Here is a 143,185-nt window from a genome sequence, read left to right as displayed (position 1 = left end):
TGTAAAATTTTTTAAAATATGGTTGACCAATGCATATCCATCCTTTTTTTCCGTGAACTTGACTCGCCGACAGCTATCTATAAATAAGACAGTAGTGAATCATAAGTGTGCAAAACGGCTCTCTAAAATACGCCAATAGAGTAGACTATAACTGAGTAAAACCTAAAGAGATTTAAAGAAAATCGAGTGATCTTAGGGATTTGAGAATTTCTATGGATGGGCTGAAATTCATTCGATTTAGATTCTAGAATCCAATTACCAAAAGTTTGGAGTGTGCATCGCTTTTCGTCAGTCTTTGGTTGGGATATCGCCGTTCTTTTGAGTTATTTTTTCAATTTTTGGCACTAAGAGAATGTTACAGAACCTCATCCGACTTAGAGAACTACTTTTAGGCCGTGTTACTTAATTTGTATAAATGGGGGGTAAATTTCTAAAGAAACTGCGGTGCTGCGTCTGCGGGAGGGTATAACAATGTTATTGTGTTTAATCAACTGAGTTTATAATGTAAATTGGCCACCGTAAAGGATTTCGTTGCAAGGGTGTTCTCGATATTGGTCACCTAATTGTTTTCCTCAGCAACCTCCACTACTTTTACTCAATGGCGACAAAAATATCGTTAATATTTTGGACGGATGTTTAAAAAAAAGTAATGACCAACACGGAATTTTCAAACGCGCTCGCACACGATGCAAAAAACCTGTTCTTTTATTCATAATGTCGAGAAATATCGAGACTCAAGCAATTCCTTAAGATTACAGATCAGTTCACATGCACCTCCGCCAATGTCATCCATTACCTAACTTGCACTTATTGCCAAAAGTTATACATTGGTGAAACAGGAACATGAAGTTGGACAGTAGAAAATATTTCGGTTGTTGTCACGCTCCGGGATGTCACGAGAGTAAAATTTCGAATTTCTTTACGCCTAACTTTCTTCGTTGCGTTAATATCTGACAAGCACCTGGCCAATTTTCATGAAAATCCGAAAAATCTAAATACCCAACCAATTTTTTTAAGAAAAGATAACATGCGAGAAAAAAATTAGAGTTTTTGACTTCCAAACTAATTCACTGTTTTCGCATCTCATTTTGACGGTTGTCGATGCCGTCATGCCACCAGCAGTGAAACGCAATATCCGACCCTCTTGAAAATCTTGTGACAAAGAACTCCTTTGAGATTCTCGAGAAAGGTCATTTTGCGAAACGGGAAAACGAAATTACAATGGCTCAAGGCAAATCCGAAAATTTATCGGGAAAAACAGAAGGAGAAGAAGCCAACGCAAGCTAGAGAAAAAAGAACTTGGATTTCTTGGCGACTATTCTCTTTTTGGCCGCACCATGAAGACTCTTATGTTAACTCCGTTTATTCACTGACTCCTTGCGGTAAATCATTAATGAGCGCGATTTGATTGAGTGCGTTTAATTTTTCGCCCCCAAAGAGGCAAAGTTATTGCTTAGGAACAGGACATTTTCATTTCATTTACCTTTTATCAAAACGAGAACGGAAAAAACGAGTTCTTATACTCTCACAACGATGAAAGTTAAAGAGTCGAGTGGAAAAGGATGAAGAACTCATTGACGGTTTTTCTCATTGATCATAAACAATTTTAACAATTGAGGCTTTTTTAGCCTTAGCATTTATCTGAATTCCTAAAACACCTATGGTGCATTTCTTTTTACTGATAAGTTCGTCTGTTCCTTTGGAGATGATTTGAACTAGTAGTCTATCATTTTAAGACCGAGGCGAAGTCAAACAGTTGTGAAACACCTGCATTTGAAATATTCGACAACATGCAGTGTTTCTCAGAGTTTGAAAACCTATTGTGTACACAAGCATCATGACTCATTTTTACAAATACAATGGCTTTAGAGACTTCAAAACAAGAAAGAAATTCTTGAGAAACAAAAAACCTTTAATTTCTATTAATATCGCACTTGTCGATATTTTTCCTCACGTTACACTGGTCTGAGGATGTCTTATTCCTTCTGATAAATCATTTATTAGTGTTACTCCGAAAACTCTCGATCAGTTAGATCGTTGCTAACAACCAGAAAAAAAGTGTTTCTTTTTTCGACGATGGGAATGATCTGAATAAATTCTCATCAAAAATTAGAATTTAGGAAATGTCTCATCCAAATATATTGATTTATGTTCCGGACACGACTGAGTTTGTTGCAACTCGTCTTGAAAGTTTCCAAACCTGTTTAGGTCCCTCTGAAATCGTGGTTAATTATTTTTAATGAACTTGAATAAGCTATACTTGCAAACAAAATATCATATTTCGTCGTACTCAAGTTTCATACAAACGGTCACATCAGTTTTTAATTCAGAGCCCTATAACCCTATGTGATGGAGAAAGCTATCCAAATCCGCAAAATGCATTATTTTTGTGCCTGGTTTGCTATTTCCACTTAGCGTCCTTCAATTCCGGATTCGCGTGACTTCAGGAGTAAATTTTAATAGAACCTAGACAAAGCAATGTTAAAGTTAACTCACCTTGGTTCGCAACTGTCACGGTGTAGAACCAGCCTCCGAACAAGAAGAGGAAAGATCTGAAAGAAAACACTGGGCAGCAACGGCTCTCCATCTTAAGAGTCTTGTCAGGAAATATTTTCATCACTATTAGATGAATGCAGCAGCCATCAGTTGCCCATCTCTCGCACTGTCAGGGTATTAAAACGCAATGCGCCGAAGTTTTATCCTTATTGCTATTCATTATTAATCAAAGGGCGGCGACACAAGTTTCTTATTTAAATATCTCCTCCAACGTCCTTTGTGCAAAAAATTTGCTTATTAGTAAGTACCTTACTTATATTTATAAGTATTTGCCTGAAACAATCATCAAAATAAAACAAGAGAACGAAGAAAAAAAAAAAAAAGAAAAAAGGAAGATACTCGGAAAATTGTGTCGTTCTCATTTTGTTTTTAGATGTTATTATCACTGCTATTATCTTTAAATAGCTTCCCTGGGAATAACTAATTCAGAACTAAATTTCAGAAATGTAAGTCTTTTGTATTCTGCATTGGAGTAAAAACAATTCTGCAGTTTCATTAATTCACTGAATAATGATATTAACAATAAAAAGAACCTTGTTTTGTGTTTTCCCATTCATTTGGCATATGGGGCAAACACCGTCATTTCAGAATAATTACACAGCTATAAAATATATAGCTCTGGAAAGTCACGAAATGTGAACTGATTGGCCAAATCTTTTCCTTTGGGAACTTCTCCCACATTTTCAATCGCCAAAGAGGAAAATAAAAGTAATCAGAAGGAATCATGAAAAACCCTAAATTTTGGTGCACAAAATAATAGTAAGTCTGTTTATACGACAGGTGTAAATAATTATTTGAAAAATAACTATCATGTCGGTAGACGGTGTACCGAGTTTTTAGAATATCTGTCGCGAACATTATCTTAAAAAGTGCCAACGAATTCGTTAAATACTTTATTCCTTCTTGCAAAATATCCGTGGGCCTGTTGCTGTCGCCATTATTTATTTTCATTCTGCGAAGATTGCGCAAGTTTAAGAGTTTCCGTTTTAATTCAGTAAGTTGTTCATAAGTGAGTAACTTTGCAACCTTATCGAGGAGGCAAATTAACAAACGTTATGTAAAAAAACAAAGAAATGTTGAATTCTGTTTTGAATGTAGTTTTCATTACAGGAACAAAGAACCCACTACCCGAATTGCCCTGCTCGCAACGTGTGGTTTCGTAGCTCAGTTGGTGATGGCTCCTAGCAAGCAGCTGGAAGGCACGAATTCATTAGAGGCCTGAACGTTTTAGAGGTTTCTTCTCTACAACTACTCAAATTTGAGTTAAACCTGCGTGGATCATTTTTGCGCTTGAATGTCAGCTTTCCCTTTGAAATAAGAGCGCTTCAGTTGTTGTGACGCCTCAATAGACAGAGCTAAACAAAAGCATAAAGAATAACTCGCCGGGAATTCATTTGTTTGGTAAACAATTCGTATTAAAATAGAACTGTAATTATAGAGCCGAGTTTCAATGGTTTACTACCTTTAGTCTCTACTACAAGGAAATCTTAATTGTTAGTGACTTTATTAAACACTTTACAGTTTAATATTTTTCCTGGATTGTAATTTGACGAGATTTGCACATCTTAACTGTTTTGAGATTGACTTACAATATAACGGGTTAAGAGTCTCTACCCCAGACATATCAGTCCCTTTCCTTGATGACTCTTAATCACGCATGAATGCTTTAATTCTTCCAGCACTTTTCTCAGAGGAGTGTTTGGTAGAATTATATCTTAGCGCGACGCGTTTCAGTCGCAAAATGAAGAGATCATCCACTTAGATCTGTCAATTTAGCTTTGCGATTACTTTGGCTGCTTCGCTTGTTTCTTTCTACTTTTCTCCTTTTCCATTTATATACATTTTGGCAGGGATTCGTTTCCACCCCGTGACTTTTGTCTTGACGACGGTTGCTATCCACCATGTTGGTGCCCAAGCAAATAGTTACAAATGCGCTCGTAGTAAGGTGTTAGTGAGAAAGTAGAAATGGTTCTTTGTGTAGTTTTCGGCTGTAGCAGCAGAAGTAATTGGGACTTGACTTTATCGAATACCATCAGTTATTATAAATGAGTCTTCCCTCGAAGAAAAATTGACAACAAAGAGACGAGAATAGTGGATACAAGCGATAAGTCGCGACGACGCGACATGAGAATAAAGGTAAAGATAGACCGGCACGGACTCCCAATGTGGCTTTCGCGGCCGCGTCGCGTTACCGCCTTCAAATTACATTTTTGCTCTCAAGAGCATGTCTTAAAGAGATTTTCCCTTTTTGTTAAGGATGATCGGAGGTTTTGTAAAATTTGTTTTCAGCAACGACTGATTGTGTATCAGACTCCATTGTTCCATCAATATTTGTTTGACATTTTTAACTGCCGGGTGGCGCGTTGTGACGAAAGGCAATACACGTTCGTGACCTTTCGGCCTTTGTGTATTTTAATGGCCGATTGTCTAGAGGCAAGTTGACCCCTGACAGAGACATTTCTATGATGTTTTCTGAGTACCTCTTGCTTTGAAGCTTTTTTTGAATTTCAAACGGCCCTCCTCAAATGTTTATTTTTTATTGGATGAGTTAGTTTTAAGCCATCTTATTGCTTGCCTTTAATGAAACCATATTTTACGCCTGGTGGGTGGCACCACAGGCGGCCCAAGCTCACGTCTCGAGAGAAAGCCAACAATTAATTCATGAAGGCATCACGCGTTGTGTGACTCGGTGTTAAGGTTCAAGAGGAACTGTTGAAAATTGGAACTGGTTATAAGGAATAGTATGGGGAACGAAATATGGTCGATTTACAACGATAAATATTTTGAAATATGGACATTTTACACGTACAATCAGTAAAACTTACTTACATCCTGTATGTCCGTTGTAGTTTCTGGCGATTTCTGCCGTTTTAAGCGTGCTTTACCATCACTGTTATTCCTGTCAAAAGACGAAGTCAAGGCTGCACACTCCGATTTCGACCGCTGTTCACGCGGAGGTGGTTTGTTCCCCGAAAATCCTCCCGATCGGCATTTTTCTCAGCCATACTTTCCGATCTAAGATCATTGTACCCTCAATACCAAAACTCCCCACGCATTCCGCTGGAAACGAGCGTTTTAGATCTGCATTTCCAAGTTCGCTTCTCTCTGGCTATGCTTTGAACAAGTAGACTGGACATGGCCGCTGAAGAAACTTGGGTAGGAGGTCAATTTTCACACTAGCGCGAGTGGTACGGTCGACTAATGTATAATACTTACCTCACCGCACAGAGACACCTCGCTTTGATCAGATTCAGGATTCCGACGTTAAACTTGAGAAAAGATGAAATTAATAGATCCTCGCAGCTAAGAACACTACTGAAACGAGTAGTTGAAAATAGGACCTGAAAAAATTCGGGCCCGTAAGGGATTTGAACCCATGACCTCTGCGATACCGGTGCAACGCTCTACCAACTGAGCTAACGAGCCAACTGGAAGCTGGTCAATGTGTTGGGTCTAAATCAACCATCCAAGAAATGAATGATGATTTAGATATATGAAATTCATATACTTGTACTGCGGTGAAGAAATGAAATTAAGAGATCCTCGCAGCTAAGAACACTACTGAAATGAGAAGTTGAAAATAGGACCTGAAATAAAATTCAGGCCCGTACGGGATTTGAACCCATGACCTCTGCGATACCGGTGCAGCACTCTACCAACTGAGCTAACAAGCCAACTGGGAGCTGTTCAATGTGTTGGGTCCAAAGGATCTCTTAATTTTATTTCTTCACTGCAGTGTAACTATATGAATTTCGTATATCTAAAATCATCATTCATCACTTTGATGGTTTATTTCGCTTGTTTTCCACTGGCACCAGGGGCGGCCAAGATTGTCTACAGTGAAATCGCTAGCACAAAAACGCAATTCTTCGCGCCATTTGGTGACAATATAATGATTATTGCTCAACATTTTCCGAGCAAGATAGCTAGATGTTGTTGTCTTCTTTTGTGTTTTTGCGTTCCATCAAGACGCAAAAACAATTGGGTCAATTGAATACTCACTAAGTAAACAATAAAGCAACTTCAAAGTCTTGCAGTGGGGCCGGAGAAATGCGTGCTGCCATTAGGTAGATCGTTATCGATAGCAGAAATACTCACTGTAAGCATTTCACTTGGTCTCTCCTTAAGAAAAATTCGTCCGACGAGTCAACAAAAATCGCTGGAGGAGGGACTTATTTGAGTTTAATCTGATGGCACATCAGGTATGCAAAAAAGCATACAGCGAATGCAATAAGAAATGAACACTCGAGCTGGACTCTTTGTACCCGGAATCAGTTAGCTCGCGTCTTACAACTCGGATCTTAAATTAACGAAAAAGTCATCATACTATTCCCTTCCTTTCCTCCCTTTTCCTTAGTAAACAGTCGCTGGATACTGTGGTCAATACGGGAAGACTGCTCTAAAACATGTGGGTCTGGAACCAAGGCTAGGAGGCGATCTTGTTCCAATCCTTCGCCTCAGCATGGAGGACGAGTGAGCTCTGGGCCAAGTGAACAGATCAAGTCGTGTTTGCTCAAGGATTGTTCGAGTAAGTGCAGCGTTTTCATGTTCACGAATAATGTAAACATCTACAGTCTTAGACATAATTATTCCTACAATTACGATTGCAGTGCAACCTTTTCAGGCAAAAACTGTGGGCGAGCGTCTATTTTCGCCCGGCCATTTCCATCCAACCGTATATCTATCTCATTTGCGTTCGGCTCGGTGGTATTTCTTTTGAAAGCTCAGCTTAGTTTTCCGTCAGGAGGAAAAAATTGAGTTAGGCGCCAACTTATTTTTGCCTATTAAAAGTAACACACCTTATCTAATGCCAATCGCGACTTTATAACTCACGTTTTCTTGTGCCTAAGGAAGTTGGGTGGTTTTTAACCAGACTTTCAAATGACGCCTCTTGATATTTTCCTTCGTTTTGATTGGCTGTTGCGATTACTTCGTTTTCGGTTTTTCTGCGAGAACTAAAGCGAGCTGATGCTACATTTTTGAGAGCTTTCGGAAAATCTTCTCGGGAGATTCTGCGGAGATTCTGGTGTGGCTAGCAATCTCTGGGGAAAACTGTCGACTTGGATCGCTTCAAAAGATTTGAACATTCCTTCCTGTGTAGTTAGCTTTTACCCCTGACTGTTTTTAATATGTACTTGCATATGGTCACAGGTTCTTGATCTAATACCGGTGTGAGAGAATGTAAGCAGTCCTATCATCCACGGCTTCACTCTGACAAAGGGCTAATGCTCTAAGCGTCATCTTATAAACTCTTTACTGTGGCCAGTTTACATTATCATTTGAGTTGATAAAACCAAATTATCTTTGTTAGCAGTCAGTTTGGGAGACTAACTTTTGACTACGAGGAGACTATGACTATGGACTACCGACGGGGAGACTATGATATAGGGAGACTATGACTAGTGACTAAAGGTAGAGACTATGACTTGTGACTATGGAGAGACTATGAACAGTGTCTACGTAGAGACTGTGACTGGTGACTTTTGAGAGACTGTGAACAGTATCTACGTGGAGAATGTGACTAGGGACTATGGGGAGACTGACTAGCGACTATGGAGGGACTATGAACAGTATCTAGTGGACACTGTGACTAGTGACTACGGGGAGACTGACTAGTGACTATTGAGAGACATTGGACAGTATCTACGTGGAGACTGTAACTAGTGACTACGGGAAGACTATGACTCGTGACTGGAGAGAGTGAAAATATTAGGATGCCCAACAAGTTTTCTGTTTTCATTTGAAGGGAATGTGAAACGATAACGCATTTTCGTTCTTAATTTAGGAGTATTTAATTCTATAACGTGCCGCAACCTACTCCTAGGGATTATTATGTCAAACATATAACCCCTCAAATTCGAAAAAAACTGGAATTTTTACTCATATTTTGTATACATAATAGGTTCCATCCTCTCCCACTCCATTCTGACAGCTTCTGGAAGGTCCGTACTTATTGTACGTGTTTTCGGCGTCCGGTCCACTCCGACATTCTCTGTAATACTGGATTCCAAACACGGGAAGGCCACACTCCTTGGCTAAATCTGCGCATGCTCGAACGATTTTCGTCATGTCAGTCCAATCAATGCTACCCTGGAAGCTTTTAAGTAGCAACGGGAGAGCGCGGGGAGTACTGTCTTTAAAACAACCAAGTGAATTGTACTCAACTGAAAAGAAGATCGTTCCAAATTGAAAGAATTGTTGATAAGTAATTCATTTTTGACTTCCTACTGATAAATCTTCAATTAGCAAATCTGAACAGTCGTGAATGATGCATGCTCTTTTTTCAAACTTTGACCCAGGGCACACACTGTCACAAGTAACAGAGTTCATCGACAGTTGCCCAACACACACACGCATGCACTTTTGGACACCAGAACCACCACATGTCTTACTACATGGGTCCCAGATAATCATTAGAGTAGAACTTTGTACATTTCCTAGCCTTCTCATGGCAGAAATCACCAGAAACTACAACGGACACACAAGGAGTGTGAAATGTTCACAATTTTGGAATATTCAGCGTCGTAAATCGACCACATTTGGTTTCCCAAACTTTTCCTTTTAACATATTAAGTCAACGGTTCTTTACGTATCCTAACACCATGTAACACAACTCGTGACGCTTCCATGAATAAATTACATCCCTGTCCGAGAATTAATGTTTTGTCTTTCTCGAGACGTGAGCTTGGGATGCGTAAACTGAAACTCCTTAATTGAAAGCGCAACGGCAACCTCAAGAAACTTCACCCCAGTACCCCGTGGTTGTAAGACTGTATGTAAACGAGTTTTATTTTTCGACCACAGCTAGGCGGACTACATTACCTACATGGGGTCCCCCACCTCTATGTAAACAGGCCCTTAGCCTTCAGATGACACATTAATCAATCCACAATGATAACAATGAGAAAAATGAAGCGGATCACGAGACGTGTGAAAGTAATAGATTCACGGGACGAGATAACACACAAGCATGAAGGTAAACCTGACATTTATTTAGAGAAATTCTCAGCTTCTGGTCACCTTTTTCTCCACATTGTTTTCCCTTGAAACCTACTTGACACAAGCAAATGTATCTCTTAACTGTAAACCCGTTTAGACAGGTTGCATTATGAAGACAAGGGCTGCTTGAACATGGATTCTCCAGGGATTAATTTACCTTTAATTGCATTTATTTTAAATAAAAACTCAACATAACCATACCCAGGAGAATTAGAAAATGAATCTATCGTATTGTGTTCTATCCAAATATCTGCACCTTTGTAGCCCAAAACTGGTATCTTTCTCGGGATTTAAGGTCATCAGGATGTTGAATGTGATCAAAATCACTCAGTTGACAGACCCTGAGTCCATTCTTGCTGGGTGGGCCAACGTTCACGGACACACAGGTATTTTCCATGAGGCACCTATTTTGCAGTCGCTATAGGGCTTAATTCCCATGGATAAATATATTTGTTTTAAAATGTGTTGTTGCAGAGCATATCCTTCAGTTGGCGTCTCAAACATAAGACTTCGATTATGAACACCTGCAACTGATTGGTTAGAGATATGGTGACAAGCATGTTGGACTTTTTTTCCTTCAAATAGTATAACAAATTCTTCCACATTTCTGTTTACTGTAAAATCAGCAATGGTCAAATGGCAGGTCATTCGTTAACTGTGCATAAATGAACTATCGCCTTAAAAGAGAAGGCGCCAGCACAAATATTGCTGAGATTAATTAAAGAAATTTATGGCTATCCAATACGTTTTTAACATGGGAAGATAGTCGTGAGATAAATTCGAGCGCTCTGACACATCTACGAGCCATGTATTTTTGGGTACGAAACCGGGCAAAGTGAAAAATGTTCGATCTACTTACCTACTTCACTTGCCCGAGCCGTCCTTGAGATTATTGGCCCTCGGTTGTTTCTGTGCGGACTCAGTGCTGTGACATTAGGCCAATATTCCCCAGTACGGTCCCCTCGCTCGGTTGGTAAGAAGTCAGTACTCAAGGCTTTTGGTTGACATTTCATCAATTAAAATACCATACTTACTCGATTTCTAAGTTGAGAATTGAAGTCAAGAGCAAAATTAAGGCAAAATTAAGGTTGAATAGGAAGAGTCGATGAGGAAAATGAAAATTTCACCCTTAATAGATAAAGGAGACCTTCTTAATAAGAATTTAATTTGACTTTTTCGGGCAGTTAATAAATCATATATTACATTAAAGTTGCATTAAGGGAGGAGAAAAGTGAATCAAATTCTTTACCTTGGTTTCCATCTGTAAAGCAGAGAAGCCATCTTCCCCACAGAAAAAAAATTTAAAAGCGAAGACAAAAATAAAGAACAGTGCTCCTCCATCCTCAACATAACATCAGGACATGATTCGCAAAGCGAAAGTCCAGCACTATTTAAGCGTTTGGAAAATCTTCGACAGATGCATCGCTGACAAACTGTTTCAATTATTGATAACTATCAATGCGATACTCAGATGACATACACGCCGTGTCATTCTTAGGCCATTATTTCCTACACCCAGGAGACGGGAATAGATTCGACTTGACTTTCTAGGCCCATAGCGGTCAGCTGAGATTCGATGAGTATTCGAGCCCCGCTTGTTGAAACACACCTATAACTTAAATTTACCGCATTACTGCGATCAGTGACAGGGGGGAACTGAAACGTCATCACGATCGAAACACATTAACGAGAAACTTTGTAAAGAACGAAACGCTTAGACATTCATTGGCGTTAGGAAGTCAAAATATTGACTTAACCTGTGTAAACAACACATAAACATGATATTTCACAGCCTTGAAATTCTTGGAAAATTTTATTTCTTTCCACCTGTGCATTGAGCTGTTTATTTATAACACACCATTATTGGATGAAAAAAAAATTTTTAATGAAGCAACTTGTTTGGAAAAGAATCCATCATGAGTGCTCTAAAGGAATCAGTTAAATCCTTTGTGTTGATTGAAATGTAATTTTTTGTCTACAATTGCAGATCACTGTTTCAACATTACGGATAATTTTTTAAAATAGAATTAAGTGTAAAAGACAAAGATTCTCCCCTTAAAGCAGACAAATAATAATTTACTCTAAGGAAAGAGAGGGGAGGGGGGGGGGGCTTAATCTCAAAATGAAGGTAATCCTTCACCCAATTCTGTTATGTTTCTTTCGTGTATTGCTTCCCATCTGTGCATTGATCTGTTTGCTTACCAACACGCCATCATTGGGAAAAGAGGAGTTTTAATGAAGAAACTTCTTTGGAAAAGAATCCATGTAGTGCTTTATGGGAATTAATTGAATCCCTTGTTTTGATTGAAATGAACCCTTTGTTTACGTTTGCAGATCCACTTTTTCAACATTAAGCATGATTTTCTGAAAGACAATTCAGTATAAAAGACGAGGATTCTCCTCTTAAAGTAGCCAAGGTTAGGTATTTTTTAAATATGAAATATTTTTGTGTCAGACATATTATTTCGCTAGTGACGACAATGTAGTGTTGAAACAAAATTACTCTCAATATGAAGGTAATTCCTCACTCAATTCTGCTATGTTTCTTTTGTTTATTCAATGATTCTTCCCCTTTTAGTTTTAAATTGATTATTAGACTTGATTTAGCCGGATTTTATCATTCACGCACAAACAGAAAAGGAAGGTTTTGGATATTTGAAATAGTTCCCCTACTCGATTATCGCGTGTGCAGTCAAGAAAGTCACAAACAATATACTGGAGAACTTTTTTTTATTATTATTAGCTTTGCACTAAGCTTCCAGTCTCACCTACGATGTAGTAACAGCTTCATGATGTTTTTGAATGAAATAAAACTTGAAGAACACTTTTCTTCTTAAAAAGTTTTATGCGGAGACGCTAAGTTAAACCTAACCTAGTGTCAAATTTACAGCTACTATAAAACCTCGAAGTCTTACTCAAGGTAATGTTAACATTAGACAAGGTAAATTAACATCAAGCTTCTTAAGTTCGAGTGAAACAGGGATTCAACCATCTTTTTCCAAACTCTCGATTGAATCTAATGTCATAGAGTAGTTTTTTTCTTTCTCTTCTAGGTCAAACAAAAAACTTTTTAGCCGATGGCATCGATATCTTTCTGTTTATGATAAGTGTATCTACGAAATACGTGGTTTGCTTACTTTTCTCATCCACGACACTCTACCAAAGTGCATGATATAAACTTTTGTAAAAGGTGTGTTAGAGAACCAAACGCAGGTCACGCAGTTATCTAAGAATACATATATATGTACATATGTGACATTTTTAAGGGTAAGGGAGAGGAATACTATCACTTGAATCAAACACTTATGCAATATGTACGATTCACACAACAAAAGGACCATTTTACTTTCTATAGGGAAACCAAATACTAGCAGATACGTCGTACCTAATTTTGGTCCGAAACTTTAGATTTATTTACAATTTCACAAGCACATCGAGAAAGCTGTTGTGGCAGCTTTGTTGGGTTTTTTCGTTGTCATACTAATTTGCAATTTCTAATTATTTCCCTTGCCTAAAGGCTCAAAAAGGCTCGAATCTTGACAATTCGTGTATAAAATTACCTCCTAAATTCCTCCTGATCATTTGATTACGAATACTTAAATCTAAGATTATACTTTGTAGCAGCGTTCGAGAACGCGTTTGGGTCATAAACTTCTACTGTATTAGGAGCTTCCCTACTGTTTGGATTCAAAGCTTTACTAATCTTCTCTTAAGATCGGTAAATTAGATCAGCGTAGTGATGCTGACGAACAGGAAATGCTCATAACTCATACAATCGTTCAGAATTGTTTCTCATCGTTTAAGATTGTCCCTTGTGACGATTGGTCCATGCGTAATGTCATCTTTCAAAATGACCTTATCACGAGGATTAACCCTTTAACTCCTAAGATCTCATAAGTAATTCTCCTTACTGTCTGCCATACAACTGTTATGATGTCAATTTGGAGAATTTGGTATTGGATCAACTGATAACTCCCGAATTGATATTTTTCTCTATTCTCATCACTTCTATGCTTGATACTGTATTGACAATGTAAGGAGAAATTTTCTCTTGGTCACTCATGGGAGGTAAAGGGTTAAACAACATTTGCTCTAACGGAGCGACTACTTAAACAAGAAGACAGAAATTCATTCGTTTAACTTCAAAGCTGATGATATTTGATCGCGTTTAATTTCAATCCATTATCAAAAGTACGACGAGTGAAATCCGACTACTGGAAAAAAATATCATTACTATCTGAAATTGTATGGGCTTTTTTTGTCTTTTTAGTCGTAGATAAGGGCCTCCTTTAATTTCGGGCTAAATTATATTTTTAGTGACTGCTATCAGTCAACCAGAATGCCAATCATACGGAGTTGAATTCTAATTCCGTCATCACTATATTTGATTAGACGTATTTTTTCATTTCAGAGTAATGTGATAATCACCTGACCATGACCAGCCGTTCTATAACAACATGCATTGTCCTGGTTGTTTCCATCGTTGTAAGAGCCGCCCCCACCCCCACAGGAATCACGATCATTATCTCCACTGCTTCCCCCAGAGTACCCTCCTCCTCCTCCTCCTCCTCCTCTTCCAAAAGCTCCACCTCCTCCTCTTCCAAAAGCTCCACCTCCTCCACCAAACCCACCAACTATATTGTAATATATTGATCTCCCACCCACCCCCCCTTGCAGAAATCCCTTACCACCTTCTCCGCCGATTCCCTTGGTCCCATTGAAATTCTCTCCACTTCTTCCACTGGAGTAAAACCCGCCACCACCACCCCCTGAGAAAATAACAATCAAAACAAAACAAAAACGAAAACAAAAACAAATGATGATTAAGGTCTTGGAATTTTCTTTTTTTGAATCTCTAATGTCCCTATATCAGCGTGGTCAAACCTGTGTATGAAGTATTTCTATTAAGCCGCCATCCGTTAGTTTTAATATTTTTACATGAGTCTATATTATCCCTATATGAATAAACTGGTCCTCATCCTAGGTAGTCTCAATGCTTTTTTGTTTTTTCTGGGGACTAAGGCCGATTATTTAAATTTGAAGCACACATTAACACATTCATTAATAAGGAGCTGAGAGGTAAGGGATCATCACAGTATTATCTTACCTGAAGAATAATCATCAGCAGTTTGAGCACCATGCCCATTACTCCCCCCTGACCACGACTTGTATCCAGGATTCCCCGTTGTATTTGTACTGGCGTCGCATCCTTTATGCCTTGACCTAACATTTTGTGTGCCTCCTCCGCCTCCAGCTATTATCAAAGGTGAGTCGGCTCCTCTCACTACAAATGTACCTCCACCACCGCCAGAAGAAAATTTGGACATGTTCATTCCTCCTTCTTGCCCTACAAGTATTTGAATGACCTCACCCTTGTTTAAGCGGAATGTTCCAATCATTCTTGCTCCTCTTCCACGGTACTGACAGCTGTTAATCCGTCGATCGTACCCTCCTGCTGCTCCTATTGCTTCTATTCTGTAGTCACCAGTGTACGGCACAGTCCACTGTTGAATACCGCTGGACAATGTTACTTGTCCGTCATGATCCTGACCTGTGTAATGACTGCCCAGCGATGTTGGACCATATCTTCCAGTGGCATTGAGATTTGTCAAAACTGCTTTGAATGCTGAAGGGCAAAAAAGGTTCAACTCAACCTCTTTTCATATCATAAGTTCTTTCGTTTATTAAAAAGCATAGTCAAGCTTTCTTATTACCTATGTTTATTTTATTGGTTTGTCATCTTGATATGTCAAGTCACCACTCTATCAGTTTTAAAAGAGATGGTGAAAAGATCGAGTGGAGTTTTGATGCGGTCTGTAAATAGACGAGTGATTAACAAAATCTGACGACGGTATAGCTAGAGTTTTCCAACGATTTCTTTTCCGTCAGATGTTTGTTTGTTTTTTTTTTTTTACAACATAACGCAATAAACACAGGGAACAATGGAAAAACAGCAAAGCTACCAAAAGCCAAACTGGATTTTGCGCGCCGTAGTTTTTATTTTTTGGGTGCCTCAATTTTTAATTCGTTACCTTTAGGTTTAAGGAACAAAAATTCTGGAGTTTTCATTTAGGAAAGCCCTGGACAACTATTAATTGTAGTTTCCATTGTAGTTTTAATAGTTTTTAACTTAGTGTATTTTTGTTTTAATAGATTTTATCTTATATATATTTTAATTTCTTATTTCTGAGTTTTTTAATCTTAATCAAAAGGACCTTGTTGATAACAGTACTTTTGTATTGAAGGGTTATACTGAATAATAATTCGATTATAATCATCATTATTATTATTCTCCAATTCTTTTTTTTTTGCTTCTATTCTTGTCTTTAACTGTTTTTACTCACTCCGTTGTGACCTTTTTTTTTGAGCGTGTTCTTGCCTTTCTTTGGCAAAATTAAATTATGGTAGAATAAAAAAGGTTTGTAATCTAGAATGCTACACTTAACCATGAAATTTCATCTTTCTTCCTTAAAACCTTCTTTACATCTATAACTGTAAGACTTCTCGATATTATAAACACAGCCTTGGCATGGCAGTTATGGGTATTGTTAGAACATTCGTCAATATCTAAAACAAATGATTAAAGCGCGATACACTACACGAGATGACATGAAGTATCCCATAGGACGCGAGTATCGAAATGAAACAAAAACCAAAAATGGGTACAAAGTGTTATACTTGCATCGTAACTGCTCGAAGGACATATGTAAATTTACGCTACGAAACTTAAACTGATATAAAGGACACATACATGAATTAGTAATATGCTTGATGCAACGCATAGTGGTCCTCACCTTTTTCACAATGTTTTCCCTTGTAACCAGCCTGACACACACATTTGTATCCCTTGTCCGTAAATCCAACCAGGCAAGTTGCATTGTTATGGCACATACTGAGGCAACACTTGTTCTGGTGAAAACATATTTTGCCTTCAGACATGGTTTGATGCTACTCTGGTTGAAAGATTTAATGAATGTAACCAAAAAGTTACAATTCATAGACGCAACGTTTAGAAACTCCGTTCTAGTGTCTTAATCTGAGGTGATGAGAGGTGATGAGGAAGGCACCAAACAGGAATGTCGAAACGTTGGGTCTATTAAATGTAACTTCTCGGTTACATTCATTAAATCTTTAAACCAGAGTAACACGAAACCATGTCTGATTGTCTACCTGGTTGCCATGTGAACTTTGATATATATATATATATATATATATATATATTGCCTTATTTTTCATAAAGATGCTATACACGCTCGGATTGATAATAACTCTTTTGATATATTATGAGAACACAAAAAAGAGTACAAAAACTTGTCCTTAAATGGTCTCAGGTACGACATAGAAAAATTTTTCTGGCGTTATAAAAAGATCTTACAACATCCCAGAAATGTTATGTGGCACTCTGGGTCCTAATCAATCGGATAGCGTTATTTAGTACCATGCGGCTCAAATGGACTGATCGTATAACGTAACGTGGCTATATCGATTGGCAGGTGTGGAAGAATGCTCTTGTGGTGTAAGGGAATTGGAAAAGTTTTAAAAAGCAGCGAGTCTTAAGTACCAGATTCAAGTGGTGTCGTTGAATAAGCTTCACCTGACTATTTTCAAGGGTCCTTGCAAAGATTGAACCGGTGCAAGTAGATGGACATCACCATCATGGTTTCGCATCGTAAGGAGGAATCTTGAGCAAATCGTCTCATTGTCACGAATGCGACTGTGCATTTAATACAGATGATTATGATCATCACACTTGCTGAGGAAAGAAATGTTTCTCGTGTCATCGCCGTAATTGTCCTGGAAAACGTCAAAGTGACACTTCTCTTCAGATGTGCTGTGTATGTCTACGTTCGTTTTATGGAGAAGCTTATTATCGGTATCATAGACTCGACCCAATCCTTGCGTGAATCTATTTGCAAAACGTACAAATAATTTTTCCGAATTCTTTAAGGAAGTCGAAAACAGCCACAAGAAAGAATCAAAATATGGATGATCGAAGATCCATAGTCGCCAAATATCGATGAGGAGTGGCCAAATGCCAAGTCTGTGGGGAATATGTCAACATAAGTGTTACATTAAACAGGCAAAAAAGAAAAAAGACGAGTAGGACGTTATGTTGAAGATTGTAACATCATCCTATTCTCTTGTGTTGAAAGACCGCCGCTAACGATGAGAAGGCGCAGGAGTTTTGCGTTGAAAATTGTTCCGAAGAATTTTGTTTTCGATTTCTTGAATGAAGTGGCCGTGAGCGAAAATGGATTTTAATGGTCTGTCGAGGTATTGGATACGATGGGATGTTTGTTTGTCTGTGTTGGAACCAAACTCCTATCTGTGACATCAGGTCCTATCACGTTCGACTCGTTTTATTTCTTTCCCCTTCTTTGACTTCGTTTCCTAATTTTTCACTCATTTGTTTAACACAAGTAAAAATCAAAATTACGACGGACTCTTGCCGCCTGCGACACGTTTTATCATAACGGTATGCGTCACGACAATCGACGAGAATTTGAGACCTGGTTCCATGATAAAATTCGACGGGATGTGAACTCTCATATATTTTAAGGAATGGCAGATTATTGCATCTCTCAAGCTCTTGAAAGCCGGATGTCAGAAATTCCGAAAAAATTTACTCAGAGGCCCAATTTGATCCTATGGAACATTGTATCACTATTACCAGAGCTTGTAATATGCATTGGAGCAAACATCATCGTGGAACCACCTCGTGGTTGGCATGGGTGCGCAATAATTAATGTACCAAAGCTTTGAAATGGTTAAAACGAATAGAACACATGCTGCGTTTGAATGACACCAAGGAAGAGATGAAGATCGAGTTTCGCATGCTCGGAATCGAGGGGAACGTGCGATCGTGACACCTACGTGAGTCTATAACGTTGACGGATTCGATGCATACGAATTTCACGGATGTTTATGGTGCAGATGTCCTCGTTGTCATGCGATTTCTTCGGTACACCCTACTGTATTACGAGAGGAGTATAGGAGACCATCTGTGAAGATAAGGCCTCGTTGAAACTGATGGGATACAAAGTCATCGAGGAATGGGAAGATGACTGGGATTTTGAAGCCCTACATGATCTTCTGTTGGAGGGATTTTCGAAAGATCTAGTAGTGGTTAGGCCTTGAGTCCCCGTCATGCTTTTCATGGTGTAAGAATAGGAGCTGACTGTCTGTATCAAAAGACGGACGAGAGAAAAGGGAGAAAGTTCATTACATCGATGTCACTTCCGAGTATCCTTTAGAGAACAAGTACAGACCTTATTCCGTAGGAAATCCCCACATATTCACGATTTGAAAGACTCAAGACAATTCTTAACTTTTCAGATAGGCTAAGATTGACATTCCTCCTTCTGGCCGATTCTTTAATCCCGTCATATGATACTTGTGTCGTACCTGTATAGAACTTGAATAAAAGAAACCCATGCTACAACTCCGATATGTATCTGAACATACAAATGTAGAGCGTATTTTGAGAGGCACGTGGTGCACGCCCAAGACTACTCAAGAGATAGAGAAGGGAAGTGCATTTTGAAAATACATGAAGTGTGGCATTCCCAGAAGATCAACGCATCCAAGGATACAAATACTTGGTTGAAAATGAGGCAAGAAGCCAGTGGAGGACCATCTCACGTGCGAACAGAAAAAAGAGTTGCAATAATACATTAATAGGACGAAGAGCACGAAAGAAACCAAGTAGAACCAAGACGTATTTCCATGAATCCAGCTCAACGATCCCTGGCCAAATTTAATTCGTTCTGGGGAAAAACTCGGTGAAAAATTAAATAAACTCGCCATGACTTCTGTGTCTTTACCTCATGAGTACTTGGACCATCTCGACGATCGTGCCATCTATCACGCCACAGATTCCGTGATCCAGACAAGTTGACATCGAATTAGAAAGTCATCTAAGAGAGATGAGAAGTGAATTGCTTAAGGTTTCATGACCTCCTCAGCGTAGTTCTGAAACATACGTAGTTCTTTACGACAGCTCCACCTCTTTGAAACTCTAGTTATGGAAGCTGTTTGATCTTGTCTGCAAACAAATGGTTTTGTCCTTCCCTGATAAAGTTTATGTTTCAATTTTTCCATTTTCCTTTGAATACGCGCAGATCGACATTTGTTCAGTTCTTCGTCCTCTTCTAGTTCTTCCTCCTCTTCTAGTTCTTCGTCCTCTTCTAGTTCTTCCTCCTCTTCTAGTTCTACACCTTCTTCTAGTTCTTCCCCTTCTTCTTATTTTTCCTCTTCTTCTTCCTCTTCCTCAAGTTCATCATCTTCTTCTAGTTCTTCATCTTCTTCTAGTTCTTCCCCTTCTTCTAGTCTCTCCTCTTCTTTTCCTCTTCTGTAGTTCTTCCTAGTTCTTCTCTCCTCTAGTTCTTTATCTTCTTCTGGTTCTTCCTCCTCTTCTAGTTCTTCTTCACTCTTCTTCTAGTTCTTCCTTTCCTTCTAGTTTTCAACTTCTTCTGGTTCTTTCGTCTTCCTCTAGTTTCTTCATCTTCTTCTACATTTTCCTCTTCTCCTAGTTCTTCATCTTCTTCTAACTTTTCATCTTCTGCTAATTATTCCTCTTCTTCTTCCTCTTATTCTAGTTCTTCATCTTGTAGTTCCTCCTCTTCTTCTAGTTCCTCATATTCTAATTCTTCATTTCCTGCTAGTTCTTCCTTTCCCTCTAGCTCTTCCTCCTCTTTAAGTTCCTCTTCTTCTTCTATTTTTCTCTCTTCTAGTTTTTCATCTTCTAGTTCTTCCTCTCCTTCTAGTTCCCCCTCTCTTTTCTGGTTCTTCATCTTCAAGTTCTTCCTCTCTTCTAGTTCTTCATCTTCTTCTAGTTCTCTCCCCTCTTCTTCTAGTTCTTCCTCTCTTGCTCTTCTTATAGTTCTCCCATCTTCTTCTAGTTCTTGTTCTTCTTCTAGTTCTTGCTCTTCTTATAGTTCTATCCTCTTCTTTTAGTTCCTCCTCTTCCTTTAGTCGTTCATCTTCTAGTTTTTCTTTCTCTCCTACTTCCTCCTCTTCCTCTAGTTTTTCTTCTCCTTCTAGTTCTTTATATTCTTCTACTGTTTCCTCTTGAACTAGTTCTTCCTCTTCTTGTTCCTTTTCTTCTAGTTCTTCATCTTCTAGTTCTTCCTCTTCTTATAGTTCTTCATCTTCTTCTAGTTCTTCCTCCTCTTCTAGTTCTTCATCTTTTAGTTCTTCATCGTCTTCTAGTTGTTCATATTCTTCTAGTTCTTTCTTCTCTTCCAGTTCTTCATCTTCTTCAAGTTCTTCATCTTCTTCTAATTCTTCCTCATCTTCTAGTTCTTCCTCCTCTCTCTTCTACTTCTTCATCTTCTTCTAGTTCTTCTCCTCTCCTAGTTCTTCCTCCTCTTCTAGTTCTTCATCCTCTTCTAGTTCTCCCTCTTCTTCTAGTTCTTCCTCTTCTTCTAGTTTTCCTTTCTCTTCTTCCGCTCTTCCTCTAGTTCTTCATCTTCTTCTAGTTCTTCTTCTCTCTTTTCTAGTTCTTCCTACTGTTCTAGTTCTTCCTCCTGTTCTAGTTCTTCATCCTCTAGTTCTTCATCTCCTTATAGTTCTTCCTCTACTTCTAGTTCCTCCCCTTCCTTAGTACTTCATCTTGTTCTACTTTTTCTCTTATCCTAGTTCCTCCTCCTCCTATAGTTTTTCATCTTCCTCTACTTCTTCCTCCTCTTCTAGTTCTGCCTCTACTTCTAGCTTTCCTCCTCTTCTGGTTCTTCTTCCTCTTCTAGTTCTTCCTCTTCTTCTACTTTTCCCTCTTTCTCTAGTTTTTTATCGTCTTCTAGTTCTTCATCTACCTGTATTTCTTCATCATCCTCTAGTTTTTCATCTTCCTCTTTTTCTTCATCTTCTTCTAGTTATTCCTCTTCTTCTTCCTCTTCTTTCCTCTTTTTATCTTTAAGTTCCTCCTGTTCTTCTAGTTCTTCATCTTCTTATTTTTCATATCCTGCTAGTTCTTCCTCTACCTCTAGCTCTTTCCTCTTCTTCTAGTTCCTCTTCTTCTTCTAGTTCTTCATCTTCTAGTTTTTCATCTTCTAGTTCTTCTTCTTCTTCTTCTAGTTCCCCCTCTTCTTCTGGTTCTTTATCTTCTAGTTCTTCATCTTCTTCAAGATCTTCATCATCTTGTAGTTGTTTCTCTTCTTCTAGTTCTTCCTCTTCTTCTAGTTCCTCCACTTTCCTTAGTACTTCATCTTCTTCTAGTTTTCTCTCTCCTATTTCCTCCTCTTTCTCTAGTTTTTCATCTTTGTCTAGTCTTTCTTCTTCTTCTTCTAATTCTTCATCTTCTTCCTACTTCGTCCTCTTCTTCTAGTTCCTCTACTGTTTCCTCTTCTTCTAGTTTTCTTCTTCTAGTTTTTCCTCTTCTAGTTCTTCCTCTTCTTCAAGTTCTTCCTCTTGTAGGTCTTCCCCCTCTTCTAGTTCTTCCTCCTCTTCTAGTTCTTCATCTTCTTTTAGTTCTTCCTCTTCTTCTAGTTCTTCATCTTCTTCTAGTTCTCCTCTACTTCTAGCTCCTCCTCCTCTTCTAGTTCTAACTCCTCTTCTAGTTTTTTCCTCTTTTCTAGTTCTTCCTCTTCTTCTCTTCCAGTTCTTCCTCTTCTGTAATTCTTCATCTTCTTCTATTTCAAACTACGACTTTTTCACTCAAGGCGCCTACTTATCCAAACACTTAAAATTCATGTCTGTGGATAAAACTCGAATAAATTGGAATGTTTTGTTCAGAGCTATTAGATCGTATTCTGTTATTGTACATCGAGAACTTATAGATGGATTTATTTCTGCCGAGAGGAAACTTCAGTTTCTCCATTGTAAAACAACAACATCATGGGCGATTTCCACCAGGAAGAGTGGGCGTCCCGCTTGTAACAAGGATCCCCTATCCAACCTTATTCCATACCATTTTGGTCCATAGTGCACATCAAGAAAATTCATGGAGAGAAAACCCCATCAACGCAGAAAAAGTACTATTTCTTTTTAACAGCTCTTATTCCAGCTCTCATATTCGGCGGAAAAACCAAAAAGCAGCCGGACACTTGTCAAAAAAGCCCAAAAGCTGCGTCACCAAATAGAAAAATATGTTATAGAAAATCAATAAAAAGAGCGCAAAATAAGGATGTAAGGAAATCCCATAGAAATCATGAAATCAAATTGTTTTCTTTACTTCCAGTGACTCATTTCCGCTAAAATGTGCGAAGTCCTTATCGGCAGACGTTCTAGGGCCGCTAAAATGTAAGAATTGTGTAATTTGAAAATTATGGTATATGATTGGAAAACTTGCGTCACGTGGTACCAATAACGGTAACTGATTGGTTAGAACCCAGAGTGCCGCATAACACAACCTATCCCATTTGCGTTAGTACACTGCGAAGCTAAAAGAAACATGAATCAATTGATGCTTTAATATTACTAGGTTCTTTTAATTTTCCACTTTGATATCCCCAAAAAAGGTTCTAATTGCTGAGACCGATCCGATCATTCATAGCACGATCCCAAAGATCTTTTTGCAGGTGCATAGGAATCGCGAGCACTCCATGTTGTCGATTTATTCCGGGCACTATTTGCTAATTTCCTGTCTTTAAATTACTTCATTTGAACGATTTTCTTATTCTCAAGTTCCATCGGAATAGACATTGCGATTCTGTGACTTTTTTCGCAGCGATTTTACAAAAGATGATTTAAAGGAGTTGCAAACTCACAAAAACCGAACTTTTTTCTGCTTACCTCCCATGCCCCCTATCCTGTAAAGCCTTCGTCGGTTTCAGATCATTTGTGGTGTTGAACGTGAATCTGAGTCCACTATATGGCTGACACAAAACTTTATCTATTTTTATCTTTCTGGTCCCATGTTGATTGATTTACATCTGTCTTCCATCATAACCACCTATTCTTGCAGTTACTGTACTCTATGCATTCCGACAGGTAATGAAATATTTTTTAAAATATGGTTGACCAATGTCATATCCATCCTCTTTTTCTCCATGAAATTGACATCGCCGACAGTGGCTGCTATAAACAAGACAGTAGTGGATCATAAATGTGCAAAACGGCTCTCTGAAAGATGCCAATAGAGTTAGACTTTAAAACTGAATAAACCTGAATATATTCAAAGATCGAGCGATCTTGGAGATTTGAGAATTTCTATGGGACAATCAACTAAATCGGCTGAAAATTCAGTCGGATTCTGGATTCTAGAATCTATTTACCAAACGTTCGGAGTGTGCAATTCGCTTTTCGACAGTCTTGTGGTTGGGATATCGCCCGTTCTATTGAATAGTTTTTTTCAATTTTGGCACTTCACAGAATGTTACAGAACTCACTCACGCCGCACTGAGAGACTTACTTATAGGCGATGAATGTTGTGTTTTATAATGGTATACATGGGGGGTAAGTTTCTAAAGATAATTTGTGGTTGCTCTGCGTCTGCGGGAGAGCATAGCAAAGTCATGTGTGTTTTAATCAACTGAGTTTATAATGTAAATTTGCCATGTGTAAAGGGTTTTCGTCGTCCCGCAGGTGTGTTCTCGGAATCGTTTTCCTTTGGCCAAACTTCCCACTACCTTTTAACCTCAAACGCGACAAAAAATCGGCAACGGAACGAAACAGAAGTTCAATACAAAGTAGTTTATAAACCTGGCCCGGAACTTTCAAAACGCGCGCACCACACCACGATCCAAAACTTGTTTCTTTCATTCACGTACGTCCAGAAATATCGGAACCCAAGCAATCCCTTTTTACTGATCAGTTCACGTGCCCCTCCGCCAATTTCATCGTTTACCTAACATGTCACTTACTCTGCCCAAAAGTTGTGGCGATTGGTTAAACGGAATATGAAGTTGGACAGTAGAAAATATTTTGGTCGTTTGCCACGACTCCCAGGGACATTACTAAAGTTGATATTTCGAATTCGATTCGCCTAACTTACTTTGATAGCGTTAATATCGAACAAACATTCCTGGTCAATTATTAGGAAAATCCAAAAAATCTACACACGAGACAATCAATTTGTTTCAATAGAGATAACACGACGAAAACTAAAACGCTCGAGTTTTTGACATTCCCATAGTTATTCATAGTTTTTGCATCTCGTTTAGAGAACAGAGACGCGTGCCAATGCGATCAATGCCACCAACACCAATGAAATATCGGACCCCCTTGAAAGTTCCTTGTGACAGAGTAACTCCTTTGAGATTCTCGAGCACTCACGACTCATTTTTGACAAATAAAAAGGCTTTAGAACCATCGAAAAATAAGAAAGAAAATTATTGAGAGACAAAAACCCTTTTTTTTTTTTAATAACTTTCACTACTTATCGATATTTTTCCACACTTAAGCGCTGAATCTCACGGTGTCTTATTCCCTTAGTGTTACTCAGCAACCTCTCGATCAGTTTTTTTTGTTTAGATCAGTTGTTAGCACTAGCAAAAAGTGTTTTTGTTTTTCAAATCGAATTTTAGCTTTTAGTTCGCATTTTATTGCCTTGTTTAATGAGTGGAATTGATCTGAATAAATTTCTCATCAAAATTTAGAATTTTAGGAAACCTCATTAAAAAAATATCATAAAAATTATATCGATTTACGTTCCGGTCACGAACTGAGTTTGTTGCAACTCGTTTCTTAAAACTTGTTTAGCTCCCTCTTTAAATAATCGTGGTTACACGTTTTTTATGAACTTTCAATAAGCTATACTGCAAACAAATATCATCCATTGTCGTTCGTTGTGCTCAAGTTTGCTTAGAATTGTCACACAGCAGTTTTTGATTCAGAGCCTTACCACCCTATACGATGGAATAAGCTATTCAAATCATTATGCATTATTTTTTTGGCCCTATCGCCAACTCGACTTAGCTTCCTTTAATTCCGGATTTGTCCTGACTTCAGGAGTAAATTTTAATCAACCTAGACAAAGCCAATGTTAAAGTTAACTCACCTTGGTTCGCAACTGTCACGGTGTAGAACCAGCCTCCGAACAAGAAGAGGAAAGATCTGAAAGAAAACACTGGGCAGCAACGGCGCTCCATCTTAAGAGTCTAGTCAGGAAATATTTTCATCACTATTAGATGAATGCAGCAGCCATCAGTTGCCCATCTCTCGCACTGTCAGGGTATTAAAGCGCAATGCGCCGAAGTTTTATCCTTATTGCTATTCATTATTAATCAAAGGGCGGCGACACAAGTTTCTTATTTAAATATCTCCTCCAACGTCCTTTGTGCACAAAATTTGCTTATACTAAGTACCTTACTTATATTTATAAGTATTTGCCTGAAACAATCATCAAAATAAAACAAGAGAACGAAGAAAAAAAAAAAAAAAAAAAAAAAAGGAAGATACTCGGAAAATTGTGTCGTTCTCATTTTGTTTTTTAGATATTATTATCACTGCTATTATCTTTAGATAGCTTCCCTGGGAATAACTAATTCAGAACTAAATTTCAGAAATGTAAGTCTTTTTGTATTCTGCGTTGGAGTAAAAATAATTCTACAGCTTCATTAATTCACTGAATAATGATATTAACTATAAAAAATATGTTTTGTGTTTTCCCATTCATTTGGCATATGGGGCAAACACCGTCATTTCAAATAATTACACAGCTATAAAATAGATAGCTCTGGAAAGTCACGAAATGTGAACTGATTGGCCAAATGTTTTCCTTTGGGAACTTCTCCCACATTTTCAATCGCCAAAAAGGAAAATAAAAGTAATCAAAAGGAATCATGAAAAACCCTATAAATTTTGGCGCACAAAACAATAAATAAGTCTTTTATATGACAGGTGTAAATAAACATTTGAAAAATAACTATCATGTCGATAAACGGTATACCGAGCTTTTAGAATATCTGTCGTGAAAACTATCTTAAAAAGTGCCAACGAATTCGTTAAATACTTTATTCCTTTTTGCAAAATTTCCGTGGGCCTGTTGGTGTCGCCATTATTTATTTTCATTCTGCGAAGATTGCGCAAGTTTAAGAGTTTCCGTTTTAATTCAGTAAGTTGTTCATAAGCGAGTAACTTTGCAACCTTATCGAGGAGGCAAACTTAACAAACGTTCTCGAAAAAACAAAGAAATATTGAATTCTTTTTTGAATTCTAATGTTCATTACAGGAACGAAGAACCCACTACCCAAATTGCCCTGCTCGCCACGTGTGGTTTCGTAGCTCAGTTGGTGATGGCGCCTAGCAAGCAGGTGGAAGGCAAGAATCCATTAGAAGCCTGAACGTTTTAGAGGCTTCTACTCTACAATTGCTTAAATTTGAGTTAAACCTGCGAGGATCATTTCTGCACTTGAATGTCATCTCTCCCTTTGAATGAAGGGCGCTTTAGTAGCTGTGACGCCTCAATAGACAAGGCTAAACAAAAGCGTACAGGATAACTCGCCTGGAGTTCATCATTCGTTTGTTAATCCCCAGGTATGTTTCATAAAAGAACTGTAATTATAGAACCGTTTTTCAATGGTTTACGACCTTTATTCTCTACTACAAAGAAATCTTAATTGTTTGTGACTTTATTAAAAACTTTACACTTTAATATTTTTCCTGGATTATAATTTGACGAGATTTACACTTTTTACCTATTTTGAGATTGACTTACAATATATATCGGTTTGAGAGCCTGTCCCCCGACATATCAATCTCTTTTCTTGATGACTTTTAATCACACATGCATGCTTTAATTCTTCCAGGACTTTTCTCAGAGAAGTGGTTGGTGGAATTATATCTTGGAGCGCGACACGCTTTCGTTGCAAAATGAAGAGACCATCCACTTAGATCTGTCAATTTAGCTTTGCGTTTGCTTTGGCTGCTTCGCTTGTTTCTTTCTCATTTTCTCCTTTTTCATTTGTGTACATTTTGGCAGGGATTCTTAGTTTCCACCAACGTGACTTTTGTATTGACGACGATTGCTATCCGCCATGTTGGTGCCCAAGCAGATAGTTACAAATGTGCTTGTAGTAAGGTGTGAGTGAGAAAGTAGAAATGGTTCTTTGTATAGTTTTCGGCTGTAGCAGCAGAAGTGATTGGGACAAAGGGACTTGACTTTATCAAATACCATCAGTTATTAAAAATAAGTCTTCCTTCGAAGAAGAATTGACAACAGAGAGACGAGAAAAGTGGATACAAGCGATAAGCCGCGGCGACGCGACGTGAGAACAAAGGTAAAGATAGACCGGCACGGACTCCCCATGTGGCTTTCGTGGTCGCGGCGCGTTACCGCCTTCAAATATATATTTTTGCTGTAAAGAGCATGTCTTAAAGAGATTTTCCCTTTTTGTAAAAAAATGATCGGAGGTTTTGTAAAATTTGTTTTCAGCAACGACTGATTGTGTATCAGACTCCATTGTTCCTTCAATATTTGTTTGACATTTTTAGCTGCCGAGTGGTGCGTTGTGACGAAAGGCAATAAACGTTCGTGACCTTTTGGCTACCCTGACAGAGACCTTTCTATGATGTTTTCTGAGTACCCTCTTGCTTTCAGGCGTTGTTTGAATTTCAAATGACCCTCTTCAAATGTTGCTTTTTTTTTTTTTTCTTTTTTTGGAAGAGTTAGTTTTAAGCAATCTTATTGCTTACCTTTAGTGAAAAATATCATATTTCGTTGTGCTCAAGTTTCTTATAAATGGTCACGCAGTTTTTAATTCCGAGCCTTATCACCGATACGAATGAATAAGGCTATTCAAATCATTATGCATTTTTTTTGGCCCTATCGTCCCAACATCGACTTAGCTTCCTTTTAATCCGGATGTTTCTGCCTTCAAGAGTAATTTTAATCAACACCTAGACAAAGCAATGTTAAAGTTAAGCTCACCTTGGTTTGCAACTGTCACGGTGTAGAACCAGCCTCCTAACAAGAAGAGGAAAGATCTGAAAGAAAACACTGGGCAGCAACGGCTCTCCATCTTACGAGTCTTGTCAGGAAATAGTTTCATCACTATTAGATGAATGCAGGCAGCCATCAGTTGCCCGATCTCTCGCACTGTCAGGGTAGAAGCGCAATGCTCCGAAGTTTATCCTTATTGCTATTCATTATTGATCAAAGGTGGCGACACAAGTTTCTTATTTAAATTCTCTCCTCCAACGTGTCCTTTGTGTACCAAATTTGCTTAGTAGTAAGTACCTTACTTAGATTTATAAGTATTTGCCTGCAACAATCATCAAATAGAACAAGAGAACTAATGAAATAAAAAAGAAAATACAGAACAAAGGGATATACTCGGAAATTGTGTCGTTCGCATTTTGTTTTTAGATATGCTTAATCACTGCTATTATCTTTAGATAGCTTCCCTGGGGGAAATAACTAATTCAGAACTAAATTTTTTGTATTCTGTGTTTGGCAGTAAAAACAATTTCTACAGTTTCAATTAATTCACTGAATAATGATATTAACTATAGAAAAAATTGTTTTGTGTGTTTCCCATTCATTTGGCAATATGGGGCAAACACCGTCATTTCAGAATAATTACACAGCGTATAAAATAGATAGCTCTGGAAAGTCACGAAATGTGAACTGAGTGGCCAAATCTTATTCTTTTCTTTGGGAACTTCTCCCACATTTTCAATCGCCAAAGAGGAAAATAAAAAGATAATCAAAAGTGGAATTCATGAAAACCCTATAAATAAATTTGGCACACAAACAATAATAAGTCTGTTTATAACGGACAGGTGTAAATAATCATTTATGAAAAATAACTATCATTGTCGGTTTTAAACGGTTATAAACCGAGGCTTTTAGAATAATCTGTCGTGAACCACTATCTTAAAAAGTGCCAACGAATTGGCAAATACTTTATTTCCTTTTTTGCAAAAATTTCCGTGTGCCTGTTGGTTGTCGCCATTATTTATTTTCATTCTGCATTCTGGTCTATAGCATTTTAGAGATAATAATCCAAGCTTAGGTGCCCCGCAGCAAATCCCACAGAATATTCAAATTTTTTCCGTCGTCTATCTGTTTTAGTTTCCACCTCGCTGTCTGATTGGTTGATCAGGATAATAGATTAGCGGCACGGTATCTCCTTCCACTCGTTCTTAGCACCTCTTCCTCGGTATTGAAGCGCTGTTTAGGGTGTTTATCTGTATCCTACTGCTGCTCCTAATGGCTTTTCATTCTGTAGCCACAGTATGACGGTACAGTCCTTTGTTGAATACCGCTAGACAATGTAACTTGTTCGTCATGATCCTGACCGGTTGTAGCGACTATTCAGTGTTGTTGCGACCATATCTACCATGACATGGAGATTTGTAAAAATTGCTTTAATGCTGAGGAGGAAGAAAACAAACAAGTTCATATCAACATATTTTTTGTATAGCACCCAATTTCTTTCGGTTCTCTTAAAGAGTTACAAAGGCTCGACAACGAAATTTGTAAAGGAGGAAAAGCGTTCTTGAAGTTTTTATTTCACTTCAAAAACATCATAAAGCTGTTACTACATCGCAGGTGGAGAACGGAAGCTTAATGCAAAGCTAACAATAAAAGAAAAGTAATAAAAAAAAAAAACTCTCCAATACCATCGTTTGTTGACTGCCTTTGGACTATACAGGCGATAATCGAGCCAGGGGACCTATTTTAAATATACCACAACCTCCCTATGAGCAGCAAAACCTGTTTTTGCGCGTGAATGATAAAATCCGGCTAAATCAAGTCTAAAGAATCAATTTCAAAACTAAAAAACACTAAGAAACCAAAGGACCAATGAATAAGGCAAAGAAAAATTATGCAAATTGTAGTTAAGGATTACCTTCATTTTGAGGATTAAAGGCCTTCCCCCACTCTCTTTTTCCTCTTTACAGTAAATTATGATTTGCCTACTTAGGGGAGAATCTTTGTCCTTTACACTAAATTCTATCTTCCAAAACCTTATGCAAAATGTTGAAAAAGTGGATCTGCAGATGTAAACAAAAGATGCATTTCAATCAACACAAGCGGATTGAACTGACTCCTTTAGTACTCCCATGATGGATTCTTTTCCAAAAAAGGTTCTTCATTACAAATCCTACTTTTTATCCAATTATGATGTGTTATAAATTAAACAAGCCTCAATGCACAGGTGGAAAGCGATAAATTTTTTAAGAATTCCAAGGCTGTGAAATTATTATGTTTATATGTTGTCAATCAATCCCCAGGACGGCTTCGAGAAAGTGAGGGGTTAGTATTTGACATTAATAATCTTTAGAAGTAGGTTTGTGACACGTTATAGAATTAAATACTCCTAAATTACGAACAAAACTTCGTTATCGTTTTAATATTCCCTTCAAGTGAAAATCCACGGCTATGAACATATCCCTGAAAAACAGACAACTTGGTCGAAACTGTGTGAGGCGCATTCTTGTTTCCCATTGACAACCAGGGGCGGCCAAGATTGTCCCCCCCCCTATCCCCCCTAACGGTGAAGTCGCTACAGCACGGAAACGAAATTCTTCGCACCATTGGAAACAATATAATAATTATTTCCCACTATTTTCCAAGCAAGATAGCTAGGATTGTTGTTTTCTTTTGCGTTTTTAAACGTTCTATTATGACGCAAAAAAAACCAATTGGGGTCAATTTGAATACTCACTCAGTAAACAATAACGCAAGTTCAAAGTCCAGAAGTGAGTGCCGGATAAATGTTTTCTGCCCTTTAGGTAGATGGTTATAGATATCAGACATACTCACCGTAAGTGTTGTCCGACGAGTCAATAGAAATCGCTGGAGGAAGGACTTATTTGAGGTTTTATTTGATTACACATCAGGTATGCCAAAAAAGCATACAGCGGAATGTAAGAAGAAATGAACACTTGAGCTGGACTCTTTTGCCCCAGGAATCAGTTAGCTTGCCCGTCTTACAATTCGGATTCTTAAATTAACGAAAAAGTTCATCATACTTAACCGTTTCTTCTTCCACCCTTTTCCTTGGTAAACAGCTGCCGGACACTGTGATCAATATGGAGGACTGCTCTTAATTATGTGGGGCTGGAATCAAGGCTCGGAGGCGATCTTGTTCCAATCCTCCCGCCCCAAAAAAAAAAAAAAAAAAATGTCAAGAAGGGACAAGCGTGCACTGGGCCGAGTAAACAGAGAAGTCGTGGTTTGCTCAGGGATTGTCCGAGTAAGTACAGAGTTTTCATTGTTCACGAATAATGTGAAAATCCTCTGCAGTCTTAGACATAAATTATTCGTAAAGTTGTTTTCCCCTTTCGATTGGCGGTGCAAACTTTTCAGTCCAAAACTGTTGGCGAGTGTACCATTTTCGCTCGGTCATTTCCATCCATCCTGCTCATCTTTTAATGTTAGTGCGCAAAGGATGGAGAGCCACAAAGACGCTATGAAGCTTTCTTCCACATCCTCTCTATCTGAAATAAAAAAAACAAGGAATAACACAGCTCAAAGCTTTTATGTTCAACAAATGCCACACTCTTCAGATTTCTCATGTTCTGATATGATATGATCCCCTTAAGAAATTAGCCGATCTTAATGTCGGTACCCAGATCTTATCGGGTAAATTGTAACTGCCTTTTGGGCGTGAAAGGTCTGGATACGAGATTAAGGCCCGATCTTAGCCACGAAAGCCCCGCGATGAATGCCAATCTAATTACTTCCTATTCTCTTATGTTTAGCTTATGTTAGTTTGGGGTTTCTAGGGTGCATGGTCAGGCACACTCCAAATCTGCTGTGGCGGGACACAGAATCGTAAACGAGAATGTCAGGGTTACAGCCAGAGATGGTGACTGCGCAGGCGCAAATGAAGAGATACGCCTGTCTAACACACAATCATGTCCTACCAGTAAACAACTAAATCTGTCTCCTCAATATCGATAAAGCCTATCTCATTTACGTTCGGATCGGTGATATTTTTTGAAAGCTTAGCTTAGTTTTCCGCCAGAAAAGAGAAAAATTGAGTTTGGCTCCAACTTATGTTCGCTCATTAAAAGTAACAACACTTGAGAAGTAATTAGAATGATTTTTTTTCTTAAAAGGTAGCATAGTAACTTCAACAATGGTTAGGTTATTCTACCGTAGAACTGCTTGATAACTAGTTAGAACCCTAAGGTGCTTGGCAAACACTTCTTCCCTTTGTTTCTTTGACTCAGCTCTTCCGGGTCAGCTCTTGATAAAGTCTTTTTCCCCAAGTTTTTTGAAAATACTAAAATTTTGCCCGAATAGCTTAGTTTACAACTCTTACCATGGGCTTTGTAATCTTGTATTTGAGATGAAAGTGTATCTCCGAAAGCGTTTTTAATTTACCTGACTATTTTCAACATTTTTCTTTGTACTGATGAAGTTGTTAACTGGAGCGATTGGAGTGCATGCAGTGTTTCGTGTGGCCTGGCACTAGTGTCAGGAGTAAGAATGCGACAATCAACCCCCAGTCCCGGTGGTAACCCTTCTCAGGGACTTCCTTTCTCAAACAAGCCTTGTAACGAGAGACTTTGTCCTGGTTTGTGTGGACATAGCATTTTAACTAAGCTCACACTTCTTCAAGAAATGTTTAAAAGGGGGTTCAATTTTAAAACGCTCTTCAATGCAGACGTGATTTCCCCTTTACAAGATCATACCGCACAACGGCCCTCTGATGACTAGAAAAAAAAGAAAAAAAAAAAACCAAACCGATGTGGGGGTATAGAATGGTTTTTAATTTATTTTGACGGCCAACAAATGCCTTGGTGAAGCGATTTTTTTTCAAATATATCTCTTCTTGCTATGGCTGGGATCAAAGGAAAATAAGTGTGCTCGGATTGGATAACGCATCATTTCCAAATCTCAGACTTTCCTTGATCGACATACATTTTAAATTGAGGGTACCAACATTCCTCCTCTCCCAATTATATTTGACGGGGGCTGGGGAGGCTGGAGCGCTTGGAGCGCACGCAGTGCAACTTGTGGACTGGCACTAGTATTAGAAGCAGGAAGTGTGATAACCTAGCCCCAAGCTCTGGCGGCCAGCAGATAAATTGGTCAGAACATATAATCCTTCCAAGATATTTCCCTTAAGACACATTGTCGCCTCCTGTGCATCGTAATAAAGAATTCAATTCAATTTTAACAGTTTGTTACTTTCAATCTCTTTGATCTTTGCTATTGTCGGCCATCTTTGTTTCCCTATAGCTCCATTACGGTGCACCCGCGTTGAAGTTCATCTAAGTTACTCCAATCTTCTGCTTGCCTTAGGGTGGGGAATAGTTACGTGTAAAGACCTCATGGGATTCCAGATGGAGAAAAGAATTCTCAAGTGTCTTAACAACTCGCACCAGGCCCAAGAAATGCAGTCACTGAGCTCGTACTCAGGGCACCGGCCGAGCGTAGAGGCTTGAAGCGATTGCAGGGTTTAAGCAAAAGAGGAAGTTGTTCTTGGTGTTTTTCCTTCAAAAGCATCGAAGGTATCATGTGCTCTTTAGTCGTAAGGTTGTTCAACCTTGTAGACAAAGCTTGAAATGATTATGGGCAACAAATTGATGTAGTTTGAGATTTAGTAATGGAGAGATATTTTGATATTTTCATTACGTTACTCTGAGATTGGTCTAAAAACGTTGTATAAGTAATGAAAACGGACCGAAATTATTTTTAAAGATCTGGAAAAGTTTATAATATCGCCAAGATCCCAAGTAGGATCAATATCAGTATCTGGGCAACTGCCCACCTACTCAACATTAACTCAGGGTTAATGTTGGGTTAGGGAGGGGTAGGTGGGCAGTTGCAGTTGGCCCAGATACTGATTTTGATCCGCCAAGTATTCACCGTTACGAAAGAAAGAATAGTAAGAATTGAATAGTTGGCAAATTAGAAAGAAAATACATTTGAAAAGTCAATTATGTTTAGAGTCGTTTTGTCTTGTAAGTTTTGCACAAATAAAACTATACTTTTACTTCTTCAGATAGAAGTGAATGAACGATTTTAATGTATTTATTAATTGTATATTAAGATCGGGAAAAACAAAAACAGTTATGCGGCTTCATATAAGAACAAATGCTAATATTAAACCCCTCAATTTCGACAAAACCCGGCACTTTTACTCATATTTTGTACACATAATAGGCTCCATCCTCTCCCACTCCATTCCAACAGTTTCCGGAAAGTCCGTACTTATTGTACATGTTTTCTTTGCGTCCAGTCCACTCCAACATTCTCCGTAATACTGGATTTCAAATACGCGAAGGCCACGGTCCTTGGCGATCTCTGCACATGCTCGAACGATTTTCGTCATGTCAGTCCAATCGATGTTACCCCGGAGGTTTTTAGTAGCAACGGAAGAGCGCGGGGGAGTACTGTCTTTAAAACAACCAAGTGAATTGTACTCAACTGAAAAGAAAATCGTTCCAAATTAAAAGGATTATTAAAATGTAATTCATTTGTGACCTCTACTGATAAATCTTTAATTAACAAATCTTGAAAGTCGTGAATGAAGCATGCTCTTTTTTTCAAAGTTTGACCCGGGGCACACACTGTCACAAGTGGTAGAGTTGATCGGCAGTAGCCCAACACAAACAAGCATCCAGTTTTGGACATCAGAACCACCACATGTCTTACTACATGGGTCCAAGATAATCATTAGGGTAAAACCTTGTACATTTCCTAGCCTTCTCATGGCAGAAATCACCAGAAAACTGCAATAGACACACAAGGAGTGTAAAACGTTCACATTTCGCAATATTTAGCGTCGTAAATCGACTTTATTTCGTTTCCCAAACCAGTCCTTATAACGTATTAAGTCAAAGGTTCCTCACGCAACCCAACACCGCGTAACATAACGTGCGACGCTTTCATTAATAAATACATACCTGTCCGAGAATTAATCTTTCGTCTTTCTCGAGACGTAGGCTTGGACGCCTATTCTGAAACTCCCTAATTGCGAACGCAATAACAACCCCGAGAAAACCTCACCCAAGCACCCCGGGTTGTAAGAACTGTATGCAAACGCTTTTTATTTTTCGACCACTGCTAGCGGATTACCTCACTTACCTGGGGTCCCCCATCTCCATGTAAACCGTCCCCTAGCCTTCAAATGACATATTATCAATCCACTACACAACGGATACCAACCACGAATATTGGAGGTGGGAAAAAGTAACAAATAAAATAATGATAATTATAATAATGATAAAAATGAAGCGGATGACGAGATATGTCAAAGTAAAAGATTCACAGGAGGAGATAACACACAAGCATGAAGGTAACCTGAACTTTATTTAGAGCAAGTCTCAGCTTCTGGTCACCTTTTTTTCCACATTGTTTTCCTTAAAACCAACTTGACACAAGCAAATGTATCTCTTATCTGTAAACCCATTTAGACAGGTTGCATTAGGAAGACAAGGGCTGCTTGAACATGGATTCTACAAGGATAATTTACCTTTTAGTAGGATTTATTGTAATAAAAACTCAGGATAACCATACCAAGGAAAATTGGAAAATGAATCTATCGTATTGTGTTTCTATCCAAATATCGATACCTTTGAGCCCAATACTCGTATCCTTCTTGGGGTTTAAGGTCGGCAGGATGTTGAATGTGATCAGAATCACTCAGTTGACAGACCCTGAATCCGTTCTTGCTGGTGGGCCAACGTTGACGGACACACAGGTATTTTCCATGAGACACCTATTTTTGCAGTCGCTATCTGGCTTAATTCCCATGGATAAATATATTTGTTTGAAAACGTGCTGTTGCAGAGCATGTCCTTCAACTGGCTTCTCAAACATGAGACTTCGACTGTGAATACCTGCAACTGATTAGGTAAGATATGATGACAAGCATGTTGGACCTTTTTTGCTTCAAACAGTATAACAAACTCTTCCACGTTTCTGTTTCATGTTAAATCAGCAATGGTGTATTGGCAGGTTAGTCTTTAATTTGCACAAATGAGAAATCGTCTTAAAAGAGCAAGGGCCGGCTAAAATATTGCTCAGCTCAATATATCACTTGTTCGAGCCGTCCTGAGATTATTGGCCCTCAGTTGTTTCTGTGCGGACCCAGCGCTGTGACATTAGGCCAATATTCCCCAGTACGACCCCTCGCTCGGTTGGTAAGAAGTCAGTATTCAAGGCTTTTGACTGACATTTCATCCTACGAAATTTCGTAAGCAGAGCTATATATCTCGCAAAGTTGAAACACAATTACGATAGAATTTTACATCATACGGCTATATTTTTAACTGGATAATTCTGGGGAAGAAAAAGACTGAAGGAGTCAAAGGTACGGGCTGTACAAAGATGTTATTTCGAAACGGTATGAATTTACTTCTCGAAGTGTTTCTCTATGTAATTAAACAGTTCTGTGTAAATTGTCGCGTTTCCTTTAAATCGATCACATCGTACAATAATTGTGACAAAAAATCAGCTTTTACTTGGAATGTTTTAAGACTGAAATTTATCATTTCTACATGTTTTGGAAGAGCGTTGGATTTTAAACAGTGCTGTGTGAAAATTTCGTTTTTCTCTCATTACTAATTGAAGCTTTCTTCATTATTTAGGAAGAAGATATTTTTTGGAATATAAACATATCCTTGTAATAAGATACAGCTTATTCAGTGGTATGACAACGACGATGGGGGAAAAAAGTGAAAGGGGAGTTAAAGGAACAAAAGATAAACGTCTTCCCCAAAAGAGCGCTGGCGTCCTCAATCCCCCCTCCCTCCCCCTCTTCCTTTTTGTATGGAGCTATGTGAAATGAGCCATGTTGAAAAAACTTAAAAAGCTGGAGAAACAAAGTGAAATGAAACTAAGAGACGTAAAAGTGTAGCGTATCTTAAAAGTTTACCGCAAGTTGGGAAATATATCGCAAAGTTGATGTAAAAGAAAAATTCCACCACCGGAAAAAAATAGGATACAAGAAACCATTTACACCGGAAAAAAAAAGCAGAAGCATTTTGTCCAATTAAATTTATGAAAAGGAAGAAGAATATTAATTAAAATACCATACTCACTCGATTTACAAGTTGGGAAATGAAATCAATAGCAAAGTTAAGCTTAAACGTGAAGAGTCGATGGGAAAATGAAAATTTCACCCTCAGTAGGTAAAGGAGACTTTCTTAATAAGAATTTAACTTGACTTTTTTTTAGGCAGTTAATAAATCGCATATTAGATTAAAGTTGCATTAAGTGAGGAGAAAAGTGAATCAAATTATTTACCTTGGTTTCCTTCTGTAAAGCTGAGAAGCCATCCTCCCACAGAAAATATTTAAAAGCGAAGACAAAAATAAAGAACAGCGCTCTTCAATCCTCAACATAAACATTAGGGAATGATTCCCAAATCTTACTTTTGAAGGGAGAAGCGCGAGTCTAGCACTATTTAAGCGTTCGCAAAGTCTTTGACAGATTCATCGCTGACAAACTGTATCAATTATTGATAAGTATCAATGCGATACTTAACTGACATACACGCCCTCTCGCTTTTAGGCAATTATTCCCTCCACCCGGGAGATGCGAATCAGCTTGACTTGACTTTTCTAAGCCCATGACGGCCAACTGAGACTCGATGACTTTTCGAGCTCCATTTGCTGAAACACTCCTATAGCTTGAATGTACTGAATTACTGCGATCAGTGACAGAAGAGATTGTGACATGACACTTTTAATCACGATCAAACAGATCAATGTGAAATTTTGTAAAGAATGAAGACATTCATTTGCGTCGGGAAGTTAAAATATTGACTTAACCTATACATACGTCTGTTTGGCAACACATAAACATAATATTTCACAGCCTTGGAGTTATTGGAAAATTTAATTGCTTGCCAACTGTGCATTGGGCTGTTTATCTATAACACATTACGGGATGAAAAGAAAAGGATTTGTAATGAAGCAACTTCTTTGGAAAACCTCTAAATTGCTACAAAGGAATCAGTTAAATCCCTTGTATTAATCACAATTGGAAGCACCTTTTGTTTACATCTGCAGATCCATTTTTTCAGCGTTAAGCATGACATTTTTAGATAGAATTTAGTGTAAAAGGCAAGGATTCTCCCCTTAAATTAGACACTGTTTAGGTATTTTTTGTACTCGTTTCTTCTGCAGTGCAGCCACAGCAAAATTTCAAGCCCCAATGTTTTGTTAGCTTCCTGTTTAACGTACATTTCACTGTACTCAGTTTCCAGTGTCTCCTGCAGATGTACCAATCCTTAATCTAATAGGCCCAGTACTGGGAGTTTATCTTTCAAAATTCCCCAAATATTTTTGTGTCAGACATGACTGTTCTTTCGATAGAGAAGAGAACGAAGTGTCAAATCGAAATTTACTCTAAGGTGAGGGGGGAGGGTAGGTAATCTCTAAATGAAGGTAGTCCTGCTAAGTTTCTTTGTTTATTCATTGGTCCTTCGACTTTAGTTTTAAATTGATTTTTAGACTAGGCGTAGCCGGATTTTATCATTCACGCGCAAAATGGAAAAGGAAGGTGATCGTAATTTGCAATAGTTCTGCTCGATCATGGCCTGTACAGTCAAGAAAAACACAAACAATGTACTGGAGAGTATTTTTTTATTGCTAGCACTAAACCTCCAGTCTCACCTACGATGTAGCAACAGCTCTATAATGTTTTGAAATGAAATCAAACTTCAGGAACACTTTTCTCTTTTAAAAGTTTCATGCGGAGACGCTACGTTAAACCTTGCCTTGTGTCAAATTTACAGCTGTTATAATACCTCTAAGTCTTATTCAAAGTAATGCTAACGTTAGGCAAGGTACATCAACATCAGCTTCTTCTGTTCGAGGAACAGAGATTCAACCATCTTTTTCCCCCCTCTCGACTGGACCTAAGCTCGTAGAACAGTCTTTCTCTTTCTAGGTCAAACAAAAAACTTTTTAGCCGATGGCATCGATATCTCTTTGTTACCAAAAGTGTATATTCGAAATACATGGCTAGCGTACTTTTCTTTCTTCAGAATATTCTACGAAAAAGCGTGATATAAATTCTCGTAAAAGGTATGTTGGAAAACCAAATGTAGGTCATGCAAGTTATCTAGGACTACAAGTAAATGTAGATGTTATCACTTAAATCAAACACTTGTGCAATATGTATACTTCACACAACAAAAGGACCATTTTACTTTCTATCGCTACTATTTGTAATGGTAATAGGACCGAGTAGAGTCCAACTCGGTCTGTAATCATACGAGCGATTGACAAAATGTCGATACTATTACATACAGAATTTGACGAAAAGAAGTCCTGTTATCAATTAATTACAGGTTTCCGATTACAGCTGACTGTTCGATTACACTGTCCTCTTATAACTGTACAGAATGATTTTTGAAAAATGAGGCTGCAAATGCACCAATAATATTTGAGGAATTTTTAATGGTTTTTGATTAAACCAAATACTAACAGATACGTCGTACCTAATTTTAGTTCGGAACTTTGGCTTGGCTTTACAATTTCAAGGCGAAAAGAGAAAGCTATTTTTGTTATACTAGTTGAAACCTTTTCCGGTTTTTTTAGTTGTCTTACTAATTTGTAATTTCTAATTATTTTCCTCGCCTAAAGGCTCGAAAATAATTAAAATCTTGGCAAGTCGTGAGTGAAATTACCTACTTACCTCACTCTTAATTATTTGATTACGATTACTTAAGCATAAGATTATACCTTTTAGCAGCGTTTGAAATGGCATTTGGGTTCTTGACTACTCCTGTATGAGAAGCATCCTTACTGTTTGGATTCAAATCTATACTGATCTTCTCTTAGGATCGGTAAATAGGGTCAGCGTGATGGTGCTAACTAACAGGCAATACTTCACACTCATAAAATCGTTCAGAATTTGTTTCTCATCGTTCAAGGTTGCCCCTTGTGATGATTGGTCCATGCGTAATGTCATCTTTCCAAATGACCCTATTGCTAGGATTAACCTTTTAACTCCCAAGATCTCTTAAGTAATTCTCCTTACTGTCTGCCATACAACTGTTATGATGTTAATTTGGAGAATTTGGTATTGAATCAACTAACAATTTCCGAATTGATATTTTTCTTTATTCTCATCACTTGTATGCTTAATATTGTATTGATAATGTAAGGAGAATTTCTTTCTTGGTCACTCATGGGGGGTAAAGGGTTAAACAACATTTGCTCAAACGGTTGGTAACATAGGCTACTTAAACAAGAAAACCGAATTTCATTCCTTTAACTTCAAAGTTGATGAGATTTGAGTTTAACTTCAATCCATTATCAGAGGTACAACGTGTGAAATCCGTCTGCGGGAAAAAATCATTACATCTCAAATTGTTTAGGCTTTTTTTTGTCTTTTTAGTCGTAGATAAGAGCCTCCTTTAATTTCGGGCCAAATTATACTTTTAGTGACTGCTATCAGTCAACTGGAATGCCAATCATACAGAGTTGAATTCTAATTCCGTCATCACTATATTTGATTACACGTATTTTTTTCATTTCAGAGTAATGTGATAGTCACCTGACCATGACCAGCCGTACTATAACAACATGCATTCTCCTGGTTGTTTCCATCGTTGTAAGAACCACCCCCTCCCCCACAGGAATCAAAACTAGCGACACCACTGCTTCCCCCAGAGTACCCTCCTCCTCCTCCTCCTCCTCCTCCTCCCAATCCATAAGCTCCACCTCCTCCACCAAACCCACCAACAACATTGTGATATACTGCTCTTCCACCCTTCCCTCCCTGTAGAAATCCCTTACCACCTTCTCCGCCGTTTCCCTTGGTCCCATTGGAATCCTTTCCACTTCTTCCACTGGAGTAAAACCCACCACCACCCCCTGAGAAAATAACAAACAGAAACCATTGATGATTAAGGTCGTAGAGTTTCCTTTTTTTGAATCCCTAATGTACCTATATCAACGTGGTCATACCTGTGTATGATGTATTTCTATTGAGCGGCCATCCGTTAGGTTTAATATTTTTACATGTGTCTATATTATCCCTATATGCATAAACTGGTGCTTTTCCTAGGTAGTCTCAGTGTTTATTGTTGTTTTGTTTGTTGGGACTAGGGCCGATTATTTAAATTTGAAGCATACATTAACACATTCATTAATGAGGAGCTGAGAGGTAAGGGATCATCACAGTATTATCTTACCTGAATAATAATCATCAACAATTTGAGCACCATGCCCATTGCTCCCCCCTGACCATGACTTGTATCCAGGATTCCCCATTGTATTTGTACTGGCGTCGCATCCTTTATGCCTTGACAAAACATGTTCTGTGCCTCCTCCGCCTCCAGCTATTATCAAAGGTGAGTCGGCTCCTCTCACTACAAATGTACCTCCACCACCGCCAGAAGTATAATTCCTCTTGTTTATTCCTCCTTCTTGACCTACAAGTATTTGAATGACCTCACCCTTGTTTAAGCAGAATGTTCCAATCATTCTTGCTCCTCTTCCACGGTACTGAGAGCTGTTAATCCATTGATCGTACCCTCCTGCTGCTCCCATTGCTTCTATTCTGTAGTCACCAGTGTACGGCACAGTCCACTGTTGAATACCTCTGGACAATGTAACTTGTCCGTCATGATCCTGACCTGTGTAATGACTGCCCAGCGATGTTGGACCATATCTTCCGGTGGCATTGAGATTTGTTAAAACAGCTTTGAATGCTGAAGGGCAAGAAAGGTTCAACTCAACCTCTTTTCTTGTCATAAGTTCTTTCGTTTATTAAAAAGCATAGTCAAGCTTTCTTATTACCTACTGTTTATTTTATTGGTTTGTCATCTTGATATGTCAAGTCACCATTCTATCAGTTTTAAAAGAGATGGTGAAAATATCGAGTGGAGTTTTGATTGGGTCTGTAAATACACGAACGATTAACAAAATCTGACAACGGTATAGCTGGAGTTTTCCTACGATAACTTTTCCGTCAGACATTTGTTTGTTTGTTTTTTTTTTACAACATAACACAATAAATACTGGGAACAATGGAAAAACAGCAAAGCTACCAAAAGCCAAACTGGATTTTGCGCGCCTTAGTTTTTCTTTTTTGGGTGCCTCGATTTTTAATTCGTTACCTTTAGGTTTAAGGAACATAAATTCTGGAGTTTTCATTTAGGAAAGCCCTGGACGATTATTACTTGTAATTACCTTGTATTTTTTTTAAATAGATTTTATCTTATATATATATATATATTTTAATTTCTTATTTCTGAGTTTTTAATTCTTAGTCAAAAGGACCTTGTTGATAACAGTACTTTTGTATTGAGGGGTTATACTGAATAAGTAATTCGATTACGATCATCATTATTATTATTCTCCGACTTTTTTTTTTGCTTCTATTCTTGTCTTTAACTGCTTTTACTCGCTCCGTTGTGACCTTTTGTTTTTGAGCGTGTTCTTGCCTTTTTTGGCCAAATTGAATGATGGTAGAATGAAAAAGGTTTGTAATCTAGGAATGCTACATTACTAAAAAAATATTGCAATGATCACTCTGAACTTAACCATGAAATTTCATCTTTCTCCATTAGAACCTTCTTTACATCTATAACTGTAAGACTTCTCGATATTATAAACACGGCCTTGGCATGGCAGTTATGGGTATTGTTAGAGCACGAGATGACACGAAGTATCCCATAGGACACGAGTATCGAAATGGAACAAAAACCAAAAATGGGTACAAAGTGTTATTCTTGCATCGTAACTGCTCGGAGGACATATGGAAATTTACGCTACGAAACTTAAACTGATATAAAGGACACATACATGAAATAGTAAATATGCTTGATGCAACGCATAGTGGTCCTCACCTTTTTCACAATGTTCTCCCTTGTAACCAGCCTGACACACACATTTGTATCCCTTGTCCGTAAATCCAACCAGGCAAGTTGCATTGTTATGGCACATACTGAGGCGACACTTGTTCTGGTGAAAACATATTTTGCCTTAAGACATGGTTTGATGCTACTCTGGTTGAAAGATTTATTGAATGTAACCAAAAAATTACAATTCATAGACGCAACGTTTCGAAACTCCTTTCTAGTGTCTTAATCAGAGGTGAGGAGAGGTGATGAGGAAGACACTAAACAGGAATGTCGAAACGTTGGGTCTATTAAACGTAACTTCTCGGTTACATTCATTAAATCTCTTAACGAGAGTAACACGAAACCATGTCTGATTGTCTACCTGATTGCCATGTGAACTTTGATATATATTTTGCCTTATTTTCATAAAATGATTAAGATGCTATACACGCTCGGATTGATAATAAATCTTTTGATATATTATGAGAACACAAAAAAGAGTACAAAAACTTGTACTTAAATGGTCTCAGATACGACATAGAAAAATTTTTCTGGCGTTATAAAAAGATCTTACAACATCACAGAAATGTTATGTGGCACTCTGGATCCTAATCAATCGGATAGCGTTATTTAGTACCCTGTGGCTCAAATGGACTGATCGTATAACGTAATGTGGCTATATCGATTGGCAGGTGTGGAAGAATGCTCTTGTGGTGTAAGGGAATTGGAAAAGTTTTAAAAAGCAGCGAGTCTTAAGTACCAGATTCAAGTGGTGTCGTTGAATAAGCTTCACCTGACTATTTTCAAGGGTCCTTGCAAAGATGAACCAGTGCAAGTAGATGGACATCACCATCATGGTTTCGCATCGTAAGGAGGAATCTTGAGCAAATCGTCTCATTGTCACGAATGCGACTGTGCATTTAATACAGATGATTATGATCATCATAATTGCGGAGGAAAGAAATGTTTCTCGTGTCATCGCCGTAATTGTCCTGGAAAACGTCAAAGTGACACTTCTTTTCAGATGTGCTGTGTATGTCTACGTTCGTTTTATGGAGAAGCTTATTATCGGTATCATTAGACTCGACCCAATCCTTGCGTGAATCTATTTGCAAAATGTACAAATAATTTTCCGAATTCTTTAAGGAAGTCGAAAACAGCCACAAGAAAGAATCAAAATAGGGATGATCGAAAATCCATAGTCGCGAAATATCGATGAGGAGTGGCCAAATGCCAAGTCTGTGGGGAATATGTCAACCTAAGTGTTACATTAAACAGGCAAAAACGAAAAAAAGACGAGTACGACGTTATGTTGAAGATTGTAACATCATCCTATTCTCTTGTGTTGAAAGACCGCTAACGATGAGAAGGCGCAGGAGTTTTGCGTTGAAAATTGTTCCGAAGAATTTTGTTTTCGACTTCTTGAATGAAGTGGCCGTGAGCGAAAATGGATTTGAATGGTCTGTCGAGGTATTGTTTCATAATCTTAAAGGATACGATGGGATGTTTGTTTTGGAAGAACTTTTCGACAGCATCGTATGGTCGAGAATCAAGTCTGTGTGGGAACCAAACTCCTATCTGTGACATCAGGCCCTATCACGTTCGACTCGTTTTATTTCCTTCCCCTTCTTTGACTTCGTTTCCTAATTTTTCACTCATTTGTTTAACACAAGTAAAAATCAAAATTACGACGGACTCTTGCCGCCTGCGACACGTTTTATCATAACGGTATGCGTCACGACAATCGATGAGAATTTGAGACCTGGTTCCATCATAAAATTCGACGGGATGTGAACTCTCATATATTTTAAGAAATGGCAGATTATTGCATCTGTCAAGCTCTTGAAAGTCGGATGTCAGAAATTCCGAAAACATTTACTCAAAAGGCCCAGTTTGATCCTATGGAACATTGTATCACTATTACCAGAGCTTGTAATATGCATTGGAGCAAACATCATCCTGGAACCACCTGGTGGTTGGCATGGGGTGCGCAATAATTAATCTACCAAAGCTTTGAAATGGTTAAAACGGATAGAACACATGCTGCGTTTGAATGACACCAAAGGAAGAGATGAAGATCGAGTTTCGCATGCTAGGAATCGAGGGGTACTTGCGATCGTGACACCTACGTGAGTCTATAACGTTGACGGATTCGATGCATACGAATTTCACGGATGGTTATGGTGCAGATGTCCTCGTTGTCATGCGATTTCTTCGGTACACCCTACTGTATTACGAGAGGAGTGTAGGAGACCATCTGTGAAGATAAGGCCTCGTTGAAACTGATGGGATACAAATTCATCGAGGAATGGGAAGATGACTGGGATTTTGAAGCCCTACATGATCTTCTGTCGGAGGGATTTTTTAAAGATCTAGTAGTGGTTAGGCCTTGAGTCCCCGTCATGCTTTTCATGGTGTAAGAATAGGAGCTGACTGTCTGTATCAAAAGACGGACGAGACAAAAGGGAGAAAGTTCATTACATCGATGTCACTTCCGAGTATCCTTTAGAGAACAAGTACAGACCTCTTTCCGTAGGAAATCCCCAAATTTTCACGATTTGACTCAAGACAATTCTTAACTTTTCAGATAGGCTAAGATCGACATTCCTCCTTCTGTCCGATTCTTTAATCCCGTCATATGATACCTGTGTGGTACCTGTATAGAACTTGAATAAAAGAAACCCATGCTACAACTCTGATATGTATCTGAACATACAAATGTAGAGCGTATTTTGACAGGCACGTGGTGCACGCCCAAGACTGCTAAAGTGGTAGAGAAAGGGAAGTGCAATTTGAAAATAGATGAAGTGTGGCATTCCCAGAAGATCAACGCGTCCAAGGATACAAATACTTGGTTAAAAATGAGGCAAGAAGCCAGTGGAGGACCATCTCACGTGCGAACAGAAAAAGAGTTGTAATAATACATTAATAGGACGAAGAGCACGAAAGAAACCAAGTAGAACCAAGACGTATTTCCATGAATCCAGCTCAACGATCCCTGGCCAAATTTAATTCGTTCTGGGGAAAAATTCGGTGAAAGATTAAATAAACTCGCCGTGACTTCTGTGTCTTCACTTCATGAGTACTTGGACCATCTCGACGATCGTGCCATGTATCACGCCACAGATTCCGTGATCCAGACAAGTTGACATCGAATTAGAAAGTCATCTAAGAGAGACGAGAAGTGAATTGCTTAAGGTTTCATGACCTCCTCAGCGTAGTTCTGAAACATACGTAGTTCTGTACGACAGCTCCACCTCTTTGAAACTCTAGTTATGGAAGCTGTTGATCTTGTCTGCAAACAATTGGTTTTGTCCTTCCCTGATAAAGTTTATGTTTCAATTTTTCCATTTTCCTTTGAATACGCGCAGATCGACATTTGTTCAGTTCTTCCTCCTCTTCTAGTTCTTCCTCCTCTTCTAGTCCTACACCTTCTTCTAGTTCTTCCCCTTCTTCTTATTTTTCCTCTTCTTCTTCCTCTTCCTCAAGTTCATCATCTTCTTCTAGTTCTTCATCTTCTTCTAGTTCTTCCCCTTCTTCTAGTCTCTCCTCTTCTTTTCCTCTTCCTGTAGTTCTTCCTCTTCCTCTAGTTCTTTATCTTCTTCTGGTTCTTCCTCCTCTTCTAGTTCTTCATCTTTTTCTAGTTCTTCCTCTCCATCTAGTTTTTCAACTTCTTCTGGTTCTTCGTCTTCCTCTAGTTCTTCATCTTCTTCTACATTTTCCTCTTCTCCTAGTTCTTCATCTTCTTCTACTTCTTCATCTTCTTCTAATTATTCCTCTTCTTCTTCCTCTTATTGTAGTTCTTCATCTTCTAGTTCCTCCTCTTCTTCTAGTTCCTCATCTTCTAATTCTTCATTTCCTGCTAGTTCTTCCTTTTCCTCTAGCTCTTCCTCCTCTTTAAGTTCCTCTTCTTCTTCTAGTTCTTTATCTTCTTCTAGTTTTTCATCTTCTAGTTCTTCCTCTTCTTCTAGTTCCCCCTCTTCTTCTGGTTCTTCATCTTCAAGTTCTTCCTCCTCTTCTAGTTCTTCATCTTCTTCTAGTTCTCTCTCTTCTTATAGTTCTTCCTCTTCTCGCTCTTCTTATAGTTCTCCCATCTTCTTCTAGTTCTTGCTCTTCTTATAGTTCTTCCTCTTCTTTTAGTTCCTCCTCTTCCTTTAGTCCTTCATCTTCTAGTTTTTCTCTTCTCCTACTTCCTCCTCTTCCTCTAGTTTTTCATCTTCTTCTAGTTTTTCTTCTCCTTCTAGTTGTTTATCTTCTTCTACTGTTTCCTCTTCAACTAGTTTTTCCTCTTCTTGTTCCTTTTCTTCTATTTCTTCCTCTTCTTCTAGTTCTTCATCTTCTTCTAGTTCTTCCTGTTGTTCCTCTTCTTCATCTTCTTCAAGTTCTTCATCTTCTTCTAGTTCATCCTCCTCTTCTAGTTCTTCATCTTTTAGTTCTTCATCTTCTTTTAGTTGTTCAGCTTCTTCTAGTTCTTTCTCCTCTTCCAGTTCTTCATGTTCTTCAAGTTCTTCATCTTCTTCTAATTCTTCCTCATCTTCTAGTTCTTCCTCCTCTTCTACTTCTTCATCTTCTTCTAGTTCTTCCTCCTCTTCTAGTTCTTCCTCCTCTTCTAGTTCTCCCTCTTCTTCAAGTTCTTCATCTCCTTATAGTTCTTCCTCTACTTCTAGTTCCTCCCCTTCCTTAGTACTTCATCTTGTTCTACTTTTTCTCTTATCCTAGTTCCTCCTCCTAATCTAGTTTTTCATCTTCTTCTACTTCTTCCTCTTCTTCTAGTTCTTTATCTTCTTTTGCTGTTTCCTCTTCTTCTAGTTTTTCCTCTTCTTGTTCCTCCTCTTTTAGTTCTTCATCCTCTAGTTCTTCCTCTTCTTCTAGTTTTTCATGTTCTTCAAGTTCTTCCTTCTCTTCTAGTTGTTCGTCTTCTTGTAGTACTTCCTCCTCCTCTAGTTCTTCATCTTCTTAAAGTTCGTCATCTTCTTCTAGTTCCTCCTCCTATTCTAGTTCTTCTTCTTCTTCTAGTTCTTCCTCTTCTTCTAGTTCTTTATCTTCTTCAATTCTTCATCTTCTTCTAGTTCTTCATCTTCTTCTAGTTCTTCATCTTCTTCTAGTTCTTCCTCTCCTTCTAGTTCTGCCTCTACTTCTAGCTTTCCTCCTCTTCTGGTTCTTCTTCCTCTTCTAGTTCTTCCTCTTCTTCTAGTTCTTCATCTTCTAGTTCTTCCTCTTCTTCTAGTTCTTTATCTTCTTCAATTCTTCATCTTTTGTTAGTTCTTCATCTTCTTCTAGTTCTTCCTCTTCCTCTACTTCTTCCTCCTCTTCTAGTTCTGCCTCTACTTCTAGCTTTCCTCCTCTTCTGGTTCTTCTTCCTCTTCTAGTTCTTCCTCTTCTTCTAGTTCTTCATCTTCTAGTTCTTCCTCTTCTTCTAGTTCTTTATCTTCTTCAATTCTTCATCTTTTTTTAGTTCTTCATCTTCTTCTAGTTCTTCCTCTCCTTCTAGTTCTGCCTCTACTTCTAGCTTTCCTCCTCTTCTGGTTCTTCTTCCTCTTCTAGTTCTTCCTCTTCTTCTACTTTTTCCTCTTTCTTTAGTTTTTCATCATCTTCTAGTTCTTCATCTACCTGTATTTCTTCATCATCTTCTAGTTTTTCATCTTCCTCTTTTTCTTCATCTTCTTCTAGTTCTTCATCTTCTTCTAGTTCTTCATCTTCTTCTAGTTCTTCATCTTCTTCTAGTTCTTTATCTCCTTCAATTCTTCATCTTCTTCTAGTTCCCCCCTCTTCTTCTCGTTCTATCTCTTCTTTTAGTTCTTCCCCTTCTTCTAGTTCTTCTTCTACTTCTTGTTCTTCGTCTACTTCTAGTTCTTCATCTACCTGTATTTCTTCATCATCTTCTAGTTTTTCAATTTCCTCTTTTTCTTCATCTTCTTCTAGTTATTCCTCTTCTTCTTCCTCTTCTTTCCTCTTTTTATCTTTAAGTTCCTCCTGTTCTTGTAGTTCTTCATCTTCTTATTTTTCATATCCTGCTAGTTCTTCCTCTACCTCTAGCTCTTCCTCTTCTTCTAGTTCCTCTTCTTCTTCTAGTTCTTCATCTTCTAGTTTTTCATCTTCTAGTTCTTCCTCTTCTTCTAGTTCCCCCTCTTCTTCTGGTTCTTCATCTTCTAGTTCTTCATCTTCTTCAAAATCTTCATCTTCTTGTAGTTGTTTCTCATTTTCTAGTTCTTCCTCTTCTTCTAGTTCCTCCACTTCCTTAGTACTTCATCTTCCTCTAGTTTTTCTCTTCTCCTATTTCCTCCTCTTTCTCTAGTTTTCATCTTTGTCTAGTCTTTCTTCTTCTTCTTCTAATTCTTCATCTTCTTCTACTTCTTCCTCTTCTTCTAGTTCCTCTACTGTTTCCTCTTCTTCTAGTTTTTCCTCTTCTAGTTCTTCATCTTCTTCTAGTTCTTCATCTTCTTCTAGTTCTTCATCTTCTTCTAGTTCTTCATCTTCTTCAAGTTCTGCCTCTTCTTCTAGTTCTTCCTCCTCTTCTAGTTCTTCCTCCTCTTCTTGTTCTTCCTCCTCTTCTAGTTCTTCATCTTCTTTTAGTTCTTCCTCTTCTTTTAGTTCTTCATCTTCTTCTAGTTCTTCCTCTACTTCTAGCTCCTCCTCCTCTTCTAGTTCTACCTCCTCTTGTAGTTTTTCCTCTTTTCTAATTCTTCCTCTTCTTGTAATTCTTCATCTTCTCGTATTTCAACTACGACTTTTTCACTCAAGGCGCCTACTTATCCAAACACTTAAAATTCATGTCTGTAGATAAAACTCGAATAAATTGGAATGTTTTGTTCAGAGCTATTAGATTAGCTTTTATGTACATCGAGAACTTATAGATGATTTATTTCTGCACGATAGGAAACTTCACTTTCTCCATTGTAAAACAACAACATCATGGGCGATTTCCACCAGGAAGAGTGGGCGTCCCGCTTGTAACAAGGATCCCCTATCCAACCTTATTCCATACCATTTTGTTCCATTGTGCACATCAAGAAAATTCATGGAGAGAAAACAAACCATCAACGCAGAAAAAGTACTATTTCTTTTTAGCAGCTCTTATTCCAGCTCTCATATTCGTCGGAAAAAACAAAAAAGCAGCCGGACAATTGTCAAAAAAGCCCAAAAGGCTGCGTCACCAAATAGAAAAATATGTTATAGAAAAATCAATTAAAAGAGCGCAAAATAAGGATGTAAGGAAATCCCAGAGAAAATCATGAAATCAAATTGTTTTCTTTACTTCCAGTGACATCATTTCCGCTAAAAATGTGCGAAGTCCTTATCGGCAGACGTTCTAGGGCCGCTAAAATGTAAGAATTGTGTGTAATTTGAAAATTATGGTATATGATTGGAAAACTTGCGTCACGTGGTACCAAATAACGGTAACTGATTGGTTAGAACCCAGAGTGCCGCATAACACAACCTATCCCATGTGCGTTATTACACTGCGAGGCTAAAAGAAACATTAATCAATTGATGCTTTAATATAACTAGGTTCTTTTAATTTTCCGCTTTGATTACCTCAAAAAAGGTTCTAATTGCTAAGACCGATCAGATCATTCATAGCACGAGCCCGAAGAGCTTTTTGCAGGTGCATAGGAATCGCGGCACTCTATGTCGTCGATTCATTCGGGACACCATTTGCTATTTTCCTCTCTATAAATTAATTCATTTGAACGATTTTTATTCTCAAGTTCCATTCGGAATAGACATTGCGATTCTGTGACTTTTTTGCGCGATTTACAAAAGAGGATTTAAAATTTGCAAACTCAAAAACCGAACTTTTTTTGCTTACCTCCATGCCCCTATACGTAAAGCCTTCTGTCGGTTTTAGATCATTTGGGTGTTGAACGTGGTCTGAGTCACTTATCTGACACAAAACTTTATCTTTATCTTCTGGTCCCATGTTGATTGATTTACATCTGTCTTCCATCATACACCTATTCTTGCAGTTACTCTGCATATGCATTCCGACAGGTAATGAAATATTTTTTAAAATATGGTTGACCAATGCATATCCATCCTCTTTTTCCATAAAATTGACTCGCCGACAGCTATCTATAAATAAGACAGTAGTGGATCATAAGTGTGCAAAACGGCTCTCTGAAAGATGCCAATAGAGTAGACTTTAACTGAATAAAACCTGAATAGATTCAAAGAAAATCGAGCAATCTTGGAGATTTGAGAATTTCTATGGACATCAACTAAATGGGCTGAAAATTCAGTCGATTTGGATTTTAGAATCTATCTACCAAACGTTCGGAGTGTGCATCGCTTTTCGACAGTCTTTGGTAGGGATATCGCCGTTCTATTGAAAAGTTTTTTCAATTTTGGCACTCACAGAATGTTACAAAACCTCACCCGACTTAGAGAACTACTTATAGGCAATGTTATTTATAATGTATAAATGGGGGGTAAGTTTCTAAAGAAATTGTAATGCTGCGTCTGCGGGAGAGCATAGCAAAGTCATTGTGTTTTATCAACTGAGTTTATAATGTAAATTTGCCATTGTAAAGGGTTTCGTCGTAGGTGTAGATAATATTTTGGTTGTTGCCACGCTCCGGGAGATTACGAGAGTGAAATTTCGAATTCTGTTCGCCTAACTTACTTTGATGCGTTAATATCTAACAAACATTCTAGTCAATTATCAGGAACATCCAAAAATCTACACACCCAATCAATTTGTTTCAATAGAGATAACACGCGAAAAATAAACCTCGAGTTTTTGACTTCCATAGTTATTCATAGTTTTTGCATCTCGTTTAGACGCGTGCCAATGCGATCATGCCACCACCAATGAAATATCAGATCCCCTTGAAAGTCTTGTGACAAAGAACTCCTTTGAGATTCTCGAGAAAGATCATTTCGCTAAACAGGGAAAACGAAATTACCGGCAGAAACAGAACAAAAAGAGGACAAAGCAGGCTAAGGAAAAAAAGAAAACTTCGTTTTTTCGATTTCTCGGCGACTATTCTCTTTTTGGCCGCGTCATAAAGACTCTTATGTTTAACTCCATCGACTCACAAACTCCTTACTCGCGGTAAATCATTAATAACCGCGATTTAATTGGGTGCGTCTAAGTTTTCGCCGCCAAAGAGGCAAAGTTGTTGCTTAGGAATAGAACATTTTCATTTTATTTACCTTTTATCAAAACGAGAGCGGAAAAACGAGTTCTTATACTCTCATAATGATGAAAGATAAAGGGTCGAGTGGAAAAGGATAAAGACCTCATTAAGCGGTTTTTCTTATTGATCATAAACAATTTTAACAATTGAAGCATTTTAGCCTCAGCATTTATCTGAATTCCAAAAACACCTATATTGCATTTCTTTTAACAGATACCTTCGTCTGTTCCTTAGAAGATGATTTGAACGAATAGTCTACCATTTCAAGACTGAGGCGAAGTCAAACACTCGTGAAACACCTGCATTTGAAATATTCGACAACATGCAGTGTGTTTCTCAGAGTTTGAATACCTATTGGGTACACAAGCATCACGACTCATTTTACAAATAAAATGGCTTTAGAACCATCCAAAAATAAGAAAGAAAATTATTGAGAGACAAAAACCCTTTATTTTTTTTTAATAACATTCCACTTATCGATATTTTTCCACACGTTACACTGGTCTCACGGTGTCTTATTCCTTCTGATGAATCATTTATTAGTGTTACTCGGCAAACTCTCGATCAGTTAGATCATTGTTACCAACCAGCAAAAAAGTGTTTCTTTTTTCGTCGAATTGTAGCTTTTAATTCGCATTTATTGCTTGTTTAATGATGGAATTGATCTGAATAAATTCTCATCAAAATTTAGAATTAAGGAAAACCTTACGGTTTACTTTCCTGTCACGACTGAGTTTGTTGCAACTCGTCTTAAACTTGTTTAGCTCCCTCTTAAATCGTGGCTACCGCTTTTTTATGAACTTCAGTAAGCTATACTTGCAAACAAAATATCATATTTCGTTGTGCTCAAGTTTCTTAGAAATGGTCACAGCAGTTTTTAATTCAGAAACTTATCACCCTATACGATGGAATAAGCTATTCAAATCATTATGCATTATTTTTTGGCCCTATCGCCAACTCGACTTAGCTTCCTTTAATTCCGGATTTTTCTGACTTCAAGAGTAAATTTTAATCAAACCTAGACAAAGCAATGTTAAAGTTAACTCACCTTGGTTCGCAACTGTCACGGTGTAGAACCAGCCTCCGAACAAGAAGAGGAAAGATCTGAAAGAAAACACTGGGCAGCAACGGCTCTCCATCTTAAGAGTCTTGTCAGGAAATATTTTCATCACTATTAGATGAATGCAGCAGCCATCAGTTGCCCATCTCTCGCACTGTCAGGGTATTAAAGCGCAATGCGCCGAAGTTTTATCCTTATTGCTATTCATTATTAATCAAAGGGCGGCGACACAAGTTTCTTATTTAAATATCTCCTCCAACGTTCTTTGTGCAAAAAATTTGCTTATTAGTAAGTACCTTACTTATATTTATAAGTATTTGCCTGAAACAATCATCAAAATAAAACAAGAGAACGAACAAAAAAAAAAAAAAGAAAAAAGGAAGATACTCGGAAAATTGTGTCGTTCTCATTTTGTTTTTAGATGTTATTATCACTGCTATTATCTTTAGATAGCTTCCCTGGGAATAACTAATTCAGAACTAAATTTCAGAAATGTAAGTCTTTTGTATTCTGCATTGGAGTAAAAACAATTCTGCAGTTTCATTAATTCACTGAATAATGATATTAACAATAAAGAGAACCTTGTTTTGTGTTTTCCCATTCATTTGGCATATGGGGCAAACACCGTCATTTCAGAATAATTACACAGCTATAAAATATATAGCTCTGGAAAGTCACAAAATGTGAACTGATTGGCCAAATCTTTTCCTTTGGGAACTTCTCCTACATTTTCAATCGCCAAAGAGGAAAATAAAAGTAATCAGAAGGAATCATGAAAAACCCTAAATTTTGGTGCACAAAATAATGGTAAGTCTGTTTATACGACAGGTGTAAATAATTATTTGAAAAATAACTATCATGTCGGTAGACGGTGTACCGAGTTTTTAGAATATCTGTCGCGAACATTATCTTAAAAAGTGCCAACGAATTCGTTAAATACTTTATTCCTTCTTGCAAAATATCCGTGGGCCTGTTGCTGTCGCCATTATTTATTTTCATTCTGCGAAGATTGCGCAAGTTTAAGAGTTTCCGTTTTAATTCAGTAAGTTGTTCATAAGTGAGTAACTTTGCAACCTTATCGAGGAGGCAAATTAACAAACGTTATGTAAAAAAACAAAGAAATGTTGAATTCTGTTTTGAATGTAGTTTTCATTACAGGAACAAAGAACCCACTACCCGAATTGCCCTGCTCGCAACGTGTGGTTTCGTAGCTCAGTTGGTGACGGCTCCTAGCAAGCAGCTGGAAGGCACGAATTCATTAGAGGCCTGAACGTTTTAGAAGTTTCTTCTCTACAACTACTCAAATTTGAGTTAAACCTGCGTGGATCATTTTTGCGCTTGAATGTCAGCTTTCCCTTTGAAATAAGAGCGCTTCAGTTGTTGTGACGCCTCAATAGACAGAGCTAAACAAAAGCATAAAGAATAACTCGCCGGGAATTCATTTGTTTGGTAAACAATTCGTATTAAAATAGAACTGTAATTATAGAGCCGAGTTTCAATGGTTTACTACCTTTAGTCTCTACTACAAGGAAATCTTAATTGTTAGTGACTTTATTAAACACTTTACAGTTTAATATTTTTCCTGGATTGTAATTTGACGAGATTTTTGCACATCTTAACTGTTTTGAGATTGACTTAGAATATAACGGGTTAAGAGTCTCTACCCCAGGCATATCAATCCCTTTCCTTGATGAATTTTAATCACGCATGAATGCTTTAATTCTTCCAGCACTTTTCTCAGAGGAGTGTTTGGTAGAATTATATCTTAGCGCGACGCGTTTCAGTCGCAAAATGAAGAGACCATCCACTTAGATCTGTCAATTTAGCTTTGCGATTACTTTGGCTGCTTCGCTTGTTTCTTTCTACTTTTCTCCTTTTTCATTTATATACCTTTTGGCAGGGATTCTTAGTTTCCACCAACGTGACTTTTGTCTTGACGACGGTTGCTATCCACCATGTTGGTGCCCAAGCAAATAGTTACAAATGCGCTCGTAGTAAGGTGTTAGTGAGAAAGTAGAAATGGTTCTTTGTGCAGTTTTCGGCTGTAGCAGCAGAAGTAATTGGAACTTGAAATTATCGAATACCATCAGTTATTAAAAATGAGTCTTCCTTCGAAGAAGAATTGACAACAGAGAGACGAGAATAGTGGATACAAGCGATAAGTCGCGGCGACGCGACATGAGAATAAAGGTAAATATAGACCGGCACGGACTCTCAATGTGGCTTTCGCGGTCGCGTCGCGTTACCGCCTTCAAATTACATTTTTGCTCTCAAGAGCATGTCTTAAAGAGATTTTCCCTTTTTGTAAAAGATGATCGGAGGTTTTGTAAAATTTGTTTTCAGCAACGACTGATTGTGTATCAGACTCCATTGTTCCATCAATATTTGTTTGACATTTTTAACTGCCGGGTGGGGCGTTGTAACGAAAGGCAATACACGTTCGTGACCTTTCAGCCTTTGTGTATTTTAATGGCCGATTGTCTAGAGGCAAGTTGACCCCTGACAGAGACATTTCTATGATGTTTTCTGAGTGCCTCTTGCTTTGAAGCGTTGCTTGAATTTCAAGCGGCCCTCTTCAAATGTTTATTTTAATTGGAAGAGTTAGTTTTAAGCTATCTTATTGCTTGCCTTTAATGAAACCATATTTTACGCCTGGTGGGTGGCACCACAGGCGGCCCAAGCTCACGTCTCGAGAGAAAGCCAACAATTAATTCATGAAGGCATCACGCGTTGTGTGACTCGGTGTTAAGGTTCAAGAGGAACTGTTGAAAATTGGAACTGGTTATAAGGAATAGTATGGGGAACGAAATATGGTCGATTTACAACGATAAATGTTTTGAAATATGGACATTTTACACGTACAATCAGTAAAACTTACTTACGTCCTGTGTGTCCGTTGTAGTTTCTGGCGATTTCTGCCGTTTTAAGCGTGCTTTACCATCACTGTTATTCCTGTCAAAAGACGAAGCACACTCCGATTTCGACCGCTGTTCACGCGGAGGTGGTTTGTTCCCCGAAAATCCTCCCGATCGGCATTTTTCTCAGCCATACTTTCCGATCTAAGATCATTGTACCCTCAATACCTTCAAAAGGAGTCCATATTTAAGGAGTGTAATTTCCGGACGTTTATCAATTTTTTTCTAAATTGAGGTTTCTGAATAGATAACACACAATGAATTGCAAGATGATCCTTAACTTTGGTATCCTTAATAAGTGAGTCATCTGATCTTGTAATGACTAAATCAAGGGTATGGCCACTGGTATGAGTTCCGCAATTGACATGTTGTTTCAGATCATATGACTCAAGAAGGTCTGCAAACCGCTTGGCATAAGCATTGTCAGTATCATCCATGTGGAAATTGAAGTCATCCGTTATCAATAAACATCCCGAAGGCTCAGCAGCAATTTGCTCTAGTAATCCAGAGAACTCTTCAAAGAAAAGCAAACAGGAGTTGTTGTCGGGTGGACGATGAATAACCAGGATCCTAATACACTGGAGGCTTCTGAGACGGACATCCATGAATTCAAATGACTGAAAAGTGTCACAAATTGAGGAGTTGATATTAAGATTGTCTTTAAATAACACACCAACTCCTCCTCCCCTGGAATGAGATCTTGGAATATGTAGGAACCTATAGCCGGTAGGACACAAAGTTCCCACTTCAACATCATTGGTATTTCCAGTAGCCATGTTTCTGCCAAAGCCATAATATCAATATCATTGTCCACAACATAGTCTTTCACTATCATCACCTTATTCTTAACAGATCTTACATTAAGCAGGCAAAGCTGAACACAGCAGGAAATATAACTGCGAGATACAAAATCAGTTTGTCGTTGAACATTTCTCAAGTTGTCCAAGCCACACAAACGCGGTGAAACACGTGTGGCATTAACAGGATAACAGTTTGTCGGACGTCGATTACCAATTACAACTGGAATAGCAGTGGGACCAGGATAAGTACTTACATCTCCGCTTTTAACTAGTGAAAAGTAGCAGTTGAGTTGTGATGATAATTCATTCTAGAGCGAAAGTAACCTTTTCGATGAAGTCGAAATCCAAGATGGCGGCTCGATCTCCACGTGGAATCCAGTCGTTTCAGGCTAGTTATTTCCCCCACAGAAGTTCCTGGACTGTCAAAGCCTAACGGTGCACAGGAAGCACAATATCAAATATTTCTAGATATAATTTCTTCTGGTTGAAAACCAAATAAAAGTAAAAGGATCATTAAAACTACAAAGGCGAAAGGGACACGTCTAACCGCTATGCTAACCGCTGACCTAGTGCAGGTTTTTCTGCAAGAACTAAAGCGAGCTGATGCTATATTTGCTTTAGGAAAGTTTTCTTTTCCAGTGACAGTTCACACGCCCGTAGGTGATCAGTATATCGTGTTTTCTGATTGCACGGTTTAAGTAAAAGAGGACGTTGTTCTTGGTGTTTTTCCTATGGAAAGCAGTCGAAGGTATCATGTGCTCTTCAGTCGTAAAGTTGTTCAACTTGTAGGCAAAACTTGAAATGACTATCGCCAAGAAATTGATGTCATTTGAGATTTAGTAATGGATAGATATTTTTTATATTTTTACTACTTTACACTGCAATTGGTCTAAAAATGTTGTATAAGTCATAAAAAACTGACAAATTACTTTCTTAAGATCTAGAAAAGTTTATAATATCGCCAAGTGTTCACTGTTGCACCTGTTTATGACTATGACTAGTGACTATCGAGAGACTATGAACAGCATATACATGGAAACTGTGACTAGTGACTATGGAGAGACTATGAACAGTATCTTGGTGGAGACTGTGACTAGTGACAATGGAGACTATGAACAGTATATACGTGGAGACTGTGACTAGTGACAATGGAGACTATGAACAGTATATACGTGGAGACTGTGACTAGTGACAATGGAAAGACTATGAACAGTATGTACGCGGAGACTGTGACTAGTGACTACGGGGTGACTATGACTAGTGACTATGGAGAGAGTGAAAATATTAGGATGCCCCACAAGTTGTCTGTTTTCAGGAATGAAGGGAATATAAAACGATAACGCAGTTTTGTTATTTATTTAGGAGTATTTAATTCTATGACGTGTCACAACCTACTCCTGAGGATTATTATGTCAAATATTTAACCCCTCAATTTCGACAAAAACTGGAACTTTTACTCATATTTTGTACACATAATTTGTTCCCTTCATTCCCACTCCATTCCGACAGTTTGCGGAAAGTCCGTACTTATTGTACGTGTTTCCGGCGTCCAGTCCACTCCAACATTCTCCGTAATACTGAATTCCAAATACGCGAAGGCCACGGTCCTTAGCGATCTCTGCGCATGCTCGAACGATTTTCGTCATGTCAGTCCAATCGATGTTGCCCCGGAAGTTTTTTAGTAGCAACGGGAGAGCGCGGGGAGTACTGTCTTTAAAACAACCAAGTGAATTGTACTCAACTGAAAAGAAAATCGTTCCAAATTAAAAGGATTATTAAAATATAATTCATTTGTGACTTCCTACTGATAAATCTTTAATTAACAAATCTTGAAAGTCGTGAATGACGCATGCTCTTTTTTTCAAAGTTTGACCCAGGGCAGACACTGTCACAAGTGGTAGAGTTGATCGGCAGTAGCCCAACACAAACAAGCATGCAGTTTTGGACATCAGAACCACCACATGTCTTACTACATGGGTCCAAGATAATCATTAGGGTAAAACCTTGTACATTTCCTAGCCTTCTCATGGCAGAAATCACCAGAAACTGCAATGGACAAATTTTCATATTTCGCAATATTTAGCGTCGTAAATCGACCATATTTCGTTTCCCAAACCAGTCCTTAAAACGTATTAAGTCAAAGGTTCCTCATGCAACCCAACACCGCGTAACATAATGCGCGACGCTTTCATGAATAAATACATACCTGTCCGAGAATTAATCTTTCGTCTTTCTCGAGACGTAGGCTTGGGACGCCTATGCTGAAACTCTCTAATTGCGAACGCAATAAAAACCCCAAGAAACCTCACCCAAGCACCCCGGGTTGTAAGACTGTATGCAAACGCGTTTTATTTTTCGACCACTGCTAGCGGATTACCTCACCTACCTGGGGTCCCCCATCTCCACATAAACAGGTCCTTAGCCTTCAAATAACATATTAATCAATCCACTACACAACGGATACCAACCACGAATATTGGAGGTGGGAAAAAGCAACAAATAAAATAATGATAATTATAATAATAATGATAAAAATGAAGCGGATGACGAGATATGTCAAAGTAAAAGATTCACAGGAGGAGATAACACACAAGCATGAAGGTAAACCTGAACTTTATTTAGAGCAAGTCTCAGCTTCTGGTTACCTTTTTTTCCACATTGTTTTCCCTTAAAACCAACTTGACACAAGCAAATGTATCTCTTATCTGTAAACCCATTTAGACAGGTTGCATTAGGAAGACAAGGGCTGCTTGAACATGGATTCTGCAAGGATAAATTTACCTTTAGTAGGATTTATTGTAGTAAAAACTCAGTATAACCATACCAAGGAAAATTGGAAAATGAATCTATCGTATTGTGTTCTATCCAATTATCGATACCTTTGAAGCCCAATACTGGTATCCTTCTTGGGGTTTAAGGTCAGCAGGATGTTGAATGTGATCAGAATCACTCAGTTGACAGACCCTGAATCCATTCTTGCTGGATGGGCCAACGTTAACAGACACACAGGTATTTTCCATGAGACACCTATTTTTGCAGTCGCTATCTGGCTTAATTCCCATGGATAAATATATTTGTTTGAAAACGTGCTGTTGCAGAGCATGTCCTTCAATTGGCTTCTCAAACATGAGACTTCGACTGTGAATACCTGCAACTGATTAGGTAGAGATATGATGACAAGCATGTTGGACCTTTTTTGCTTCAAATAGTATAACAAACTCTTCCACATTTCTGTTCCATGTTAAATCAGCAATGGTGTAATGGTAGGTTAGTCGTTAATTTTGCACAAATGAGAAATCGTCCTGAGAGGGAAAGTGCCGGCTAAAATATTGCTCAGCTCAAATATATCACTTGCTCGAGCCGTCCAGGAGATTATTGGCCCTCAGTTGTTTCTGTACGGACCCAGCGTTGTGACATTAGGCCAATATTCCCCAGTACGGCCCCCTCGCTCGGTTAGTAAGAGGTCAGTATTCAAGGCTTTTGGCTGACATTTCATCCTACGAGATTTCGTACGCAAAGCTACATATCTCGCAAAGTTGAAACAAAATTACGATATAATTTTACATCATAGGACTATATTTTTTAACTAGATAATTCTGAGGAAGAAAGAGACTGAAGGAGTCAAAGGTACGGGCTGTACAAAGATGTTTTTCCGAAACGGTATGGATTTACTTCTCGAAGTGTTTCTCTATGTAATTAAACAGTTCTGTATAAATTGTCACGTTTCCTTTAAATCGATCACATCATAAAATAATTGTGACAAAAAAATCAGCTTTTTCTTCGGAGTGTTTTAGGACTGAAATTTACCATTTCTACATGTTTTGGAAGAGCGTTGGATTTTAAACAGTGCTGTATGAAAATTTCGTTTTTCTCTCATTACTAATTAAAGCTTTCTTCATTATTTAGAAAGAAGATATTTTGTGGAATACAAACATATTCTTGCGATAAGATACAGCTTATTCAGTGGTATGACAACGAAGATGGAAAAAAAAAGTGAAAGGGGAGTTAAAGGAACAAAAAATAAACGTCTTTCCCCAAACGAGCGTACGCTGGGGTCCTCAATCTCCCCTCCCTCCTCTTCTTCCTTTTTTGATTGGAGCTATGTGAACTGAGCCATATTGACAAAATATTTAAAAAGCTGGAAAAACAAAGTGAAATGAAGCTAAGAGACGTAGAAGTGTGGCGTATCTTAAATGTTTACCGCAAGTTGGGAAAATATATCGCAAAGTTGATATAAAAGAAAAATTCCACCACCGGAAAAAAAGGAACCATTTACACCGAAAAAGAAACAAATGAATTTTGTCGAATTAAAGTTGAGAATTGAAGTCAAGAGCAAAATTAAGGTTAAATAGGAAGAGTCGATGAGGAAAATGAAAATTTCATCCTTAGTAGGTAAAGGAGACTTTCTTAATAAGAATTTAATTTGACTTTTTTCAGGCAGTCAATAAGTCGCATATTAAATTAAAGTTGCATTAAGTGAGGAGAGGAGTGAATTAAATTCTTTACCTTGGTTTCCTTCTGTAAAGCAGAGAAGCCATCCTCCCCACAGAAAAAAATTGAAAAGCGAAGAAAAAAATAAAGAACAGTGCTCTTCCATCCTCAACATAACATTAGGACATGACTCGCAAATCTTACTTTTGTAGGGACAAGCGAAAGTCTAGCACTGCTTAAGCGTCTACAAAATCTTCGACAGATGCATCGCTGACAAACGGTATCAATTATTGATAACTATCACTGCGATACACAGATGACATACACGCCGTCTCATTGTTAGGCCATTATTCCCTCCACTCAGGAGATGAGAATAGATTCGACTTGACTTTCTAAGCCCTTGGCGGCCAGCTGAGATTTGATGAGTTTTCGAGCCCCACTTATTGAAACACACTTATAACTTGAATATACCGAATCACGGCGATCAGTGACAGCGGAAACTGTGACATGAGACTTTCATCCTGATAAAACAGATCGATGTGAATTTTGCTAAGAACGAAACGCTAAGACATCCATTTGCGTCGGCAAGTCAAACTATTGACTTAATCTGTGCATACTTCGATTTGACAACACATAAACATAATATTTCACAGCCTTGGAATTCTTGGAAAATTTTATTGCTTTCCACTTGTGCGTTGAGGTGTTTATTTATAACACATCATTATTAGGTAAAAAAAAATTGTAATGAATCAACTTCTTCAGAAAAGAATCCGTGTAGTGCTCTAAAGGAATCAGTTAAATCCCCTGTGTTGATTGAAATGCATCTTTTGCTTACATTTGCAGATCCACTGTTTCAACATTACGCATGATTTTTTTAAAATTGAATTTAGTGTAAAAGATAAGGATTCCCCCCTAAAAGTAAGCAAGTCATAATTTACTCTAAGAAGAGAGATAGAGGGGGGGGGGGGGGCTTAATCTCAAAATGAAGGTAATCGTTCACTCAACTCTGTTATATGTTTCATTTGTTTATTTATGAGCCCTTGGTCTTAAGTTTCAAATTGAGTTTTACACTCGACTTAGCCGGAATTATCATTCACGCGCAAACAGAAAAGGAAGGTTGTGGATATTTGAACTAGTTCCCCTGCTCGATTATCGCTTGTACAGTCAAGAAAGTCACAAATAATATACCAGAGAGTTTTTTTATTGTTAGCTTTGCACTAAGCTTCCAGTCTCACCTACGATGTAGTAACAGCTTTATGATGTTTTCGAATGAAATAAAACTTCAAGAACACTTTTCTCAACCAAAAGTTTCATGAGGAGATGTTAAGTTAAACCTAACCTTGTGTCAAATTTACAGCTACTATAATACCTCTAAGTCTTACTCAAGGTAATGTTAGCGTTAGGCATAGTTATGTTAACATCAAGCTTCTTCAGTTCGAGTGAAACAAAGATTCAACCATCTTTTCCACACTCTCGATTGAACCCAATACCTTAGAGCAGTTTTTTTCTTTCTGGGTCAAACAAACAACTTTTTATCCGATGGCATCGATATCTCTTTGTTTATCAAAAGAGTATCTACGAAATATATGGTTAGCGTACTTTTCTTATCCAGAACACTCTACCAAAGTGCGTGATACAAATTCTATGACGAGAATGTGTATTCTCGTATGTTGGAAAACCAAACGTAGGTCACGCAGTTATCTAGGACTATATGTAAATGTAAATATTATCACTTAAATCAAACACTGGTGCAATATGTATAATTCACACGACAAAAGTACCATTTTACTTTCTATGGGTACTATTAATAATGGTAATAGGACTGAGAGGAGTCCATTTCGGTCTGTAATCATCGATATGATTACAAACAGAATTAGACGACAGGAAGTCCTGTTACCGATTAATCATAGCCATTTCCTGATTTCCGAACAAACAAATACACCTAGAACAAATATCTCCAGTGGAAACAATGTCTTAAGTTAAAAATTCCTCCATTTTGGAAACTCAGTTTTTTTCTTTCGATAAGTGGTTGTTGCTATGATAATTTTGATCACTTCTGTAATTGGTGGATTAGCTGAGGGGACTTAGCGTGATTGGCTGCTTCAGCTGTCCGATTACAGGTGTCCGATTACAGGCGACTGTCCAATTACACCGTCCGATTACAACTGTACAGAATGATTAATGAAAAACGAAGCTGCGAATGTACCAGTATTTTTTGAGGAAATTTTTAATGGTTATGATTAAACCAAATACGAACGTATACGTCGTACCTAATTTTGATCCGAAACTTTAGATTTCTTTTCAGTTTCAAAAGAAAATCGAGAGAGCTGTTGTGGCAACTTTTTTGGGTTTTTATCGTTGTCCTACCAGTTTGCAATTTCTAATTATTTCCCTCGCCGAAAGGTTCGAAAAGAATTAAAATCTTGACAAGTCGTTCGTGAAACAAGCTCCCTCTTGGTTATTTGATTACGAATACTTAGGCATAAGATTATACCTTTTAGCAGCTTTCAAAAAGGCATTTGGTTTCTTGACTACTCCCGTATGAGAAGCATTATTACCTTTTGGATTCAAATCTATACTGATCTTCTCTTAATATCGGTAAATTAGGTCAGCGTAGTGAAGCTAACGAACAAGCAATACGCATTACTCATATAATAATCTACAATTTGTTTCTCATCGTTCAAGGTTGCCCCTTATGATGATATGTCCACGCCTAATGTCATCTTTCCGGATGACCTTATCGCAAGGATTAACCCTTTAACTCCCAAGATCTCTTAAGTAATTCTCCTTACTATCTGCCATATAATTGTTATGATGTCAATTTGGAGAATTTGGTATTGGATCAACTAGTAATTCCCGAATTGATATTTTTCTTTATTCTCATCAGTTTTATGCTTGATATTGTATTGACAATGTAAGGAGAAATTCTCTCTTGGTCACTCATGGGAGGTAAAGGGTTAAACAACATTTGTTCTAACGGTTGGTAACATAGGCTACTTAAACAAGAAAACCGAATTTCATTCCTTCAATTTTAAAGTTGACGATATTAAATCGAATTTAATTTCAATCCATTATCAAAAGTATAACGAGTGAAATTCGACTTAAGGGAACACATTACTGTCTCAAATTGTTTGGGCTTTTTTTGTCCTTTTAGTCGTAGATAAGAGCCTCCTTTAATTTCGGGCTAGATTATACTTTTAGTGACTGCTATCAATCAATTGGAATGCCAATCATACAGAGTTAAGTTCTAATTCCGTCATCACTATATTTGATTACACGTATTTTTTCATTTCAGAGTAATGTGATAGTCACCTGACCATGACCAGCCGTACCATAACAACACGCATTGTCCTGGTTGTTTCCATCGTTGTAAGAGCCACCCCCACCCCCACAGGAATCACGATGACCATCTCCACTGCTTCCCCCAGAGTACCCTCCTCCCCCTCCTCCTCCTCCTCCCCCCGCCCCCATTCCCACAGCTCCACCTCCTCCACCAAACCCACCAACAACATTGTGATGCAGTGACCTCCCACCCTCGCCTCCCTGAAGAAATCCCTTACCACCTTCTCCGCCGTTTCCCTTAGTGCCATTGAAATTCTTTCCACTTCTTCCACTGGAGTAAAACCCGCCACCACCACCACCTGAGGAAAAAACAAACAAAACAAAACAAAAACAAATGATGAGTAAGGTCTTAGTCTTTTCGTTCTATTTTTTTGTTTTGTTTTGTTTTTTGTTTTAATCCCAAATGTACCCATATCAGCGTGGTCAAACCTGTGTAGGATATATTTCTATTGAGGCACCATCCGTTACTGCACTTACATGTGTCTACATTATCCCTAAATATATAAACTGGTCCTCATCCTAGGTAGTCTCAGTGCTTGTTTTTTTGTTTTGTTTTTTTTTTGGAGGGGGGACTAGGGCCGATTATCTAAATTTGAAGTATAATTAATTAATGAGGAGCTAAGAGGTTAGGGATCAACATAGTATTATCTTACCTGAGTTGCCACTATCAGCAGTCTCTGCACCATGTCCGTTGCTCCCCCCTGACCATGAATTGTATCCAGGATTCCCTGTTGTGTTTGTACTGGCGTCGCATCCCTCATGTCTTGACTTAACAGCTAGTGCGCCTCCCCCGCCTCCACCTATTATCAAAGGTGTGTCAGTTCCTCTCACTACAAATGTACCTCCACCACCGCCGGAAGAAGAATACTGCTTGTTTATTCCTCCTTCTTGACCTACAATTATCTGGATGACTTCACCCTTGTTTAAGCGAAATGTTCCAATCATTCTTGCTCCTCTTCCTCGGTACTGAGCACTGCTAAAGTGTTTATCATACCCTCCTGCCGCTCCTATTGCCTCTATTCTGTAGTCACCAGTGTACGGCACAGTCCACTGTTGAATACCACTGATCAGTGTAACTTGTCCGTCATGATCCTGACCTGTGTAGTGACTGCCCAGCGATGTTGGACCACGTCTTCCGGTGGCATTGAGATTTGTAAAAACAGCTTTGAATGCTGAAGGGCAAAAAAGGGTTCACCTCAACCTCTTTTCTTATCACAAGTTCTTTTGTTTATTTGTAAGCATAGTCAAACTTTATTATTATTTATTGTTTGTTTTATTGGTTTGTAAGCTTGATATGTCAAATCATCATTTCCTCAGTTCTAAAAAACTGAGACCAATGAGAAAACAGCAAAGCTACCAAGGGTCAAACTGAATTTTGCGCGCCGTAGTTTTTTTTTTTTTGGTGCCTGAAGTTTGAATTCATTGCCTTTAAGTCTAAGGAACATTAATTCTGGAGTTTTATATAGGAAGGCCCTTGACGATTATTACTCGTAACTTCTATTGTAGTTTTAGCAGTTTTTAGCTTAGTGTATTTTTGTTTTAATAGATACTAATTTATATATATTTTGATAACTTCTTATTTCTTAGTTTTTAATTCTTAATCAGAAGGACCCTTTTGATAATAGTACTCTTGTATTGAAGGGTTATCCTGAATAAATACTTCGATTATTATCATCATTATTATTACTATTCTCGTTTTTGGTCTTTTTGCTTCTATTCTTGTCTTTATAAGTTGTGACTCGTTCTGTTGTGATCTCCTATTTTTAGCGTTTTCTTGCCTTTATTGCCAGAATTGAATTATGGTAGAATAAAAAATTTACTAATCTTGGTATTCTACACTACTATTCAAAAACTCATAATAATTCATAAGCCCATTAACCTATCAAATGGTAGATAATACATCACGTGCAGTGACTTTATATCGATAAACCTCATCCTTATTAGTATGCGGTGTTTTATCAGATATAAAGACACTGCACGTGACTTATGAATGTTTTTCTCGTATGCTAATTTCTAACGTTCACAAAAGCATAATTGTTATGAACTCTCTTGACACACGCTTTTCCAAGAATGTTTTTGAAGCCGTTCAAAAAACTCGCAGCACGTGTTTTATCGGGTCAAAAACCACTCGGCTACGCCTCGTGGTTTTAAACCCGATAAAACACTCCTGCTCGTTTTTTAAACATTACATAAGAAATTGCAATGATCACTCTGAACTTAACTATGAAATTTCATCTGCCCCCCTTAAAACCTTCTTTACATCTACAACTGTAAGATTTCTCGATATTATAAACACAGCCTTGGCATGGAAGTTATGGGTGTTGTTGGAGCACTCGTCAATATCTAAAACAAATAATTAAAGCGCGATACACTACACGAAATGACACGAATGGGTACAAAGTGTTATACACGAATCGTAAGTGCTCGTAGGACATATGGAGGCTTACGGTATAAAAAAATTTAAACGGCTATAAAACAGACGCATCACGCCGGGCTGGTGAGCGCTCTGAAGCGGAACAATCAGCGTCCACAAATATGGCGTTTGTGACCGTGTGGTTTTTAGAGAAGCCTGGAACTGAGTTAACGCCTGTTGAAAACTGCCTCCGAGCGGTCCTGGAGTTAGTCCGAAGGCGCCAAAACTCGAATGTGCTGAAAGTACACAGTTTTCCTGTCATTTTGATACTAAATATGCCATGGTTTCTTCGATGTTCGCTTAGCAAGAGACAGTAGAGGAAATAGTAAAAGAAAAGGTAAGGTTTATTTGTCGTTTCTATCGTATTTTTGGCTAGGATAGTTTTTTAAGTTTCTCTACTTATCCGAGAATTTGTGCTACGAACCGAAACTTCAAAGCCTTGACAAAAGCCCTATGATTTTTGTTTTCCTAATTTTGCCTTCTTTCCTTAGTTTTTTATGAGTTAATTTCTGGGATGCCGCACACAAAGAACACGCGCTTTAACTTGGCTCAATTCATGAAAGCTCGCAAGGTTGCAAGGGAGAAAGCTGTTGATGAAAATCGCAAGCTATCGGCAGAGTACAAAACAGTCCAGCGAGCCCAAGAAAAGGTGAGATAAATTTGTCCAGTATTAAGGTTTTGAGAAGATTTTTATTTTCAATATCAGAGAATATTGTAACAAAGGATTATAGGAAAGTGGTGGAGGTCCATGTGTAGGGAGGCTTGAATTTCAATTTTGACAGGGTAAAAGCTTTTTATGTGTTTAAACTCTAAATGACACTTGAAATTAAACAATCAGTGCTTATGAAATCACTTGTATAATAATTGCTTTCAGTTGGCCACAGTCAGGGAACACTTCAAAGACATAACAAATGAATTAGAAAATATTCCTGTGAGTATACTCTTGATTCTTTATTGTGGTTGTTTTACCAGTACCAGTAAGTATGCAGCAAAAAACTGCTGGGTGCAACCTCCAACTAAGTCTGTATGTTTGCATTGATTAGTGGTTGGATGAGGTTTAATTTTATGCCAAATTTTATTAATAATGTGAACAGAAAAATATTCAATTTTGTAAAAATAAAAAAAAATATTTTGCAAGTTCAATTTCGGTGAACTAACCACTTAACACAGAGCCAGTGCCAGAATGACAGCCATGGTCAGGCTTCTATGCCGGTACCTATGCAAGAAACCTGAGCGAGTGCCTGTGTTCATTTGGTCAGTAAAGACTGTCATAAATGACAGTGTCTCTAAATTGTAAACATCAACATATTGAATGCAAGATTTGGCTAAATATCTATTTTGTTATCATCCAACCACATCTAATTTAAATAATTGTGTTACTACCCAGTGTCTAATTTAGCAATATTTTAGTCACAGGGACAGGTATCTCAGGCACCAACAAGAAGCCCTACTGCACTTGTCAACGGAGAATCAACACTGGGACCAAGGACCACAAGAAAAAGGAGGCATGAAACCATTGAAGCTGCTGCCAAAATTCATGGGAGCTCAAATGAACATTCCTCAGCCTGTTTCGAGGGAATGTTTGACACTCTGCAAAAGAGATGCAAGTTAGATAAGTTAACAAAATATGTGACAGAGAACAAGCAGTTGACCAATAGAATAGTTTGTAAAGAGTATAAGAAGAGTGTGTTAGAATTTGAAAAGTCAGATGACAACATTGTTCGAAGTATTGCAACATATTATGCAAGTGGTGTAATGGGGAAACGAAAGTACAAAAGTGTAAGACTGGTGCTTTCAATGAAATCAAATGAAGGCAAACCAGGGAAAAGAACAAGTATTTCAATTTGTAAAGGCTGTAAGGTTCCAAAGCTTCTAACTTATAGTAACCTTGTAGAACAGTTAAAAAAGATTGACATTGGGACTGTTCATGAAATTGACCCAGACTATCTAGAGGGCTTAGAAACTGAAAACCAAGTCAATGGTGCATATAGAGACTTGAGACAATACCCACCACTTGCTGTGTCCTCTTAATAAATGTGATGGTGAAAGGCGTTTCAGAAGTTATGGAAACTTTTGAAGTTCCTTTTCTTGTTCCTTTACTCTGCTTAATAAGGAATTCTCGGACTGAGTCTCTGCTTAGCTCAGATAACTGGGCAAAATCTCGAATCAGTCTGTTCTCTCTGTTATAGTAGATTATATCTGTGTGTTTTTCTTCGTTGTGCACAACACCATAAGCGGAACGGGCCTTTTTAACCATCTGTAAAATTAAGGAAAATATTTCCGAGGACATCGCCCTTTTAAACTCTACAGTCCAAGCGCTTCGGGCCTTCATTCTTGGACTGAGGCGCCTATGGAGCATCTTAAGCCACATCTTCACTTCTCCTTCCAGGAGTGCTGTCGCTGGAATTTGTGACATTTTAGCTCGTTTCAAAGAGCTTTGGCCCACACGGTTTTTTTCAAAAATTGAAGTGAGAGCTGTTTTTACTTCTTCTTCAAACAAAAAGAAATTATCGACTTCATCACGTAAAGGACGAAGAGCCACAATAGCATTCAAAATGCTATTTTCAGCCGCCATTTTGAAAACTGCTTTGTACTTTTATTCGCATTTCCGCTGTACAATCTCAAACAACAGCGGGCGACAAAGTTCCACTTCACGGCACGCGCCAGCCCGGCGTGCATACATATAATAGTAAATATGCTTGATGCAACGCATAGTAGCCCTCACCTTTTTCACAATGTTCCCCCTTGTAACCAGCCTGATACACACATTTGTATCCCTTGTCCGTAAATCCAACCAGGCAAGTTGCGTTGTTATGGCACATACTGAGGCAACACTTGTTCTAGTGAAAACGTATTTTGCCTTCAGACATGGTTTGATACTACATTGGTTTAAAGATTTAATAAATGTAACAGGGAAGTTAAACAGACGTTTGCACACTCCTTTCTAGGATCTTAATCAGGGGTGATGACGAAGGCAGTAAACAGGAATGTCGAAACGTTGGGTCTATGAACTGTAACTTCTCGGTTACCTTCATTAAATCTTTAAACTAGAGTGGCATCAAACTATGTCTGATTGTCCACCCGGTTGCCATGTGAACTTTAATATGATTTTGCTTTATTTTTCATGAATTGACTGAGATGCTATACACGCTCGGATTGATAATAACTCTCTTGAGATATTATGAGAACACAAAAAAGAGTACAAAAAATTGTACTCTACTGGTCTCAGATACGACATGGAAAATTTTTCTGGCGTTATAAAAAGATCTTACAACATCCCAGTAGAGTTGTGTGGCACTCTGGGTCCTAACAAATCAGATGGCGCAAATGGACTAATCATATAACGAAACGTGATTACATCGATTGGCAGGTGTGGAAGAATGCTCCTGTGGTGTAAGGGAATTGGAAAAGTTTTAAAAAGCATTGGGTCACAAGTACCAGATTCAGGTGGTGTCGTTGGATAAACCTCAAATGATTATTTTCAAGGGTCCTTGAAAAGATTGAACCAGTGCGAGTAGATGGACATCACGATCATGGTTGCGCATCGCTAGGAGGATCTTGCGCAAATATTCTCATTGTCACGAATGCGATTGTGGATTTAATAGAGATGATTATGAACATCATACTTGCAAAGGAAAGAAATGTGTATCGTTTCATCGCCGGAATTGTTCTGAGCATCGTCGAAATGACACTTCTTTGTAAATGTGCTGTATATTTCTGCGTTCGTTTTACGGAGAAGATTGTTGTCAGTACCATCGGACTGGTCCCAATCCTTGCCTGAAATCTATTTGCAAAACGTTCAAAAATTGTCCCGAATCTCTTAGGAAAGTCGTAAAATCAAATAGGGGAGACCGAAGATCCCTACTCGCCAAATATCGATGAGGAGTGGCCAAATGTCAAGTCTGTAAAGAATATGTCAACATAAGATGTCACAAGTGTTACTTTCAACCGGCAGAAAAAGAAAGAAGACGCCAACGTCCTATTCATTGCAGATTCAGAACCCTAAGCTGTATTCACTTCTCTCATTTTAATTCTCTGTTTCTTTTAGTTTTACTAATTCTTTTCATACTTTTCTGAGTCAACCAGTTTATCAAGTCGTGTTAAAAGCCAGGTACGACAGGTGACGACGAGAAGAGTCTTCCTCCCTTTTGAGATTTGCGTCGACGTTTCTTCTTCTCGACTGCTTCCGTCAAAGCGCTTCCGGCCATCTTTATCAAAGGGAAAGCTCCACTCTTTTGCCTACCAACTTCCGCCTCTTCTCGAACGCACTAAAGATACATTTCTGGAATACACGGGTCCGATACGATTTATTCTGCACCGAAAAACACTTTAATCTCTTTGGCCGTTTGTTTTTCAATTCATTTTTCAATCTTTTTTTCAATCCGCTCTTGAATCCTAATTTGGAACCGTAACTGTCTTGATGAAGACACGAAAATCAATTTCGAATGACAATTTCTGCAATTGACGTATTTTTTGCTACTTATCCAAAAATTTTAAATACATGTCTGTGGATAGAACTCGAATGATTTGGAATATTTCGTTCTGAACTATTAGATCGTATTGTATTATTGCACATCAAGAACTTGTAGTATATTTAATTCTACACGAGAGGAAACTTTAGTTTGTCCATTGTAAAACAGTAACATCATGGGTGATCTCCACTAGGAAGAGTACGCGTCTCACTTGTAACAAGGATCCCCTATCTAACTTTATTTCATACCATTTGATTCCCTTTTCTACATCAAGAAAATTACGACGAAAAAACAAACCAATCGACGTAAAAAAGTACTTTCCTTTCAGGAGCTCTTATTCCAGCTCTCATATCCGGCGAAAAAAAAGAAAAAAGTAGCCGGAAGCGTGTCAGGAGCAGCCAAATACGGTGTCAAAAAGGCCCTACAAACTGCGACACGAAAAAAATTAAAGAAAGCATACGATGCAACATTATGCCGAAATGAACCAACGTTCAAATCATCCGAGTGTTATAGAAGAATCAATAAAAAGAGCGCAAAATAAAGATGTAAGCAAACCCCTGAGAAAATCATTCGATCTTTCGGTGACTTCATTTCCGCTAATTATGCAATTACTTGAAGCCCTAAAACGGCAGACGTTTTAGGGCCGCTAAAATGTCAGAATTATGTGTAATTTTCAAATTACGTTATATAATGGGCCCACATAACGCTAACTGATTGGAAAGGACCCAGACTGCCACATAACACAACTCATCCCTTCTTCGTCATTACACTGCGAAACTGAAAGAGACATAGAGCCATTGATGTTTTAATATTTCTAGGTTCTTTGATTTTCCGCTTTGATCAACTCAAAAAAAGGTGCTAATTGTTGAGACCCATTAGGTCATTCATTACAAGATCGCAAAGAACTTATCGCAGGTGCGCGGGAATCGAAAGCAATCTATGTCGTCGATTCATTCGGGGCAGCCATTCATATTTTCCTCTTTTTTTTTATTTTATTTCAACGATTTTTATTCTCAAGTTCCATTCAGAAAAGACGTTACGATTCTGTGAGTCTTTCTGCGAGGATTTACAAAAGAGGAAATAAAATCTGCAAACTCGAAACCGAATTTCTAGTTCTTACCTCCATGCCCCTATACGTAAAGCCTTCTGTCGGTTTCAAATCACTTGGGTGTTGAACGTGGTCTGAGTCACTTATCTGACACAAAACTTTATCTTTATCTTCTAGTCCCATGTTGATTGATTTACATCTGTCTTCCATCATACACCTATTCTTGCAGTTACTATACGTGTCCATTCCGACAGGTAATGAAATAATTTTTAAAATATGGTTCACCAATGCATATCCATCCTTTTTTTTCATGAACTTGACTCGCCGACAGCTATCTATAAAAAAGACAGTAGTAGATCATAAGTGTGCGAAACGGCTCTCTAAAATATGCTAATAGAGTTAACCGTAACTGAGTAAAACCTAAAGAGATTTAAAGAAAATCGAGTGATCTTGGAGACTGTTTGAGAATTTCTATGGACATCAACTGGATGGGCTGAAAATTTAGTCGATTTAGAATCTAGAATCTATCTGCCAAAAGCTTGGAGTGTGCATCGCCTTTCGTCAGTCTTTGGTTGGGATATCGCCGTTCTATTGAATTATTTTTTCAATTTTTGGCACTCAGAGGATGTTAGAGAACCTCACCCGACTTAGAGAACTACTTATAGGCCATGTTATTTAATTTGTATAAATGAGGGGTAAGTTTCTAAAGAAACTGTGGTGTTACGTCTGCGGGGAGTGTTACAAGGTCATTGTGTTTTAACAACTGAGTTTATAATGTAAATTGGCTGCCGTAAAAGGTTTCGTCGCAGCGGTGTTCTCGGAATCCGTCGCACAGTCGTTTTTCTTAGCAACCTCCATTACTTTTACTCAAACGCGAAAAAATATCGGCAACATTTTAGATGGAAGTTTAGTACAAAGTAATGACCAACCCGGAACTTTGAAACGCGCTCGCACACTATGCAAAACTTGTTCTTTTATTCATAACGTCGAGAAATATCGGGACCCAAGCAATTTCGTGAGATCACTGATCAGTTCACGTGCACCTCCGCCGACGTCATCTATTACCTAACTTGCAGTTATTGCTAAAAGTTGTGCGTTGGTGAAAAACTGAAGGAACATGAAGCTGGACAATAGAAAATATTTCGGTTGTTGTCACGCTCCGGACATCACTAGAGTAATATTTTGAATTTCTTTACGCCTAACTTACTTTGGTGCATTAATATCTGACAAACGTTCTGGCCAATTTCATGGAAATCCGGAAAATCTACACACCAAATCAATTTGTTTAGGTCAGTAGAGATAACACGCGAAGACAAACTTCGAGTTTTTGGCTTCCAAAGTAATTCACTGTTTTCGCACCTCATTTTGACGCTAGTCAATGCGATCATTCCACCACTAATGAAACGCGAAGCAGGAAAAATCATGTTACACTAGCTAAGGAGAAATCCAAAAATTTATCGGGAGAAACAGATGGAAAAGAGGGCAAAGCAAGCTAGGAAAAAAAATTCGATTTCTCGGCGACTATTCTTTTTTTCGCCGCATCACGAAGACTCTTTTGTTTAACTCTATTTACCCACAGACTTTTTACTCGAGGTGAATCATTAATACCCGCGATTTTATTGGGTACGTCTAATTTTTCGCTACCAAAGAAGTAAAGTTATTTCTTAGGAATAGGACGTTTTCCTTTTATTTACCTTTTTATCAAAAGGAGAGCGAAAAAAAAAAAGTTTTTATACTATCATAATGATGAAAGTTAAAGAGTCGAGTGGAAAAGGATAGAGAACTCTTGACCGCTTTTCTCTATTAGTCATAAACAATTTTACTGAACAATTGAGGCGTTTTAGCCTCAGCATTTATCTGAATTCCAAAAACACCTATGGAGCATTTCTTTTTACAGATACCTTCGTCTGTTCCTTAGAAGATGCTTCGAACGAATAGTCTATCATTTTAAGACCAAGACGAAGTGAAACACTCGTGGAGCACCTGCATTTGAAATATTCGACAACATACAGTGTTTCTCAGAGTTTGAATAACCATTGTGTACACAAGCATCATGACTCATTTTTTACAAATACAATGGCTTCAGAGACTTCAAGAAAATTCTTGACAAACAGAAAACCTTTAATTTCTAATAACATTCCACTTGTCGACATTTTTCCTTATGTTTCACTGGTCTGAGGGTGTTTTAATCCTTCTGCTGAATCATTTATCAGCGTTACTCCTCAAACTCTCGATCAGTTAGATCGTTGCTAACAACCAGCAAAACGGTGTTTCTGTTTTCACTGATTGTTGCTTTTAGTACGCATTCATTGTTTGTTTTGAATAAATTTTCATCAAAAATTAGAGTTTACGTCACCAAAAAGTCTCATCAAAATATAATGATTTATGTTCCGCACACGACCGAGTTTGTTGCGACTCGTCTTGAAAATTTCCAAACTTGTTTAGCTCCCTGTAAAGCCGTGGCTAATTATATTTGATCAAATAGAATAAGCTATACTTGCAAACAAAATATCATATTTCGTCGTTCTCAAGTTTCTTAGAAATGGTCACATCAGTTTTTAATTCAGAGCCCTATCACCTTATGTGATGGAATAAGCTATCCAAATCCACAAAATACATTATTTTTGGGCTTGGCTTGTCAATTCGACTTAGCTTCCGTTAATTACGGACTCGCCTGACTTCAGGAGTAAATTTATATAAGAGCTTGGCAAAGCAACGTTAAAGTTAACTCACCTTGGTTCGCTACCGTCACGGTGTAGAACCAGCCTCCAAACAAAAAGAGGAAAGATCTGAAAGAAAACACTGGGCAGCAACGGCGCTTCATCTTCAGGATCTTGTCAGGAAATATGTTCATCACCATTAGATAAATGCAGCAACCATCAGTTGCCCATCTCTCGCCCTGTCATGATCTTTGCGTGCTATGCGCCAAAGTTTTATCCCTATTGCTATGTATTATTAATCAAAGGTCGCCGAGACAAAAGGAGATTTATCCTCTAATAATTTTTATTCAGTTTCCTATTTACTTGTTTCCTCCCACGTCCTTTGTGCATAAAATGTGCTTGTTGATTAGTATCTTACTTATGTTTATTAGTATTTGCAACAATAAATTTTCCTGAAACGATCATCCAATGAAACAAGAGAGCGACGAAAAATAAAAAAAAGTAAATTGGCCACCTTAAAGAGTTTAAAGGCCGATGTTTCGAGCGTTAGCCCCTCGTCAGAGTTTAAAAGCCGACGTTTTAAGAGTTAGCCCTTCGCCTTCGCTCTGACGAAGGGTTAACGCTTGAAGCAGCCTTTAAACTCTTTACGGTGGCCAATTTACGTTTTCAATTCAGTTGTTGACACTATAAAAGACTGACATTTCTAAATTACCCTGTAATACTGTCCCACCGACGAAGCACCACAGTTTCCTTAGAAACTTACCCCCTTTATTCGTTTATTTGTTTTCGGTCTGCGAAGTTAGCGCAAGTTTAAGAGTTTCCTTTTCAATTCAGTAAGTTATTCATTAGCGATTAACCTTGCAACCTCATCAAGGAGGCAAACTTAACGAACGTTATCGAAAAAATAAAGAAGTATTGAGTTCTAGTTTAAATCTAGTGCTCACTACAGCAAAGAAGAACCCGCAACCAGAATTGCCCTGCTCGCAACGTGTGGTTTCGGAGCACAGCTGGTAATGGCGCCCAGCAAGCAGTTGATAGGCACGAATCCATTAGAGGCCTGAACGTTTTAGAGGCTTCTTCTCTACAATTGCTTAAATTTGAGTTGAACCTGCGTGGATCATTTCTGCACTTGAATTTCAGCTTTCCCTTTGAATAGAGAGCGCTTCAGTAGCGTGACGCCTCAATAGACAAAGCTAAACAAAAGCGTAAAGAATAACTCGCCTGGAGTTCATTTGTTTGGTAATCAATAGGTATGTTTTATAAAAGAACTGTAATTGTAGAGCCGAGTTTCGATGGTCTACGACCTTTAGTCTCTACTACATGGAAATCTTAATTGTTTGTGACTTTAACAAAAACTTTATACTTTAATATTTTTCCCGGATTGCAATTTGATGATATTTACACTTCGTGCCTATTTTGAGATTGACTTACAATATACCGGGTTAAGAGTCTGCCCCGCAGACATATAAATCCTTTTTCTTGATGAATTTCAATCTTAGATGCATGCTTTAATTCTTCCAGCGCTTTTTTCAGAGGAGTGGTCGGTGGGACGAATAATATGTTTGCGCGACGCGTTTCCGTCGCGAAATGAAGAAGACCATCCACTTCGATCTGTTAATTCAGCTTTGTGTTTGCTTTGGCTGTTTCGCTTGTTTCTCTCTATTTTTCTTCTTTTTCATTTATATATATTTTTGGCAAGGATTAGAGCGCTCTGCGACTGAGCATCGTAAAACCGGAAACAAACGCGTCACCACGGCCAATCAAAAGAAAGGAAGATATCTGAGGTTCTGAATCAAGCAGATTTGTTGCGAAACGTGAACCCATGTCTAACAAGACGTCTAACACTGAATCACAAAGATTAACGCAAAAAAAAAATTGTTTTCTAAAAACAACGCAAAAATGTAGTTGGGGCCCCAGATCGTTTAAAACCAAAATTGCGGTGTTAGAGGAAAATAGCCTCTCGCGTCTCCCAGGGCTTCATATAGTGTTGTCTTAGTAACCTTCCTGGGCTTGTATTTGCTGATGAAATTCTATCGGAGAAGGAAAACAATTTAACTCCGAGGCGGAGGTTTAATCACCCTTAACAATTCCACAATTGCAAACTAACTGAATACAAACATATCAACAGACTGATGTGTTTGGTGTTTTCCTATTTATTTGGCCTGTGGAAGGCCATTTTATCTTCGTTAATGCAGTACGTTGATTGATTGAATAGTCCAAAATTTGGAAGTTTTAAGTCGAATGGGGACGTCGGGTAACATGAACCCTTGTGAAAAATTTATTCTTTTTTGAACTTTTCCACACCACACACACACACAACAAAAATGACAGAATACAATGAGTTTTTACTAGCGGTGAAAAAAAAATAGCGGATTTTATTTTTTGGAATTTCAATGTGTTAATCAAACCTTGTCACATTCCAAAACTTATTGGAAGGAACAGAGAGAAAAATTAAAAAAAGAACGCAAAATTGAAAATAAAAATTGAAATAACTTAATACAGGCGTATTTCACAGAGAGTCACTAAAATTGGGTGATGGCTGTTACTGTTAACGGCGAAAATTTTGGCCATTTCACGACAAACAGTTAATTTTTTTTCCCCAACCGACTAACGGTTGAAATTTGTCAATTTTTACGCCTGACGACCAATTTTTTTTTTTGGCAGTTTTACGGCTTGCGGTTAACCCCATGGAGACCCCCATCATAGAATTAACTTCCAGCAGATTTTATCGAAAAAGGGTTTGTTGTTAAATTGATCAAATTCAAGACCACCATCGTTTACATCATGTACTTGTCAAACTGAATACTAGTTATCTATACCCGTTCTACACTTTGCAAATAGACAGCAAATATGGCGACGTTTCGTGGTTCCTACATGAAACTTTATTCATAGCTCTACTGTATACACACCAGCAAACACAAGCGAGCAGGCTTTCCACTGTTTTAGCAGTTTATTTTTAAGCAACATCTGCTGATCTTTTGAGTACTTGAGTATATTTCGACATACATAAGGCTTATTCGTGAAGCTTCAGGCGGTGCGCGCACTCTGATTACGTCGCACTGTAGTAGCGTTATTTTCAATACGGCGGTGAAAGTGCCAGAAATCGGTAGATTTTGACTGAACATTCCGTAAAAGTTAGGGTGTTCCTTTTTTCTATCATCATGGGTAAATGGATTTTGATTTATTCTGAATGCGTAGAATTATTTTACGTACGTAGGTCGGAAAGCAAAGGAAAGTCGACCGTTTAAGAAAGGTGCTGAGGGGCCTGAACGACTACTGCCAATCGCTAGTGGCGCTTTTAACTCTACCGCCTTCAAATTTCAGCTCTAATCGGGAAATTTTTTTTGCAATGTCATAATAGAGTTAGTTTAAAGGTGACATTTCCCCATTTGTGAGTTCCTGGAGTTTGGTAAAGCCGGATGAGATTGTGTTACAAAAGGCAACATTTACTTCTGTGTAATTTATCTTTGTTTTTTAAGCGTACTTTCTCTCTCTTCGAAAATAACTCCAGAGATACGTTTCTCGGCTGTGAGTGCAACTGCTGCCATTTCTGTAGTTTCGATTCTTTCTGAATCTTGTCAGTTGCCTCCTAAGAACGAATTCGTCGCTGTGGAATAACAGGAGTCGCGCAGGCCCGTCAACACTTTTTAACGACTTAACGGCAACAAGCGGTGAATCCCCGTTATATTCAAAGTATATTCACGCCACTCTCGCTGCCATCAAAGATGTTCACCCGACCGCAACAAGATGCATGTGACTTACTGTTTCTTTTACGACCATGATGCCACGCAATCAGAATGCGCACACCGCCTGGTGAAGCTTTATACTAAAATCAGCTTAGTCAAAACAAACAGCAGGTTTCCTCGGTACTCGTAACACAGATCAAGTCTTCACTGGGATCTACAAGAGAAACGGGACATTTTTTTTCTTTTTTTCTCAGAATGAAAGCTTTTTCGCTGAATATAGAGCACCCACATGGCTGCGACAACTTGGTAGACAAAGCTACACATAATGCAAGTGACATTTTTTAATGGTAATTTTGAAATAAACGAGGATGATGATGATATCTGTGACGGTCATGATAGTTGTAATCGGACAGTGTAATCCTACAGTTGGCTGTAATCGGACACCTGTAATCAGACAGTTGAAGCAGCCAATCATACTAAGTCCAATTAGCTAAATCCACCAAATCACAAAATTGATCACAATAACTATAGCAACAACAACTCACCCTGAAAAAAAAACTGGATAATTTTCCAAATTTTTTATTTTAGACATTATCCCATCCGGTGATGTTTGTCTTAAACGTATTTGTTTTTTTTATCTATTTTTCGGAAACTGTAGTCGCTATGATTAACTGGCAACAGGACTTCGTATCGTCCAATTCTGTCAGTAATCATACCAGTAATTGACAAATCGGACTCCCGCTTCGCAGTCATCCGATTTTGTTAATCACTCGTTTGATTACAGACCGAATTGGACTTCACCTGTTACTATTACCATTACATATAGCAATGTTTGTCACCTTACAATTCTGACTACCTCCACCTACATGTTGGTCCCTTCTCTTCTTTTTTTTCCATACCTGTTCATCTTGAAGCGGCATGTACTGTCCCTGCCCATAGGACGGAGGAACATCCACTTGCTGCGGTTGGTAACCGGGTGCTGCAGCTCCGGGTGAAGCAACTTGAACAAAGTGAGGCTGAGTTCCCACTGTGGCTCCAGACGCAGGGACTTGGACAAACTGCGGCTGACCTCCCACGACCCCAGAGGCTGGCATCATGACCATCTGAGGTTGGCCTCCTTGTGAAACCGTTTGAACAGCGACCATACCACCCGCTGTTTGCATTGGAACGGCCACATGACCTCCAGACACCTGGGCGACAGCATATCCAGTGTTGGCTGTGTACATAACTTGGCCCTTGAGGGAAGAGAGAGGGGGGATTGGCTACGTTGATTTTAAAAGCTATACCAACCACGAACGAATGCGTTTAGTTAGACATCTACATTTGTAATGGGTAATTTGTCCATTAACCATAACTCACCGACACTGAGGTAAATAGTTGATTTAGTATATACTAAAACAGGAAGATAATATAGGACAAGGATATGATTCTAACTCATTTATTCCCGCAGCGATCACAACATTTTCAGGCTTAAATGATCGGAGTTAAAAAGCAAAGGATACTCAGGTTTGGGTAGCCAATCAGATGTTAATGAGCGTGGGAAAGAAGGGAAGGACGATATACATTAATCATTGGAGGAACCAAGCAACTTTTCCAACTTCTAAGAGGACCACTGTTATTCAAAATTTCTCATTTTCAGTGAGGGCAAATGTGTATATATACTCAGATGCTAGCGCTGTGTATGGGTATGCAAACTTATTTACATCATGTCACCGAAAATATGACCGATCAGAAAGCCGATGTCTATAAGATCCTATTGAACCGAACCTTTCCACAGTGCGCAGGGACATAATTAGTATCCTTCGAGCGTTCCACCAAACGACTTAATTTAATGTATTTGGTGCTATGAAATAAAACTAATGAGTGTGAAGAGAATAAAAAAAAACCAAAACATCCACTCAAAAACCACTCAAATTTCTTTTTGCTGTTGTCACACTCATTCTGGTGAGCACTGCATGACTGTGACACGCTACGATGTAAATTTCAAAGACTCGTGTATGTACCACGAAAGATGTACTCGTTGAAAATTGAATGATATGCCCTTTCAAAGTTTTGCATAGCTAATATATGTTTGACCAAACTTAAGATTCTCACTTGTTGCGGTGGGGCTCCACAGCAACAAATTTGCATCATACAGCAGCATACGGCGGCCCAGATTCCAATGGCAAATTCCACAATACCAAGAATCAAAGTTATTACAGCGAGTGCCATATCAGTGTTATAACTGTATCGTGTGTAGTAGAAGTAGTCGCTATATATAGCAATGGCAATGCTATAGCAGATGATGATGATTCCACCCAGAACAGCTGAGGTAATTGAAAAACCCATGAAGATAGATGCCTGAAATTTTGGTAGAAAAATAAAAACGTTATTATGAAGAACATTAACTCCAACAACAACAACAAACAAGAAGGAGATAAAGAGGAAGGAGAAAAACAACAAAAACAACAACAACAGCAACAGCGACAACAAAAACAGCAACAAGAAGAATAGTTATTCAGATTATCATTGCCTATAATTTCGGGATATATTTCACACTGACAGCGTGCAACCCGAGCTGAATGCACAAATGCAACATAATATTGTAAATATCTTGTTACATTTGCACGCGTGAGTGTCCGCTTCAACAATTGTAACGGCACTAATTTCAAATGTTGTGATTGGATTTAAACTGATAGCGTATTATATATGTAACGTTTATAAATAAAGTCAACGAAAACAACAAAAAAATGAACTGAAGATGGCGTGGGTTATGACGAAATATGTCTTTAAAAGATTTTCCGATGAATTTGAACTTTATTACGATTAACAAGAATAGTGTGTCAACAGACCATTGCAAACCTTTCTGTACCCTTCCTAGGGCTACTACGATTTGTGTTGTTGACGCATGAAAAAATCAACTTACAAAAACATTGCGAGAAGAACTTGGATCTTTTTGGGTACCAGGGATACCCAGACCACCAGTGATGCACATCTGAAAGGAAAAGAACATAGTCTTTGAATTGCACCACAAAGATAACTGTCATAAAAGTGTGCCTTCCAGAAAAACAATCCTACGCGTGCCACTTTTAAAGAAACCATAGAAAAATATACAATACTGTAAAGCTTATAAGATTTAGATTATGAAAATAACATAATTTTTCACAGTTTTTGTTTTCATAGGCGCGCGCGAGCCTCTAAACACAAAACTGACGGTGTTTGCTTAACTGAATTTTAAGCCTCCACGTTACCGCAACAAATCTACATACCCTATTAGTTCGTTTAAGTACAGGTAACTCGCGTAAAAACAACCCTCGAGTTTTCGGCTTCCAAAGAAATTCACAGTTTCGAAACTCATTTCAGTGCGCGTCAATGCGGTTAAGCCGCGACCATTCTCCTTTTGGCTGTCTAATAGATAATCTTATTTCTTAACGTTTTGCGAAATGTGACAGAATTCCCCTTTAACACCTTCCGCTCGTCGGTAGGGGTAACCTTGAAACATTCTTTCAATTCAGCCGTATCTCGCGTTCTTCTAAGACTTTGTCATTTTTCTTTTTCAATAAATTAAAGTTAACTACCTTCATTGACTAGACTGCGAGAAAACGGCTCTCTGAAATCCATTAATAAGTCAATAATCAATGATATCTGGCGGAGCCCGCGTCTCACAAAATCACTGTTCACTGATTCTTCGTTTCTACGCTCACTCGAGGACAAGGCTTGCGACAATGGCGAGGAAAGGACGATAAAAGTGAATTCCACAGGGTGTTTATTCTTTTTACTTACACTCCAACATCAGACATCAAAGTTAGAACGGGTTGATATGTGAAGCCAGTCCACGACGTGTCTCTATTTAAAAAGTAAATCGATGTTTTGCAATGCCTTGATTGGGATGAAGTTTGTTGGTAGTTAAATTCGATCTTTAGAAGTAACAAGTTCTTCGGCAAAAACGGTGACCTACCCGGGTATAAATAATAGAATTGTCTTCTTCCAAGTCCACAATAAAGCTCGATTTTATCCCAAAATTTTCTTAACACTTAAATGTGTTCGAATATGCGAAGAAAAACGGACGCCTGCCGGTAACCTATGGAATGTGTTGTTGTAAACAATTTCGCCATATCATGGGAAATGACGAGGATCTGAAACGGAAGCAGGGACAAAAACCTATCTGCCGTCCTAGGCGATGCAAGGTTAGCTCACGGTATCGATTTCCTGGTCGAACACGGTGCTTACTCCTAAAATTTTCTTGGAATTCCATTTAACATTTCGGTGCCTATTTAAATAATGTCGTGACGTAAATGACGATATTGCGATTTTCACAAAGTTTCAGCCTGGTTTGTCCGTGCGGAAATGAACAGCCCTAAACTAATTTTTGTATCCTCGGAGACAACACTTTATCCACTTAACATAAGCTTAACCTGAGCCAATTCTGAGTTATACCGCATAGGGAAAATGTTAATTGAAAAGTTGCTGCGAAATGCGATATTTCTATTTTGAAATGTTGATTTTCAAAAGCGTTCCGTGAGCTCCAATTTACATGAAATGGTCCCGTTGTAGACTTAAACCACCCCTCAATCCTTCCGATACAAATTTACCAAATTTGGTTCGACCTTGCCTTCTTTTGCACTTTTCATGTGCAAAGTTTATTTGCCCCTACTCAGGGCACTGATTTCCGCCATTTTACGGCTACCGATGCTCGTTTCAGTTTTCGCGAATTTTCTCAAATAAAGAAGTAAGTCTGGGAAAGAAAAAAAAAAAAAAAAAGGAAAACCGAGGGGCCCAGTTTTTGGACAAGTTTCTGCTCCCAGCATTGGGTATTCATCGGATAACCATTAATCACACACACTGGAAGTGCTTGACTTCCATCTTCCTGTACAATAGAACACTCACAGTGGCCATGAAATCAAGCAAGTCAGGAGCTCAACCTATCATTTCTTTAATAAGCTACTGCAGCTGAAATCTTCAAGGGAGGATTAAATCCTATTTCTTGTTACATGAAAGACATAAAAACCAGCAGTTCCAGTTTTCTATACAAATAGGCTTCTGCACTGTTCATCAATCTTGTCTAGAAATTGATATTTGGCACATGCTTTGACAGTATTTGCATGATCTGTCAACTAAATATAAACAGAACTCTCCGTATTTTGATAAATATTTTCATTTTGTATGAATTAAACTCTGTTGAATGTTTCTGATCATAGTAAATTGTATAAAAATATATTGACATGGAATTTTTAATGACAAACATGTATATTGTAACTGAGAAAAAAATGCTTATCAAATGCAAACCAGCTGTAATTGTATATGTAGCATCATGTAACATCTTAATACTAAAGGACTTCTGGATTTCTTTGGCCACCCTTCTCAAGTACTTCAATCTCTGTTGATTGCTTGGTTAAATTAGTGTGAAAGTGTAGGTGATGGAAAAAGAGGATTTCATGTTTCACAAGTTCATTTCACATGTGAAACTCTTTTACACTTAGTACATTTCTGTACACTTGCATGACCTCAAAAGTTCCTTCTGTTCTGCTTTTCATGTAAAAAAAATTAATATCATGATTATTTCTACATCTTTGACAACAATGAAGAAGAGGAACAGCTTCCCACCATTGCAGCACGCAGTGGCTTTAGCTGGATGTTTCCTCACACATCAAATGGCAGTTTAAAAGTGAAAACTTTCACACACCAAAAAAATTAAGCAGCAATAGTAACAACAGTAAAAACAATTCAAATTTATGGTTGTTAATGCTCTACTTCTGGCCCTTCTGTAAATCACACTTCCTGTGTGGAGTCTATTGTTTTCCTATCAACCAATCAAAAAAATTTTACAAATCAATTCTCCCAGAGGTCATTATTTGGTGACCATACTGCTGACAAGGAGCCAAAATAACCCTGAGCTCAAGATTGATGCTGAACGAGCCGGAATAGAGTGTGAAATCTCACTTAGAAACAAAGAAAATCTAAGCCAATCAGACCTCATTCTAATGTTCTGCATTAGTTACAACGCATACGAGTGCTGCTTTTGCTTTTGAAAGCAAAACAAACTCGACTTTTCTTCTCTTTTCAACGCTGTAGTTTTTTAAAAAAATATGGCTATAGATCGTGATCATAACTAATTGATATTCATGAAAAAATTGGGACAAGAGAAAAAGTCTGGATAATCAAGGTCCAGAAAATCAAGGTTTCGACTGTAGTCATTTTCCTGTCCAAATGCCACTCATCACGCAGTCTCGCAAAAAAGTCATTCATTTAATGCTTCAAGAAAGCAGATGTCGCCGACTATTACAGCTTGCCGCTAAAGAAAACGTACCACTAAAATATCCGAGTAGTGGTAAAATTGTTGCACCCTATCTCATTTTGAGGCAATTACAAAATTAAAGCAAATTTCCACTGTTGTCAGGCAACCCAAACTTTACTTAAATGAAGAAACCATCGACTCAATAATGAGCTTTGAACAGATGCCCAAGCACTGTCTTAACCTGTCTTGATGGAAATTATGGAAATATTTTGAATAACAAAATAACATTATTATCATCATAATCGAGATTTTTTTTTATGCGCGGAAGGAATCAACAATAATTTGATATTCAATAAAAGCACAAACTGCCATGGCTATGGAAAAAAAAAAGCGGAAAAAAAATTAGAAGGAAAATCACGAATACCTCAGAGAAGAGCGGACAAATTTTGGAAATTTGCATATAAATGTGGCAAATTTGCATATAGTAGCTCCACTCATTCGTAACGAAATTGTATTTCGACCAGGCTTGTATTTCTGACAAACTTCACGATAGAGTCATACGAATTAATGAATTAATAATGCGATATTTACTTTCTTCCAAGGTGAAGAGTTTCGCAGCTGCAGATTTTAGTTTCTTGTTCCAGATGACAAATACTTCAAAATATTGACAGCCCGTATAAGTGAGTTTTAAACTCAATAATAAACGTCGGTCGCTCAAATCTTTTTTCGAAGCGGTTGAAACGATATTTCAGTATCACATAAAAATAAGGTGGCAGCATCTTTTATCATTCTGCACGAATATAATACCATCCTGTACGAATATAATACCGGCTATATGTAATAAATAAATCATGTGATGTAAAAACGAGACGACTGAAGCGTCGCGAAGAAACTTACCCAAATACCGATCCAAATCCCAAAACACACGTAACCTGTCCAAAAATGCTGAGTTACGTAATCTGCGATGCCAAAGCAGAAGAGTAGAACGCCGACAATAATGTGGGTGATGGCGAGATACCTTCCCATAACAGCAACCTTCGCCGTTTGGTCCGCCATTTTGATACGCAGACGATGTTTTGATGAGTGCTTTTTGACGACGTCATCAACTAAGAATAAGCGTTTGACAGTATGTCACGAAATATTTGTTTTATTTTTAATGAATCGATCAGAAACGGATCTTGCTAAAATGATTAAATGGATTCCATTACAGACATTTTGCAGCCAGAATGAAACGGGTATCGTCTACATATTGATAAGGAAGAAAATCCCTTTACAACAGGACTGTAATTATCTCAATCGTGATCGCCTCTTGTCAATTGTAATGTTCACATTCTAGTCACGCAATGATTTATCACGCCAAGGTTTTTGAGAAGATCGAGACGGTCACGAAAATTAAATACGGAGAGAAAATGAGGGATATGAAAAAAATTAACAAGGCCAACATGTGCATTGAACTACGATATAATTTGCTGAGTAGAAATACCTCGTTTGATGTCAATATGTGAAACCTTTCAATAACTTATCTATATTCAATCATGGCTTACCATGTGGTTCCAATGTGTTTAACTATAAATCACATACGCTACATGACAGATTTGGTAAGAATGATAAAATCTGCTCTTTCGGCTTTCAGTCAACGGCGAGTTCTTCGCCTAATCACGGCAAAAAAGAATCTACTTCTTCGAAGTAATGAACCGAAAAGTGAAATGATGAAAAAAATATCAACTTACCGTGGAGATTCGAGGTGTTCGAGTTATGATATTGCTGCGTAAGTCGCTCAGAATTTAGTTTCTTTCTTAACTCACCAGCAGTTCTTGTTTTTCGCTGTCCCTCGCCCCGGCTCTTATTTTAAGCTTAGCACTATAAACCCAGTATTCATGAACACGCTGTGCATTTTTTTTTGTCATTCCTGTTAAGGGGATTTAATTACCTATTTACCGTTTTAATTTATTCAAGCCTGTACGGTTTTCACTTTCGTCGTGTGTGATTAATTAAACCAGGATATGGACACTGAGCAGGAGACTTTTTTTGTGGAAGATTATGACCATGGAGTTAATGTTCAGTCACTGTATACTCCTTCTACATATTTAGGTCATCATTTCCATCACTGTTTTTGTTGCACATGAAACTGCGTCACTGCTCTGATCATGGCATTGAGTGTAAACATTGCACTTCGTTTCACTTAAGTCATGGGTCTAAGCTTTAGTTTCTAACTGCAAAAGCTAGGAAAATCTGACCATTTTCATTGCGTCCTGACTTTCACTTTATCTGTTTATTTGAAAATAATTCTATGTTCTTGAATGGCCTTGATCTAAGTAGTTTTATGTGATTGTTCCTATGAGCGTGTTTTTCTTGATCTGGAGATCGCATATACCATCTGTGTTCAACCTGTGTCATTTTCCCAAACAGAAATTATAAGTCACGCTCAATAGAATATGATTTCAATTGATGCTGACATCATACACTTCATCTGACGAAGAAAACATTCCCTATCTTCGAAAAGATAGAAGATACTGTTGACTAGCATGCGTGTTGATCGCTTTACAAGTTGTGAGAACGTCGTGTCCTGGTTCCAGTCCTCTTCAATTCCCCCGTCCCCCCCCCCTCCCAGCCCCCCCTGGACCCGAAATCCCCTTGAAGAAAATCTTCTACAGCCAGTGCTAAAGTGTTTCATTACAGTTTTTATTCAGTATAACGAAGGGCTGGAAAATAAACTAACAAGAGCTCCACTTTTAAGCTTGGCCGGATTTATATATTACCTGAACGTGTTTTTCTTGATCAGGAGATCGCACATATCATCTGTGTTAAACCTGTGTGAGGGAGGACGAGTCACTTTCTACGTTTCGAGGATGCGAAGCCCTCCATGCATTCAGGTACAAGTTTCTTGAGCAGTTTCAATGTTTTGTCTGGATTTTCTACTGCATAGATGATGTGACTCGACGTCTCGCATAGATTCCTGTTGTTAAAGGTTGCGTTCTCAACGAGCGAATGAACTTACCCTGCTGAACAAACCTTTCAGTGTAAATATTCAAGCAGGCGCACGGGCCATCGTAATCACCAATGTTTGCGCACGGTAGTACATAAATGTGGGTAACGCGTTTCGGATTATTTGAGACTATTTTATCAGTGAGAGTTTGTGAATGTCTGGTCGGCGTTACTCTCGCCGGTTTTTTGTAAATTCTGGGTCGGATAAAGCGTACCTAGCAAATCCAAGCACTGGTGTACTTGTAAGAGTCGGTAAGTTCTGAAAATAGAATTTCAATTTGTGCAAGCCAGTCTTGAGCATTTTACTCTCGATTCAAGATTTTTAAGTTAAAATAAGGTGGTATTGTTAGTTGATGTGCTTGTTCCGGCCTTGTATTTCTAGTCAGAGATGTCCTATGTCAGAACATCTAGATGTCTTTGCGCTGTTTCTTTTTAATCGACTCCTTAATGCACGCGCCTACTCCTCCGCCTCTGATCTCATCTCCACTTTTATAAATTCATTAACATATCCAGGGATATAAACGTCATCCTTCAGCCACGTTTCATAAAAGGTCACTAGATCATGACCGTAGGTTCGGACGGTAAGAAGCAGACCATAAAAGATCAAAGTCGTACCCTTACCGGTTCTCTATAAGGAATACCAATTTTTTTCCTTTTTTTTTTGTTTAATTTTGTCGTCGAAACTGGAGAGAGAGGCTTTATTGTAAATAACTCATTAAACTCTCTTTGAAAGTTATTTAACTTTGATTAACTTTGATTAACTTTGGAAGGGGGGGGAGGGGACGTAATTTACCCTTTCTCACCAGACCCGTGGGTTTATCTAACTATGCGTGTTTGACTTTAAAATTCTTGCAACAACAGGATTGCACATTAATTCACAGTATATATGAAAAAGAGACTATCCTCAGTTTATATTCTCCTAGTTTGAAGTAATAAAATTTTAGAAATATACTTTCTTTAATCTTGAAATATTTTATAGCTTATTTATACTATATACATATTGTTAGAATTAATTTCTCTAACACTCGTTTGTGGTTTGGTTGATCCTTCTTTATTTACCTTTCTTCTCAAGTTGTTACAATAAGGACTAGCTTCGATAAAACAGGGAAAACTAGAGTCTCTGCTTATAAAGATGACACTGCGGATGACATTTCGAAGCCGTCAATCTTCTTGTGTCGTCATCGTACCGTCTCAAATAGCGAATCACGTTTGACTACGTATTATAGTTCCCACATACTGAATAAGCACCTTAGGGTGGTCTACGTTACAAAATCAATTTCTTCCTTAATTTTCATATCTTTACGGTTGAGATCGGCCAGAACAGAAACGAGATCGACAATACAAAAATTACAAATAACCTTGGTGTAGAGTATTATTTATACCTAAAAGTGTATCTTAAGAGAAAATCACCTTTAAAGATTGTTACATAACAACATCTTGGTCACAAGAGTTAAAGAAGAAAGGCGCTCACAAGTACCGCCCCCATATTGCTTCTTGTTGCGAAACATGAGGGGTATCACCTGTTTACCCTTAAATTACCTCTGGGAACACGAAGGTGTCGAACGCGACCTATTACCAGGGAGATTTACTCTTCCTGGACTAACAAATTAACTTATTTAAGAACACGGCTTATCACGGGTTCCATGTCAACCTCACGATCACAACGAAGAAAACGTGATTAAACTCACTAGGTGAACGTGGCCAAACTCACAAGAAGAACGTGATCAAACTCGACCTTTAAGACAAGACCACCAAGAAGGAGTACGAAGTAATCAACCTGCCCTTTTTATAATTTACATTAAATGACCTTAACTAATATAATATTTCCATTCCTTTTCTTTCTAACACCAATACAGAAAACCCTTACGATATTGTAGATTAACTATAATTGTAATTTTATCATTTAACAATATATATATAGAATAAAAAAAAGATATCTATATTTTCTAAATCAAACTCAAATCCCTGAGACACTGGAGCTGTAGGCGTGGCTCTAGATGTAGGGAACTACATCACCTGTGAATGACCTCCCATTGCTCCAGATGCAGGCACCATGATCATTTTAGGCTGGCCTCGCTGTGGTTTCTTTGCCTCAGTTTGCACTGCACCTAGACCAACAGGGTTTTGCATTGGAACTGCCACAGGACCACCAGGCCCATAAGTCATGGTTGGTTGCATCATTTGTCCATACGTCTACAAATAAGAAAGAAGAGGATTCCCATCTACGCAGATTGAAAATTACACTTCTCGAGAGCAAGGCTTGGCGCTCATCCTTTCATATGATTGTAAGTTTTCATACACATGCAAATTAAACTTATTTTCATACTGATGGTTGAGTACCAAGCCTCGTTTGAAAAAGAGGCAAAAGGTAATTCGGAATTGGCCTATTGTTGTTATCAAGTGATCTTCAATTTAGCCGAGCCTTTTATCTAAACATCTGTTTTTTTGTGAACAATGTCAAGAGGGCCGAAAGCTAATATTGAAAGGACACGAATTCAATTAAATTAACCCTCCTATAGAGAATTTCTGAGGCCCACTGCTTGCAAATAGCCGGCCTTTGATTAGGCTCACCTGTCGAGATTGCGCGTGACTGTAGCAACACGCGCACACCTTCATTGCGCAACAACAGATAGCCGCCAAGATTCCCATGAGAAACTCTAAAATCCCAATGAACAGAATGATGCCAGTGATTGAATATTTAGCCTCTTCTATCGAATAGTAGGAGTTGTAATAACTGTAGTAAGAATTTGAGTGAATTGCAATGCTGTAGAAAATAATGATTATTCCACTAAGCACAGATGAGGTGATGGAGAAGCCCATGAAGACACTGGCCTATAATTGAATGAGAGATGTTACTGTTACCGAAAAACGGTCTCGTCTCATGATTTAAGATTTAACAGAACACGATTGCAATTAAGGTTGGGAAGTTGTTAGATGTTCTAAGCACAAACTCGATTGACGTCAATCTTGCCAACTGAACTTGGACTCGAATGGACGTGTCCATACCAACAAAAGGACTTTTATATGATCTTAGGGGTCAAAGAAAAATCACGGGGAAAAAAACCTAAAAGAGTTTAGGTGATGGTGGGTGAAAATAATACCCAAATATAGGGGGGAAATATCCACAATATGAATCATATAATTCATGGTTTTGTATGATGCAAAGCTCGGCTAGCTCTCACTTATGATCTAATGGAGGACAGAAGCGCAAGTGACGTCAACTATAACAAAGGTTTATCTTTTAATCATCAGTAACAGATAGATTCCATGTTCCCGCGAGTCTGTGCAGTGACATATCACAGAAGACGTGTGTTACCGATTTTGTTGCCATATTGTTACGTCTTCGGTTATTTCATTGCGTGGCAACATGGAATATTTGCTAAAGTGAGAATGCGAGAGGGATGTTTATCTTTAAAGCGGCCGTTACAGACAATTTAGTGAAGATTAAAAGATTTGTCAACTCACAAATATATCTCGGGAGTTAGTTCGTTCCCTGCGAGTACCAGCAACACCCAAAATTCCCGTGATACCCATCTAGAGACAAACAAACAGCATTAGCAAGCCGGAGTAGGCGATGAGGGAAAATGGAAGTATTTAAGAAAAGCTTATCAAATTTAATGTGCAGAGGGGAAGGATAAAGCTTTTTGATATTATTTCCGTGTCGACTGAACAGTCCCTTAATTTGCCTAGATAAAAAAATTCGGAATGAGTAAGAAAGGAAATTTGATGAGGAAAAACGTTTAGCTCCCATCCGTCAAGGTCTCTTTTGTTTATGGATGTCCAGAAAATTGCAAATGTCAGCCACTTGCTTCAACTTGTTACTTACACTAGCATTTACACTTTATATCAACTGCCTGTAATCAATAACCGTGACTGGTATCTCAATGCTAAGGAAGTGTTTTGGTTTTGGTACAGTCTAGGCTTCCTTTTATCAGATACAACTGATGGAAGCATTCGAAACAAATTAAAGTATTAAAGTATTACTCAAGTTATGAAATATTATAAATTATTAATTATTATTAATTAATTAATATTATATAATAATAATATAATAATATTATATAATATTATATAAATTAATAATAAATATTAGTTTATAATATTATAATATATTATATTATATTTATAATATATTATGAAATATTAAGTATTACTCAAGTTATGAAATTGATATTCAAACATAAATCTCTTCATGTAAGCTGGAAATAACTGTTCATCGGCCTGATGGTTGAAATTAAACAGTTTCAGAGTCCACATAGATCTTGGACCCTTCCAAGAATGGCTTGAAGAGCGAACTATTAATGAAACTAATAACATTGTTACTGTTTATTTGTTCTCTTGCAGTTTATTTGTTTTTATTCATACTCATTCCACTTTTAATCCTCATTATTGTATACGCATAGTTTAATTTATTGTTTCAATTATTTTATCTCCCAGATTTGTTTTATTTCCTTGTTTGGTAATTATTATTTTTCGAGCTCTTGTTTTTCATAGGCGCTGGTTGTTGAAAAAGGGCTGACCCTCCTGTCAGTGAGCAGAATTCCATTCTTATCCTTAATTTTGTAAAACCACACCATGGATAATCTCTACAGCTTTGACGTAAAGGTCTATTTCATGACAATCAGATTGATCAAGTGAGATAACTTGAGATGGAAAAAGATTAAAAGACTCTATGGACAGGGGTCATTCTGGAACTTCAATCGTCCCCTCGTTCCACCCCAGCATATTTTAATTCGCAAGGTGGAGGACCATGATAATCAATTCCATTGGATAATGTTTCTCCTTCGGGTACATCTGTGTCAAAATGATACTGAATTTCACCATACATGTGTAATTGAGCAGGTGTAATTCGCAAGGTGGAGGGCCATGATAATCAATTCCATTGGATAATATTTCTCCTTCGGGTACATCTGGGTCAAAATGATACTGAATTACACCATACATGCATAATTGAGCAGGTGTCATGTTCGATTCAAATCTGAGAGAATGGTTATCAAAGTCATCCTGGAAATACATGATGCAGTCAATATAAGTGCAATTCATTACTTGTCTCAACGTACCTTTTATCTTTAAGAAACGGAAATAGATGGTAAAACACGTTCTCAGGTGAAATGAATTCCTAGTAAGAAAGCTATTATCCTGCGAATGCCACAGCTTGGAAAATTTTGCAAGGTTTCCTTCAGAAAGTCGTCCAAACAGTCGTCAGAAATATCACTATAATTTTGGTACCCCCTATCGTATGTGAAACAGTCGAATTCATTCACTATTTGTTTTCCTGCCTGTGCAAAACATTTCTGCCATTTTTTCAAGTAAGAATCCTCAACTGAAGTACAAATTAATATTCTCTCGTGGTACATTAAAGGCTGGTCGTCTTACTTCGCCAGAATGTATTACTAGCAAGGTTCGAGAACATTCAGCACTTTGCTTATTTCTACTTTTCAAACACAGATAACTGTATGACTCCATCAAGAGCATCGAGAGCATCATCAAACACACTGCCTTTTAAAACGATTTGACATTGAATGCAAAACGTCAGAAGTTGATCCACCTGGTACAAAGCATGATTAATTTCGCTGCGGTCATTACCGAAACCAGTGCACTTTCCAACATTTGAGTAAAATTAGAAATGACGTTCTTCAAAAAAGAATTAACGTTAGTTGAAGGAGAACTCAGTGTGCTAAAGGAAATTTTCACAGAAAGAGACGATACACAACAGGACGATTAAAAACGTGGTTACCATTGGTCACCGGCAGTGACTACTACGGCACGAATTACGTTTCAACGGCACGAATTACGTTTCAACGCCACGAAATGTGGAGTGACTCAAGAAGCGACATTAAAGACGCCACTAAGATAGCTCCACGTAGTATGACTCGACGACACAAGCAAAGGATATTAATTTTGTCTTCGATTTGACTCCATAATCCAACATACTCTACGATTTCTGAAATCATCCCACCGTTTTAGACACAATTCCGAAAATTATATCGTGGCAGAACACAATGTGAGAATAGGAGTCATTTTAGACAAACATCTGAAATAACTAGTCAATTACATTGTCGACTGATTTAAATGACGTATGAAACAAGTCGCTACTTGTTCCCACAACTCACCCATACACCGGTCCAAATTCCAAAACATAGGTTGCCTGTGAAATAATCAGGAATAACATAGTCTGCGATACCAAAACAGACGAGAATAAAGCCTAGAAAAAGGTGTTCTATGGCAAGAAACCGCCCCACGGAAGCTGCCAGTGCTGAGTAGTCCGCCATGTTTGCCCAGCAGATAAGATTTCCGGAATATTAGAGCTCCAGTTCCTTAGTGAGTGACGTCAAGTTCCCACTGTCACGTCACGCTAAATCAGAATGAAAGCCTGTCAGAGTCCGGCAATTATAAAGAGCAATTCAATTTTTGAACCAGTGCTTGAACTGAATTCGAAAATAAAGAGTTGAAAGACGAAAATTTGTTTAGCGGAATCTTCTTTCTCCTAAGTTTTGTTCTTTCCTCTTGTTCAGATCAGATGCGTGTGTTTGTCTGTGTAGCTTTGTTGTTTTCTCTGCGGTTTTCATAGGGTCACCAATAATACAACTGTCAAAAGAAGGTCAGATTGCAGATGTTTCTTTTTCTTTCTTTACTGATGGTAAAACAAGTCGACTTTAAAAACAAAGTTCGGATTACCATGCTTTTGAGAAATTTTTCTTGCTTAGCGTGCTTATGCAGAAAGTTACGTAAAGGTGAATTTGAGAGTTAATCGAGGCGCCGAGTGTTCGATACCTCGATATATGCATCGCCAAAAGTAATTATTTCCTAACGTAGCATACACATTTTCTGCGCGAAAAATGGTTTCTCTTTTTTTTTGTGGTCAGCTGCAATTTTCTCACGCTGTATGGTTAAGAAACGCATTCAAGCAAGAACGTTCCAACTGGTTAATCAAAACTTTCCAGTGAGAATTCTTCTCTTTAGAATTTGCTTCTTTCGATGAATTACGGAATATGTGGGCAAACAAAGTCGTAATACTTAAGTTTTGGTTAAAATGTTTGTCCGGTAAAAGTCAAAGGATTTCGTCTTTTTGAATGATTGTTTGTTTTGACTTGGTAAATTAGCCATGAATGGACTGGGTCAACCGTTTCAGGGTGGACCTGGGTATTTCCAATGATACGTAGAGGGAACGTACCGGGCTGATAGTCCTGAAACCCAAGTGAAAATATTTTATCATCAATGGTTGTTTCGAGTTCCTCTACACTTCACTCCCCTTTTGCCTTGTGGAACGAAGGCTAGGCTTGTCGTTAAACTGCAGCTGTTGAGCCCAGAACAAGGTAAAGAAACAATTTATTTACTTTACACCAAGAAACAGTGGACATCTGTAAAAGCGGATCCCGCAGCACGAGCAGCGCAGCATCATAATAAAGCGAAATAGTAGTAACCCATCAAACCGAAAAAATTTGGACTCACGACTGAACGACAGACCGTCCAAAGAGATCCTTTTAGCATGCGCGGTCAACTGAACTGCGAGAACGTCAGCGTCATAGCTTTACTCTTGTCCAGCAGACGTATGAGCACAATGCCGTGTGCGCAACACCTGTTCAAAGCCGAGGAGACTCTGGGTGAAGAGTGAAAAGGTACATTTCTAGCGAGGAACAGCTTTAAGGGGAGAGACAGAGGGCTCGAGAAAAGCGATGGAAAAGAACTCTAGAACAGAAAATGAAATTTCAGGAAATGTCCCGAGTAAAGTGGCGAAGATCTGACGAAGAACAGCGTGAGAAAAACAGGCAAAGAGCTCGGGAATACTGGCGAAAACAAAGTCAAAAACAAAAGGAAAATGAACTACTGAGAAGAAGAGAGAGTGAACGAAGAAATAGGTAAGAAAAGTTGCCATCTGAATTTCGTTTGAGCTTGCATTAAATGCTGCCTGCTTAAAAAAAAAAAAAAAAAAAAAAAATTCCGATAATCATTTATTAGTACTTATGACTTACACCTGTAGTTGAAGTAGTGCAGCAGTGTTTAGAAACATTCGATATATCCATGAAAATACATTTGAGCTGGGAAAAAAAATAATAAAAAATTATGTAATTTTTTAAGTCTTATACGTTTTGTATTTACACCGATAACTATTCCTCAAAGACTGTCTTTAGTGCTCTATTGTCTAATTACATATGCACCAGAAACTACATAGTATTTTAGTAAGTTTTTGGCTATCACTAAATATGAAGGGTTTTTGAACCAATGTACTTCTTTTTGTTAACTCTCATTCATGACCTTTGAACTATGTAACATTTGATTGATATACTACTTTACAGCTTTTTTTTTAAACCTCAAAAAAGTTTGAATTGTGTTGTTCCAGCAACTGGAAAAATTTCGTGTGTACAACTGTCACATATATCGATAATCTTAACAACTCCTTGCCCCTGGTTTTCATTCTTGCATTGCGTATTAGCTTATATGTATCCACCATTCACAGCTTGGCTGCCATAGGGTGACTTCAATATTTCCTGAAACAACACATGTCAGTATTCCTTTACTTTAAGAAACGAGGAAGAAAATTTTTAAAAGTGGCTTTCAAATTCTGCAATCTAGTTTAGATGAGTTAAAACCTGGTAAAGAATTGCGAATATTTTATTAACTTACGGCAGTAGTGGTTCCCATAAATTATGTTTCGGAAATAAAAATGTTTATCCATGTGATGCTGTTGCAATATATCCGCATTTTATGCTTATCCACACGGGTAACCATTTGCCCTCTGGAAGTATTTCGCCGCGAAGTTTCGTAACCAAGGTAATGGACACACCTCCGTCACACCTCTTTATTGCTCCAATGAGAACTTGCGTTTAGTTTTCCCAGAATGCCTCAGCAATCGTCACGCCACAAGTTTATCTTCAGTACAGATTTTTGAGTGAAACGCAGATGCTTTGTATTTCTCCTTCCATTAGCGGTAAAAGTCCTATTTTGTATGGGAGATCTCATGCTAGCCTTTTGTAGTGTGGAGTTTTTCTTGCAAGTCTGTATGATCGACTTTAACTCGTTCAGAAGAGGTGAGTTCAAAGTAGTTCGTAGCTTGGTCTACGAGGAGTCGTATGGAAATTATCCCTTCGTAGCTTTGGTCAGTTGCAGTCAGCCTCTCTCGCTTCTTGGCTATGCTACTGACGCGTTTTGATAAGGAATGTTAACGACGTTGACAAAAATTCTTATTTAAATGATTTGCCTTTGCTTTTATTTGTATGTTAATTTTTGCAATTGTCTTTTAGTAATCGGTCCGTGTTTTCGTTATCTGTCCAATAATTCATTAAAGAACAAAGTTATTGTGGAAACTCCGAGATTTGAGGGGTACTCAAGGCCTACGAGTCAGTGGCAATAATGCATAAATCAGCCCAGGTGGTGGAATGTCCGTAGGCAATTTTATCACTAAACATGTGTATGATGGTTGATAGTTTCAATCCTATCGAAATGTATCCAAGCTAGTTCTTCTAGCTGAAAGATTTAGGAGAAATGATTCGAATAGTTATCAATTATCTGCTCAAAAACTCCCACAATTCTGCAAAGACACTGGGTTTAGTGCTGGGTTAAATCCTAAATAGTAGGGGCTACATGTATACCACTTTTTAGCAGTTAGGAAAATTAACGTAACTAATTGCATCACTATAGGTCAAGATAGTCTTGAGGTAAATACTGGCACTGAATTGGTTCTTACTCGCTTGGTACCTTTGCATATGGACCGTTTCCACCAAAACGATCATAACCCATGTATTCTTGCTTTGAAAGGCACCGAGTTTGAAACTAAAAAGTTTAGTAGAAGTGCGATATGATAAATCATTTGCTAACTTTGCTTGATCGAGTTCCACGGAGGAATATTAACCATCTGTTTTTGTTTTTTTGTAATGATCTCAGGAAAATGTTCTCCAGTATGGCCTTCAAGCTTGGTAAGAAGTTATAGCTGAATTCATTTGCTGCAGTGACATAAAACGAGTGAGAGATGGTTGATTTTATTTTAGTACTTGTAATAAAAATGTAAGGTGAAGTGATGAGCATCATCCACTGCCCTGGCCACTGCCACCTTGCCCCCCCCCCCCCCCTCTTCCTCTTCTCTTGACTCCTCCTCTTCCTCAGGGAGAGGCACACTCCTTGTAGGAGTGGCCTCTCCCTCCACAGTTGAAACATTTCTTATTTCTCTGAGAGGAAAAAAATTGAAATTTGTGATAGGACAATGCTCTTGTAAGGAGATGTTACCAAACTGACAACTATACTCAGAAGATCTAAATAAATAAACCTATTACCATAAAATCCCTATTTGTATTATCATATATTTTTATCTTACCAACAATGCCTGCATACTGCAGCTTTTGTTGTAATTGGAAATAAAATAGTATTTGTATATGTATGTATTGGAAACCATTGCAATGAACTTCAAGGGGTTTTTTTATTTGATCTATATTTAATTTTATTTCTTTGTCAAAAGTCAATAACAATCATATAGCATCACCTTCTTTTTTTGCTTTTCACCTTTAAATCTTTGAGAAATTATCTTAATCCTCCAATTTAGAATTGTTTAGAGAGGAACTTAATTTAATACAAATAAGGATTTATACACAGTAGAGTAATATCATTCATGGCTCTAATTGAATGAACAGTGTATTTTTACAGTCCTTAGCTTCCGATCTTTGTAGTCAGTTAGAAAAAAACTTAGTATGTATGAAATGAAAACATCATCTTGTGAAAGTGCCCGAACAATTTTTATCCACATGTTGTATTGGTCAAAAACCTCTCTTAAGTTCACTGCCCTGGTGTGGATGTTAGTTAATTTTTTTGATGCAATACAACTCATTAATTATTTTGTGCACTCTTTCCATAGAATAATCTCTATTTGTTGCAGATTAAAAAACATTTCTTGGGCCCCAAATTGTTTCTAAAATTTAATTTCTTTTTGCATGAACAATTGATAAACTTAAGATTTTCTGAACACTGTGGAAAATGACATTTAAAACAAATGTTAGCCCAGTTTATTGTAATGTCAGTTGTTGTTAGGTTACTGTTTACTTTACTTTACCATTCCTCTTCTTCCTCCCCTTCTCTTTTTGTTATTTTTCTTGTCCACATCTATTTCATAAAAAAAAGAATACTTGATTTGAACAAGTTTATTAAAAATACTACTCAAGTTCTTTTATTGTATTAGAAAAGGTTTCTTTGAAGTGACAGTACTGAACCAAGTGATAGTAACATTACAAAATTATGAACTTCTACTCTATTGGAAATGGCTAAAGGAGAAACAGTTTGCCAACGAAACATCATTTTGTATTGCTTAGACTTCAACAGAAAAGTTGTATTTAAAGGAGGCTAAGGTGTCACTTTTCCAACTTCCTACACAGAGGAAAGACTATTTATAGTTTAAAGGTGCATGACATTTTGTGGAATCACAGTATTATAGAATAAAAGAAAATATTACTTTACAGTTGACACTTACCTAAATCCCTACCTGCAGAGAGTGGTCCTGTAGGAAGATCTTTGTGATCTGTTGTATAAACAGTAAACTTATATAATTGTCAATTTGAAGAAAAGGTATTTTATTTAAATCATGGGAAAGGAAAACAGCAAGCTAACCTGACACAACTTCACAGCACAGTGTAATTGAATTTCAAGGAGGCCATGATGTCACTTTTCTTACTTCTTAAAGAGAGGATAGATTATAAATTGTTTACAGATGCATGCATTTTGTGGAATCGTAGCATTATAGAAGAACAGGAAAATATTTTTGAGGTGACACTTAAATCTCCACCTTAAGGATGTCCTTAGTGTAGATCTTCACCATCTGTGGTATAAACAGTTAACTTAATATGTGAAAAAATGTATTTTACTTAAACATCAAGGAACAAATGTGTTGTGAATGATATTTTGTCTAAATTGACCATCTAAATTATGTATTTGTCATGTGGTTGCGGAATATATTTATTGAGTCATGTATTATTTATTATGAAATCAATATGTAATTTTACAAACATCTGTGTATTAATCTAGTTTCACAGTTGTGGTTTAAGTAAGTTAACATTCTGTTGTAAAACTAGCACTCACCTTCTTGATTTAACCCTTTAACTCCCATGAGTGACCAAGACAGAACTTCTCCTCACAATATCAATACAATATCAACCAGATAAGTGATGAGAATAAAGAAAAATATCAATTTGGGGATAATTAGTTGATCCAATACTAAATTCTCTGAACTAACATTATAAGAATTGTATGGTTGATAGTAAGGAGAATTACAAATTTGATCTGGGAGTTAAAGGGTTAAATGCAGACCATATATGGGAATAAATTAAAATGTCTCCATTTAACTTTTGTAAATGAGTTTGTTTATAAAAATCTTAATAAAGTAATTCTAAGTAAGTGTTTAAGTGCCTTGGCAGACATCATTCAAGAGTATATGTGAGTGTTCATTTGAAATGGCAGTTTTAAGTATGCAGTGTACCTTGGTCTGTGATTCAAGAGCTTTTTTTTATGGTATTTGAGGCTTAAAACTGAACCATAAATTGTTTGTTTACAACACATAGGTTGAAAGCTCGCTTTTTTGAAAAACAAACAAACACCGATAGTGGTATTAAAAAAAAAAGTAGGAAGACATTCGAACCTTTATTATAGTCAGGTATGACATGAAAAAGCTTTGAAATATGCCAGATCCTGGCAAGGCTGGATATCTAACAGGGGTCTTCAGAACTGGTCTTAACCCTTCAACTCCCAGACTAAAATTGAAATTCTCCTTACTGTTGACCATACAATTATTGGATCAACCAATTATCCCCAAATTGATAGTTTTCTTAATTCTCATCACTTGTCTGCATGATATTGTATTGATATTGTAAGGAGAAATTCTGTCTTGGTCACTTAAAGGGTTAATCAAGTAAATTTGAAGGTTTTGAGTTCACTACGAATGCAGTCAATCAGTTCAGACTTCCAAGTCTTTCAGATGCATCGCTATCGTCATTGGACGCCTTGTTCTCTTAGGGAAATCTTCTGGCTCGAGGCGACACGGTTTTACTGTTTGTTTCCCGGCAAGGTTGAGCTCAATGACGTCACGCAAGATGGCGGCGTTGTTGTTCGATTTTCGAGCAAGGATTTCATATGATTAGGATGCGCTTCGGAGGCTAAAACTTTGTTGAGTATTCTATCTTTGCATTAACTTTTTGTTGGTGAAAAAAAAAAGAATGCTTTTCTGAACCCTACTTCTCCTTTAAAATGTCCTCATTAGCAGCCCCCCTTACTATAATTTCCTCTTAGTCAGCACGACTGTTATTCGCAGCCAACTTTATTGGCTTAAAATCCTCTTTATTTTCCTTTATGGCTAGTACACCGTCTGCAGTTGTGCAGGATGTCTCCCTGGTGTTAGCTGATGTGAAAATACGCGCTCCGTGGACGGCAGAGCACGGGCTGAAAGCAGCTCTCAGCCCGCGCTCTGCTGTTCCCTAGTGAAAATCTTTCAAGGATCTTTAAGGATCTTACAAGATCTTCATGAGGACCTTTGAGGATCCTTTTGAGGATCTTCATGAGGATCTTCAAAATTCTTGTTAAGATCTTCAAGGATCCTTCATTTTCTTGCCAAGATCTTCAAGGATCTTTCATTTTCTTGCCAAGATCTTCAAGGATCTTTCATTTTCTTGCCAAGATCCTCAAGGATCTTTCATTTTCTTGCCAAGATCTTTAAGGATCTTTGATTTTCTTGCCAAGATCTTTGAGGATCTTTGACTTTCTTGACAAGATCTTTAAGGATCTTTCATTTTCCTGTCAAGATCCTTGAAGATCTTTACATGAACTTTGAAGATCCTTTAAAGATCTTTGAAAATTCTTTGAGGATCTTCCAAATTCTTGTTAAGATCTTTGAGGATCTCTCATTTTCTTGACAAGATCTTCAAGGATCTTTTTGAAAATTTTGAAGATCCTTAAAGATCTTGGAAAGAAAATAAAAGACCCTTAAAGATCTTGGCAATAAATTGAAAGATCTTTGAAGATCTTGGCATAAAAAAGAAAGATCCTTGAAGATTTTGACAGCCAAATTAAAGATCTTTGCAAGAGATTTGAAGATCCTTAAAGATCTTGACAAGAATGTCAGTGAACCTTGAAGATCCTGGCAAGGAAATGGAAGATCGTTGAAGATCTTAGCAAGAATGTTATAGAACCTTTGAAATTTTGACAAGAAAATAAGCATACTTAAATCCTCATACTAAGTTAAAAAGAAAAATTGAACCAAACATAAAAAAATGAAGATAAAACTTTTTTTTATTGCTAAACGAGAATTACCCATCCTCTTCTAGTAGGACTACTTCTACACTATTTCTGTTCAGACTTTAGGTTAGTACTAAGATTTTCATTTTCCAAAAAATCTGGCAACAGTCCAGCTCAAAGATAAGAAGACCAAAATATATGTGTTAAACTTGTCTAGGACTAGACTTAATGACCAGACTCAGACTACTCTTACAGAGGGGGTAAACATGAAAAAAAGGCAAACAAGAGTACTTCAATGACTATATTTCTGAATCATATTAACCTATATACCATAGGAAAGCTTAGGAATCACACATACTGAATATAACTAATATGTTGCCCTAAACTAATTTGTTATTTGACATCAGATCAATTTGTCCACCACATGGTGTGAAAAACCTAGGTAAACTTGAGTAAAGATAACTGCACAAAGATTGCATAGGGTCGTTCTTTTGGATGAGCTGAGGAACTTTTGGAGTCGTTTATATTATGGGCACAATGCCCGTTCAAAGTTCACCGAGATTATTAGGTGAGTTATTCCACAACATCTTACTTAAAATTCAGCTTATAGAGAAACTGTCAGCTTATCCAACTCAACTCAGTAAGAGGATACAGCCCCGAAAACTTCAGATTAATTGAACTAATACATCCTGAGGTACAAAATAAGTGTTTTCGGGAATTCATATGACAACCTCTAAAAGAGCTTTTTAAGTTGGTTACACAGAACCAAGTAAATTCACACCTTCTTCAGAAACATGTCCTTCAGTGAGCGTCGAGGAGAATCTCTCTAGATCGATAAGCCTGTATCCTTGTCCCTGTAACACATCATTTGCATCCTCACTCTCCAAGAGCTCAGAGTAAGAATCATTAGGCGAGGATGGCATCTTCATTTTCTTTCCAGAAGTACCGATGAATTCTCTTTATTCAGCCTCACAGTCAGAGCAATCGCGAGACCTGCTTGGAGTTTGATTGACGATTTCGGTTGTTTCTGTCTCTCTTTTCGCTTGTTTCTGAACTCCAGAAAACGCCTTTCCTGTACCTTTATTTCTGTGTACATTTTCCCTTTAGTTCCGACCATTGTCGATGATATTTGCCGTAAAAACGAGCTTCTTATGTTTTTATGCGACCGTTAAAAATCTCGGCGCGTATAAATTCCTATCCCATGATGCAAAACCCTATTTGTTGTCATGTAAGTAGTCACAAAGTTTCCCGAAAGCCTCGAGCATGGCGTTGCTATGCGGTAACCTTCATTACACTCATTGCACAATAATTTTCTGCGAAAATTCCTTTTTGTGTTTAAATTATAAAACAGTGAGCCCTCACTTTACAATTTTGTTATGTTTGAAATTACTTGAGGATTTCAAAGGAACCTAAGTCATAATGCAGAGATGTGGTAGAGATCTTGACAAAGTTGCCTTTGAGATCCACATCAAAAACAAAAAGGATCCTTACAAAGAGCTGTACAAAATCATGAAATGAATCTTTTAAAGATATTTGGAAGATCCTTTTCAATTCCTTGAGGATCTTAAAGGATTGTAGAACAGATCATGCAAAGATCTTGACTAGGATCCTTGTAACTCCTAATCAAATTCTTAAGGATCTTAGCAAATATGAGGATTTTAGCAGGATCCCTAAAAGGTTCTTTTGAAGGTCTTTAAAAGATCCTCATTAAATCCTTGAGGATCCTGAAGGATCCTTGAAAAGATCCTGCAAAGATCTTGACTTAAGAATCCTTGTAAGATCCTGATCAAATTCCTAAGGATCCTGGCAAAGATCTTTACAGGATCCTTGAAAGGATCTTTTGTAGGTATTTAAAAGATCCTCATTAAATCCTTGAGGATCTTGAAGGATCCTTGAAAAGATCTTGCAAAGATCTTGAGTAGGATCCTTGTAAGATCCTGATCAAATCCTTAAGGATCCTTGCAAAGATCTTAATAGGATCCTTGAAAGGATCTTTGGAAGGTATTTAAAAGATCCTCATTAAATCCTTGAGGATCTTGAAAGATCCTCAAAAAGATCCTGCAAAGATCTTGACTAGGATCCTTGCAAGATCCTGATTAAATCCTTAAGGATCCTTACAAAGATCTTGAAAGGATCCTTGAAAGGATCTTTTGAGGGTCTTTGAAAGATCCTTGCTAAATCCTTGAGGATCTTGAAGGATCCTTGAAAAGAGCTTTGCGAGGATCCTTATGAGGATCTTTGTAATATCCTTTGAGGATCTTTATCAAATCCTTGAGGATCTTAACAAACGTTTTTGCTTACAAAGATCTTTGGGGATCTTTTACAGATCCTTTAAAGATCTTTTAAAGATCCTTGTCCTTAAGGATCTTTGGCAGGTCTTTGTCAATCCTTGAAGATCCTCAAAGATCCTGTGAGGTTTTTCACCAGGGTTTACGACTTTCTCGCTTGTTCTATTTTCTGTTTCAGTTGATTGCGCACTTCAGGAGATTCATCTGTGTTAAACCTGTGTGAGGGTGGGCGATTCAACTTTCTACGTTTCGAGGGTGCGCGACCCTCCCTACATTCGGGTACAAGTGTATTGAACAGTTTTAATATTTTGTGTGGATTTTCCACTGCATAGATGATGTGAATCAATTTCTCGCAGATATTCCTGTAGTGGAATATTGCGTTCACAACAAATGGACTTACAGCTCTGAACAAACCTCTCGGCGCGAATGTTCAGGCGGGCGTGCGGGCCGTCGTGATCACCAATACCTGTGCACGGTATTACATCAATGTGGAAGACGTATCTATTAAGTTTACCTGGCAAATCCAAGCACTGGTGTAGTGAGGGGGTATTTAATCGTAGCAAGTCTGTGTCTACGTCCCCCATTAAAATGAAAAGCCGTATTAGGAGTTGGTCAGTTCTAACGGTAGATTTTCCATTTGCGCAAGCCAATCTTTAGTTTTTTACTCTCGGTTCAAAATTTCTAAATTTTCCCGAATAGTAAGTTGCGGTGCTTGTTTTGGCCTTGCATTTCTAGTCAGAGATGTTCTGTGTCAGGACATAAAGATGTCTTTGCGCTGTTTCTTTTTAATCGACTCCTTAATGCAAGCGCCCACTCCTCCGCCTCTGATCTCATCTCCATTTCTAAATTCATTGACATATCCAGGGATAGAAACGTCATCCTTCAACACGTCTCTTTAAAGGTCACTGGGTGAGGCAGGCAATTGAAGATCAAAGTCATTCCCTCTCCGGTTATTCCAAGAGAAATGCCAATTTCTTTCTTTTTATTTTTGTTCCATTTTTTTTTTTCGTCAAAACTGGTGAGAAAGTTTATTTTAAGTAACTCATTAAGATCTGTTTGAAAGTTAATTAACTTTGATTCTTTTTTCGCCTATCGTTTAATTCAAATTCACAAAAAAGCAACTCAGAGGCGAATCTAAGAATAGGGTGGAGGGGGGGGTAACCCCCCCCTTTCCCACTAGACCCGTGGGTTTACGTGTTTGACTCCATAATTCTTGCAATAACAGGATAGCACATTAATTCTCAGTATGAAAAAGATATTATGATCAATTTATATTCTCTTAGTTGAAAGTAATAAAACTTAAGAAATATATTATAGTTTATTTATACTATATATATGTATGTAATGTACGTATGTATATATATGTGTATGCATGTATGTGTGTATATATATATATATATATATATATATATATAATGTGGTAGGAAAAAGACAAATAAACTACCAGTTCATCCCTAAAGACCTGTTTCGTGTATAATCCCCTGATGAGTGGGCAACCACGAAACAGGTCTGTAGGGATGAACTGGTAGTTTATTTGTCTTTTTCCTTCCACAATATATACATCGCTCTACTCCTATATATTGAGCACTGTCTTACGTAAGTCAAAATTACTCTTTATATATATATATATATATATATATATATATATATGTTGCGATAGGGAAAAAAAACAGACTTTACTTTCATCAGAGTATAGTCTCTCTGTTTTTTTTTCCCTATCGCAACATATATCGTGCTCTACTTCTACGTATCGATCACTGTAAACGGAACAATCAAATATACATATATACATGCACACGCATACATATATATAGTATTAACAAGATAAAAAGATATGTTGAAGGAATATTTTTTGCTATCTTCCTGTGGCGTACCCAGGACACGGGCTGTTGTGCACTGGAGTTGATCGAGAGCCAACCACAGTGAAGGAATCGAAGAGACACAAGTTGATCCAACAAAGTTTAATGCTATCGTCTGAATATCATACACATATTAAACTAATATAATAAAACTAAAAAGGGGAAATTGCAATGTGCAAGATGAAAAAAAAATGTTTTAAGGCTAAAGAAGCGAAGTCGAAAGGAAAACGAAACTAAATACGATTAGCTGGATCTTCCGTCTGATCCTGTCTTTAAGGTTAAAGAAACTGTAACTTTTACATAACCTGAAAAATCTTAAATTTAAAAAAGAAAAAACTGTGATCTAACTCCGTCGATCTTCTAACTCCAATTCTCTCAATAACGAGCGTACCAATATAAAGGTATAATATACGCGTACAATTGTAAGCTGGTTTACTAGGAATGCTAGCTACGTAAGTAATTCAAACTTTGAACAAAAGTATCTAGAAAATAGGGGCATAAATTCGACAAGGAAACAAAACAGAACTGTTACTACTTTAAATCAAAACGAAGGCAACTATGCAACCAGGGTCCTCTTTGAATACTCATTACACTTCCAATATCCTTGTCGATGATCTCAACCAAACTTGTAACACATCTCACACCTAGAATGAATAATTGACGAAATACGTATGTTAAAATGATAGTAGGACTGTGTGGAGTCCCATTCGGTTGGTAATCGTACGAGTGATTTACAAAATCGGACGACTGGGAAGTGGCAGTCTATAACAGAAAAAAAACTTATTACAGGAAGCTGAAATGTTTTTAATTTTTTTTCTATAATTACCCGCACTCTTCTATGCATGATTTGCTGTAATATCCTGCCAAATTTTTAATTCAATAAAATATGGGTAAGTATCTCTTTTTTTTAGCGCACAAATACGTCGTATTGATATTTGTAGAAGTCAGCCAAATCAATTTATGAAATCAGCTGCTTTGTGTTTTTATCACTATCAGCCAATTAACCTACCTCGGACATAAAACGCAAGGAGACAAACTTAGTTGTCAAATCCACCAGAATTCAATAATAGGAACGATGGTCCTACAATTCATGTTTGGAGCTCCCTACACGTGCACAATGTTTTGTGTTCGTACACTGTGATTGGATAATATGATGTTAATGAATGTTTCTATCGGTCCGTTACTGATTAAGATGGGTTTAAAGATTGTGAAAGGTCAGGTCCTAAAAGAACCCGCGGGTAGAAATATATAGTGAAGGAATTTTTTTTACTCAGCTTCCTAACCATTACGTAGTGTTAGTATGTTTCTATGGATACTCCATGACCTTAGCCCATACGCTCGAGCTGTTTTTTACCACTTTTTTACCCTCTCATGTGGGAGGTTAGTGAAATTCTATTCAATGAATTTAGCCATCATACCTGGTCGTTGTTTAGAGTCATGTACTTTCCATGTCCAGTGGATTCGGCCATCTCAAAACCTTGAGACACTTGAGCTGTAGGCATGGTTCCAGATGCAAGGACCTGCATCACCTGTGGTTGACCTCCCATGGGTCCAGATACAGGCATCATGATCATTTGAGGCTGGCCTTCCTGTGGAATCTGTGATTCAGTTTGCACTGCACCTAGACCAACAGGGTTTTGCATTGGAACTGCCACAGGACCACCAGACCCATAAGTCATGGTTGGTTGCATTATTTGTCCATACATCTACAAATGACAAAGAAGACGATTTTCATCCACGCAGATTTGAGATTTCACATCTCAGTGGTCATTTAAGAAACCTGAAATACTTTCGTGAAAATGAGTCAGGAAATCGCATGTTTATCCTGGCAGCTTATTGCATAGACTTCCCAATCAGTAGGGGAACCTTCTGGTAGGAGAAGCAGACAAAATTGACTCAACTCAAGATGAGATCTCAGTGATTGGTCGGTTTCGATACGTCGGTAAAGTCCGGTCGTTCTCTTTGGTTCTTTTGTATTTCAATGTCGTGAATAGGTGCCTATCATCTTCAAAAGGAAAATTTGTGTGTCGATCTTTGTTGGCTTGAGTATCAATGAGGCATTGAATAGTTTTGGTTGTATCTCGGTGTACACTCGATTGCATAAACGTTGGTACCTATAAAGCATGATCCATGAGCACTGAGAACCATAGGATTTAGGTGAAATGTTCGAATGTTGGCACAGTTGCATGATCAGCCTTACATCTTTTCATCATCCCTGGCAAATCTTTATTTTTGATAATTATATTCTTTTAGGAAAGCACTCTGAAGTTCTTCCATTTACCACGTGCAACTAAGAGGCCATTTTCGAATTTCCTTTTTTTCATTTTCAAAGCGAATCGTGGGGCTCATCCTCTCATATGATTATAAGTTCTCATTCACATGCAAATTAAACTTGTTTTCAAGTTGAGCACCAGGCCTCGTTTTGAAAAAGGGACAAAAATTAATTCGGTATTGTCCTATTGTGGTTATCATGTACATGTGTGCCCATAAAGCCGTTGAGTTTAATTGTTCATCGGCTAACGCATTTTAAGTGCCAACGTTTTTGAAGTCGAGTGTATATCGTACATGTAAAATGATATAAGCACTCTACTTTTTATCATTTCTCGATGGATCTGCCGAGACGGTAGCACATGCGTTTCATACATTTCCTCGTCGTCATACACAAAACAACTTTGTGAAATCGCAACATGTTGCACAGTCTGAAACGGGAAATCTGACAGCAAATCATTTACATTGAGCGCTGTGCCACGTTTTTGCATTATACCTTTAGGAAGAACTGTATAATTTTATAATTACATAAAATGAATTGCGGAATAATTAGGAGAAACGAGGGTTATTTTTCAAAGGATTTTTTCCCAGGTATGGCTGTCTTGACATCCTAAACTCTTAAAATGCGAAGAATGGAAACTATGGTCGCCGGTTATTTAAACAAAGTTTAGCCTTTGTTTGACAAAATCGTGTTCTAAGTCATCTTCGATTTAGCCGAACCTTTTATCTGAACAATTGCTTCATTGGGAGGGCCAAAAGCCAATAGTGAAAGGACGGACATGAATTCAATTCAATTTAACATTCCTGTAGAAAATACCCAGGGCCCACTGTTTGCACAAAACTGCGGTTTGGGTTAGACTTCGTGTAAATAACCGGCCCTGGAGAAGGCTTACCTGTTGAGACTGCGCGTGAATGTTGCAACACGCACACACCTTCATGACGCAACAACAGATAGCTGCCCAGATTCCCAACAGAAACTCTAAAATCCCAATGAACAGAATGATGCCAGTGATTGAATATTTCGCCTCTTCTATCGAATGGTTCAGTTCGGCTTCATCGACCAAATAGTAGGAGTCGTGATAATCTTTGTAAGAATGTGAGTCAATTGCAATGCTGTAGAAAGTAATGATCAGTCCACCAAACACAGCTGAGGTGATGGAGAAGCCCATGAAGACACTGGCCTATAATTTAATGAGTGATGTTACTGTTACCAAAAAACGATCTTGTCTCGTGATTTAAGATTTAACAGAACGCGGTTGTGATTGGGAAGTTGTTAGACGTCATTGATGTCAATCTTGGACTCGCATGGACGCGTCCATTCTAAAAATAAAACCTCTATATGATCCTAAACATAAAAAAAATTAAGGGAGAAAAAACCTAAAAGAGTCTTGCTGATGGTGTGTGAAAATAATGCCAAAATAAAGGGGAAAATGTCCACAATATGAATCATGTAATTCATGGTTTTGTATGATGCAAAGTTTTGTTGGCTCTCACTTATGATCTAATGGAGGACAGAAGCACATGTGACGTCACCTATAACAAAAGTTTATCTTTTAATCATCTTTAACAGATGGATTCCGTTTTGTCGTGAGTCAGTGCAGTAACAGATCACAGAAGACGTGTGTTACTGGTGTTGTTGCCATATTATTACATCTACGGTCATTTTACTGTATGGCAGCATGGAATATCTGCTAAAGTGAGAGTGCCAGATAGATGTTTATCTGGAATGCGGCCATTACAAACATTTAAATAAAGATTAAGAGATGTCAACTCACAAATATATCTCGGGAGTTAGTTTGCTCCTTGCAAGTACCAGCAACACCCAAAATTCCTGTGATACCCATCTAGAAATGAACAACATTAACAAGCTGGAGTATGTTATGAAAAACAATGGAAGTGTCTAAGAAAAACTTATCAAATTTAATGTGCAGAGGGGAAGGATCAGATTATTTCATATCATTTTCGTGTTGACTGAACAGCCCTTTTAATTCACCTAGCTTAAAAATTCGGCTTCTTGTAATTTTTGGAAAATGGTGTTTGGAAAAATTGCTCCCAGTGTAAAGCAGACAAGACATTGGAATAAAGGAGCAATGTGTTACGAAAGTAAGGATCCTATGCGAAATTGTTGATATCTCACTTTCTTAAGGATTATTTTCACTCGCCGCCTAGAAATTATAGACATTTACGTTGGCCATAATGCAATTGTGTAAAGTGTATGAAGCGCTTATTTATTCCTTAGGAATGCCCGGTTCAATAGTTGCATTTCAATACGTGAGATGGATCTTTCTTCCGGCATCGAAAATACAATTTCGCAGCCAAAACAATCATATCACAAATCTTTCTTCGGGTAATCACACGGCGAAAAGTTTTCATGACGATCCACCACAATTTTTTCAGATGCTTCACGCAAACTTTGCGCAAAATTTGCTAAAAAATTCAGTTGAAAAAAACATATATATATATATGTATAGAATCTCTGTCGTGAAGTCTCTTGGGGACAACTTTTTGATGGCGACGTATTTACCCCGAATATTCTCGGAGAAGGAGAGTATTAGAAGCCATTATAATATTTAGTTATCTGTTTGTAGTCTGTATTCTAGCTGTACTCGGATCTGAAGATGTAGATCGTTTTTTATGCCCCAGTCCGTGTTCAATGATCTGAGGTCCGGAGTCAGTGTTTCATATTTTATTCTGAGCGCTCAAGCAAATCCATCATGTTTACTTGTGTCAGCTGCCAAATATGTATTTAATACTATGTCTAAAGCCGCTGGCCGAATTGGCGTCGAGACAATAAAATGCTGGGTTTCTTTTCATTAGAAATAAAAAGTATTCCCGGTTAAACTATAAGGAAAACATTTCCGGGATTTCGTACAGGCCTGTTGAATCAGTCCCTGTATCTCCTAATTATTCAAAAAGCACTAGCTGGTTTGGTGTCCAAAGAGTATTTACATGTACCTTGCGATCAATTTGATTCAGATAAATTTGATTAAAAGAGCTTCAGAGATTCGACTGGAGACGATCGAGTGAAAAAAGTTAAATGATTACTGTGCAGATATTGAACAAAAGTTATCCAGACAGGGAAGACTTAATTTCTGTCCATTTTACTTCAGAGACTCGCTATATCTGCACCCGAATGCTTCCGACGACAATACAAACCGCTATGCTCAACGATTTCTGAAATCTTCTCATTATAACATAGCAGAACACAATGTGAAAATATGAGTCATTTTCGACAAACAGATGAAGTAACAAGCTCGACTGCACTATAGATTATGCTCAATTATGTCGACTTATTTAAATGGCGTACGATATAGAAGTCGCTACTTGTACCCTCAACTCACCCATAAACCGGTCCAAATTCCAAAACATATGAGGCCTGTGAAAAAGTCCCGAGTAACATAATCTGCGATACCAAAACAGACGAGAACAAAGCCCAGAAAAATGTGTGCAATGGCAAGAAACCGCGCCACAGAAGTTGCCTGTGCTGAGGAGTCCGCCATATTTGCCTTTAAGATTCACTCTTTAGACGATTTGAGCTCAGGTTCCCTAGTTAGTGACGTCACTCACGTCACGCTAATTCAAAATGAAAGCCTGTCCTTTCTCAGAGTCTAGCGATTATAAAGAGCGACTCAATTTACGAACCAGTGCTTGAACTGACTTCGAAAAACAAGAGTTCTCGTCTTCAACGAAAGTGGAGTCTTCTTTCTTCCCGTTTGTTCTTATTCGAATCAGATGTGTTTGTCTGGGTGGCTATGTTGTTCCTGTGCGGTTTTCGTAGGGTCACCAATAATACAATAGTCAACAGAAGGTCAGATCGTCTGGTAAAACAAGTTGACTTTAAAAACAAAGAACTGATTATCATGCTTTTGTATTGAAGAAATTTGTCATGCTTAGCGTGCTTATAGCGAGGTATTAATGCATGCACAAAGAGCACAGGAACCGTGCGACGGAGAATTGATCGAGGTGCCGTGTTCGATACCTCGACATACGCATAGCTAAAAGCAATTATTTCGTAACGTAGCATACACAGTCTGCGTGAAAAATAGTTTCCTCTTTTGTAATCAGCTGCAATTTTTTCACGTTGCACGGTTAAGGAAAACTGAGGATTTTATTCAATGGACAAAATCGCATTCAAGCGAGAACTCTCTAACAGGTTTATCAAAATTTCCCTTGAAAATTCGTCTTTTAAAATTTGCTTCTTTCGATGAATCACGGAATATGTGGGCAAAAAAAGTAGTGGTTAAAATGTTTGTTCGGTAAAATTCAGATCCCAAGGAAGGGTTTCGTTTGTTTAACTTGCATGACTGTTTATTTTGACTTAGTAAATTAGCCATGGATTGGGTCAACCGTTTCAGGGTGGACCTGGGTATTTCCAATGATACGTAGAGGGAACGTTTGAGGCCGCTGCTCCTGAACCCCTGGTGAAAATGTTCCAACATCAGTGGTTCTTTCGAGTTCCTCTTTAAATGGAATAGATACGAAAACTCCTTCGCTCCCCTTAGCTTTGTCGACCGCAGGGTTGTCGTTAAACTGCAGCTGTTGACCCCGCACCTGGAACGAGGTAAGGAAACAATTCTTACATTGAATCCTAATGGAAATCTGTAATACAATATTATCAACTGAGTTGATAACGTAAATTGGCCACCATAAAGAATTAAAAAGCTGACGTTTGAAGCGTTAGTTAGAGCGATGTCGAACGGCTAACGCTCCAAACGTCAGCTTTCGTTTAAACTCTTTACGGTGGCCAATGTACGTTATCAACTCAGTTGATAATACTATATTACCCTGTTACACTCTCCCACCGGCACAGCACCACAGGTTCTTTAGAAACTTACCCCCATTATTCAATGGAAATCTGAGTTTATTCACGATTTTCGTTAACTATCAGTATAAAAATTAATAAAGAGGTTTTTCTATCAATTATGGATTTCTCATTTATTAAGGATAAAATAATTACTTGTAAGCCATTGTGGAGCGTCTCCTAAACTTCTTTTAACATATCCGAAACTATTATTGCTTATCATTTATCATTTACCACTCATTTTTTGCCATACCCAACGTGAACGACTAGTTTCCAATACGCACCTATAGAGTATTTCGAAACAATCAGTCTCGAGAGTTCTGCGTGTATGTTTGAATATCTTTATGAATGAAGGCGAGTTCACAAGAACATCTTATTCTGTAATCAGTTTAGTTTATGAAAGGTTGTCACTCAAAGCTCACCGCTTCCCCCACGAATGGTGTCCCATCCACAAAAGTGAGGCAACTGTGAATTTCTGCCCATAATCCAACGATAAACTCAATAAGACCAAGAACTGCTATGGCTCCGGCGATGGCAACTGGTAAAGGGAACAAAATGGCGACGATCCAGATCGGTGATAGGTATGTCCCGTAGGCGACTATTATCATCACACCAAACAGAGAGGAGACGATGGGAGATAAAAGTACCAATCTGTCAAAAAAATGATTGTAATTTCAAGCATCTACACTCCCAGACATATTTGTAGGACCATCTAATCCCCAACCCTTCCCAAAGTTGGTCTGCAAGATGGCATAGAAACATTCATTTGGCGATTAACAGCATTGGAGGGAGGAGGGAAGGGGGTGAAAGAAAGTTGTTGTGGAAAAGTGTCCAGATTCATTTTGTTTGGGAGTGTAGGTCTCGTGGAAAGAGAAATATAAAGTGATAATAATCATAAACATACACAGCACTATGTCTTCATTTTTCGTTCCAAATGTTAAAGATCATTCACATTGTATGGCAGATGTAGAGTGCTACATCTTTTTTTTTCTCTTTTAAACACTCACACGTTCCACTTTCCATAATTTTAGAGGTGCTGGAAAGCAACATACAAATTTCGAGAGCAGCGATCTAACATTTGGTTGGAGCGATCTAATCGTGGTGCGATCTAAACTTTGATCGGATCAACACAATTTAAATGATTTATACCCATGGAAAGTATTCTGTAGATAAAAAATAAAGCGAGGCTGATGATGTAAAATTGGTCCTCAAAAAAGGTCACGTGCTTAATTAGTATCAGTATCCAGAAGTTTAGGAAATATATTTAAATAACTTTTCTTTTTAGGATTACTCTTGGTTAATAAGGATCCTATCCATATGCTTTCGTTAAACAATACTTCAATTCTGTAGCTAATTATTGTCAACTTACACAGATTTTGTGGTCCTTCCGACTTGCAAAAACACCCACAATTCCAGTGACTAGCATCTGCACAGAAACAGATTAATACCAAATAAGGTAAAATCATCATTAGTACATTGAGTTCCTTGTTATTACAAGAGCAAAATTTTCATTCAATCAATTAATTTTTTTAATCCACCTTGGTTCTTTATTGCCGATTTTTGCTGGGTTTTCGATTTTTTATCAGTGTTGTACTTGCATTTTTCTATCCGTAACATCATGTAGTTTTATAATGCATATTTAATTTTAGGAACCAGTCAGTTGATATCGATATTGCCTTAAGTGACAATAATATTCACTGGCAGATATAGGGCTTACACATTAACCTAAATTGGATTAGGAAGTATTTTAAGGAATCCTTTATCTTGGCAACGAAGTCTTCTCATTAACGACGAATCCACAGTTTTCAGGGGGAAAGAAGTGATCCTGGGTCAAACATACACGTTAAGTTTCCTTTCGTAGAAAACCCGTCATCCCTCGCTTACCATTAACCCAAACTGAAAGCATTAAGAAAAGCTAAGCCAACAGAACAGGTGACTCAATCGAAGCCTTTACTGAATAGCGAGCTGTCAGTATAATTTTACACGATAACTTCCTCAAGCTTGTTTCGATTGGAAGTTTGAATATAGCACATAGCAACAGAGAGGAAAATTCTACGCAGCATTACTCACCCAAATTCCGATCCATACCCCAAAGTAGTAAGTTTCGCCTTTCGAAAGAAAGTATCTCAAAAAAACATTCGTTTTGGAGGTAACCTGAAACTCTGCAATTCCAAAAATTGTCAGAAGAATGCCAAATACAATGTGCACAATTCCGAGATTTCTCATTGACCCAGGGCGACTTGTCATTTTGGCGAAAGGCAAGTGAAGGAAATTAGTGTTTGAATCGTTGTCGTCAACATAAATAATGTAAACAAACGAAGTCATAAGTGTTTTCCCAATGTTAATTTGTATAACAGGATGTGCAAGCATTGAGCCGAAACTACAACTTTTATTAACAAGTTATTTGTCGCTCTAGGAGCATGAGTTATGATTTGTGAATCTATATATCCTCATTTAGAAAAAAAATTTCAAGATCTACAGCGCAATTCCTTGGAATTTTTGCCACCCTCACTCTTTCTGGAATTTTTATGAAAGAAAAAAAAATTTAGGTACGGTCAATATTGGTAATAATGGTTTATGGTTCAATTCTTCACAAGAGGCCCAACCACTCCAAACAGAGACCACAAAGATTCTGAACAAAAAACATTCGACTAGAGAGGAAAAAAACACATATTATCTATTGGCAACTTAAAAATTTGATTGAAGGAAATTGAACCCTACATATTTTGACATTAGAGTATTGTTTGTCTTTCCGATTCTAAACACCGCTAATTATGAAATGAGCTTCTTCAACTTTTATCAAAAAGATTAATTCTAAAGTTGAAACTACTAACGTTTTCTTTAAAAAAAAGTCTTTAAAATGATTGTTAGATAATAAAGGATGAATTTATCATCTTTTAAAAGATGACGGAAACGTCAAGGATATCGTGACGATATGAATACAAACCCTTCGACTGGCAGAGCAGTGCTTGTAGAAATGCACCTTAAAATTCAGTTCATATGGTCGTAACCCCATTTGAATTTACAAAACTCGGCATCTACCGTTTCTCAGCAAAGGACGCGAGAAAGTTAATTCCGAGCTTTAAAGTTGCGTTTGAAAATGAAACGAGCACCAACGTTTTACAGTCACAGACTTGGAAATTACTGGGAGTGAAACCCAAAACAGAACGGGCTAAAAAGCAAAGAAGGCACGCCAGTGATGATATGGCGCACAGTTTAGGTCAGTAAAATGACACGTTAACCGTGTTAAATGACACAATAACGGTGTTCGCGTATTAATAATTAAGGTAAACGGCCTTCGCAAAAAGACAAAAACTCATCCGCAATCTTCAATTGGCTATGAAATTAAGATACCATTCGTATTATTCAACGCTCTCTGAGGCAATACAATGGCCACAATTATCTATGTTCTGTAAGAAAAAACTGCTCAACTATACTTTTGGATCGATTGCTTCCGGCAAACGTTTTTCATTAACGAAAAACAATTAAATCGCTGGATAAATTAATACACGATGCGAAAGTACAACAATGGCAGAGTAGACACCCTGGAGGAATGCCGCGCAATTTTATTTCATTAATTTTTGTGCTTCAGATGAAATAAAAAAAATATTTATACATGCATATATACACACTTCTTTACATGAACGCCTTAGCGTCGCTGCCTCTCATTGACGAATTTTGTGGCCAATTACATAAGTTCTTTCAACTGAAATTAAGTTTTCTCTACTTTGTATTCTTAAACGTATCCTGCACAATAGCTTCTCTTCCCGCAAGGTAACAAAGTAAAACATATATTAATTATGCGTTTTATCATATATTTTAATGTCATTGTGCCTCACCATCTCTAAACTCCTCCTTTGTAATGGAATTATTGCTAGGTCCCTTTACAGATTAGGATTGTTAGAGGCTATAAAAAGGCAAACAAACCCTTACATGAACATAACATAGGGAGCTTAATAAGATGTCACTTCTGCGACATATGATGAAAAGTTACTGTAAAAGCATAATTAATTTTCCCCCAAGACTTTTGCCAATAGCTCTTTGCGTTCAACGTTTCTGACGAGGCTTCTTATTGGTTACCTTTTCATTCATCGACTCTTTGCCTCAAATGAAATTTTACTCTTTTTTCCCCTTTTATCCCAATTTAAAAGTTCTTCCCTTTGGCTAAACATCCTGGCCGAAATGCTTTCTTAAGGTAGAGTCGGAAATACCTCATTTGCATGATGTAGATCATCACATTTATGGCACTATTGGAGAAAGCAATCAATGCACTTCCAGAACGCACAGCCAAGTCTGTTTTGAAATCAAGGCGATGGTCTGTCTTTGTTACGTTGTTATACACAACTAAACCATAATAAAATAAATAAGGAAGAACAAAAGCCAAAGTAAGGGTCACGATGATTGAGGTACCTCGAATTGCGGCAGCTCTGCGGAATATCTTGATGGCGTTGTCTCTTTGAATGTGCACTCTGCTTCCTCTTACATTTGCCCAGAGAGTTTTGATGAGTAAGACATTGATGACAACTGTTATGAAACCTGGTATGATATACTGGAGAGTTGTAAAACTTAATAGCATTATTCTAAATGGAAAATAACTATCGTCATACCTGCAGACCCAAGTGTAATGGGTCTGGTTCAAATCGAACCTTATATCTTTGAAAGTCGAAGCAGGGATCAAGGTAAATAAAAATCCTGCGAGCCAAGAAAGCTTTACCACCCTTTTCACAGTGGAGAGACAAGAATGACGAAAAATTCCGCGAATATCATAAACCTCTCGATGCTGAAGAAAAGCAGGTTATTCATGGTGATCGAGGTGAATACAATGTTTAAATAACGCACTATGTTACAACTCCAGCCTTGATTGAATACATCAAAATACAACTGAATGCATACGGGTGGAAGTGAAATAACGGTACACAAAACATCAGAAATAGCAAGGCTCTTGATGTAGACATCGCAGTTATTTTCAAACGACCAGGCTTTGGCAAATGGCGCTGTTTTCGCTTTGGACTTCAGAAAGCACAGCACAAGAATATTTCCCACAAGTCCTATCACTCCGACAGATACAAACAATACAAACAGTATCAGCCTCTTTAAAGACCCTAATGGTACGTACATAAAAGTTTTGTCCGTGCATCCACTGCCATTTCTTGAGGTGGACGGATCAATGGCTGTCTGCATTAACAACAGCAACCTGCGCGGAAAAATGATCGATCAGAGAGCTAATGGAATCAATATCGTAATTAATCCTGAAAGTGCCACGCTTTGAAACCTAGCGCATGTTGTAGTTCACTATCGATTCCTCTGTAGCCTTGAGATAAAGCAACAGAGTGCGAGATACAAACTTCTAAGGTTTGATTTCTCCTGACGGACTCTCTTTGCTTCACGCCCGTGACATAGCAAATAAAAACTTTTGCTTTCGAAGAATTTTCCATTGAGTGTCAAAAGTAATCAGGGATTAACTTGATTTTACTTAACTTTATTTTTACTGGTCTAGAAGACTTGCGCGATCTTCTCAACCAATCAATAGTGAAACTGAAAACAATCGCGAGTGGGTCATTCTCGTTTTCCCGCGCTTCGAGCAGTTTGGTTTTTTTAAGTTTGACCGCTCATTGGCTAATGATAATGTAAACATTTGTTTGGATTGATCGCTGTGTTTACTTTAGTTTTGGTTTTTCGACACAGTTGAAAACTGTTTTTGAAAGAAATTGCGATTTGGTTCCTATTGCTGATAACTTAGGCATAAGCTCAAAGGTTCTATAATGGTACAATTGGAACAATATTACAAAAAATACGAAACAAACAAAACAAACAAACAAACTACATTAAAGCAGACTCATTTGTAGAGGTGCTTCAAGCCTTGACTACATAAACGATGGATGAAAACAAGGAGTTTCATGTAAACGATACACCAGAAATGATAAAGGCAATGTAAATTTAGCAGTGTACACTACACGAGGTGGCTCCTTCCTGTCCAATGTTTTCTGGTCTAATTGAAATTGATTTGCGATGTTAGAGGAAGAGAATCGAGGAGGTCACGGAGAAAAACTCTAAAAAAGGAGGGAGAAATATTCAGAAGAAATATTCAATACTACCCAATATGGAACAAACTGAGAGAGAAATGCAGCTATCAAAGTCAATTTTACTCACCGTGCTAAATGAAAAAACTTTGTCCTCTGCATTTGTTATGTGTGTTTACTCACTGTGAAAGTTGTATCAGGCTATCATGAGTTCCTATCAAGTGGTACATATCATTTTGAGTGCGACAAAATACTGCAATGGTAAACAAAATACTGCAATTGTAGATTAAACGTGCGAATGCAATTGAATAAAACTGGATTAAAAAACTAAAAGGAACAATGTATTGTCTCAGTCCTTCCCGTGAGTATCTATATACGATGGGAAAGGTTCTCTTCTGTTTTTTTCAAGCCATCGTCTGCTATTCTTTTATCTAGGAAACAGTCTGTATTGGCAAGGTTAAATTAAAACAAGTGGCATGATAAGACACTGAAGCAAGCCGTTCTGCGAATTAATATTCAATCTCACTGTCGCGAGCTAAACCTTAAAAGAGGAAATAACTACTAATGGTTTTGTCGATATCAATGCTATGTCGTTAATCTGAAAAGTTTACTTAAAACTCGGCACAAATTAAAAACATAAATTGATCATTACGCCATTTACTCCGAACTTTTCACAGTACTCGGCGTGCCTTTAAGCTTTAAATAAAAGGAAAGGGAAAATTTGGAAGGGGGCTAATTTTCATTTTTACAAGAAATTAGCAATTCGATTCCCTGAAGAGTTAGATTCGTTTTCTTTTATAAAGTGTCCTTTAATAAAATGCCACTTACCGGAGGTTTCTTTGTTGAAAATGGAGATCCTTTTGCATAGAGATTATACTGCAAATTAATTCTACCGTATCGACGTATCGATGCAGCAGATAGTTACCAAAGAAAAAGATATGTAACGATGCGATTGTTAGTGTGTCTCCAATTGAAAGACGTTTCCAGTATAATTCCAGAATCCTCAATGTAACTGCTTGCGCTGTATGACCGTGTTGAGGCTCACTCCCACCACAGAGTATTTTGCGGCTTAACTTGAATTGCGTGCTAGAAATGTTGTTGATACTAAACGAGACTAAGCGATTTCCAGCTGTGTTCAGCTTTTTTCACATCAAAATGGTATTTTAATTCGCCCGCTTCCTTGAAAACTCAAAGGAATCTATTTATTGCGGTCGGCATTCAGTCAACTTTTCAGAAAAAAGAGGCCCCGCGTCTGCAGAAATGACATGATCAAATCAAAACATTCTAATAAAAACAATGCATATAAAACGCAAATATAACTATCGCACTACAACGTAAAGGGCTGGATTTGGTTAGTTGAATGCTGACAAAAAAGCTCAAACCGAAAAGAGATATCCAAGTCCCGGAAGATTTCAATTATAGATACATGGGTTTTATTTTCTTCGTAAGAAGGAATGTAAATACGAATTGTATATAATGATCCACCTACCTGTCTCAGTGGTTATAGATTTTATATATGTCTTTTATGGACGTTGTGACATGAAAATTGAATTTGAAAAACAATCAGAAAAGGAAAATCTTCATGCAAGATACTAAGATGAATAATAAGGAATCTAAGTCCACAGGAGAATAATTCCTAAATTACAGAAAACAGTCTGATTAAAGATATCTATGGGTAATTTTTAAGATGATAAAAGATCCTGTCTAATAAAGCCCTTTAGATGGTGAAAGTGGCCGGAAAAACATTGGAATCCAACAGTTTGTAGGCGGAATTTTATAAGTTATTTTGTCATGATATCAGGAGTAATTTCAAAACTTTATTTTTTCGATTAATAGAGTTGTCACAATGTAGACAGAGATATATACCTAATTGCAAAAACGTTGTCACAGGAAGAAGCAAGAGCAAAAACAAAAAAGTAGAAAACTAGCAAATAAATTCGAATTTGGCTTTTAAATTTTATTCTGTTTCTTTGTTTCTGTGAAAAGATACCCGTGAAATAGGGAGAGGTGATTAGCCACATATACAAGTGCTTCAATTGCTTGTTACTCGGTCCTAAAACTCGACAATTGAGGCGGAATCATTAGTTATGAATCCTAAAAGTATCATGAATCTTCGTAGTCAACCCTAACCAAGAGAATATGATATTCTTTAGGACCTAACCCTTATTCAACTTTGTACCATTTAGTTATGAAAAAATGAAAATGTAAAAAAATTTGAATCATCAATCAGCGGGCGAAAAAAGAGAGGGGTCATGGATTTCATCGTAAAATGATCACTCTTCCAAACCTCAACTCAAGATTATTGTTACAATGTTGTTAACAATTCTCGCAGTTTTCACCTATGGCTTTAGGTGTACACAGGCAAATGTGTCTCTTGTCTATGAATCCATTGAAACATGTTGCACCGTGGGCATAGGGGTTGCTGGAACACAGATTCTAGTGAGAAAACCAAAAGGAGCATTCTCATTCCCCAATTTGAACTCTAAAGGCCACTTATTTAGACCAGGTCTAACACAAACCGCGGTTTTATGCAAGCAGTGAACCTCAACGATTCTCTATGAGAGGGTTGGAAACATGCGGCACAGCTTGTAAAAATGCTTTGCAATGTTACACACAAAACGTCTTATAAGGTATATTCATCAACCATAAATTACGCGACAACAGCAAAAATATCATCGACAGAACTGGTCGTCAAGTTTAATAGCCGTTTTGGCATTTTTCGACAACCTCTAAAAAAGGATAATTTATTTAATTACTGACTGAGCTCGCTAGGGCCGAACGGAAAATGATTGACTCCTAGTCATAATAAAAGGGACTAAGTCAAACCACGAGTGGGACGGCAACGAGAATGTGACAAAACAAAATGTCTAATGGGCAGAAAAATTGCTCCGCACGTGTCTTTCAAAGCTTTATATATTTCTTAGCCGTCCTGTGTAAAACAACAACGTGAAATCATCAAAAACTTGCATGGTCTGAGAACTTTAACCCCGACATTAAATGATTCATTTTTCCATGTTTAACTCATGGCTGCTCCCACACGTTTTACTGAATTGAGGTGTGCGCCTTAAGAGACGGTAAACACATCCAGCCATTTGCAAACTTATAAATGAAGATGTAAATTCTTTTTTTTCAATCGATGTCTTCATTGGCGTTGCCTCCCTGACAGGCCCTCGGCCCCAAAGGGGCGATTTTTTTTTTTTTTTTTTTTTTACAAATAAGGCATTAGGATTACACGTTCCGGGGTTAAAGTTTACCTTCGCATGTTACTAAAAAGGGCAGCAGCCGTAGGGCACGAGTAGAGGAAGTTTTTAATCAAACATGTGATCAAACATATCAAATCTCAACACACACCATTACAACTTTGAATTATCTCTCTTTTTTTAATTCAAATCAACGGTATGTGCGGTCTTCCCAAGGCCTTAGCCCCATTTCATCGAAATAAATCGCCATTAATGGTTCTTCTCTACGTTCTCTACTTTAGTGAGCAATAATTATAACTTATTCGATGGTTTCACGTATAATACGCGTGAATATTTTCCAATCCCCGTATAGGGCGAGGGAAAACAGAAACTGTCCGAATTTTTTGCCTGTTCTTAAGCGTAATACCGTAGCATATCTTGCACGTTCCGTTGCCCTAATGCGGTAAACTGCTAGTTTCCTTTAAGCAATGTTACGGTCACCTGACCATGCCCATCTGAGTTGTAACAACATTCATTCTGCTGATCTCTTCCCGAGTTAAACGATCCACCTCCACCCCCACAGGAATCGCTTACACCAGCCCCACTGCTTCCTCCAGAGTACCCCCCTCCACCGCCTGCACCCCCTTTATAGTGTGTACCTCCACCACCGCCACCAAAGCCACCAAACATAATAGGCATTGCGGCCCTGCCCCCTTTCCCTCCGTTGAGAAAAGCCTTACCACCTTCGCTGCCATTTCCTAATACTCCTCCATATTCCAGTCCACTCCTTCCATCTGAGTAAAAACCTCCGCCACCGCCACCTGAACATCAAATAATAAATATCAGTCATATACGTATAGATAGTCAAATAAGTTCGGATTCAATTTGGTGTAAATAATCACGGTTTCAGAATAACAACAGCTAAAGTGAACTGTTCAGTTGGAACCATCCTCGAATAAAATTCTAACGATAATTATAACTACATATTTTTTAATCGAAGTCTTCCCCTTGTTATCATTAAGATAACAATTTCCTCGATTGTGATTGGTTTGATAATTTCCTACTTTCCACTAATTCACTTGCCAAGTTGTTATTATTGGACAGTTCAATAGGCCAATCACGCTCAAAGTTGTAGTTAAAATCAACCAATAACAACCTTGGACTCAATAACCATAGAATCAGTGTACAGACAAATGTTCTTTGTCTTTCATAACTTGGCCATTCTTCTTTTCTCGGTAATTGTAATTTTTGATTAATAAATCCCGATAAACAAAACAGATTCCCGCTGCCAGTCGTCCGACTTTGTTATCACTCGTATGATTACAGACCGAATTGGACTCCACTCAGTTCCATTCCCATTACTTATCGTCACGTTTTATTTATAATATAGACCCTGACCTGCTTTACAATCATCAACCGTCTGGGAACCATGTCCATTGCTCCCCCCCGACCATGATCTATAGCCAGGATTCCCTGTTGTGTTTGCACTGGCATCACATCCTGCATGTCTTGATTGCGGGTCGATTACACCACCACCTCCTCCAGCAATTACCAAGCAGTTGTTTGTTTCTTTGACTACAAAAGATCCACCCCCTCCACTACTTGTGCGTTCACTCTTGCCCCCCTCCTGGCCAACGAGAATTTGAATGATTTCTCCATTAATCAATACAAAAGTCCCGCTTATTCTTGCACCTCTTCCTCGATACTCGGCGTATATGCCGTCGTGCTGCTCATTGTAACCACCTGCGGCTCCAATTACTTCTATTCTGTAGTGACCAGAATAAGGCACAGTCCAGAGTTGAATACCTCTCGACAAAGAAACTTGTCCATCGTGATCCTGACCTGCGTAATGATTGTCAAGTGATTTGGGACCAGTGCGTCCTGTTCTGTCCAGGTTTGTAAATACGGCGTTGAACCCTGAAATATGCAGAATAACTGATCCAATAATGTACATGAAAAAAAATTACGTGCTTCTTATTGGCTAAAAACGAATGCATTCTCATTTAACGCGAGTGCAAAGTTGAAACTCGAGTGCAAAGCTGTAACACGAGTATAAATTGCAAACATTTCGTCTATCTCGATTTTCTGCGATGTTTTGTCGCATACATTATTAACAAGTAATGATATGATTTCTCTTGCAGTTTGGTGTACTAAGCGCTTTGGAATTTTTCAAAGACAACAAACTGCATTTGCCCTACGCGCTCGTGCAATTTTGTTGTCTTTCAAAACACTAAATTGCATTCCAAATCATGTTATTACCTATACAAAACCAATCTTGAGTGAGGAAACCTAGATGTCAGTTACCAAGGGTTACATTTTACTGAGACTTCTCTCACTGTGCTAAAACTTGAAGGGGTGAGATTGGGACAAGACCAGGAAGGAAACGGAGCTTTCAAGCCAGAAAATAAAAACAGCCTTTTGGTTTCTATGGTCATAACACATCACAAAAACCATTGACAAGATTTTTATGAAAAAGGAAAAGCCACTCTAATACTAAGCAAATTGATTACTTTGCTAGCGAAGTAGTTTTGGTATTTTAAGAATATATTGAAAAGAAACGATACTCCCTTTTTATGATCTAAACTTTATCCTTACAGTAAGCTACTGATGTTATAAGCAAAGAAAAAAAACAGATTTTGACCTTTTTATACGTTAAGGTAGTAAAATGATTTCGATTGCATTTTGGTGTTGATAAACAGGAATAAAAATTTTCAATGACAACAGATGTGCACGAGCCCTTAGGGCGGGTATAATTTGAAAAATTTACAAGTGCGTAGCACACCAAATTGCAAGAGAAATCATGTTATTACTTGGTAATGAGGTACATGAAAAAAGCATCAGAAAAAAGCAAGATAGAGGACGCTACTTATGATTTGCACTCGTGTTAAATGAGAATGTACTCGTTTTTAGCCAATCTTAAGCGCGTAATTTTCTCGTATTCATTGCTAAATGTTACAACGGCCTAGCTTGCATCAATAACAACCGACTAATTAAAGTTAATAATTATTTCAAGAGAATTGATTGTAAGTCGTCGCGATGCGTCAATTAAAAAATACACAATGTCAGCAATATTTAACTACAATAAATGGTACGCTCTGTTACTTTTTGAATTTTTTCTGTAAATTTCATTTCTCTCTCCTTCCCCCCATTTCACTGATGTTAACAAACTGCTCACCGATTCCAGGCAATATTGTTTGGAGGGAGAAGGGGGCTTTCAAGTTTCTTTTTTTCAGATGAATTACATGATTTCTGTTGATCGTAGGGTTGTCGGCCACCGACAAATGGGTGCTGGGGGAGGGGGTGGGGATCCGGAGGCGTGCGAACTACTTTTGCCACTTATTATAACCGACGTAACTTTTTACCTTTTTCACATCCTTTTCCCGTAAAGCCTGATTGACAGACACATGTATAGTCCATAACCGTTATTCCAGGTTGGCATGTGCCTCCATTTAGACACGGGCTGGTGTGGCACGCGCTCTGAAACCAAACCAAAACTATAGCTTAGTCAACTTTAATCATAAACATATTTTCTTTTTGATTTAGGTTGTTCTATTAGATTTTGATAGTTTTTTGTTTTTTGATAACAGTTCACCAGCAAGGAAAATGAAGAACTGACTTCAAACTGCATGGCTTTTAAAATAATTTCTTTGCGCATTAACGGCGGAAAGAAACATGACGTCAGTTGTGCGACTGTACTCTGACAGATCACAGCAACGTGACGTCATTTCTGCTCCTGTAGGCGGACAGATCCTGGCATCGACCACTAGCAGATCTGATCGTCTGAATTTGGTATAAATTTGCTTACCATTGTGTTATTGAGCGGGTTGCTCCCCTCTCTGCCTCTATACGTGAATCCTTCCTCGTTCTCAAGATCTCCTGGATATTTTATGTGGTCAGAGTTACTCAGCTGGCAAAGAAATCTGCCTTTTAAGAAACCTATATTGATAGATACACAGGTATCCTCCATTATACATAGGTTTTTACAATGACTGTGCAGATGAATAGCAGCTTTGACGGAGATATTCTTGATCACATGACCTTTAAGAGCATATCCATCAACTGTTGTAGTAAACTTCAAACGTCGACAAATACCTGATAATTAATTGAAAGCAAAATCTTAAGGATTCTCTAAGAAAACCTGCATGATCATGCGAGGTAAGAAAAAGATATCTTATTGCCCTAAAAATCTCTTAGTTTCCTTGCTACTTTAATCTTGAATATTGATGCTGCGAGTAGTATTGTATTAAAGTATTGAAAGTACTGTCAACAGCATAAGCATTATTACATTTGCAAGTAATGTTTGTATAACTAAGTGTAATGCTTTGCCACATCCTCGTTGCTGCCGCTGTCGCAGTTTCCTTAGGGTCCCTGATGAACTACTTGTGTGGTGGGTTGGGTTGCGTGCATTGGCCGCGATAGGTTAGCTTCAGTAGCTTCGGTCTTGCATGGAACAAAGTATATCAATAAATGTATAAAGAGACTTATTGGACGCCTCACGGTCGAGTATTGAATAAATTAAGCCAAGACTTAAGCTTGGAGATGATTAAGGACCAGTTTGTTTCCATGTCGCCCAAACATCATAAATGAATTTTAACCAAAGTAGAGTTGCAACTTTGGCGGGTGTAATTTCTATGTTTTTTTTTTTCTTTTTTTGGTTTAATATTTTTGCGTTATATAAATCTGATAGCATTTGTTCAAAGACGTGGAACCCTGAACATTATGTGCGCTTCTCATATGTGCTTTAAATAAAAAAAAGGGTGTTAATCTTAAACACGATAGACCAGTGGAGGCACGGTGGACAGGAGACACATCCTTCCACAGCAAATACATTAACCATTTACAGTGAAAAACTACCCGAGACGGTCGACAATTTCCAACGAAAAGCTAACCTCATTTTTTCGTTTTCATGTGAAATTATGATAATGCTTCTCTTTAGGCATTGCCTTTTTTCAAAGTCTCACGCGTAATTGTTTTTCCAAGTTTCATTTCTTTTCCACGTCGTAATATCAGAACAACTAATCAATCTTTATTACAATGAATGCATCAACAATGCAATATACACTTTCAAGTCAAACGAGTTCTTTCACGGCAACTTTTACCAGGACTTGCGAAAGCAAATTGGTATTTATCATACAATTTTCTTACCTTGGCTTGCATTCGTTTTAAGAGTAAACCAAATTCCCAACAAAATGAAAGTAAAAGCGCAGCAATTTACTGGAAATGACCCGAGATTCATTTCAAGCATGGAATAGCACCTCATCTACACTTTGCTGCCTACGCCTGGCTTATAAGTTAATATCAAAATTCAATTATTAATGATTATCAAAATTTGCATCACTGGTACCTGGAAAAGCTCGCCTTTCAGTTGGTACTTGAAGTCATTAAAATTTACCTGACGTTTCTTTGTCAATGATGACAAGAACTGCCAGGGTTGTTTAGCACGTTCGTGAGATCTTTAAAATATTGTGCAAATTGCTAAGCTAAGGAACGTTTTGTGGTAATTTGAGAATGGTATAAGACTATATCACATGGTGAGAGGCTTACTCTTTTCATACTTGTTGAACGAAAATGCAATAGGCTTTGGTATTGAATAAATAATTAATTGCTTTTTGTACTTTTAAAGCATTGACGACAGATCAAATACAGTATGAAAGTTCGGCAATGTAATTTCAAAGTGTTTTTTATATCAATCTGTTTTTATCTTTTGAATTATCATTATAATCATTATTATTATTCTGTTTTGAACACCAACGCCATTTTAGTAATTCATTTCAACATAGCTCTCATTTAAGTGTTGGGATGTCATCTCTGTGCCAGTTTGGATCGTTATGGATGGGAATGTTTAATTTGTTGACAAATAGTAAGCTAAATGAAAGCTTTAATCCACTACAACACCTTTCTCTTTAATAGTAGCCAAAAGAAATTGGGAAGTTCAAATAACTTTGTGTTTTTCATCATTTTTTACCACGTTTTGGATATTTTCCGATTGGGCAAACCAAAAAAAATCACTTGTATTTGTATTCCAACAGACGGAAATTTCCCAATTTTCGAGAATTCCACGTTATCCAGTCGAAGAAAATCGGACTTCATTTTACCTTGCATTGTTATTCGTATTCGCTATACAGTAACTTTTTGCGAACTTTGGCCTTATGTCATTCCTTTTCACTCATCCGTCGAATTACAGCTCACTTGGTCAACCTTTCCAAAAAAATTCATCAAGTTTTCAGGCCAAAAAAATTCATCAAGTTTTCAGGCCGACAAATCGCCCGCATCATTAATTAGGAAATTTCCTTCATTATGCTTTCGGTACCTGTGTTTCTCTTGTGGTGTAAAAACACCCAAGACTTCTAAGTAACACTTCAGGTCTCGTTAGTTTTGGTTATATAATTAACGAATAACCCACATCTTTTATTCACCCGAGTTCCACTTGAATACTGTAGGTTCAGGAGCGAGTATTTTTTTTTCCGCTTTGATTCGCGGCTCAAGCGCGAGGCCTATAATCTGGTCATGGTTTCTACAATGTATTTAAAGATAACGGAACTGCATTATCAAAATATAAACAAAAATATGCTATATCTGTGTATTTGTTTTCTATCATCGCTAAATATCAGAATGAAGGAACATTGCACAACAAAAGATTATTCCGAAAGCTTTCTCACACCTTCCAGCCAAAGGAATGTCGATTGTGACGTGAGAAAAGCCTGTTTTTATTCATGGTAATTTGATTTGAAATTTGAAAAAATTGATAAAATGAAGTAAATATAAGGAAGAAGTCGAACTGATAGAAGCAAGCGTTGGATGTGTCAGCAGGCCTAATAGAAAGATAACATTATTCGAACTAAGTAAAAAGAAAACTGACGTCACCAGGCTGTCTACATATGCACATGATTCTTGGAAACGATTTCGAATAAACTCTCTTTCTAGATATTTTTAAATCTAGCGAAAAAAAATGAAAAAAGTTAAGAACCTTTTCACCGGTTTTATATGTTAAAACACACATACACATATGCAGATTTCTTATAAACCTGTAGTTCAAGCCTGCCATGACTTCAAAATTTTGATGTACACCTCAAAAGGAGAAGAAATAAATTTCAAGTTTCTATTACTCAGTTTAGGTTTGTCAGGTAAAATTGAGTCAAACAAAGAAATTTTCACAACTAATTTAATAGGTTAGCCTACCTAGAACAATCAACTTGATGTACAAATAAGACTAGGTATGTACTGATGACGTACAAAAGAACTATCTGTGGTAAGAGGGCAAGCTTTCCTCTCTTCATTTAAAAAAAATTCCCAAGGTTATCATCTTTCCACATGCTCAGTGAAGAGTGAGAGTGAGAGTGCAAGAGACTGATAGTGACTATGCTATTTGAGTAAATATCCAGAGAAGGATAAAAGGCAAGATTATGGTCTGCACAACTTTCTTATTTTAATTTTATAACTTATCAAGCTAGGTCATTTATATTCTTGCTTTGTGCATTATGCGGATGTCAATTAATTTTACTTTCATGCAAGTCAAAGTAAAAACATGAATTAAAATAGCAGAGCCCACTTTAATTTTAGTCCTAATTGAAGAGGGATTTTTTCCTCTCCAGTTTCCCACCATTTAAAACTTACATATCTTGTGACCAATTCCTAATATCAATCTTTAGTTTGGGTATGAGTATTGATAAGAAACACCATGCATTAATGAAAGCTTGGGTGAGAGTATTTAATGCAATTCAAATAATAATATTACATGTTATAATGTGGCAACTTACACAGCAAAATTTTAAATCAATCAATAATAAATCAATCAATCACACAATTCCAAACCAGGAAATCAGGTAATTGACTAACTTGCTTCAACTTTTGAGGGCTTGAGGTACAAAGAAATAAATATGGTAAACAGTTACAATTAATACAAATTTGAAAGTTTAAAAGCTAAGAGATATACCTTACAATCATTAAATCCTATGCATTTTAGCAAAAAAGCATTGGTTACCACTATAACTTCTCCCAAACGTTCATACTTAAAGGAAAGCATTAACTTTTGTCACTAGGTGGTACTGTACTCACAATAGTTCTACTGACACAAATGCATTTCTCTAAAGTTATCTCATGGCTTATGACTCTACAGGTCATGTGGATGATTCCTGCTTGGAGACTGACATTTCAATTACCTCAGCAAACTGTAATCAACAGAATTGCAAACCAAGGTGTATTTACCAAGTGCTTGAGTTTCAAAAGTAGTGACTTATTTGTTGCAGTGGAGTTCACTCCTTTTTGAGGCCATCTTCAGCTTGATCATCCTGTTACATGTGAAAACATCAAATGTTACTCACATATTCAAATACTTGCTTGAATCAAAGTTATAATTTTTTTAATAACCTGCTTCCTTTAACCCTTTTATTCCTGATAGTGTCAAATTTCCCCTTTCAATATCACCCCTGAATCAAACATTAGGGTTATGAGAATAAAGGCAATAATAACAAACTAAAGAATCCCTGCCAGCACATAACAAAAATGTATTGAGAACAGTAAGGAGAATATGCATACTGATGTTACGGTGTAAAGGTTTTATAATGCCCACCTACCCTCCCCTAGCCCAACATTAACCCTCACTTGTGATCAATAGACTGTTGTTGGGTTAGGGGAGGGGTAGGTGGGCAGTTGCCCAGATGCTGATGTTGATCCAAAATATAAGGCCATTGATGGCCAAATTTCACAGTGGTTAGCCAGAAAAAAAGCAACAGTATTCAATGGAAGACTGGCAAAAGACTGCCCAGGGTAAAAAAACTGTGCACCAAATAGAAAAATGCAAATGTTGTCTCTTAACAACACCAGTACAGAGTAGCCTCTTCAAAAAAAGGACAGGTTGTGTGGTGAGCAGAAGGGAGGCATCCACAGAAGTAAAAAGTTGAGCCAAAGAGCTTTCAGGAAAAAAAATCTTCACACCAACACAAAAAGAAGTGAAAAACATAGGGTCAGTAATATATAAGGAATTCGACTCTGTATGTAAGGAGCAACTGGGAAAGTCCTTTGGAGAAGTAATGTCCATGGTTTCCAAGGCTGGGTGACAAAGAAAGTTTCACCTGTTGAGGCCAAAAAAAAAAATCTGTAAAGAAAAGAGGAAATTTTAAAAAAATGTAGAAAATTCCTGGAAAAAAAAAATGATGTCAACCTTCAAATGGCTCAACAAAAATCTTTCGCAGCCAGGAAAAGGCAAAGAATGGTAGAATGTTTTGAAACCATTGATGAAGCCAAAAGGAGGGTAAAAAATGCCCCCTAGCAACAGAAGAGGTCATACATTCTCAGTACTGTGGATGGAAACCTAGAGCAGCTAATGCTGGATGTGAACGACTGGGAGACTGTGAACTGGTCTGAGAAGGCCAAGGAGTATCAAATAAGAAGAAAAGGGGCAAGTGTTCCACCACCCAATGCTGGCCAAGTCTTGAAGGAGTACCTAAAGTCCTGGGGAGTTAACCCTGATACATTCGATCAGAAAAAGAGGATGGATGGATGGATGTTAACAGAATTTGCTGTGAACAAAAAAATGACAAATAACATTGTCCAGGAGAAGAGGAATGAACAGCACCAGGAGCTGAGATCTCTCTTTGCTTAAGAAGAGAAACAACTTATTACTGCCCCCTCAACATTCCATTACCTCACTCCTACCCCCTCAACACTCCATTACCCCACTCCTACCCCCTCAACACTCCATTACCCCACTCCTACCCCCTCAACACTCCATTACCCCACTCCTACCCCCTCAACACTCCATTACCCCACTCCTACCCCCTCAACACTCCATTACCCCACTCCTACCCCCTCAACACTCCGTTACCCCACTCCTACCCCCTTAACACTCCATTACCACACTCCTACCCCCTCAACACTCCATTACCCCACTCCTGCCCCCCTCAACACTCCATTACCACACTCCTACCCCCCTCAATACTCCATTACCACACTCCTACTCCCTCAACACTCCATTACCCCACTCCTCCTTGTCCCTCTTTGCCTTTTCGGCTCTCAAAAGTTTGTGAGATATCAAAGCCATATGCTGTGGCTTTCAAGAAAGGCATACGAATTATCAACAACCTACAAAATCCAAAGTACATGTACCACAGAAGGCAGGTGTATTCCCATTGTACTCACATAAAATGCAGTAATCTAAACCTTTCATTTAAACATGCACCGGCAATGAGAGCCATGCTAGCCCCACCCAAGACCATGACTATTCGTAAATTGTATGGTATCTACTATCACAGTGCTGTGCATCATGCTTCTGTCATCTTCATGCTGGTGTGTCTTTCATTCATCAATGCTAAGTTATTGGAAAGGTTTTTTGACAGAATTGTAGCATAACAAGAAAGACATGGAGCAAACATGCTGAAGATTTGGTGACGAATGTATTTCTTCACATACTGGGAGAAGATATCACTGTAGAGGAAAATACAGTTAGCATTCAAGAATGGGAAATTACAAAGTTGGCAAAGAGGTTACCTGACAGAGCAAACACAACAGTAAGTAAAGACCTTTTAACAAAGAAGGCAAGATTATGGCAGGCTCAGCTGGAGGTAATAGGTGATTTCCTGCTTCCAGGACCAGGGGTTTGGTGGCACTGGAAAGATGATGGTTCCGTAGAGTTCCATGATGGTCCTAGTGAAGCCACACATCACCCAGAGGGTCCTCACATCTTTCATTTCAGATCTAGTTTGGTCAAACCCATTCAAACCAGTTTGGAGACTGCTTGAGAAACCCCGAAGAACTGCCTCTACACCAGCTGAGAAGTAAGAGTGGGGAACTAGTTTACAACAAGTTACATCTCAATGATGACAGACCTTCAGCTGCTGAAGAATGTCAGATAGAAGAAACTGATCTCCGTACCAAACCACAATGTATTTTGCATTCAAGTTATTATAGTAGTCAATGATAAAATGTCAGGGAAATGAAACATGTAAAAATGTACATGTACAGAAAATGTGAGGGAAAATTGTATTTTTTTTAGAGAAGAATCACAACTTGAAAACTTACATGACCACATACAGAGTGACATAAAACAAGGAAAGGAACAACAACCTCAAGAAAATAGCAAAGAGCCTCTAGAGCAAAATCAACTTCCACAGCTTCCAGAGCACGAGATTTGTTCTAGATCAGATGAAAGTAACCAGCCCCTCACTTCAAAAACAACAAAAGCAGCAGAGGTTGTACTAGGTAAAACATCTGAAGTGATACAGCTTGAAAAATTGCGCAACAACCTCAACCACAACTCCAAATCCAGATATTGTGCCAACAGGTATGAAAACCACCTGGCAAAAATACAAATTCTTGTCCTGAAGGCTACTAAGCAACTACAGTCTGATATAAAATTATGGGATGCAACCTTTTTGATGTAGAATAACCGGCTTCCCAATGCCAATGACAATGAGTTATCAGATGAGGTAACAAGTACTCTTCATGAGAAAAAAGTTGCTCTGAAACTGCTACAATCCTGGAGGATTACAGTACATTTATAAAGTATTTTGATCACGCATTCTTACCTAATTTTATTCCCTTAAATGATTTAGTCAGGCCATTTAAAAAAAGGTAATAAGTTGCTTGAAAGTGATTGTTGTCCATCATTTTTTAAGCCGAAAGCTTTGGATTAAGAGCAAATTTATTACCGGTAATTAGCACTTAAGTTACTAATTGCTCACCTTCATCATAAGCAAGTCAAAGATTATGTTTGACTGCAACATAGCTGTGCTGTTGAGCTATCTTGTCCCTATGGATTGAAAAAAATACCCTGTCAACATGAAATTAGAAAAGAAGTCTCGTGCAACAGTTTTTACTTAGTTTACATTACTTGACTTCAAATGTTAGATGGCTTTAATTTCACAAGTTGCACAACATGCCCTGACGAATGTGGAAGTTGTATAAGGATGTAAATAAAAATCATAGTTAAGAAAAGGTAATGTTCAGATTCCTATTTACCATGTATATGTATGATTGAGAATGTTTGTGTTATTCGTAACAGGCAGGCAAATCGAAGTCATTGTTAACCAAGGTTAAAGACGACATCCCAATTTAGTTTGTTACCTCTCTTGAGATCGATTCAATCTAAAACATATAAATATGTACTTTTAATTTCGCTGCACACATGTATAAGAACAAATCTGTTGACGTGTAGCTTTTTGCTCTATCTCATTCATTCGAAATTTACATGCCTTGTAGACTGAGTAATAAATTCTCTTTGTTGAAGCTCATTTAGATACATTTACCCACAAAAGTGTTGTACTGTAAATCGCCGTTAAATTTCGGACTCGGGAGCCAAGGCATTTAAATTTGATAAACAAACGAAATTTACGCTACGAGTAAGTTTTCACTCCGCAGTTTATCAATTTCCACCTCATCCTACGTTGACTAGAATGGAAAATTTCCGAAACATACCAAAACTTATTTTAATCCATAATTTAGTAAACGAAAAAAATGCACTTTCCTTGAATGAAACGTTCGTTATTTGAATTTACGCCTCGGAGCATTATGGTAGCTACGGCAAATTGGAGCTAATTTGTCGAATTAAACACAAAACTACCACTCACCTCAGCTTTAGACCCCACATCTGCACGAAAACAACGTATTCTAAAAAAATTTTCGGTAGATATCCATCTTCGCCTCCTCATAAGCGTAAACGCTCTCTGATCTTAACTTCGAATACATCATGCGATACAAGCGACTAAATACAGGAATGGTTCCGATCTGTAATTGGATGATAAAAATAGTAAAAGTTAATAAGTTACATCTTAACTCCTTGCTCGTGAGTATTGTTAACCGCGTATCTCAAAGCGGAACAATGAAATATCAATGCGAGTGAAAACACCGATGTGTCAAACAAGAAATGGTTACTTACGTAGCGAAGGGCCGGAAGGCAGCCTTTCTTGTTCAGCGAGGTCGTTCAGCGATATCCCGGCGACGAAAAAGTCCTCTACTGACTAGCTCCGCTGACTAAACTGATTTAGTCAGTTCAGACGGACGACCAGAGACTAGAGCCATTCTTCTATTTCACCGCATAGTTCCGAATCAAACCTTTATCAATAATTTTTTCAATAATTTTTTTAACTTTTTTTTTTTTTAACAATTTTTAAAAAAAAATTAGAAAAAATTAAAACTAAACTAGTGAGCAGCGCTGTGCGAACAGTAGTTGTAAAACTTCTTTATTCTCTGACGCGTTTCGTCTAACTGTCGTAAACTTCTTCAGGTAGTTTTACAAGTTAACACTAAACGCCTACATTTATAAGCCACTGTTAGCGGATACTGCGGGGGCCAATGACCATAAGGGCTTGGCTGGACCTACGAGCAGGAATAGGCAAAGTTGTGAAAAATTTGAAAATTTCTTTTAAAAATTTTTTAGGCAAGGTGAGAAATATTTTTGGGAGCCACGGTCTTAGCTAAAAATTTTGAAATTTGAAAAAATGAAGCGGTTTTTTTACAGATGATGCCTGGAAAGCAGTTGGCAAATTAGGTTAGGATGGCTCGTGTAATTTATTCATGTTCTACTCATTCTATCTTAAATTTAAGTGGTATAAATACCTTGCCTAAAACAGTCGTGTGATACAATAGCAAACGAGATATACTCGTTCCAATACAGCGTCATGTGATGAACAGCCATCATTAATTTTAGAACAAGTTCTATAAAATCATTTTACTCTTTCTCGTTATAGCCGAAAACTGTTTGAAGATCGGTTGTACCATCACTGCAAACAGTCAAGGTACTTCGACATGATTCAATGCCAGAGCTACTACCACTGGTTTGACCGGTAAGACGTTTTTTTGGTTTCTTTTGTTTTTTTTTTTTCCTTTTTTAGGTCTAATGGAGTTGTTAGAAATTACCAAGCAAAATTTATCCGCGACTCTCTTCCTTTCGGTGTTATGCAAAAACAGATGAAGAGCACGCTAGTGAATTTGTCCTTCACGTGAACAATAACCTAGAAAATCAGTTTTCCACGAAAAAAGCAGAGCATACAGTAAATTAAAAACATCGGTAGCAGCGTCACGCAACATTGCGTGATTTTCCAAACGTGACATGCAGTTGCTCAACTTAGAAATTACATGGCCCTGTAGTAATAAAAGAGGGCTTCATTTGTAAGCACTGTAGACTTCAACATAAGCAGAACCTAATAAATCGCTCTCTCAGCTTTTATCTCAGTGTATAAATTATTTAGCCGGAACTAAAAATAATTAATAAAGGGGTAAGTTTCTAAAGAAACTGTGGTGCTGCGTCGGTGGGAGAGTATAGCAGCTACAGTACAGTAGCTGTATTACTAAAAATAATTAATATACGCATGAGTTGGAGCCATTCCTGTCTGCGGTGAAATACACGAATGGCTCCAGTCTCTGGTCGTCCGCCTAAACTGACTAAATGAGTTTTGTCAGCGGAGCTTGTCAGCAGATGACTTTTCCATCGCCGGAATATCGTTGAACGACCTCACTGAACAAGATAGACTCTTCCCTCTCTTCGTTATGTAATTAGCCATTTCTTGTTTGACTCATCGGTGTTGTCACATTGATATTTCATTGTTCCGCTTCGAAACATGCGGTTAACAATACTCACGAGCAAGGAGTTAAGATATAACTTATTAACTTTTATTATTTTTATCATCCAATCACAGGTCGGAGCCATTCCTGTATTTAGTCGTAAGTCCATGCGATAAGGGCCGCCATTTTTCAAGTCTTGAAACTCTGATGGGGGTCTCGAACCAAGATAGAACCCAGGCCTTAAACTACTTGAGTTTCCTCGCGTTACTCTTCGCTAGATATTTTCCTTTTTACTTACGTCTTTCTTGTTCTCTTTCGAGTTCTTTTCACCGTATTAAATCATATTGGTGTCCTCTTCCAACTTTCTTGCGCGTTTCTCTCGACTCACTTACTTCTTGGTTTTTTTTTTTTTTTGGTGGCTCAGTCTCTCTCTTTTCATCCTATTTTCACTCAAAACCCTCTCTCCACGAACTTGAATCATAACAATTTCCTCCTGTGACAAAGCCTTGATTCTGCCTGTATTGTTGCTCTGCGAGTCGCGGCGAGTTGATTAGAATTTACGGAATACTGAGAATTACTGTTCAACTACAACCTCACCAAGTTGATTTCGCGCTCAAAACGCGGGTTGCAGATTATTTGCTTACGCGGCTTCACATCCACTAACTCACGTGAAGCCCTCGTGCAATGCCTAGCTGTGTGCCCGCGGTACGCTACACTGAAGCTCGACACTCGAGTATGCGCACTTCATTGTCATCAGCCGGTGTTTCCTGGCGCACACTAATGGGGTATCCAAGTTACGCGCGCAATCGCGCATTACCTTCTCCCTCACCCTTCCACCCAAGATAGTGCCCGTAGTACAGTTGGCCGCGCATGCTAAAAGTGCCACTTTGTACGGTGGGTCGTACGGTCGCACGTCCAAATTTTTTCGGCTGGATGGGTTACCACTAGTTCGTATAATTGTGGGGCTACGGTTCGCGCGCTGCGAGCTCCGCTATAAAGGTTTCAAGTTCGTCGTTATAACCGAATTTATCAACATGAAAGTTCCATGTAAGCTGTTTTTTTCCAATTGTCTTTTTTTCACTCGAAGCTGAATTCAATTCTATTATAAAGGAAATAGTTCTTGTAATGAGAAATTGTTGTATTACAATATCCGATATTGAATTGGTTTCCGGCGAGCTGAGTTACGGTGCAGCGTATCTCTGTATTCGATGCTCTTATTTAACCCTTTAACTCCCAGAAGTGATCAACAAGTAACTTCTCCCTACAATATCCATACATTATCCCACAAAAAAGTAATGAGAATACTCAAACTGATCAGGTAAAAGTTGTTTTCTTAATCTAACACCAACTTCTCATAACTAATTGACAAGAAAATGTGTAGCAGCTGGAATGGAGAATTGACAATCAGATCTTGTGAGTTAAAGGGTTTAAAATTGTATTTGATTCAAATTTTTTATCAATATCTTTTGAACAAAAATGATGATACATGTCCACTTTTGGATACGAATTTACTTGCCTAAATTGAATTATCTCTCTGAAGGTGTAAAAGATGTTATGAACACTCGATGCTAAAATTCGCATCCACGCACGGTTATCCAATACCTCATATATGCATGAGCATTAGTAAACAATTGTGAGCTTAAGAAGGCTGTACATCGGCCAATTTCCCTCACTGCATTTTAAAGACCGAGACGAAGGCTTCGTCAGCAAAGGATCAAAGGATATATTACATGATAACAAAATATTTTCCTGCACCATGGAATGACCAAATGAATCTTTTAGTCTCGTTGTGATTTTTGCTTTGTTTTGTTTTCATTTGGGACGAATCTGTGACCTCTGTTTTAGCCAAAATTGTTAGAAAAGCGTTTATTCACATGACAAAAAAAAACAGTTTAGATACGAAATTATACAGGCTACAAGCATTTCTTTTTTTATTATTATTATTTTGTGGGGAATCAAAGTGGGAATCGAAAAAAATTCATTTTTCACTCTTGGGTAGCCGATCAGAGCACAGGTTTCCGGCTCGCTTGCGGGTCCTACCTTAACGTATGAATAGCCAAATTGGGTAAGTGTGTCAACAAAAATGAAAATTTCAACCCCAGAACCATGATGCATACGGTTTATTGATCATGTATGAAAACGAAACCTCGCCAACCACATCATTAATTATTCTGGTTTTTTGAAGAATTTGGAACGTCCTTCAACCTCCTCGCGAAACTTGACACGGTAGTCGTCGACGGTGAATAAATTTTTGTCTTCAAATGTTCGAACTACGTATCTACAAGGTGGTTAGTAATATCATTTCTAACGGGTTATCTGTCAGAGTTCAGTTTTAGTATATATACCTTTTCGCGTGATGACGGACAAAATGGGCACGATGTTTGAGTGTTTACATCGTGCGTTGGAAGATACAAATGTGGGCTCAGTAAAGACTGATATTGGAGCAGAATTCTGTTGTGTAGGGCTTGAACCCCCAACCTCCCGCACAGCAGCCCGGCGCCACACAACCTAAGCAGCAAGCAGTGGTTTAACGACTATCACATCAACAAAAAAATTTAAAAAGTAGAATGTTTATGTCATTGTGCTATACTCCAAATTAAAGAAAATGAAAACCTAAAAGATCTTGTATGAGGCCCAGTCTCAAATTGGCGTATAAATAGTGAAACAGCATAGCTCCAAAATAGAATCATGGATCACGAAATAAACAGTGATACACGATTTTTTGTTTCGAGTTCGATGAGCTCATATTCAGCTTCTTCAATACTGCTGGTGTTACCAAGTGCACCGTTTTGTTACACATTTGTGGGGCAAATCACATTTTCACTGGAGTTAAGGTGAGGACAAAATAAGTTAATATCGACCTAATGCAGTGGATGAGATAAATGGGTATTGAATTAAGATACGAATAGAAATAATTTGAAACATGAGACAAAAGAATGAAAGAAATATCGATCTTACTTACATGTCACGAACGCAAGACCATCTTAGACCATCGGATATTACGATCAGAAGTTCTCACTTCTCGTTAATGAGCCATGACATACAGTGGATACATAAAGGATCATCCTGTATAATGCTTAGATCATCAATTTCGAAAGTTTCATGTCTTCAAATACATAATGATACAAAGGAAATTTCAAACTTTTTCGTGACAAAGGAAAAAATCATTTTTTACCGACAACCGAAAAAAAAAAAACCCTATCCGTCAGATAAGGTTAAACGACAAATATCAATGCTGACATGAAGATAAACATACTAGACCTTGAGGTAGCTTATTTATCTTCCCACGAGGGATCTACGAGATACGGGATACGGGATCTATGATACGATCTTCACTTGTCTGTACGAATTGTTATACAATTATTTATGGTCTCGCTTACTGCATCCAAACTCAGCAAAGAATTCCGGAGCTCAAAGAGACAGAGAGCTAGGGCCTCAGATTTCTCCTCCGACTTAAAGGCAACTGGTTCAGTAAAAATTTATTCATAAAATTCCTGTAGGATACACTGACGGTTTCTGTACACAAAGATGCATGGAGTACACAGATTTAACAAATTTTGAATATCTTCCTTGGATATTTCTTTAAGAACAGTATTTATGCTATTCGCTTTAATTCCTTCCAAGACGTGAAACGATTTAAATGTGCTTTTCTTTAGATACAACGAGAAGTCAAGTATTTTTCTTGGAAAAGAACTTTATTGAAGCTAAATTTATTGCAAGTAATCTTCAGGTGAGGAAAAATAATGTAGAAATATGTAGCATATTATAATCGAAAGACGAGAAAAGTGGCAAAAAAAATTTACGTAAAGAATACATATTATTGATGTGATTTCTTTAGCTTTGTACCTCCCTCTGGTGATTACACCGGACACCTACGCTTTTGACTGCAAAAAATATTTAGTGCAGAATTGGCGGGAGTTATTTACAAGAAAAAAGCTTACCGTTATTATTTTTAGAAACTTTATGAAGTTGTCACGGTGAGAGCGGAAAATGAAAATTTGAGAGAACTGTAACGCTAATGGGAAGATGACCAAAAACAAATGTGTATCATATTGAACGAGGGATATATCAAGTTGATCACTTGAAGAGAAATTGCATTGTTACAATATAACTCACGCTGTGAATTCACCCTTATCGATTCAGTTACGGCAGAGTATAACATGTCCTGCTCTGAGAAGAAAAGGGGTTTTGCGGATTGCGAGTGTTTTGCACTAAAAGGGAAAAAGCTGAATTTAAATTACAGAATTAATTAATCGCCATGGAGAAACATGTAAACAAATAATAATCATAAAAAGAATAAAAAAACAAACAAACAAACAAAAAAACAAGCGCAATAACTTTCTTAAAGAAGAACAGTAATTTTGATCACGAAACTGGGCATTAGACGAGGTTAGATCTTTCAAACTCGTCAATATGTAACCATCATTTTTTCATCGAAATTGTTGTAAAGCAAAACGTTATTCTCAATATTTTGAGGCATGTAGATTTAACAAATGACATCGTTTGGAGAATAGAGGGATTCAGAGGATCAATTTTCATTCTGCAACTGATTAGAGCTATAGAGTTAATGTTGTCTTTCATGAAAGATCGCAATCTTATTTTTCCGGTGGCTCACAACAATCAACTTTAATTCAGTCGAATTTACTCGGTTTATTGTTGTCAGCTGCTGAAATGTTTCATTGGTTTCTCTCATTTGACTCGTGGTTCAATAGTTTGCACGCGATGCAATTCCTAAATCCTTAAATTCCTGGAAGTGATATAACTTAAAGAAATTTAAATGTACGTGATCGTTATGTGGCAAAGGCGCGTGATGAGTATGTGACAGAGCTAGATAACGTGCTGTATATAATTATAGCTCTTGTCAAAGTCAAAACCAACAAATATCTCTCCAAAACAAACGAAGTTTGAAACAAAGCTCGAGGTTGAAAAGAAAAATACACAATTCCTACGTTTCTTTTGATATCGTAACATTCGCGATATATTGTAATAATAACGGTAATATGGTTGTCGGTGAAATACCAGAATTTTTTCAGTTTCCAAGACGTGACATATGCATATCCACCGCACGCTGGAAATGTACCAATTTTTCTTCACATATTAAAGTATCAAGGTCGTCACTAGAACCAAATTTATCAACATGACAGTTTTACTTTCCATGTAGGTTTTTTTTATGTTTTTTTTTATCTGAAGCTGAATTAAATTCTTTTTTAAGGAAATATTTCTTGTAATAAGAAATTTTTGTATTACAATGTTCGAAATTGAATTGGTTTTCCGACGAGCTGAGCGTCGGTGCAGCGGATCTCTATTTTCGATGCTGCTATTTGAAAAATTGTATTTGATGCAAATTTTCAATCAATATCTTTTAAATAAAAAAGGATTATACATGTCCACTTTTGGATACGAATATATTTGCTTGAATTGAATTATTTCTTTGAAGGTGTAAGAGATGTCATGAAAACTCGATGGTAAAATTCGTATCCACGCGCGATTATCTGATACCTCCTATATGCGTTTGCATTCCTGAACGAGTGTGAGCCTAAGAAGGCTGTACATTGGCCAATTTCTCTCACTGCATTTTAAGCACCGAGACGAAGACTTCCTCAGCAAAGGATTAAAGGATATATTACATGATAAAAAAATATTTTCATGCACCGCGGAATTACCAAATGAATCTGCTAGTCTCGTTGTGATTTTGTTT

General features: G+C 37.8%; 9 protein-coding genes, 1 long non-coding RNA gene and 2 pseudogenes across 11 annotated transcripts; all 12 read right to left on the bottom strand.

Annotated features, from left to right (window-relative positions):
- Nucleotides 1-13,962: 13,962 nt before the first annotated feature.
- Nucleotides 13,963-16,446, bottom strand: LOC131796182 (loricrin-like). Its single transcript, XM_059113801.2, has 3 exons — nt 16,350-16,446; nt 14,663-15,181; nt 13,963-14,324 (listed from the first exon to the last, which is right to left on the bottom strand). Exons 1-3 carry the CDS (start codon nt 16,444-16,446, stop codon nt 13,963-13,965), a joined length of 978 nt encoding a protein of 325 aa, XP_058969784.2.
- Nucleotides 16,447-39,259: 22,813 nt separating this feature from the next.
- Nucleotides 39,260-53,545, bottom strand: LOC131786355 (leukocyte tyrosine kinase receptor-like). The gene is made up of 5 exons (XM_066167446.1): nt 53,397-53,545; nt 51,019-51,281; nt 43,215-43,329; nt 41,556-42,074; nt 39,260-41,235 (listed from the first exon to the last, which is right to left on the bottom strand). The coding sequence occupies exons 1-5, from the start codon at nt 53,515-53,517 to the stop codon at nt 40,895-40,897; spliced, it is 1,359 nt and encodes a 452-aa protein (XP_066023543.1). The 5' UTR covers nt 53,518-53,545; the 3' UTR covers nt 39,260-40,894.
- On the bottom strand, nt 47,000-50,228 carry LOC136281112 (golgin subfamily A member 6-like protein 22). Its single transcript, XM_066167317.1, has 7 exons — nt 50,182-50,228; nt 49,560-49,896; nt 49,246-49,445; nt 48,719-48,951; nt 47,964-48,163; nt 47,584-47,827; nt 47,000-47,256 (listed from the first exon to the last, which is right to left on the bottom strand). The coding sequence occupies exons 1-7, from the start codon at nt 50,226-50,228 to the stop codon at nt 47,000-47,002; spliced, it is 1,518 nt and encodes a 505-aa protein (XP_066023414.1).
- A 5,242-nt stretch (nt 53,546-58,787) lies between the features above and the next one.
- Nucleotides 58,788-61,793, bottom strand: LOC131782364 (uncharacterized). Its single transcript, XR_010717691.1, has 4 exons — nt 61,630-61,793; nt 60,003-60,277; nt 59,769-59,886; nt 58,788-58,864 (listed from the first exon to the last, which is right to left on the bottom strand). It is a non-coding gene; the product is annotated as an uncharacterized lncRNA (long non-coding RNA).
- Nucleotides 61,794-64,694: 2,901 nt separating this feature from the next.
- LOC131782363 (ALK tyrosine kinase receptor-like) lies at nt 64,695-70,131 on the bottom strand. The gene is made up of 3 exons (XM_059099093.2): nt 70,035-70,131; nt 65,550-66,068; nt 64,695-65,195 (listed from the first exon to the last, which is right to left on the bottom strand). Exons 1-3 carry the CDS (start codon nt 70,129-70,131, stop codon nt 64,846-64,848), a joined length of 966 nt encoding a protein of 321 aa, XP_058955076.2. The 3' UTR covers nt 64,695-64,845.
- On the bottom strand, nt 68,081-69,884 carry LOC131782335 (uncharacterized). Its single transcript, XM_059099064.2, has 2 exons — nt 69,321-69,884; nt 68,081-68,899 (listed from the first exon to the last, which is right to left on the bottom strand). Exons 1-2 carry the CDS (start codon nt 69,882-69,884, stop codon nt 68,870-68,872), a joined length of 594 nt encoding a protein of 197 aa, XP_058955047.2. The 3' UTR covers nt 68,081-68,869.
- Nucleotides 70,132-78,420: 8,289 nt separating the features above from the next.
- LOC131782342 (uncharacterized) lies at nt 78,421-86,480 on the bottom strand. The gene is made up of 5 exons (XM_059099075.2): nt 86,287-86,480; nt 82,081-82,149; nt 81,270-81,515; nt 80,075-80,410; nt 78,421-79,389 (listed from the first exon to the last, which is right to left on the bottom strand). The coding sequence occupies exons 1-5, from the start codon at nt 86,443-86,445 to the stop codon at nt 79,372-79,374; spliced, it is 828 nt and encodes a 275-aa protein (XP_058955058.2). The 5' UTR covers nt 86,446-86,480; the 3' UTR covers nt 78,421-79,371.
- A 2,922-nt stretch (nt 86,481-89,402) lies between these two features.
- LOC131782325 (uncharacterized) lies at nt 89,403-94,663 on the bottom strand. Its single transcript, XM_059099050.2, has 4 exons — nt 94,488-94,663; nt 91,840-91,908; nt 90,946-91,206; nt 89,403-90,567 (listed from the first exon to the last, which is right to left on the bottom strand). The coding sequence occupies exons 1-4, from the start codon at nt 94,644-94,646 to the stop codon at nt 90,382-90,384; spliced, it is 675 nt and encodes a 224-aa protein (XP_058955033.2). The 5' UTR covers nt 94,647-94,663; the 3' UTR covers nt 89,403-90,381.
- A 12,147-nt stretch (nt 94,664-106,810) lies between these two features.
- On the bottom strand, nt 106,811-112,707 carry LOC131782324 (uncharacterized). Its single transcript, XM_059099049.2, has 5 exons — nt 112,333-112,707; nt 110,767-110,835; nt 109,885-110,172; nt 108,142-108,429; nt 106,811-107,367 (listed from the first exon to the last, which is right to left on the bottom strand). Exons 1-5 carry the CDS (start codon nt 112,489-112,491, stop codon nt 107,362-107,364), a joined length of 810 nt encoding a protein of 269 aa, XP_058955032.2. The 5' UTR covers nt 112,492-112,707; the 3' UTR covers nt 106,811-107,361.
- A 591-nt stretch (nt 112,708-113,298) lies between these two features.
- Nucleotides 113,299-116,039, bottom strand: LOC131782362 (uncharacterized; annotated as a pseudogene).
- Nucleotides 116,040-117,680: 1,641 nt separating this feature from the next.
- LOC131782361 (adenosine receptor A3-like) lies at nt 117,681-119,951 on the bottom strand (annotated as a pseudogene).
- Nucleotides 119,952-123,188: 3,237 nt separating this feature from the next.
- LOC131782343 (loricrin-like) lies at nt 123,189-135,711 on the bottom strand. 2 transcript variants are annotated; one of them, XM_059099076.2, is made up of 7 exons: nt 135,555-135,711; nt 134,670-134,737; nt 131,151-131,279; nt 126,797-126,927; nt 126,354-126,468; nt 124,390-124,908; nt 123,189-123,812 (listed from the first exon to the last, which is right to left on the bottom strand). In XM_059099076.2, exons 4-7 carry the CDS (start codon nt 126,797-126,799, stop codon nt 123,463-123,465), a joined length of 987 nt encoding a protein of 328 aa, XP_058955059.2. In that variant the 5' UTR covers nt 126,800-126,927; nt 131,151-131,279; nt 134,670-134,737; nt 135,555-135,711; the 3' UTR covers nt 123,189-123,462. The 2 variants fall into 2 exon arrangements, with proteins under 2 accessions (XP_058955059.2, XP_066023871.1); XM_066167774.1 differs by having other exon boundaries at nt 131,197-131,279.
- Between the last annotated feature and the right edge of the window lie 7,474 nt (nt 135,712-143,185).

This window comes from Pocillopora verrucosa, chromosome 5, assembly GCF_036669915.1.
Source record: "Pocillopora verrucosa isolate sample1 chromosome 5, ASM3666991v2, whole genome shotgun sequence".
Taxonomy (NCBI): Eukaryota; Metazoa; Cnidaria; class Anthozoa; order Scleractinia; family Pocilloporidae; genus Pocillopora; species Pocillopora verrucosa.
The sequence above is the reverse complement of the archived record's forward strand: the minus strand, read 5'-3'. Positions and strand labels throughout refer to the sequence as shown.

What these genes read in the sequence shown, in the direction of transcription:
- LOC136281112 (XM_066167317.1), bottom strand. Translation starts at nt 50,228, where the DNA reads ATGAATTTTCTTGATGTGCACAATGGAACAAAATGGTATGGAATAAG. An exon ending in AGAACCAGAAGAGGAGGAAA is followed by an intron (nt 48,164 to 48,718) that starts GCTAGAAGTAGA and finishes ACGAACTTTAAG; the next exon opens with AAGATGAAGAACTAGAGGAG. An exon ending in AACTAGAAGAAGAGGAAGAA is followed by an intron (nt 47,828 to 47,963) that starts GTAGAAGAAGAT and finishes CTTGAAGAAGAG; the next exon opens with GGAGAACTAGAAGAGGAGGA.
- LOC131786355 (XM_066167446.1), bottom strand. Translation starts at nt 53,517, where the DNA reads ATGAAAATATTTCCTGACAAGACTCTTAAGATGGAGAGCCGTTGCTGC. An exon ending in CGTGACAGTTGCGAACCAAG is followed by an intron (nt 51,282 to 53,396) that starts GTGAGTTAACTT and finishes TCTTATTTATAG; the next exon opens with ATAGCTGTCGGCGAGTCAAT. An exon ending in TTACGTATAGGGGCATGGAG is followed by an intron (nt 43,330 to 51,018) that starts GTAAGCAAAAAA and finishes TGTTTTCACCAG; the next exon opens with AACAAGTGTCGCCTCAGTAT.
- LOC131782363 (XM_059099093.2), bottom strand. Translation starts at nt 70,131, where the DNA reads ATGTGCCATAACAACGCAACTTGCCTGGTTGGATTTACGGACAAGGGA. An exon ending in GGGGGAACATTGTGAAAAAG is followed by an intron (nt 66,069 to 70,034) that starts GTGAGGGCTACT and finishes TTTGCCCTTCAG; the next exon opens with CATTCAAAGCTGTTTTTACA. An exon ending in TGCTGATAGTGGCAACTCAG is followed by an intron (nt 65,196 to 65,549) that starts GTAAGATAATAC and finishes TTTTTTCCTCAG; the next exon opens with GTGGTGGTGGTGGCGGGTTT.
- LOC131782324 (XM_059099049.2), bottom strand. Translation starts at nt 112,491, where the DNA reads ATGGCGGACTCCTCAGCACAGGCAACTTCTGTGGCGCGGTTTCTTGCC. An exon ending in GAATTTGGACCGGTTTATGG is followed by an intron (nt 110,836 to 112,332) that starts GTGAGTTGAGGG and finishes GTTCATTTCTAG; the next exon opens with ATGGGTATCACAGGAATTTT. An exon ending in TTCACGCGCAGTCTCAACAG is followed by an intron (nt 108,430 to 109,884) that starts GTAAGCCTTCTC and finishes TGTCATTTGTAG; the next exon opens with ATGTATGGACAAATAATGCA.
- LOC131782343 (XM_059099076.2), bottom strand. An exon ending in GGGAAAAGGATGTGAAAAAG is followed by an intron (nt 124,909 to 126,353) that starts GTAAAAAGTTAC and finishes TGCATATTTCAG; the next exon opens with GGTTCAACGCCGTATTTACA. An exon ending in GGTTGATGATTGTAAAGCAG is followed by an intron (nt 123,813 to 124,389) that starts GTCAGGGTCTAT and finishes TTTGATGTTCAG; the next exon opens with GTGGCGGTGGCGGAGGTTTT.
- LOC131796182 (XM_059113801.2), bottom strand. Translation starts at nt 16,446, where the DNA reads ATGTGCCATAACAATGCAACTTGCCTGGTTGGATTTACGGACAAGGGA. An exon ending in GGGAAAACATTGTGAAAAAG is followed by an intron (nt 15,182 to 16,349) that starts GTGAGGACCACT and finishes TTTGCCCTTCAG; the next exon opens with CATTCAAAGCAGTTTTGACA. An exon ending in TGCTGATGATTATTCTTCAG is followed by an intron (nt 14,325 to 14,662) that starts GTAAGATAATAC and finishes TTATTTTCTCAG; the next exon opens with GGGGTGGTGGTGGCGGGTTT.
- LOC131782342 (XM_059099075.2), bottom strand. Translation starts at nt 86,445, where the DNA reads ATGGCGGACCAAACGGCGAAGGTTGCTGTTATGGGAAGGTATCTCGCC. An exon ending in GGATTTGGATCGGTATTTGG is followed by an intron (nt 82,150 to 86,286) that starts GTAAGTTTCTTC and finishes TTTTCCTTTCAG; the next exon opens with ATGTGCATCACTGGTGGTCT. An exon ending in GTGGAGCCCCACCGCAACAA is followed by an intron (nt 80,411 to 81,269) that starts GTGAGAATCTTA and finishes TCTTCCCTCAAG; the next exon opens with GGCCAAGTTATGTACACAGC.
- LOC131782325 (XM_059099050.2), bottom strand. Translation starts at nt 94,646, where the DNA reads ATGGCGGACTACTCAGCACTGGCAGCTTCCGTGGGGCGGTTTCTTGCC. An exon ending in GAATTTGGACCGGTGTATGG is followed by an intron (nt 91,909 to 94,487) that starts GTGAGTTGTGGG and finishes GTTTGTCTCTAG; the next exon opens with ATGGGTATCACGGGAATTTT. An exon ending in CTAACTCCCGAGATATATTT is followed by an intron (nt 91,207 to 91,839) that starts GTGAGTTGACAA and finishes ATTCAATTATAG; the next exon opens with GCCAGTGTCTTCATGGGCTT.
- LOC131782335 (XM_059099064.2), bottom strand. Translation starts at nt 69,884, where the DNA reads ATGGCGGCTGAAAATAGCATTTTGAATGCTATTGTGGCTCTTCGTCCT. An exon ending in TTAAGAGGACACAGCAAGTG is followed by an intron (nt 68,900 to 69,320) that starts GTGGGTATTGTC and finishes TCTCTTTTGCAG; the next exon opens with AGTGTCAAACATTCCCTCGA.